General features: G+C 42.7%; 3 protein-coding genes, 2 long non-coding RNA genes and 1 pseudogene across 6 annotated transcripts; 5 read left to right on the plus strand and 1 right to left on the minus strand.

The window, feature by feature from the left end:
• The first annotated feature begins 3543 nt into the window (after nt 1-3543).
• On the plus strand, nt 3544-4362 carry LOC121846847. The gene is made up of 3 exons (XR_006083834.1): nt 3544-3701; nt 3968-4078; nt 4226-4362. It is a non-coding gene; the product is annotated as an uncharacterized LOC121846847 (long non-coding RNA).
• An 11229-nt stretch (nt 4363-15591) lies between these two features.
• On the plus strand, nt 15592-62889 carry LOC112254613 (receptor tyrosine-protein kinase erbB-3). 2 transcript variants are annotated; one of them, XM_024427329.2, is made up of 28 exons: nt 15592-16163; nt 29582-29736; nt 32583-32769; nt 33132-33257; nt 33922-33984; nt 34122-34240; nt 34384-34525; nt 34737-34850; nt 34980-35097; nt 44553-44626; nt 44752-44842; nt 47508-47725; nt 47853-47985; nt 48107-48200; nt 48482-48636; nt 48708-48761; nt 48907-49048; nt 49176-49295; nt 49469-49567; nt 51269-51454; nt 53609-53764; nt 54034-54109; nt 54245-54391; nt 57964-58061; nt 58290-58451; nt 58647-58706; nt 60428-60704; nt 60990-62889. In XM_024427329.2, exons 1-28 carry the CDS (start codon nt 16085-16087, stop codon nt 61877-61879), a joined length of 4335 nt encoding a protein of 1444 aa, XP_024283097.1. In that variant the 5' UTR covers nt 15592-16084; the 3' UTR covers nt 61880-62889. The 2 variants fall into 2 exon arrangements, with proteins under 2 accessions (XP_024283097.1, XP_024283098.1); XM_024427330.2 differs by having other exon boundaries at nt 53609-53758.
• Nucleotides 62890-63286: 397 nt separating this feature from the next.
• LOC112254614 (proliferation-associated protein 2G4) lies at nt 63287-73977 on the plus strand. The gene is made up of 12 exons (XM_024427331.2): nt 63287-63978; nt 68833-68961; nt 69371-69476; nt 70544-70613; nt 70701-70857; nt 71025-71103; nt 71498-71576; nt 71700-71833; nt 72013-72107; nt 72191-72318; nt 72549-72602; nt 72685-73977. Exons 1-12 carry the CDS (start codon nt 63894-63896, stop codon nt 72748-72750), a joined length of 1182 nt encoding a protein of 393 aa, XP_024283099.1. The 5' UTR covers nt 63287-63893; the 3' UTR covers nt 72751-73977.
• A 1019-nt stretch (nt 73978-74996) lies between these two features.
• On the plus strand, nt 74997-76620 carry LOC112254615. Its single transcript, XR_002954173.2, has 4 exons — nt 74997-75083; nt 75186-75212; nt 75941-75963; nt 76282-76620. It is a non-coding gene; the product is annotated as an uncharacterized LOC112254615 (long non-coding RNA).
• A 987-nt stretch (nt 76621-77607) lies between these two features.
• LOC112255279 lies at nt 77608-94155 on the plus strand (annotated as a pseudogene).
• Nucleotides 94156-120709: 26554 nt separating this feature from the next.
• Nucleotides 120710-123061, minus strand: LOC112255491 (vasopressin V2 receptor-like). The gene is made up of 2 exons (XM_024428472.2): nt 122148-123061; nt 120710-121991 (listed from the first exon to the last, which is right to left on the minus strand). The coding sequence occupies exons 1-2, from the start codon at nt 123010-123012 to the stop codon at nt 121783-121785; spliced, it is 1074 nt and encodes a 357-aa protein (XP_024284240.1). The 5' UTR covers nt 123013-123061; the 3' UTR covers nt 120710-121782.
• Between the last annotated feature and the right edge of the window lie 21118 nt (nt 123062-144179).

Genomic DNA, 144179 nt, shown 5'->3' on the forward strand with positions numbered 1-144179 from the left:
TGTGAAATGTATTGTCAATCAGTGTTGCTTCCTAAGTGGACAGTTTAATTTCACAGAAGTGTGATTGACTTGGAGTTACATTGTGTTGTTTAAGTGTTCCCTTTATTTTTTTGAGCAGTGTATTATTACCGATATAGACATCTGTAGTGCGGACAAAACATTTTTGTCCAGCATCTCCACTTTGACAAAAAATGTAGTTGTATAATTGAGAACAGCATCTTGCAGAATTCAATAGTTGGGGCAGCAGGTAGCCTAGTGGTTAGAGTGTCGGGCCGATAACCGAAAGGTTACTGTATTGAATACCTGAGCTGACAAGGTAAAAATCTGTCGTTCTTACCCTGAACAAGGCAGTTAACCCTTGTTTCCTGGTAGGCTGTCATTGTAAATAAGAATTTGTTCTTAACTGACTTGCCAAGTTAAATAAATGTAAAAAATATATATATTTGTTTCTCTGTGATTGTCATTTTAATGGAATCCTGAAAGAACACAACCCTGTCCTCAAACATTTACATTTAAAGGTGCAAAGTTATAAGAAAAGACACAAACATCCACCTCAAATAATATGTTTCTCTTGAACAAATAGCATGAAAAACAACCATTTTGTGCAGTATTAATTAACCATCCTTACTATCCATTTAATGTAAATTTACCAGTAACTGCAGACTTAACATCACCTTGGAGAAAAACGATGCACAATACATTAATTGGGTACATTGAGACATCAGATGTTTTGTGATGTGATGATGTGTCTCAGTAGGTCATGCATGGTGCTTGAATGCTAGGGTTGTGGGTTTGATGCCCTCGGGACCAGTAAGAAAAAGTATGAATATGTATGCACTCACTACTGTAAACTGCTCTGGATGAGAGCAGCTACTAAAATGGAAAAGGAATGGATAGACCATTTCAGTTTTCACATAGAAATCAGTTGCATTTGCAAAGATTTTCAAGAAACTGGAAAACATATATCAAGCAAGTATTTTTATATTCCACAAGTGTTATCAGATTAGCTTTATTGTACTGATAATTATCAGACTTAAGTTACAAATGCTGGTAAACACTCAAATACATTGTTTACATTTTTGACAAAAGACCAATATAGACTTCCTGCCGCTATGTGTGTGCCTATGTCTGATGTACAATTCATCACGCCAAAATCATTTGCTTTGCATTATCAGTTTGTATGCTTCAATAAGGATTTGATATATTTTGCCATTACCAGCACACCTAAAAGGCATGATATGCCCATGCTTAAAGCTTTACAACCTAGTGTTTAGGTGATTGACTGTTGCGAATTTCTCTCATTATGCTACCATTGCTGTTTTTCCCACTGGCAAATATGGTCGGATCTTTTTCCGACTGTATTGCTTATTCTTGAATGCAGCGTGTGTCAAAGTTGGAGGTAAGTGAAGATGCGAGCACGCAATATTACCAAAAATACCGACAAATATCAAACAACAGGGCATAGTGAGACATAATTCTATTTGTGTATGTATATTATTTTGTTTCATAGATGTACTGGCTTGTAGCTGGCTCTAACATCACATGCATTTATGTACAATTGAATGGGGGTGTATTGCCATGACGATGGCACGATGCTCTCGCTGTCTGCTTGCTTCTCGTGATGAAACATACACTCCACCTTTGGGAAATAATTTTCATACTTTGACACATTCATTTGAAAACTAAAAGCGAGATGAGCTTATTGGTCAGCATTTCTCATCTCTTGAAAAGTAGGCTAACATGCTCCTTGCTATTTTTGCCAACAGCCAAGAAGCCACCTAGGTGTAAATGGTGTCCATCCTGAATAGGCTTGGCTATAAGCTTTATCACTTGTAGACTTGAATCATATAGGCAAAATCAGGAGGATGGATAATGTTGCTATATGAAGATAGACTACTAGGCTAATGGTGTGAAAAAGTACCCAAATGTCATACTTGAGTCAAAGTAAAGATACTTTAATAGAAAATGACTCAAGTAAAAGTGAAAGTCACCCAGTACAATACTACTTGAGTAAACGTCTAAAAGTATTTGGTTTTAAATATACTTAAGTATCAAAAGTAAATGTAATTGCTAAAATATACTTAAGTATCAAAATTCCTTATTAAACAAAACAGAGGGCAAGTTTTTCTTGTATTTTATTTATTTACGGATATCCAGGGGCACACTCCAACACTCAGACAGTTTACAATCAAAGCATTTGTGTTTAGTGAATCCGCCAGATCAGAGGCACCAGGGACAGGGCCATAGAGATCCTATTCTAATTCCACATTTTATGGACAAGACAACGTGCGACACAACAGGGCAATGACAGCCAATGCTCACTTCTCCCTCTGGATTAAAAAAACTAAATACACAGCAATTATAATATAAATTCACCAATTATGCTATTCTTGATGACATCAGATGTAGGGAGGGTATTAATCTAAAGACAAAGACAGTCCAAAATAAACATGCAGCCTCAAGGAAAGTTGCTGGGTCACACCACGAGTAAGTGCCTTTTTGCGTCCCTTTGATATTTTAAGTAGAAATTGTTTACAAATATGACATTTGAGAAGCCTGGTATATTAAATGAAGTTGTCTTTTGCATAGAACACATTCAATAAATTAGATTTTATATTAATAAAGACTTGCTAAAGTGCCAAAATTCAGCATCCTCTGTGACTTTTAGGAAGATTTTAACCCACTTAATCACAATATTTATCCATGTTTTCACTATCATTGTTAAGGCCTATTTATTTTGTCATTTCTGAAGATTTATTTATTTCATGTGATTAGTGATTCATTTTACGGTAAAAAAAAACACCAAAAAATGTAAAGGTCAAACCTGTTAATGCAAAATTAACTCTTGTTTTATTCCTTCTATTCCTTTAAAATCGTTTTTTCAAAAAGAAACATTGAACATCTAATAGTCAAATCATAATGTTAAAGCAGGTGAGCTGGTTCTACTCCTTTGGCTGTTTTGTGGTGAAAAACTGAGTGTGTAGAGTTCATAACACGTCAACTGTTACCCATAGATGTGAAGCTTACATTCAATTGCCTCTCCCTGTTGCACACACCAAGCTTCCTTCCCCCTGTCACAAGGGGATTCATGGATGATTGAAGATGAAATAGTCAACTCTTTTGTTACCTTATTTGGCACTTACTATGGTCCTTTGTTATTTAACTTTTTTTTAAATATGAATATATGATCTTTTTGACAGAATATAAAACTGAGGTGAAATAAATAAAAAGAGAGAGAGAGACTGTCTCTAGCTGTCTGTCTCTGTGTCTTTGTGAGATAAAGCCAATTAAATATCTTCAATGACTTGCAAAGTGGGAGTGTGTGTGTTTGTGATTTCAAATCTGCCTGGTTGGGAAATGTGTGTTGGATTCTGATGTACTGTGTATGATTCTGCTTTATCTTTGTCTCTATTGATCCATCAAAAAAGTTGAGTTTATTTTATCTTTCCTCCTCTGCATACACAGTACATCAACCTGATCTACATTGGTTACCCTGGTGAAAAGTTGAACATTTAATAAATGTATTTGCTTCTCTCAGCCCTCCCTACTGAACGCCAGTCAGCCATTCGCTGGGAGCTGCCATCAAATCCTAACCCAATCCAAGAGCACTCTCAGAACCATGGGAGGAGAGGAAAGCCAAGCTGTCACCATCATGAGGAATATTTTTGGGAATCTGCTAAGGAGTCTTATAGGGAATATTGGTATGTACTCACAGACACACAGTACAGACTCACAAACTCTCACACACTCCCCCTTTCTCTTGCACACAGGCATACATGATAAGAGGACACCTAAATCTATTTCAATGAACGGTTTACACTAAAGTCCAAGTCCTCCACTTACTGTACCTCATCTTTGAATCGGGTTCTCTGTCAGGTGTATGGAATATGGAATGGCCCATACTGTGCTGAATGTTAGTTTACAATAAGGCTGTAGTGTTACTACTGTAGTGTGCTCCTCCCCACAGGGTTTAATGTGGAGACAGTGGATTACAAGAGCATCCGCTTCATTTTATGAGACGTGGACGGCCAGGACAAGATCCGCCCACTCTGGAGACGCTACTTCCAGAACACACAGGGTGAGCTACATTCAAACATCCATTCACTGAAGTATTGTGATGAGCCTTAGGTTCAACTTTGGCAATGACATTCCCCCTATGAACCCTTCATCTCTCTCTCTCTCTTTCTCTTGCTTTGTCTTTCTCGCTCTCAATCCTCTCTCTCAGGTCTGATCTTGGTGGTGGACAGTAATGACAGGGAGCGAGTCAATCAATCAAATGTATTTATAAAACCCTTCTTACATCAGCTGATGTCACAAAGTGCTGTACCGAAACCCAGCCTAAAACCCCAAACAGAACATGGCCAAGATGTTCAAATGTTCATAGATGACCAGCAGGGTCAAATAATTATAATCACAGTGGTTGTCAAGGGTACAACAGGTCAGCACCTCCGGAGTAAATGTCAGTTGGTATTTCATAGCCGATCATTCAGAGTATCTCTACCGCTCCTGCTGTCTCTAGAGAGTTGAAAACAGCAGGTCTGGGACAGGTAGAACGTCCGGTGAACAGGTCAGAGTTCCATAGCTGCAGACAGTATAGTTGAAACTGGAGCAGCAGCACGGCCAGGTGGACTGGGGACAGCAAGGAGTCATCAGGCCAGGTAGTCCTGAGGCATGGTCCTAGGGCTCAGGTCCTCTGAGAGATAGAGAGAAAGAGAATTAGAGAGAGCATACTTAAATTCACACAGGACACTGGGTAAGACAGGAGAAATACTCCAGATATAACAGACTGACACTAGCCCCCCGACACATAAACTACTGCAGCATAAATACTGGAGGCTGAGACAGGACGGTTGGGAGACACGAGGACAGATGCAGAGCCTTGGTCTGACGCCATTAAAAAGTAATTTACCACCTTCGTAAGTGCAGTCTCAGTGCTATGATGGGGTCTAAAACCAGACTGAAGCTTTTCGTATACATTGTTTGTCTTCAGGAAGCCAGTGAGTTGCTGTGCAACAGCTTTTTCAAAACATTTTGAGATGAATGGGAGATTCGATATTGGCCGATAGTTTTTTATATTTTCTGGGTCAAGGTTTTGCTTTTTCAAGAGAGGCTTTATTACTGCCACTTTTAGTGAGTTTGGTACACATCCGGTGGATAGAGAGACGTTTATTATGTTCAACATAGGAGGGCCAAGCACAGGAAGCAGCTCTTTCAGTAGTTTAGTTGGAATAGGGTCCAGTATGCAGCTTGAAGGTTTAGAGGCCATGATTATTTTCATCAATGTGTCAAGAGATATAGTACTGATAAACTTGAGTGTCTCCCTTGATCCTAGGTCCTGGCAGAGTTGTGCAGTCTCAGGACAGCTGAGCTTCAGAGGAATACGCAGATTTAAAGAGGAATCTGTAATTTTTTCCTCCAAAGAGGTTCATGAATTTATCACTGCTGAAGTGAAAGCCATCCTCTCTTGGGGAATGCTGCTTTTTAGTTAGCTTTGCGACAGTATCAAAAATGTATTTGGGATTGTTCTTATTTTCCTCAATTAAGTTGGAAAAATAGGATGATTGAGCAGCAGTGAGGGCTCTTCGATACTGCACGGTACTGTCTTTCCAAGCTAGTCGTAAGATTTCCAGTTTGGTGTAGCTCCGTTTCAATTTTCTGGAAGCTTGCTTCAGAGCTCGGGTATTTTCTGTATACCAGGGAGCTAGTTTCTTATGACAAATGTTTTTACTTTTTAGGGGTGCGACTGCATCTACGGTATTGCGCAAGGTTAAATTGAGTTCCTCAGTTAGGTGGTTAACTGATTTTTGAACGCTGACATCCTTGGGTAGGCGGAGGGAGTCTGGAAGGGCATCTAGGAATCTTTGGGTTGTCCGAGAATTTATAGCAAGACTTTTGAAGATACTTGGTTGGGGTCTGAGCAGATTATTTGTTGCGATTGCAAACGTAATAAAATGGTGGTCCGATAGTCCAGGATTAGTCTGTGGACTTTTCCATGTGAATATTAAAGTCACCCAAAAAATATATATTATCTGCCATGACCACAAGGTCCGATAGGAATTCAGGGAACTCAGTGAGGAACACTGTATATGGACCATGAGGCCTGTAAACAGTAGCTATAAAAAGTGATTGAGTAGGCTGCATAGATTTCATGGCTAGAAGCTCAAAATATGAAAATGTAGTTTCTTTTGTTGTAAATTTAAATTTGCTATAGTAAATGTTAGCAACACCTCTACCTTTGTGGGATGCGGGGGGGATATGGTCACTAGTGTAACCAGGAGGTGAGGCCTCATTTAATAACCTGTTGAATCTAGGGGGCACTATTTTCATTTTTGGAAAAATAACGTTCCCAAAGTAAACGGGCTGTTTTGTCAGGACAAGATGCTAGAATATAATTGACAGCTTAGGATAGAAAACACTAAAGTTTCCAAAACTGTAAAAATATTGTCTGTGAGTATAACAGAACTGATATTGCAGGCGAAAGCCTGAGAAAAATCCAATCAGGAAGGGACTCTTATTTAGAAAGCTCTGCGTTCCTATGCGTCCCTATTGAGCAGTGAATGAGATATCAACCAGATTCCTTTTTCTATGGCGTCCCTAATGTGTCTAGTGTGACAATACATAGTTTCAGGCTTTTATTTTGAAAAATGAGCCTGAACGTCAACATTGCATCAGTGGTCAGCTGGAGGCTCTCAGAGTGTTTTGTGCGTAAAAGACAAATGCGGCCATTGTTTTCTCTCTTTCCTCTCTTTCCTACTAAGAAGCCACCTGTCCCGGTTGATATATTATCGAATAGATATTTGAGGATTGATTATAACCAACGCTTGCCATGTTTCTGTCGATATTATGGAGCTAATTTGGAATATTTTTCGGCGTTGTCGTGACCGCAATTTCCGCAATTCAGCCAAACGTGAAGAACTAACGGAGTTATTTCGGCTACAAAAATAATATTTTTGGAAAAAAGGAACATTTGCTATCTAACTGGGACTCTTGTGAGTGAAAACATCCGAAGCTCATCAAAGGTAAACGATTTAATTTGATTGCTTTTCTGATTTTTGTGACCAGGTTGCTAGGCATAATGCTATGCTAGGCTATCGATAAACTTACACAAATGCTTGTCTTGCTTTGGCTGTAAAGCATAATTTCCAAATCTGAGATGACAGGGTGATTAACAAAAGGCTAAGCTGTGTTTCAATATATTTCACTTGTGATTTCATGAATATGAATATTTTCTAGTAATATTTATGTCCGTTGCGTTATGCTAATTAGTGTCAGTTGATGACAATTCTCCCAGATCCGGGATGGGTAGATCCAAGATTAACACAGTAAATTCATCAGGCTTAAGCCATGTTTCAGTCAGGCCAATCACATCAAGATTATGATCAGTGATTAGTTCATTGACTATAACTGCCTTGGAAGTGAGGGATCTAACATTAAGTAGCCCTATTTTGAGATGTGAGGTATCACAATATCTTTCAATAATGGCAGGAATGGAGGAGGTCTTTATTCCAGTGAGATTGCTAAGGCGAACACCGCCATGTTTAGTTTTGCCCAACCTAGGTTGAGGCACAGACACGGTCTCAATAGGGAAAGCTGAGCTGACTACACTGAATGTGCAAGTGGCAGACTCCACTAAGCTGGCAGGCTGACAAACAGCCTGCTGCCTGGCTTGCACCCTATCTCCTTTACCCTAATCTTGGCACACAGAAACGAATCAGCTACTCGATTTTGGAACATTTTAATGAAAGATTACCTTAATCCAAACTAGAAAATTGAACTCAACCCATCAATCACCCCCTTGTCCCCATAACTGTCATGACTGTGGGGTCAACATGTCTGCTTTTGCTAACATTTTACCTTTGACCCCTGACAGAACCTTCCCAATGCCATGAACGCGGCTGAGATCACAGACAAGATGGGCCTGCACTCCCTGCGCCACCGTAATTGGTACATCCAGGCCACATGCACCACCAGTGGGTACAGCCTCTACAAGGGACTGAACTGGCTGGCCAACCAACTGAAGAACAAGAAGTGAGAAGCAGGAGAGGTACTAGGTGAACCAGGCAGGTAGTGCTGAGCAATTAACCGAAATGTCAGTTATTTTTAGTTTTTTTTACAACAACTAATTGACCGGCCTTCCATTCCATTTCATTCAGGTATTTCCTGTGAGCTCAATGCGCACACAGCACTGCAGTTTCTCTAGAGATAAATCAGATCAAGCCTGAACTGTACAATATAGTAGGGAGTTGTATTTTCCAACAGGCCAATGTTCTACATAGTTTAACGCAGAAAAAGTGATAATTAACTACAAAGACCATAATCCAATACAGGCCTACGTGTTTCTGTTATGCCTGCTATGTAAGAGACAGAAGAATGCGCAGTTGCTTCGTGAGGTATCTCTACCTGAAAATACATGACCTAAGTGATTGATAGTTGGTATTCAGCAGTCATAAAGTATGCCTTATTTACTTTTAAGAACTACTAAAATAGTGATTTTGTCAGACAGCTTTAAGCAGCAGCTCTTTTGAGATGAGATGATGACTTGGGATTAAATAATAAAGTCATCAAATAAAACAAATGTAATAACAACTGAAATATTTTATTAACGTGACGTAATGTTATTAAATGATGGTTAATAAGTAATAAGCACTAATGGGCAGTCACTACCATCATGGTACTTGTATTAATAGTTTTATTCTTTGTTGTTATAGTATTCAACCAACATAATGCATAGTGCATTTCATGAAAAAAATACGAGTGATTCTTTTTTAATAATCGAACCGAAACCGAACTGACCTCAAAAAGCACTAATCTCTCAGCACTACAGGCAGGACAACACCACTGGGACTGGGGGTTGGTGAGTTGGTGGTATGATAGTGGGTGTGGGGAGTTTGTCAGGTTTTAAGGGAGGGGGGGGTTTGGCTTCGTTGCTTTTTGTTAAGGTTCGGCCATTGTTTATTTTTTTTCAATGTGCTGTGAAAGCAACAAGGAAGTGACTGCCTCCTCAGCCTTGTAGTTTTTCAACTTTTGTAGTTTTTTTAATGGTATCCAATGTGTAAATGGTAGCAATGGTCTTCAAGCGCGGAAACGATAAGGAAGCAATGCGGAAGTGGCCGTCACTTTCACAGGGTATTGAGTGGTTGGTGGTTTGTTGGATGATGAGGATTTGAGTGATTACTGACTCTCTTATTGTCATGCCCTGATTTGTTGTTTTCTGTCTGTCTGTGCCAGTGTGTCTTGTTTGTCAAGTCAACCAGCGTTTTTGTTCTCAGCTCCTGCTTTTCCCAGTCTCCCTTTTTCTCGCCCTCCTGGTTTTGACCCTTGCCGGTCCCGAACCTGAGCCTGCTTACCTGACCATGAGCCTGCCTACCTTTGCCCCACCACTCTGGATTATTGACCCCAGCCTGCCTTGACCTTTCGTTTGCTTGCCCCTGTTGCCGTAATAAACATTGTTACTTCAACACAGTCTGCTTTTGGGTCTTACCTGAAATGTCATACTTATGCCATATGCTCACTACTCATAGGCTACATGCATACAAACAAACACAAATGTACACAACCAAACACACGTCTGCTGTTCCTGTGTCGAGCTCCTGACAATGGGTGAGATGAATATTAGTATAGATACAGTATTGAAACAAAATGTGACTCAAACATGCATTCCTTGAATGTGTTTTTGAATGTTTCTGTGTCGCTTTGACTTTCCATCTGTCAGTTCTTTTTGATCCAGTTGACGTGGTTTGTCTTTCTCTTCGTGTCCTCCTCTCTCCCTTCCTGTGGAGTAACAGGATTTTCTCCACTTAAACAGGGTTTTTATTCACTCCACTCATACCTTGTATCGATTGTTATAAGCTTTTTGTTCCTTTTTCTTTTGTGAGCAACAGTGTTGCACTTTTGTGTGTGTGTGTGTGTGTGTGTGTGTGTAAGTATGTATCTTTGAGAGTGTATATGTGTTGTATGAGAATGTGTGTGTGTGCTGGCATGTGTTTGATTTGCCAGGTAAGAAGGCGGTGTATGTGGATTTATGCAACAAATATAACAAAACTTCTCTAATCATGACATCACATGCTTGTAATTGGCTGTCTGAAACTTCTTGTCACTGCCTCATTGGCTCACACACTCTATTCTGTTCCCTTAAGTAGTGACCTGTGTTGTGCTGTATTTGTTTGACATATAGTGATAGATTGCCATGGGCTCCTAGTAACCAGAACCATAAGATAATGCCTTCTTTCCTGCCTTCGCTCCCTTGTAATATGAGAAATCAGTCTGAGATAGGTCTTGTAGTTGTCCTCCCATGTTTCCACTGTGATCAGGTGAATATACAGTTCCTTATGGGCATGTGGACTTTATCATTGGTCTCCTCTAATCTGCCAAATGGTGCTAGCACTGCATGGCCTAACTGCACTGATTTCTGTGTAATAGATGGTCACAATAGATAGCTGGATGCTTATATTGCCAAAAGTTCAAATGCAGCTGCTCTCACACTCAACAGTGTGTTCCATAACTGGATAAAGAGATGCATCACTGCTGAGTCTCTTTTAGCCAAGTGGTGAGATGTGTGATGTCAGTATTGAAAATTATGTGCAACTGTGATGTCCTGCAGTTTGACTCAGACACTTATACACAAAGATGTGCACACCTCTCCTCACTAACACAAGCTGCTACTGCCTGCCTGCCCTAGTTAGGAGTCACAAACTGCATCATATTGCTCGTACTTGAGTTCCTTTTGTCTGTGTTGAGTTGGATCAGAGAAAGACATAATTGTCCAAGTTGATAGGTGACTGAATATGAATATGATGTTTGTATTCATGACTGTGTCAATTTATTTGACATGCTCATTTTAATATATTTAATTATTTACACAGTTTGTTACTTACAAATAAGCAGGGTGAAACCATTTCTTTGTATTTTTTAGGAGTTGTATTCTATTTGACCTGTCAGATACAGTATGTTGTTAACACCTAAAGTAAATTACAGTATAAATGGAATGCACTGAGAATATTCATCGCATTACTAGAACAATACCTGACCTCAAACCTCGCTCTGATTGTATTCTGTCAAGACTCAACACATCAAACACTCTGATTTAGTTGCTTGTCCAGATGTATGGACAACCAACACTGATACCAGCAGAACTGAGGTTACTGTCTTTTTGGTGAGTGTTGTAATATGTAACACTATTAAATCATATACAAACCAAACAGTCCAGTATTCACATACATACAGCATCTGTTACTTGTTTGTGTTGAATAATTTGAGTTTTGTTGCCTTATATATAACCATTCCACAGTTTTTATATACCTTCTATGAAATTTTTTGTTTTTTGCTCCATAATGCAACATTGGTCAACAAGGGGGTTCTGTCCTCTGTCTTCCTTTGGGTTCCTGTGTTTGAGGAGTGTGCTTGGTTCATTTCTAGTAGTTGGCTTTTGGGGTACTGTAAAGTTTGTCATCAGAAGGAGACCAAGGTGCAGCGTTGTAGGCGTACATTCTTTTATTTAAATCTTCCAAGAAAAAAAGAAAAAATACAAAGAACAAAAAGCTTCGTCGTGCAAACTCTTTGCACTCAAACAAAGACAAGATCCCACACTGAAGGAGGGAAAAAGGGCTGCCTAAGTATGATCCCTAATCAGAGACAATGAAAGACAGCTGCCTCTGATTGAGAACCACACTCAACCAAACACAAAGAAATAGAGTACATAGAATGCCCACCCCAAATCACACCCTGACCTAACCAAATAGTAATCACCCCCCACTCCCTACGCTGATCCCTCCGCTTCTGTGGATATGGACCGTGAATCGTTGCCGGAGGAACCGGACCGTGGATTGTCGCCGGAGGCTCCGAACTGGGAACCACCGCCGGTCCTGGGACCGTCGCCGGAGGCTTCGTACGTGGAGCCGGAACAGGTCTCACCGGACTGAGGAGACGTACTGGCAGCCTAGTGAGTGGAGCTGCCACAACACATCCTGGCTGGATACTCACTTTAGCTCGGTGAGTGTGGAGAGCTGGCACAGGACACACTGGGCTATGACGGCGCACTGGAGGCATAGTGCGTAGAGCCGGCGCAGGATATGCTAGGCCGTGGAGGCACACTGGAGGTCTGGAGTGCAGAGCTGGCACAACGCGTCCACAACGCGTCCTGGCTGAATACCCCCTGTAGCACGGCAAGTGCGGGGAGCTGGAACAGGCCGCACTGGGCTGTGCTGGCGAACTGGGGATACCGTGCATAGAGCTGGCGCAGGATATCCTGGGCCGGAGGCCATGAGCGTTGAGCCGGCACAAACCGTCCTGGCTGAATGCCCACTCTAGCACGGCAACTGTGGGGAGCTTGCACAGAGTGCACCAGGCTGTGGCTGCTCACTGGGGACACCGTGCGCATCACCGCATAACACAGACATGCTCCCCATGGTAAGCACGGGGAGTTGGCTCAAATGTTTTTTGGGGGCTGCCTCTCGTTCTTGCCTTGTTGCTCCAACTCCTCGTAACGTCGCCGTTCTGCTTTCGCTGCCTCCATCTCCTCCTTCGGACGGCGATACTCCCCGGCCCTTGTCCAGGGTCCTGCTCCCTCCAGGATTTCCTCCCAGGTCCAGTCCTCCTGACCACGCTGCTTGGTCCATTGGTGGTGGGATCTTCTGTAACGTGCGTCATCGGAAGGAGACCAAGGTGCAGAGTGGTAGGCGTACATTATTTTATTTAAATGTTCCACCTAGAAATAAACAATAAAATGAATGAAAAGCTTTGTCATGCAAACTACATGCACTCAAACAAAGACAAGGTCCCACACTGAAGGAGGGAAAAAGGGCTGCCTAAGTATGATCCCTAATCAGAGACCATGAAAGACAGCTGCCTCTGGTTGGGAACCACACTCGGCCAAACACAAAGAAACAGAGAGTATAGAATGCCCACCCCAAATCAAATAAAACGGCTCTCTCAGGGCGTGGCAGGTACAAAAATTTGATGTTGTCTGTGAACATAAATTATGATAATCAATGGGAAATAGATGAATTACCTAGTGACTTATTGATGAATTATCAAGTATCTGGGGTGTCATGGACACCCTACCTTGTAAAGCTGTAAAGTGATATAATAAAACAAAGGAAAATATACTAATTTTCTCTATGACCTGTCTCATAGGCTCTGTGTGAATGTTACTGAAATGTATCTGACAGATGTGGTGACAGATTCAACTAAAGTAGATGACATAATCAACAATCAGAGTATTATTGGCTATAGCCCTCTATCTGCACTAGATCCCAACTTCGGTTCTCCAGTACCCCCAACAGTTCACATTGTTATGGTAGCCCTGGACAAGCACAACCGATTCAACTAATCATCAGGCCCTCAATGAGTTGAATCAGGTATGTTCGTCCGGGGCAAAAATGTGTGCCATTGGGGGTACTCAAGGACCAGAGTTGGGATCCACTGGTATAGAGTGCTCCATCACATCTTACCTAGAGCCAGGACATAATCACATTAAGTAATTTCTGTAATAAACCTGTGCATCTTTTCATGTTGGCCAACATTTCAAAAATGTTATTGCCATATGCCTATGAAATGTTTCATTGCCTGGCCTAACATGAAGGCAACTTTAGTCTAGCTGAATGAAGATATTGTGAAACAACCTCTACATGCTTGTGTTTAACTGTCTATCTTTGTTTATTGTATTTGATCCCATACCTCACTGTTAACCAAGATGAAACAAGAGGTCCTTTTTCGAAATTATAAGATCTTTGAGAAGATCTTCCTGGTCGAACCTCTGGCTATAAAGAGATATTTACTATTCGTTTTTTAACATTGCATAATAACAGTAGGTTTATGGCAATGGCACAAATAAGAACATTTTGGGGTGTTTTGGGGAGGGGGGGTTCTACTAAGCTAACATATGGAATTGTTTCAAGATGAGCATACCATGGATCATTTAACTATATGATTTGGAATTTTAGGAACCTTTTATGTATAAAAAAAAAAAGATTTAAAAAAAAGATTTGATACAATATTGAATAAAATATTATAGCCCATAGAAACATATTGATTAACACATTCATAAATGGCAAAAAACAGTAAAAAAAAATCATAAGGGAGTGTCTGTCCTATTATCTAGGAGATAATAATAAAGCTCAGGAATTTTTTTTTTTTGGACACATATTAAATCCCTTATTTTTGTTGGCACAAAACTACCTCCATACTTCTATTAATTTGTATGGGTTATGTTCAGATAACTCCTGAGACACTTGTGGGGGTAGTAGAGCAAAATGGAGAACACTATCATGTTCGTGAGTCCCTTCTTTCCATAGAGTGGTCATTAGTTTGTAGCCCAAAATGTTGGGACACTACAGACGTTTCTGTGAGAAGACCAATTTTTGAGATGTATCCTGGTCTGACAAACAGCTGTACCTCTGCCACTTTCCAGGCAGATGCATAAGGGTGACATTGGCGGATGTGAGACGCAGACCAATTTCTCTAGCTTAAACTAATGGATTTTGAGAGGGATTTCTAAAATTATGTTCATTAGATTGACTCATGGGTGCGTCAATACACTCTTAAAGATTTCAATTAGTGCCTGTCTGTTCAGTCACTGACAAACAAACTCACACAGACTGGAGTTACAGGCAGAGCCAGTTTCAAGAGAGCAGTTGTTAAACTGGCTCATCCACTCAGTCTCTCTCCCTCAGTGTGCGTGTGCGTGTGCGTGTGTGTTTGTGAACTATTCTGAGTCATTGTTCAATCGACAACCATCCTGATGACATATAGACAGTATATTCATATGCAGGTCCTCTACTAGGATAATCATCAGTTCATCACTGTCTGTCACAGAATACCAACATTTATATAGTTGAATTCATTTGATGTACTGAGAAAAACAGTTTTTCAGTGACGCACACGAGAGAATGCAAGAATGTTTGCACGGGCTTATAGGGGTTGAGAAGTACATTTGACCCGTGGGCAATGCTGTCATTCTGATAGCGCTGGTACAGCCCCCTTCAAAGAAAGAGTGACCAGTCCACGCTACCTAGGTACAATTCCGCCATTCATGGAGAACAGCGTGGTTTGTCAGCAATGTAACTCTCAACAAGCAGACATTTATCAATGGTGGACTTACATTAGCCCCGCGATAAGCCAGGAATACCAAACGATGTTGAGTCAATTGTGTGTAGTGTTGTTAATCATCATTAATTGGTAGGGCTACAAGAGTGTCTACAATTTATTTTTTCAAATACTTTATGTATATAATTATGGAAGGATATCCAAAAGACATTACAGAAATCAGAAAGATGATACGAAAATTATTTGTATTTTGCATATTGACATGACCAATACGACTAATATAGGCGAATTAAAAAAACCATGATGAATAGGAAGTTTATTTACTCACAAAGATGGTTCAATAATGATCAATTCGGGACACTTAGATACAAGGTGATTTTCGTAGCAGGTTAGGAGACCAATTTCCCAACCTTAACCCCAGTCTCCTAACCTGTTATGTTAATTATCCTTGCCTGCTGCGTAAATTCTCCTAACCTGCTACGAAACAGTCACTTCAGTATAGAAGTGGGGTGAAGAGCGTTTCCTTAAACAATTAGTTGCAAGTATTACGTTGTAGACTTGACGCAGACAGTTTTGGAGTAGCCTACAGACGGCGCATTTGTCTCTGGTTGGTTCAACGACAGTCTCTTGTCCAATCAGTGACTACTGATGATTTTACACATCAGAGAGGTTGAAAGATTGTAAACTCTGAGCCAAACCGATATACACTCGCTCTATCCTAGCCTATATTTTTGTCAATAGGCATACGAGTAGGCTTTTTACGTTTAGTTTTTCTGTAAATTAAATGAATGTTTTAATCCATTCGAATCTGCTGAGTAGCCTTCTGCTGCAAAGAGAACGTTCAAGATTGGGGACTCTTAAATCCGAATGTATTTATTTAGCCTGTTCTCTTTGAGATACGGTACATAGCAGGGGATACATGTTTACATTTAATTGATTTATTTGACTAACAATTCATGAGCAGGAGGAAACCGTCGAGGGTAGTCGATATTGTACATCTCTCCCAGCTCGTAATGTTTGATCAATTGTGTCAACTGTCGGAATGAGGGGACTCCGGAAGGTGCTCGCGCTATGCTTCGCGCTACCATGGCTCCAGCTCACCTGCGCTCAAACTCAAGAAGGTACGTTTCGTGCCTCTATTGGGTTTGCCGTCAAATTGATTAGACTTTCTCTCAAGTCATTTCCTCTTCCCCCGACAGTGCCCAAATTTCCGTTTAAAAAACTATTATGAAAATGAGGAGTCATTTGGGAATTAGCCCAAAGTGTCTCATTTTGTGGCATACATCATTTACGCCCCAAGAAAGTTGCCTATTATTTTGTCAATAATCCCAATGTGGTTCGTGTTTTTTTAGGAGGGACCAATCCCACAGTTGTGTACATAAAATAGTCAATATGGCATCACTTGTCCTCACCTAAATCGGTGCTGTGAATCTGACCCTAGAGACAAAACCAGTTTCATATGTGCTGAACCTGTTTGCTGTGCGTTAGTCGACTTAAGTTAGCCGACATTCGAAACAGTGTGCTTGTATGTGTTTGGGTCAATTGTGTCTGTGTTATCGCTTGCCATGCAAGTTGTTAAGGAAAAGCAGCTCCTCCCTATAAATGTCTAAGAAAACAATGTTTACTTTCTGTTTTTCTGTGTCTTTCTCACTTTGCACCTCAAAAGTGTTCCTGGAAAATACTTTCAAATCTGTGCTGTGTATTCACCTGGTATTCATAGTGTGTCAGGTGTGAGTGTGTATAGCCTCCATGTCAGAGTGAGGTGTTGTGATTCGAATCACAAACAACCACGAACACTGGTTGAACTTTGCCTCTGTACTTATGTCATCCGGCTGTAGGTAAATAAGGTGGTGCATTGCAGGAGGAAAACCATGTAAACAACAGGTCAGGGCGCAGGTGATCCCCATCAGGTGACAGTCAATGGAAGATAATAGGCTGAAATAAATAGACTCATACTGTACATGTCACACAACAGTACAAATATATTTCATGTAGATTTTGAAAAGCATCAAATCAATACTTTATTTCCTCTGCATAGCACACTATCCTTATTTCAATGTATTCTCTAGAGATCTATAACTCCTCATCAATATCTGGTAAACAATTCATTCATTGCTGGTAAATGTTGCATGGATCCATTTTTTTAACATGTTAATAAATGGTTTATTACACAATGGACCAGAGTTGAATCTGCATGTTAGAATACTCACACTTTATTTACTGAGGGACAGCTGGTCCTATATGTAACAGGTTGGCTCCAGTCAAATTGAATGAAATATAATTTGATTGATGGACTGGTTGATTAATTGTCCTATATGTGACCATGAGCACTGGTCAGGTAGTGCTTTGTTGTCTTAGCCATCGGGGATGTGGCACAGAGCTCAAGATTACAAGGCCCTGTGTGCCATAACCTCATATCAGGGTTCAGAGATAACGATAACTGCCATGTCATAAAAATATACCTATCACAACACTTTCTCAGGCATCTCTGAAGCTTGGATTTTCCTCAATCTCTTCAAGCTTGTTTTCTATCACCTGGAACTGTGTATGTATGTGTGTGTGTGTGTCTGTGTGCACGTATGTTTGTCTGTGTGTGTGTGCGTGTGAGGGTTGACATTCCTGGCATGACTATTCTAATGCTCAGATGTTTGTGACTGTAGCATATTTATCTGAATCATTTAATTCTTGTTACGTGACACAAATGTATTTTTAATGATTGATAATTTAGTGATTTCTGGTAAAGATTAATTGAATTATGATGCACACCCTTGTAGAAAATGCATTCTTTTTGGTAAAAAAAAAAAAACAATTTACCTGTTCAGGTTTTATAATACAGTTATACATCAGGATATTATTTTTGACGATATATCGCAATATTATTATTATTATTATTTAAATGGTTCCAATATGTATTTATAGCTTTGATTTCATTTCCTTCTTTGTAATTGCACAATAACTGCCCGCACAAAACAATTTGTGCCTTACAGGTAATCCTCTCAGTGTTTACTGCTTCACTAGAGGGACACCTGTTCTTATTTACTGATACGTCACAAAAAAATGTTGTCGCACCGGTTAGTGAGGCATGTACTCTAGCATGTTATTGTGTAACCCCTGAACTTTTCAATGTGAACCTCTCAGTCAACACTAGTGTTCCCTTTGCAACACAGGTAGTTGTACCCCTTACAGTGAATATTTACCATTTTCATCTATCACAAATAATACCCTGCATCACTGATGCAATTTTCACCAGTATGTGGTAAATTTTAACAACTCTTAGTACAAACCTCAAAACATATAATCAAAAAGGTAGTTCTTTCAAAACTCTTAAGTACAACACACAAAATCCTACACACACTTTTTCACCAAACTTAATAATCTAGAAATACATGTTTCACATTGTTCATATTAAGTCATTGTCTTTTACAATGCAATGTTCATATTACTTTTGAGAACTACATCATTAAAATATATGTCTGTAAAGAATAAGCTTCTCACAGGAATCTGGTTCAGGTTATTAACCAACCTACCAGGGTGTTTACAAATACTACAGAAACAAGATCATCCACATGTATTGATCACATTTTTGCTAATACTGTAGGACTTTGTTCTAAAGCTATATCCGTACCCATTAGTTGCAGTGATCACAATATAGTGGCTATATCCAGGAAAGACAAAGTTCCGAAAGCTGGGCCTAAAATAGTATTTAAGAGATTATACAAAAGATTTTGCTGTGAGTTATGAGGATGATGTTAAAAATCTTTGTTGGTCTGATGTGATTAATAAGGAGCATCTAGACGCTGCACTTGATGAATTTATAAAATGTATTCTTCCAATTATTAATAAACATGCACATGTTAAGAAACTGACTGTTAGAACTGTTAAGGCTCCGTGGATTGATGAGGAATTTAAAAACTGTATGGTTGAAAAAGATGGGGCAAAAGTAGTGGCTAATAAGTCTGGCTGCACATCTGACTGGCTGAATTACTGCAAATTGAGAAATGATGTGACTAAACTCAACTAAAATAATAATAAACTGTATTATGAAGCCAAGATCGATGATATAAAGAATGATGGAACCATTTGATGTTGCCAATTATTTTAATGATTACTTCATTGGCACAGTGGGCAAACTTAGGCAGGACTCATGTATTAAAAAACAAATAATGAAAAAAAGCATTGCAAGTTGGAATTTTGTAAAGTTAGTGTGGGAGAAGTGGAAAAATTATTGTTATCGATCAATAATGACAAACCTTTTGGCATTGACAACTTAGACGGAAAGCTACTGAAAATGGTAACTGACTCTATAGCCACTCCTTTCTGTCATATTTTTTATCTGAGCCTAGAGGAAAGTGTTTGTCCTCAGGCCTGGAGGGAAGACCAATTCATTCCGCTACCCAAGAGTGGTAAAGCAGCCTTTACTGGCTCTAACTGCAGACCTATCAGCTTGCTGCCAGCTCTGAGCAAACTGTTGGAAAAAATTGTGTTTGACCAAATACAATGCTATTTCTCTGTTAACAAATTAACAACAGACTTTCAGAATGCTTATAGAGAAGGGCACTCAACATGCACTGCACTGACACAAATGTCTGATGATTGGTTGAAAGAAATTGATAATAACAAGATTGTGGGAGCTGTCCTGTTTGATTTCAGTGCAGCATTTGACATTATTGACCATAACCTGTTGTTGAGAAAACGTATGTGTTATGGCTTTTCAACATCTGCCATATCTTGGGTTCAGAGCTATCTATCTAATAGAACAGAGAATTTTCTTTAATGGAAGCTTCTCTAATGTCAAACATGTAACGTGTGGTGTACCGCAGGGCAGCTCTCTAGGCCCTCTACTCTTTTATATTTTTCCAATGATCTGCCACTGGCAGTAAACAAAGCATGTGTGTCTGTGTATGCTGATGAGTCAACCATATACGCATCAGCAACCACAGCTAATGAAATCACTGAAACCCTTAACAAAAGGTTGCAGTCTGTTTTGGAAGGGGTGGCCAGTAGTAAACTGGTCCTGAACGTCTCTAAAACTAAGATCATTGTATTTGGTACAAATCATTCCCTAAGTTCTGTACCTCAGCTGAATCTGGTAATGAATGGTGTGGCTGTTGAACAAGTTGAGAATACTAAATTACTTGGTTTTACCGTAGATTGTACCAGTACGGGGAAAAGTACAAAAATGTATCCACTCACTACTGTAAGTCTTTCTGGAGAAGAGCATCTGCTAATGACTAAAATGTAATTGTGAACTGTCATGGTTAAAACATAGATTCAATGGTTGTAAAGATAGGGAGAGGTCTGTCTGTAATAAAGAGATGCTCTGGTTTTATGACACCACACTCCAAAAAGCAAGTCCTGCAGGCTCTAGTTTTGTTTTATCTTGATTATGGTCCAGCCGTGTGGTCCAGTGCTGCAAGAAAAGACGTAGTTAAGCTGCAGCTGCCCCAGAACAGAGCGGCATGTCTTGCTCGTCACTGTAATCAGAGGGCTAATATAAATACTATGCATGCCAGTCTCTCTTGGCTAAGAGTTGAGTAGAGACTGACTGCATCACTTCTTCTTTTTATAAGAAATATTAATATGTTGAAAATTCCAAATTGTTTGCATAGTCAACTTACACACAGCTCTGACACACACATTTACCCCACCAGATATGCCACCAGAGGTCATTTCACAGTCCGCAAATCCAGAACAAATTTGAGAAAGTGTACAGTTTTTATTGAGCTATTATTGCATGGAACTCCCTACCATCTTTTATATCTCAAATGAACAGCAAACCTGGTTTAAAAAACAGATAAGCAATACCTCACGGCACAACGCCTTTCCCCTATTTGACCTAGATAGTTTATTTGTATGTATTGATATGTAGGCTATGTGTGCCATTTGTAAATTGATGTAGTTCTGTCCTTGAGCTGTTCTTGTTTATTAATGTTCTGTATTATGTCATGTTTCATGTTTTCTGTGGACCAACATTCCAAAATACCAAATACCAAACATAAAAAGTATGATATGTACTCAAATGTACTACTATGATGATGACTATTATGTAACAAATCAAAGTTTTTTTGGTCGAGTACAAAGATTAGCAGATGTTACAGCAGGTGTAGCGAAATGCTTGTTTTTCCAGCTCCTACAGTGCTGTAATACAATATCAATACAATACTCATTATATTTCATAGTAAACGTTTTTGGATCAGTGGTTGTGTGGTGAAAGATGTTTACAAACAATGAAAGGTTTTTAATTTAAGACTGACTGCATTACAAGTTTTTAAAATTCAGCATATACCTGTGAAAATAGTACCAAAGTAATAAAAACATACATCTCAGTGAGGCATGTGTGTGTGAATAGACCTCTAAGGTATGCGGTAATCTCTTGGTGTCCTGAGCCAAGTTTCTGTTTACCTCATCCATCGTTTATATCACTTTATAAAACGTGTTTATCTCCTCCTCCCTCTTTTCTTTCTTTTCTTCCCTTTTCTTTCCACTCCAATTTTTGAGTGTTAAAACATTGGAAACATGAATGAAAATTACAACTAAACCTAATCCAGGACTGAGTAATGTTTCTAGAGTGTTAGGCTACTGGCTATAGCAGTAATGTTTTCAAACGTGTTAGGTTACTATCTATGGCAGTAATGTTTTCAAACGTGTTAGCTTACTATCTATGGCAGTAATGTTTTCAAATGTGTTAGGTTACTATCTATGACCGTAATGTTTTCAAACGTGTTAGGTTACTGTCTATGGCAGTAATGTTTCTAGATCGTTAGGTTACTGTCTATGACAGGAATGTTTTCTAACATGTTAGGTTACTGTCTATGACAGTAATGTTTTCTAACATGTTAGGTTACTGTCTATGGCAGTAATGTTTTCTAGTGTGTTAGGTTACTATCTATGGCAGTAATGTTGTCTAGCGTGTTAGTTTACTATCTATGGCAGTAATGTTTTCTAGCGTGTTAGTTTACTATCTATGGCAGTAATGTTTTCTAACGTGTTAGTTTCCTGTCTATGGCAGTTTTCAAACGTGTTAGGTTACTGTCTATGGCTGTAATGTTTTCTAACATGTTAGGTTACTGTCTAAGGAAGTAATGTTTTCTAGTGTGTTAGGTTACTATCTATGGCAGTTTTCAAACGTGTTAGGTTACTGTCTATGACTGTAATGTTTTCTAGCTGTTAGGTTACTGTCTATGGCAGTTTTCAAACGTGTTAGGTTACTGTCTATGGCTGTAATGTTGTCTAGCGTGTTAGTTTACTATCTATGGCAGTAATGTTTTCTAGCGTGTTAGTTTACTATCTATGGCAGTAATGTTTTCAAATGTGTTAGGTTACTATCTATGACCGTAATGTTTTCAAATGTGTTAGATTACTATCTATGGCAGTAATGTTTCTAGAGTGTTAGGTTACTGTCTATATGGCTGTAATGTTTTCTAACATGTTAGGTTGCTGTCTATGGAAGTAATGTTTCTAGTGTGTTAGGTTACTGTCTATGGCAGTTTTCAAACGTGTTAGGTTACTGTCTATGACTGTAATGTTTTCTAGCTGTTAGGTTACTGTCTATGGCAGTTTTCAAACGTGTTAGGTTACTGTCTATGGCTGTAATGTTTTCTAACATGTTAGGTTACTGTCTATGGAAGTAATGTTTTCTAGTGTGTTAGGTTACTATCTATGGCAGTTTTCAAACGTGTTAGGTTACTGTCTATGGCTGTAATGTTTTCAAACATGTTAGGTTACTGTCTATGGAAGTAATGTTTTCTAGTGTGTTAGGTTACTATCTATGGCAGTTTTCAAACGTGTTAGGTTACTGTTTATGACTGTAATGTTTTCTAGCTGTTAGGTTACTGTCTATGGCAGTTTTCAAACGTGTTAGGTTACTGTCTATGGCAGTAATGTTTTCTAGCGTGTTAGGTTACTGTCTATGGCAGTAATGTTTTCTAGCGTGTTAGGTTACTGTCTATGGCAGTAATGTTTTCTAGCGTGTTAGGTTACTGTCTATGGCAGTTTTCAAACGTGTTAGGTTACTGTCTATGGCTGTAATGTTTTCAAACGTGTTAGGTTACTATCTATGGCAGTAATGTTTTCAAACGTGTTAGGTTACTATCTATGGCAGTAATGTTTTCAAACGTGTTAGGTTACTATCTATGGCAGTAATGTTTTCAAATGTGTTAGGTTACTATCTATGACCGTAATGTTTTCAAACGTGTTAGCTTACTGTCTATGGCAGTAATGTTTCTAGAGTGTTAGGTTACTGTCTATGGCTGTAATGTTTTCTAACATGTTAGGTTGCTGTCTATGGAAGTAATGTTTTCTAGTGTGTTAGGTTACTGTCTATGGCAGTTTTCAAACGTGTTAGGTTACTGTCTATGGCAGTAATGTTTTCTAGCGTGTTAGGTTACTGTCTATGGCAGTAATGTTTTCTAGCGTGTTAGGTTACTGTCTATGGCAGTAATGTTTTCTAGCGTGTTAGGTTACTGTCTATCGAAGTAATGTTTTCTAGCGTGTTAGGTTACTGTCTATGGCAGTAATGTTTTCTAGCATGTTAGGTTACTGTCTATGGCAGTAATGTTTTCTAGCGTGTTAGGTTACTGTCTATCGAAGTAATGTTTTCTAGCGTGTTAGGTTACTGTCTATGGCAGTAATGTTTTCTAGCGTGTTAGGTTACTGTCTATGGCAGTAATGTTTTCTAGCGTGTTAGGTTACTGTCTATGGCAGTAATGTTTTCTAGCGTGTTAGGTTACTGTCTATGGCAGTAATGTTTTCTAGCGTGTTAGGTTACTGTCTATGGCAGTAATGTTTTCTAGCGTGTTAGGTTACTGTCTATGGCAGTAATGTTTTCTAGCGTGTTAGGTTACTGTCTATGGCAGTAATGTTTTCTAGCGTGTTAGGTTACTGTCTATGGCTGTAATGTTTTCAAACATGTTAGGTTACTATCTATGGCAGTAATGTTTTCAAACGTGTTAGGTTACTATCTATGGCAGTAATGTTTTCAAATGTGTTAGGTTACTATCTATGGCAGTAATGTTTTCTAGCGTGTTAGGTTACTGTCTATGGCAGTAATGTTTTTAGCGTGTTAGGTTACTGTCTATGGCAGTAATGTTTCCAAGCATGTTAGGTTACTGTGTGTGAGATTTCTGTGAACTCTTCCACCCCTCTCCATCTCTCTCTGTCTGCCATCTGCAAATACTGAAGTGTCTTCACTTCTCCAGCAATATTTGAACATGCATGTTGCTCTGCCTGTCTGTGTATTTGTGTGTGTGTTAATGTAAATGACTGTGATGGAACAGTTTGTATGTGTGTTCTTTTTCATCTGATGACCTGGTATACATGGATTCTTCATTTCTTTGTGTTCAATTATTGTGCCTGCATACACATTAGTGTTTGTGTGGTGATTGTATACTTTCGTGATTGTGTGTGCCTGGGTGTACATGTGCAGGTGCACAAGACTATTTCTCAACAGGCAATTGAACTGGTTGAGTGTCAACAGCTTTAAGCCATCTACTGATAGCAGTGACCCAGCTCAGTCTTCTCCCAGCGCTTAACCTAGGTGGGGTAGTGATAACATGGTTCTCATTGGGAAATGTACACATAAGAACATAATTACAATCTAATGGGTTTCCAATGACCAAATGTGTACACATTGCACAAAGTCCATGGTCCAATTTGAACTGAACAGAACTCCTACAGAACACTGTGCTTGACTGTAACTTGTACACCTTGGATCTAGTTGGTGGTTCATTATATAATCATTTCTGATCCTTGTTTTTTACATATTTATTACTCTCATGCAACCTCACAATGCGGGTTGCACATGTATGTAAATGCTGGGCTATAGCAAAAATGTGCAACCCTGTGGGTGTCCAGGACCAGGATAGAAGAGCACTGGTCTAATGTAGCACGCTGCTAAATTAGTGTTCAGGAATGTCCCTTGACCCTCTAACAAGGTAGAGTCAGTGTGCTCTGTGTGTGTTCACATTCCTCCATACTAGAGTCAGTACCTGTGACCCCCCCCCCTCCCACATACACCCTCTCTCTTTCTCTAACATCCATTCACAGGGAAATATTGTGATGAGCCTTAAGAAACTATCATTTCACTCTGGACCTAACACTATTTGAACCCCCGTCCTTCGTCTCTCTCTCTCTCTCTCTCTCTCTCTCTCTCTCTCTCTCTCTCTCTTGCTCTCTTTCCTTCACAAACACAATAAAGTGTCTACTATCTCTGCTTTACTGCTTTATGATGTCTGGGCCTGCTCATTGGACTGTTCACACACTATGCTACTCTCTCCAGAATCACCTGCTAGCTTTTACTGATTGTTATTTCCTGTGTGAAGCGAATTAACTAGTACATGTTAACACACTCCTAGCACATGTCTGTGTGACTCCTCACAGTCTTCAGATAATTGTGAGAGCACAGGAACACAGCACATAGACGACATGTAAAAAGTGCAAATGAACTTGACAACATGGTCTATTTACAGTACCTCATGTTAGTTAAAGTTCATTGTCCCATCAAACCCAACACAGTATATCTTGTTCTTAGAGACATATCTGTCTGTGAATCTGTGAATAAATAACTTATTGATAAAAATGGAAAAATGTTAATGGTACAGCAACAGCAACTACAATTAAAAAACACATGTTATTATCCAGTTAGCCTCTCTTCCTTCCTCTCTCCCTCTTTCACTTTTTTTCTCTCTCTCTCTTTGGACATCTGGCTAAGATGTGATTAGCAAAACAGTCTCAGTTGCAATGAGATTGAAAGGGAAAAGGACTGGACTCCTACAGTCCACAATTAACAAGGCCTTGTAGGTCTGCCCCAGAGACAGTCAGTCACTGTATTATATGTAGCACTAGCCTAAAGGGAATGAGAAGGAAACGTGAACAAGTTATTTATTATTCCTAGCACTAACATGTATTAGTCATAGTCAGATTTGACTGTAAGTTGTGACCTGATGTGTTACATCAAAACTACACTAAACTTACTTCCGGCGCCGACAGAGATGGCCGCCTCGCTTTGCGTTCCTAGGAAACTATGCAGTTTTTTGTTTTTTTATGTGTTATTTCTTACACTAGTACCCCAGGTCATCTTAGGTTTCATTACATACAGTTGAGAAGAACTACTGAATATAAGATCAGCGTCAACTCACCATCAGTACGACCAAGAATATGTTTTTCGCGATGCAGATCCTGTGTTCTGCCTTACAAACAGGACAACGGAGTGGATTACATGCAGCGACCCAAAAAAACGACTCAGAAAAAGAGGGAAACGAAGCGGTCTTCTGGTCAGACTCCGGAGACGGGCACACCGTGCACCACTCCCTAGCATTCTTCTTGCCAATGTCCAGTCTCTTGACAACAAGGTTGATGAAATCCGAGCAAGGGTAGCATTCCAGAGGGACATCAGAGACTGTAACGTTCTCTGCTTCACGGAAACATGGCTCACTGGAGAGATGCTATCCGAAGCGGTGCAGCCAGCGGGTTTCTCCACGCATCGCGCCGACAGAAACAAACATCTTTCTGGTAAGAAGAGGTGCGGGGGCGTATGCCTTATGGCCAACGTGACATGGTGTGATGAAAGAAACATACAGGAACTCAAATCCTTCTGTTCACCTGATTTAGAATTCCTCACAATCAAATGTAGACCGCATTATCTACCAAGAGAATTCTCTTCGATTATAATCACAGCCGTATATATTCCCCCCCAAGCAGACACATCGATGGCTCTGAACGAACTTTATTTAACTCTCTGCAAACTGGAAACGATTTATCCGGAGGCTGCATTCATTGTAGCTGGGGATTTTAACAAGGCTAATCTGAAAACAAGACTCCCTAAATTTTATCAGCATATCGATTGCGCAACCAGGGGTGGAAAGACCCTGGATCATTGTTACTCTAACTTCCGCGACGCATATAAGGCCCTGCCCCGCCCCCTTTCGGAAAAGCTGACCACGACTCCATTTTGTTGATCCCTGCCTACAGACAGAAACTAAAACAAGAGGCTCCCACGCTGAGGTCTGTCCAACGCTGGTCCGACCAAGCTGACTCCACACTCCAAGACTGCTTCCATCACGTGGACTGGGAGATGTTTCGTATTGCGTCAGACAACAACATTGACGAATACGCTGATTCGGTGTGCGAGTTCATTAGAACGTGCGTTGAAGATGTCGTTCCCATAGCAACGATTAAAACATTCCCTAACCAGAAACCGTGGATTGATGGCAGCATTCGTGTGAAACTGAAAGCGTGAACCACTGCTTTTAATCAGGGCAAGGTGTCTGGTAACATGACTGAATACAAACAGTGCAGCTATTCCCTCCGCAAGGCTATCAAACAAGCTAAGCGCCAGTACAGAGACAAAGTAGAATCTCAATTCAACGGCTCAGACACAAGAGGCATGTGGCAGGGTCTACAGTCAATCACTGACTACAGGAAGAAACCCAGCCCAGTCACGGACCAGGATGTCTTGCTCCCAGGCAGACTAAATAACTTTTTTGCCTGCTTTGAGGTCAATACAGTGCCACTGATACGGCCTGCAACGAAAACATGCGGTCTCTCCTTCACTGCAGCCGAGGTGAGTAAGACATTTAAACGTGTTAACCCTCGCAAGGCTGCAGGCCCAGACGGCATCCCCAGCCGCGCCCTCAGAGCATGCGCAGACCAGCTGGCCGATGTGTTTACGGACATATTCAATCAATCCCTATACCAGTCTGCTGTTCCCACATGCTTCAAGAGGGCCACCATTGTTCCTGTTCCCAAGAAAGCTAAGGTAACTGAGCTAAACGACTACCGCCCCGTAGCACTCACATCCGTCATCATGAAGTGCTTTGAGAGACTAGTCAAGGACCATATCACCTCCACCCTACCTGACACCCTAGACCCACTCCAATTTGCTTACCGCCCAAATAGGTCCACAGATGATGCAATCTCAACCACACTGCACACTGCCCTAACCCATCTGGACAAGAGGAATACCTATGTGAGAATGCTGTTCATCGACTACAGCTCGGCATTCAACACCATAGTACCCTCCAAGCTCGTCATCAAGCTCGAGACCCTGGGTCTCGACCCCGCCCTGTGCAACTGGGTACTGGACTTCCTGACGGGCCGCCCCCAGGTGGTGAGGGTAGGCAACAACATCTCCTCCCCGCTGATCCTCAACACTGGGGCCCCACAAGGGTGCGTTCTGAGCCCTCTCCTGTACCCCCTGTTCACCCACGACTGCGTGGCCATGCACGCCTCCAACTCAATCATCAAGTTTGCGGACGACACAACAGTGGTAGGCTTGATTACCAACAACGACGAGACGGCCTACAGGGAGGAGGTGAGGGCCCTCGGAGTGTGGTGTCAGGAAAATAACCTCACACTCAACGTCAACAAAACTAAGGAGATGATTGTGGACTTCAGGAAACAGCAGAGGGAACACCCCCATCCACATCGATGGAACAGTAGTGGAGAGGGTAGCAAGTTTTAAGTTCCTCGGCATACACATCACAGACATACTGAATTGGACCACTCACACAGACAGCATCGTGAGGAAGGCGCAGCAGAGCCTCTTCAACCTCAGGAGGCTGAAGAAATTCGGCTTGTCACCAAAAGCACTCACAAACTTCTACAGATGCACAATCGAGAGCATCCTGGCGGGCTGTATCGCCGCCTGGTATGGCAACTGCACCGCCCTCAACCGTAAGGCTCTCCAGAGGGTAGTGAGGTCTGCACAACGCATCACCGGGGGCAAACTACCTGCCCTCCAGGACACCTACACCACCCGATGCTACAGGAAGGCCATAAAGATCATCAAGGACATCAACCACCCGAGCCACTGCCTGTTCACCCCGCTGTCATCCAGAAGGCGAGGTCAGTACAGGTGCATCAAAGCTGGGACCGAGAGACTGAAAAACAGCTTCTATCTCAAGGCCATCAGACTGTTAAACAGCCACCACTAACATTGAGTGGCTGCTGCCAACACACTGTCAATGACACTGACTCAACTCCAGCCACTTTAATAATGGGAATTGATGGGAAATGATGTAAATATATCACTAGCCACTTTAAACAATGCTACCTTATATAATGTTACTTACCCTACATTATTCATCTCATATGCATACGTAGATACTGTACTCTATATCATCGACTGCATCCTTATGTAATACATGTATCACTAGCCACTTTAACTATGCCACTTGGTTTACATACTCATCTCATATGTATATACTGTACTCGATATCATCTACTGTATCTTGCCTATGCTGCTCTGTACCATCACTCATTCATATATCCTTATGTACATATTCTTTATCCCCTTACACTGTGTATAAGACAGTAGTTTTTTGGAATTGTTAGTTAGATTACTTGTTCGTTATTACTGCATTGTCGGAACTAGAAGCACAAGCATTTCGCTACACTCGCATTAACATCTGCTAACCATGTGTATGTGACAAATAAAATTTGATTTGATTTGAAAATGTGTCAGTACAACAACAACATAGGCTAGAATTAAAAATTGAAATCCTTAAAACTGAAGAAATGTCTTTACCCATCTTTCCCCCAGTGATATGCTCCGGCACCCAAAATGCACTAAGCGTGACAGGAAGTTCACAGACACAGTACACGCTAATGAAGGAGATGTACAGTGGCTGTGAGATCGTCATGGGTAACCTGGAGATCACCATGATGGAACACTGGAGGGACTTCACCTTTCTTCAGGTGAGGGGATGAACAGGTGGATGAATGGCAACAGGTGTGTATGTGTGTGTCTTGCACCAGGAGAATGTATCATCTACTCCAGTCAATAGAAGTCTATATATATATAGTGCCAACACTAAACACACAATCAGACATGTCAGGCCACACTTCCCTCTGGGGCACAGAGAACAACACAGAGATTTTATCATTGTGTGTCTCTTGTGGATGATGTCACTGTCTCCTGTACACAATGAGTCCTCTTACATTCCCCTGTGAAACCTTTATCACTGTGGCGCGGCCATGGTAACTGATCACACAGCCATGGTAACTTAACACAAAGCCATGAAAACCAGTTAGTTATCCGTAAACAGAGCCATATACTGTATATGCCTCTGCCTGTAACTAGTTTATCTGTCATGGCACAGGTATAGGATCTTAATTTGAGCCAGTTTGGTACAGCAGGAAAATTATCCTGCAGCAACAGGAAGTGTAAAATATTATGTGGATTATAATTAATGGAATTTTTTTTGTAGGAGTTGATACATTCAAAAGCCTTTTTAAACCTCAAATACACTACAAGTTCTCCTGCAACAGGGTGATCAAATTAAGATCCCACATCTGTACTGTAGTTACCTAATGTTATGGCTGTCATGGTAACAATTGATGAGTGAGAGAGTAAGAGGGCTGTTGTGATGTTATAGTCAAAGTTGTTGAATTTTAGAATTAAGATGTCAGGCTACCATACAGTACATGATCCGCTACATCAGGTATTCCCAAACTGGGGCACGCGTACGCAATGCCGTCGGAGATACAACAAATAAAAATGTGATTCATATTTTTAAAAATATGTATATAAAAATATAATTATAATTCTTCACATTTTCAAACAGTACATTTATATTTTCCAATGGGGCTATACATTTGGGTGAGGTTTTTTTCTCGCCTGAGTAGCCTCGTTTTACTACCAAAAATACAATTAAACCATCTAGTGTTCAGTGAAATAACAACACAATGTCAAATACAGGAAGCCAGTCAAATAATTAACATCCAATCACATTAACCGTTACTCTCTCGCGGGAAACCTTCACTCTTGCGCAGACATTTAGAAACGAAACATGACAATTTAAAAAATAAGCCACATTCGTTTTTTGAGCGAGAATAAAGACTTTTGAGTAGTAAGACATGTATAAAAGCACCAGATACCATTAATAAGAAGGGGCTAGAAGCGTCTTATATGGTGAGCTACCAAGTCCCTAGGACAGGCAAGCCCCATACTATTGTGGAGGACTTCATTTTTCTTGTTGCCGCAGATATGGCTGGGACAATGCTGGGGGAAAAGGCCAAAAAACTATACAGACAATGCCATCAAACAACACTGTTTCAAGACGCATCAGTGACATGGCAGGAGATGTTTTGAAACAATTACTGCTTCGCATACAAGCCAGTAAATTATATGCTTTACAGCTGGATGATTCAACAGATGTGGTGGTCCTGGCACAGCTCCTGGTATTAGTCCGTTACGTTTATGGGGGGTCAATTAATGATGAAGACAGCTTCTCTGTCGAAACGTTGATTATTAGGTTATTAAATTATTGCATCTGAGCTCCTAGAGTGTGCGGCTCTTCTTTAATTTTTAAGTGCCACCACCTCACCTAAATAGGTGTACGTTTCTTTCTCATCTGGGTCAATTAAGGAAGACATCTTCTTCTGCAAACCACTGAAAACCAGGACAACATGAGAGGATATTTTTTTAAGTACTGGACAGCTTTGTGACATCAAATGGACTTTGGTGGTCAAGATGTGTTGGTATCTATACTGATGGCGCAAAAGCCATGACAGGGAGACATAGTGGAGTGGTAACTCGCGTGCAAGCAGTTGCTCCCGGCGCCACTTGGGTACACTGCAGCATCCACCGAGAGGCTCTTGCTGCCAAAGGAATGCCTGACAGCTTGAAAGATGTTTTGGACACTACAGTGAAAATGGTCAACTTTGTTAAAGCAAGGCCCCTGAACTCTTTCTCAACCATGTAACGCTTTTACATATGACAGAAGTGCCTGGTTATCAAGGGGCAAAGTATGGACACATTTTTTTTAAATCAAGAGATGAGCTAAAACTTTTCTCACTGACCATAATTTTCACTTGTCTGACCGCTTGCATGATGAGAGTTTCTCACACGACTAGCCTATCTGGGTGATGTTTTTTCTCACCTGAATGATCTGAATCTAGGATTACAGGGACTCTCCTCAATTTAATTCAATATGCGGGACAAAATTGAGGCTTGGATTAAGAGGTTGGAGTTCTTTTCTGTGTGCATTAACAAGGACAACACACAGGTCTTTCCATCATTGTATGATTTTTTGTGCGCAAATTAACTCAAGCTTACGCACAATGTCAAATGTGATATAGCGAAGCACCTGAGTGAGCTGGGTGCACAATTACGCAGGTACTTCCCTGAAACGGACGATACAAACAACTGGATTCGTTATCCCTTTCATGCCCTGCCTCCAGTCCACTTACCGATATCTGAACACGAGAGCCTCATCGAAATTGCAACAAGCAGTTACGGGACTATAAAAAGTTTGGGAACCACTGCGCTACATAAATGTTCTTTACTCCGCATACTAGAGGGATACTTGCATGCAGGCTTTTTTCCCAGCCCAGTTCTAACACACCTGATTGAGCAAATCAAGGTCTTGATGTGTAGTTGATTCAATTGAATCAGGTGACAAATGCCTGCTCACACTGCAGCTCTCCAAGATCAACAATGAGGAACATATCTGTATCCTGTTTCCGTCTACAGTAACACCTTTTTCTTTCCGCTTTCTCTTTTCCTCTTTCCTTCTTCCCTGACCTCTTCTCCCCCGTAGTCTATTAGAGAAGTGACGGGCTACATCCTCATTGCCATTAACCAGTTCAGCCGGCTGCCGCTGGACCAGCTCCGTGTCATAAGAGGCACCACTCTGTACGAGGATCGCTTTGCTCTGGCTGTCCTCGTCAACTACCAAAAGGACGGCCAACACGGACTGAAGGAGCTGGGCCTCACACACCTCACAGGTACGCACGCACACACACACACACACACAATTTTTTTTTTTTGTGATGAAGATAAGTCTTTAAGTGATACACATCATCATCATGAACTGCAACATGGTTATCATGGTCCACATGCCAACTACCATACGAACTTCAGTAGCAGTATTGGGGTCAATTCCAGTCAATCCAGGAAGTACAATGAAATTCAAATTTCAATTCCCAACTGTAGCATGAGAGATGAGAGGAGGCACTGCGGAGAGAGAAATACAAATTTGTGCCCGTTTTGATTTGGTTACTCACCAACGTGTTCTGGCCTGTTAAACTAATTGTTCGTCTTCCTTTGTGTGTGTGTATGTGTATGTGTGTGTGTGTATGTTCCAAAGAGATACTGGAGGGAGGGGTGCAGATCATTCAGAATAAGTTCCTGAGCTATACCCCTCAGGTGAACTGGTTGGACATAGTGAAGGATGGAGACTCTGAAGTCATCATCAACGAGAACGGGCCTGAACGTGAGTATAGCAGGAGGTAGATGTACTCACAATAATTACATGTATTCAGATTAGTGCTAGGACTAACACAATGGCACATTGTGTTAGCTAATCCAAGTTTATCATTTTAAAAGACTAATTGATCGTTAGAAAACCCTTTTTCAATTATGTTAGCATGGCTGAAAACTGTTGTTCTGATTAAAGAAGCAATAAAACTGGCCTTCTTTAGACTAGTTGAGTATCTGTAGCATCAGCATTTGTGGGTTCGATTACAGGCTCAAAATGGCCAGAAACAATTAACTTTCTTCTAAAACTCGTCAGTCTATTCTTGTTCTGAGAAATGAAGGCTATTCCATGCAAGAAATTGCCAAGAAACTGAAGATCTGGTACAACGCTGTGTACTACTCACTTCACAGAACAGCGCAAACTGACTCTAACCAGAATAGAAAGAGGAGTGGGAGACCCCGGTGCACAACTGAGCAAGAGGACTAGTACATCAGAGTGTCTAGGTTTAGAAACAGACACCTCACAAGTCCTCAACTGGCAGCTTCATTAAATAGTACCCGTAAAACACCAGTCTCAATGTCAACAGTGAAGAGGCGACTCCAGGATGCTGGCCATCTTCTTCTATGTGTTTGTGTGATGTAGGTTCTACATTTTCTAACATTTCTGACATGTTTTTCAGAGCCATGTGATGAGGCATGCGGCGGTCCATGTTGGGGGCCCAGGAATGACACCTGCCAGAGCTGTGAGTCACTTTTGACCCCTGGCTCTCATTTTCTGACAACACTAGATAGTTTCGCTCTGATGTAATGTCCTACAACCCGGCTCAGTCAGTTTGCTTGGCTCAAAGTTCTCTCTATCTCTCTCTCTCTGCCCCCCCAGTGACGAAGACAGTGTGTGCCCCTCAGTGTAATGGCCGCTGCTTTGGGAGGAGTCCTAGTGAATGCTGTCATATGGAGTGTGCAGGAGGTTGCACTGGACCCCTGGACACCGACTGCTTTGTGAGTTTGCTATACACACAAACACACCGCAAAGAAGTCTTAAAAGGAGCTCTGATAGTCATTGCAAAAACAATTATGGGTTAAAACTATACTACTAAGCAATGCATACAGTATCATATAACTGTGTTTTTTTCTCTATCCAGGCCTGCCGTAACTTCAACAACTCAGGCTCATGTGTGCCCCAGTGTCCCCAGACCCTCATCTACAACAAGCACACCTTCAAACTGGAGCCCAACCCCAGCGCCAAGTACCAGTACAGTTCCATCTGTGTGGCCCAGTGCCCCAGTGAGTCCACACACAGCATGCTCTCCCCACTTCCCCTCACCAGTCAACTCCTGGCCATAACCATGACCATCATGTCTCACTCATTGTCCTCATTCAATCTATCAATTTTCTAGCATGGTCCAATCTTCCTGTGGATTGTAATGATTTGGTTTTCTCCCTTTACCTGTCCCTCTGCCCCACTCTTTCTCTCTCACATTACTTTCCTCCTCAGCTAATTTTGTGGTGGACGGGAGCTCGTGTGTGAGCAGCTGCCCTTCTTATAAGACGGAGATGGAGAAGAAAGGAGTGAAGAGGTGTGAGCCCTGTGGAGGCCTCTGTCCCAAAGGTACCCGGCTGTCCAGTGCCCACACATACACCCTTCAACTATCATTGCTTTATAGAGAGTCTTCTACTCCAGCAACCTGCCCCTTTCTCTTCTCATTTCTTCTCCCCTCTCCTCTCCTCAAATATCTAGCTTGTCAAGGAACAGGCACAGCCTCCAGGCAGACAGTGGACTCTCAGAACATTGACAGTTTCATCAACTGCACCAAGATCCAGGGTAGCCTTCACTTCCTGGTCACCGGGATTAAAGGGTGAGTGACAGCAGCAATATTCTATCAAAATGGCATGGCATGGGGTAGTCTAGCTGCCTTTGGAGCACATGTGTGATGTATTGCTACCAGCTTAGGTTCCAATCTGGCCCAATGTTTTTACAGCACTCTCTCTCCTACCTTTCAGCTCTAGCTCTTTCTATCCAATAAACATACAAAATAATTAAATATAAATCTACTCATTCAAGGGTTTTTATTTATTTTTACTATTTTCTACAATGTAGAATAGTAGTGAAGACATCAAAACTATGAAATAACACACATGGAATCATGTAGTAACCAAAAAAGTGTTAAATCAAAATATGTTATTTAAGATTCTTCAAAGTTGCCACCCTTTGCCTTGATGACAGCTTTGCACACTCTTGGCATTCTCTCAACCAACTTCATGAGGTAGTCACCTGGAATGCATTTCAATTAACAGGTGTGCCTTGTTAAAAGTTAATTTGTGGAATTTCTTTCCTTCTTCATGCGTTTGAGGCAATCAAATCAAAATCAAATCCAATTGTATGTGTCACATGCACCAAATACAACAGGTGTGGACCGCACAGTGAAATGCTTACTTACAAGCCCTTAACCAGCAATGCAGTTTTTAAAAAATTCCCGAAGAATAACAAATAATTAAAGAGCAGCAGTAAATAACAATAGTGGGGCTATATACAGGGGGTACAGGTACAGAGTTAATGTGCAGGGACACCGGTGTCGAGGTAACTAAGGTAATCTGTACATGTAGGTAAAGTGACTATGTATAGATAATAACCGAAAGTAGCAGCAGCATAGAGGGTGGGGGCAATGCAAATAGCCTGGGTAGCAATTTGATTAATGTTCAGGAGTCTTATGGCTTGGGGGGTAGAAGCTGTTTAGAAGCTTCTTGGACCTAGACTTGGTGCTCCGGTACTGCTTGCCGTGCGCTAGCAAAGAGAAAAGTCTATGACTAGGGTGGCTGGAGTCTTTGACAATTTTTAGGGCCTTCCTCTGACACCGCCTGGTATAGAGATCCTGGATGGCAGGAAGCTTGGCCCCTGTGATGTACTGGGCCATACGCACTACCCTCTGTAGGGCCTTGTGGTTGGAGTCCGAGCAGTTGCCATACCAGGCAATGATGCATTCCATCAGAATGCTATCGATGGTGCAGCTGTAAAACCTTTTGAGGATCTGAGGACCCATGCCAAATCTTTTCAGTCTCCTGAGGGGGAATAGGTTTTGTCGTTCCCTCTTCACGACTGTCTTGGTGTGCTTGGACCATGTTCGTTTGTTGGTGATGTGGACGCCAAGGAACTTGAAGCTCTCAACCTGCTTCACTACAGCCCCGTCGATGATAATGGGGATGTGTTTGGTCCTCCTTTTCCTGTAGTACACAATCATCTCTTTTGTCTTGATCATATTTAGGGAGAGGTTGTTGTCCTTGCACCACACGGTCAGGTCTCTGACCTCCTCCCTATAGGCTGTCTCATCATTGTCGGTGATCCGGCCTACCACTGTTGTGTCATCTTTATACTTAATGATGGTGTTGGAGTCAAGTCCACGATCCAGTTGCAGAGGGAGATGTTTAGTCCCAGGGTCCTTAGCTTAGTGATGAGCTTTGACGGCACTATGGTGTTGACTGCTAAGTTGTAGTCAATGAATAGCGTTATCACATAGGTGTTCCTTTTGTCCAGGTGGGAAAGGGCAGTGTAGTGTGCAATAGAGATGGCATCATCTGTGGATCTGTTGGGGCGGTATGCAAATTAGGGTCGGTCTAGGGTTTCTGGGATAATGGTGTTGATGTGAGCTATGAGCAGCCTTTAAAAGCATTTCATGGCTACAGACGTGAGTACTATGGGTCGGTAGTCATTTAAGCAGGTTACCTTTGTTTTCTTGGGCACAGGGACTATGGTGGTCTATCAAATCAAATCAAATCAAATTGTATTTGTCACATACACATGGTTAGCAGATGTTAATGCGAGTGTAGCGAAATGCTTGTGCTTCTAGTTCCGACAATGCAGTAATAACGAGCAAGTAATCTAACTAACAATTCCAAAAAAAAACTACTGTCTTATACACAGTGTAAGGGGATAAAGAATATGTACATAAGGATATATGAATGAGTGATGGTACAGAGCAGCATAGGCAAGATACAGTAGATGATATCGAGTACAGTATATACATATGAGATAAGTATGTAAACCAAGTGGCATAGTTAAAGTGGCTAGTGATACATGTATTACATAAGGATGCAGTCGATGATATAGAGTACAGTTCAACGTATGCATATGAGATGAACAATGTAGGGTAAGTAACCAGGTAGCATTGTTTAAAGTGGCTAGTGATATATTTACATAATTTCCCATCAATTCCCATGATTAAAGTGGCTGGAGTAGAGTCAGTGTCATTGACAGTGTGTTGGCAGTAGCCACTCAATGTTAGTGGTGGCTGTTTAACAGTCTGATGGCCTTGAGATAGAAGCTGTTTTTCAGTCTCTCGGTCCCAGCTTTGATGCACCTGTACTGACCTCGCCTTCTGGATGACAGCGGGGTGAACAGGCAGTGGCTCGGGTGGTTGATGTCCTTGATGATCTTTATGGCCTTCCTGTAGCATCGGGTGGTGTAGGTGTCCTGGAGGGCAGGTAGTTTGCCCCCGGTGATGCGTTGTGCAGACCTCACTACCCTCTGGAGAGCCTTACGGTTGAGGGCGGTGCAGTTGCCATACCAGGCGGTGATACAGCCCGCCAGGATGCTCTCGATTGTGCATCTGTAGAAGTTTGTGAGTGCTTTTGGTGACAAGCCGAATTTCTTCAGCCTCCTGAGGTTGAAGAGGCGCTGCTGCGCCTTCCTCACGATGCTGTCTGTGTGAGTGGACCAATTCAGTTTGTCTGTGATGTGTATGCCGAGGAACTTAAAACTTGCTACCCTCTCCACTACTGTTCCATCGATGTGGATGGGGGTGTTCCCTCTGCTGTTTCCTGAAGTCCACAATCATCTCCTTAGTTTTGTTGACGTTGAGTGTGAGGTTATTTTCCTGACACCACACTCGAGGGCCCTCACCTCCTCCCTGTAGGCCGTCTCGTGTTGTTGGTAATCAAGCCTACCACTGTTGTGTCGTCCGCAAACTTGATGATTGAGTTGGAGGCGTGCATGGCCACGCAGTCGTGGGTGAACAGGGAGTACAGGAGGGGGCTCAGAACGCACCCTTGTGGGGCCCCAGTGTTGAGGATCAGCGGGGAGGAGATGTTGTTGCCTACCCTCACCACCTGGGGCGGCCCGTCAGGAAGTCCAGTACCCAGTTTCGAGACCCAGGGTCTCGAGCTTGATGACGAGCTTGGAGGGTACTATGGTGTTGAATGCCGAGCTGTAGTCGATGAACAGCATTCTCACATAGGTATTCCTCTTGTCCAGATGGGTTAGGGCAGTGTGCAGTGTGGTTGAGATTGCATCGTCTGTGGACCTATTTGGGCGGTAAGCAAATTGGAGTGGGTCAAGGGTGTCAGGTAGGGTGGAGGTGATATGGTCCTTGACTAGTCTCTCAAAGCACTTCATGATGACGGATGTGAGTGCTACGGGGCGGTAGTCGTTTAGCTCAGTTACCTTAGCTTTCTTGGGAACAGGAACAATGGTGGCCCTCTTGAAGCATGTGGGAACAGCAGACTGGTATAGGGATTGGTTGAATATGTCCGTAAACACACCGGCCAGCTGGTCTGCGCATGCTCTGAGGGCGCGGCTGGGGATGCCGTCTGGGCCTGCAGCCTTGCGAGGGTTAACACGTTTAAATGTCTTACTCACTTCGGCTGCAGTGAAGGAGAGACCGCATGATTCCGTTGCAGGCCGTGTCAGTGGCACTGTATTGTCCTCAAAGCGGGCAAAAAGTTATTTAGTCTGCCTGGGAGCAAGACATCCTGGTCCGTGACTGGGCTGGGTTTCTTCCTGTAGTCCGTGATTGACTGTAGACCCTGCCACATACCTCTTGTGTCTGAGCCGTTGAATTGAGATTCTACTTTGTCTCTGTACTGGCGCTTAGCTTGTTTGATAGCCTTGCGGAGGGAATAGCTGCACTGTTTGTATTCAGTCATGTTACCAGACACCTTGCCCTGATTAAAAGCAGTGGTTCGTGCCTTCAGTTTCACACGAATGCTGCCATCAATCCACGGTTTCTGGTTAGGGAATGTTTTAATCGTTGCTATGGGAACGACATCTTCAACGCACGTTCTAATGAACTCGCACACCGTATCAGCGTATTCGTCAATGTTGTTGTCTGACGCAATGAAACATCTCCCAGTCCACGTGATGGAAGCAGTCTTGGAGTGTGGAGTCAGCTTGGTCGGACCAGCGTTGGACTTTTCTACTTGAAACATGTTGGTATTACAGACTCAGACAGGGAGGTGTTGAAAATGTCAGTGAAGACACTTGCCAGTTGGTCAGCGCATGCTCGGGGTACGTGTCCTGGTATTCCGTCTAGCCCTGCGCTCTTGTGAATGTTGACCTGTTTAAAGGTCTTACTCACATCGGCTGAGGAGAGCGGATTCACACAGTCGTCTGGAAAAACTGATGCTCTCATTCATGTTATTCAGCTCGTCTGGTAGACTTGTATCACTCGGTAGCTCTCGGCTATGCTCCCCTTTATAGTTTGCAAGCCCTGCCACGTCCGAAGAGCGTCGGAGCCGGTGTAATATGATTCAATCTTAGTCCTGTATTGAAGCTTTGCCTGTTTGATGGTTCGTCGGAGGGCATAGCGGGATTTCTTATAAGCTTCCAGGTTAGAGTCCCGCTCCTTAAAAGCGGCAGCTCTACCCTTTAGCTCAGTGCGAATGTTGCCTATAAGCCATGGTTTCTGATTGGGGTATGTACTTACAGTCACTGTGGGGACGACTCCATCGATACACTTATTGATGAAGCCAGTGACTGATGTGGTGTACTCCGCAAAACAGTCCTGTAGTTTAGCATCTGCTTCATTTGACCACTTTTTTAAAGACAGAGTCACTGGTGCTGCCTGCTTTCATTTTTGCTTGAGGAGGATAGAATTATGGTCAGATTTGCCAAATGGAGGGCGAGGGAGAGCTTTGCACTCTGTGTGGAGTAAAGGAGTTGTTTTCCCTCTGGTTGCACATTTAACATGCTGATAGAAATTAGGTAAAACTGATTTAAGTTTCACTGCATTAAAGTCCCTGGCCACTAGGAGCGCCACCTTTGGATGAGCGTTTTCCTGTTTGCTTATGGCGGTATACTACAACGTTTCAGGTAAGACCCAAATTCAGACTGTGTTGAAGTAACAATGTTTATTACAGCAACAGGGGCAGGCAAACAACAGGTCAATGACGGCAGGGGTCGATAGTCCAGAGTGGTGGGGCAAAAATACAGAACGGCAGGCAGGCTCATGGTCAGGTCAGGCAGAGGTCGGTAATCCAGAGGGGCTATAGCGGTGTGCCAGCGCATCCGGCTTAACATCCTTGGGTACCGGTGGGTGTTGCGGAAGCAAAGTGGCCCGGGCCTTACTGAATCCTCCCGGAGGTCCTGATACACCACGGGAATGGCGGAGATGTCCGGGGCAGTACGGGCTCCAGCCCACAATGGCACAAGTAGACCAGTCAATCGAGGGATTGTGTCACTGGAGCCAAGAGAATCCCAATAACAAAGGAACCTGCTGAGAATCAATTAGCAGGAATTGGATCGTCTCGCTGTGGTTCCCGACACTCGTAGGTTGATGGAGGTGGTATGGTGGGTGACCCGGCCTATAGAACGCCCGTCTAGCGCTCTAACAGTCATGGGAAAGGAGAGGGGTTGAGTGGGGATGCCCAGCTCGGACGCCAGGGAAATGTCCGTAAGACTCATATCGCCCCCCCGAATCGATGAGTATCTGGAGAGACTTGGACTAGTCCCCCCACAGCAGGGTGGCACGGAGAGGGGGGAGATTAGGGGGAGAAGCTAAATTGTCCTTAGGACCCACCAGAGTACTCATCCCTACCAATTAGCTAGGTCTTTTGAAGGGACAGGTAGACACATAATGATAGGCAGTACCGCAATACAGACAATACAGACTCTGGGTGTTAAGTCTGCATACGCGTTCGGCTGGAGACAGCCTAGCCCTGCCGAGCTGCTTTGGCTTGGGAAAAGGTAAACTGGCAGTCTGGGACGTAGACGCTGGGGAGTCCATCAGATGCAAGGTGGGATCCTTGAGTGAGAGATTGGGACAGCAATCAGACCTCTTCTCCCTCCTACGTTCCCATAGCCGTCCATCGAGCCGGATGCTCAAAACGATGAATGAATCGAGATCCATCAGTAGTTCCCGGGCTGCAAGCTCGTCCTTTACTTCCTCCGATATTCCGTGCAGGAAAGTGTCGAACAGCGCTTCCGGGTTCCAGGCACCCTCCGCTGCTAGCGTGTGGAAATCCACCGCATAGTCAGCCACACTGAGGGAGTCCTGCCAAAGCTGGAGTAACCTCTGGGCAGCTTCTCCCCGGGACAACGGTGCCTCAAACTTTTGTCACCTCCGACCACGAATACCTTCAGACTGAGGCAGATGGCGGATTGTTGCTCCCACACCAACGTGGCCCAGTCGAGTGCCCTTTCAGACACCAGCGTAATGATGTACGCTCTCCTCGAGCGGTCCAAGGGGAACGAAGAAGGCTGCAGCTTGAAAACAAGGGAGCACTGGGACAAAGGCCCAGCAGGTTCTGGAATCTCCATCGTAGGGCTCCGGGGGTGGTAAGTGGGGTTCCTGGGAAACCGGGGTGACGGCGCTGCTACCAGCCGGGGTACCAGGGCTGGGAGGTTACCGTTGTGGTAGGCTGCCTAGTAGGAAACCCACGGAATTGCTCCTGCAATGCGTCCAAAGCTAGGTCGTGACATTCAGCCACGGCCTGAAACCCTTCCATCAGACCGCGAAGCAACTCCTTATGCCTACCAATGGTGGCTTCTTGGGAGAAGATGGCATTGCGGAGCTGGTCCAAGTCTGCTGGGTAAGTCATGGCCAGTTCATACTATAACATTTCAGGTAAGACCCGAATGCAGACTGTGTTGAAGTAACAATGTTTATTACAGTAACAGGGGCAGGTAAACAACAGTGCAAGGCAGGCAGGGTTTGATAATCCAGAGTGGTGGGGCAAAGGTACAGGATGGCAGGCAGGCTCAGGGTCAGGAAGAGGTCGGTAATCCAGAGTAGGGGCAAAGGTACAGGACGGCAAGAAGGGTCAGGGACAGGCAGAATAGTCAAGCAGGCGGACAGGCAAGGGTCAGAACCAGGAGGGCGAGAAAAAGAGAGACTGGGGAAAAGCAGGAGCTGAGAAAAACGCTGGTTGACTTGACAAACAAGACGAACTGGCAACAGACAAACAGAGAACACAGGTATAAATGCACAGGGGATAATGGGGAAGATGTGCGACACCTGGAGGGGCGTGGAGACAATCACAAGGACCGATGAAACAGATCAGGGCGTGACATATACAGCTCATTGAGTGAGGTTTTAGTGTCCGCATCAGTCTGTGGTGGTATGTAGACAGGTACGAAAAATACAGATGAAAACTCTCTAGGTAGATGGTGTGGTGTACAGCTTATCATGAGATACTGTACCTCAGGCGGGCAAAACCTTGAGACTTCCTTTGATATCGTGCACCAGCTGTTGTTTACAAATATGCATAGGTTCCCACTCTGTGTCTTACCAGAGGCTGCTGTGTTATTCTGCCGATAGTGTATAACCTGCAAGCTGTATGTTATTAATGTCGTCGTTCAGCCACGACTCTGAAACGTAAGATATTACAGTTTTTAATGTCCCGTTGGTAGGATATACGTGCTTTCAGTTCATCCCAATGATTTTCCAGCGATTGAACGTTGGCTAGCAGTACGGATGGCAAAGGCAGATTAGCATGATCCTCACAAGGCACCCCGATCTCTTTCCACAAAATCTCAGTTTCTATCTCCAGCGAATGACAGGGATGAGGGCGTTTGGAGTATATCCTTCCCGTCCGACTCATTAAATTCTTCGTCCAATTCGAGGTGAGTAATCGCTGTTCTGATGTCCAGAAACTATTTTCGGTCATAAAGAGAAAGTAAGGTGGCAGCAACATTATGTATGTACAAAATAATTCACAAACAACATGGGAACAAAAATAATAATTGCACGGTTGGTTAAGAGCCAATAAAAGGGCAGCCATCCCCTCCGGCGCAATCAGTGGCGTTGTGACAAGGTAGGGGTGGTATACAGAAGATAGCCCTATTTGGTAAAAGACCAAGTCCATGTTATGGCAAGAACAACTCAAATAAGCAAAGAAAAATGTCAGTGCATCATTACTTTAAGACATGAAGGTCAGTCAATCCAGAAAATGTCAAGAACTTTTAAAGTTTCTTTAAGTGCAGTTGCAAAAACCATCAAGCGCTATGATGAAACTGGCTCTCATGAGAACCCCCACAGGAAAGGAATACCCAGAGTTACTTATGCTGCAGAGGATAAGTTCATTAGAGTTACCAGCCTCAGAAATTGCAGCCCAAATAAATGCTTCACTGAGTTCAAGTAACAGACACATCTCAGCATCAACTGTTCAAAGGAGACTGTGAGAATCAGGCCTTCATGGTCAAATTGCTGCAAAGAAACCACTACTAAAGGACACCAATAATAAGAAGAGACTTGCTTGGTCAAAGAAACACGAGCAATGGACATTAGGTGAGTGAAAATCTGAGAGACTGAGTTCAAATTTGAGATTTTTGGTTCCAACCGCCGGGTCTTTGTGAGATGCAGAGTAGCTGAATGGATGATATCCGCATGTATGGTTCTCACCGTGAAGCATGGATGACGCTGTGTAGGTGCTTTGCTTTGCGGGTGACACTGTCAGTGAATTCAAGGCACCCTTAACCAGCATGGCTACCACAGCATTCTGCAGCGATATGCCATCCCGTTTGCGCTTAGTGGGACGATCATTTGTTTTTCATCAGGACAATGACCCAACACACCTCCAGGCTGTGTAAGGGCTATTTGACCAAGAAGGAGAGTGATGGAGTGCTGCATCAGATGACCTGGCCTCCACAATCACCTGACCTCAACCCAATTGAGATGGTTTGGGATGAGTTTGACCGCAGAGTGAAGTGTTAAGCAGCCAACAAGTGCTCAGCATATGTGGGAACTCATTCAAGACAGTTGGAAAATCATTCCAGGTGAAGCTGGTTGAGAGAATTTCAAGAGTGTGCAAAGCTGTCATTAAGGCAAAGGGTGGCAACTTTGAAAAATCTCAAATATTAAATATATTTTCATTTGTTTTAACACTTTTTTGGTTTCTACATGATTCCATATGTGTTATCACATAGTTTTGATTCTAAAATGTAGAAAATAGTAAAAATAAAGAAAAACCTTGGAATGAGTAGGTGTGTCCAAACTTTTGACTGCTGCTGTATACATATTCAAAATGGCACAGTAATGTCAACTTGATGTGTTCACCTTTCAATGGACCTCACTATTTATGTTGGATGATCTTCTATACACAGTGATCCCTACAACAACATCACAGCTTTGGACCCAGAGAAACTGAAGATCTTTAGAACTGTGAGAGAGATCACAGGTGTGTGCTCGTGTGTGTGTTGAAGTTTCAAATGCATGTGTCTGTTTAGTGGCAGCAGTGTGAGTGATATGATGTATTCGTGTTTGGAAGGTGTTCTGTATTTTAACACCTTCTGCGGTTGCCAGACGTTCTGAGTATCCAGTCGTGGCCTGAAAATCTGACTGACCTGTCGGTGTTCTCCAACTTGGGAACCATACAAGGAAGAACCCTCTACAGGTGACCATCTATCTCTGTCTTTCTCACTCTCTGACATTAGACTTGTGTCTTTGCCTCTCTGCACTTAAGAAATATCACTTTCTACAGTATGTGTCCACTGAACCCATTTCCATCTCCATCTGTGCTTAACTGCATTGTAGACATGCATGCATAGACTGCCCTGTTGTGTCTTGTCTTGTGTGTCTTGTCACCACTTTATCTCTCATCCCCTTTCACCCCATTTCTCATCCCCTGCTCTGCTCCCCTTTCTCTCGGTCTCTTCTCTCTTTCTCTCTCGCTCTCTCTATTCCTCTCTCGCTCTCTCTATTCCTCTCTCGCTCTAATTTGTTCCATCAGCGGCAGGCACTCTAAAAAGTCCAGTAGTGTGTGTGACAGTTGTTTTACTAATCTATCTGACTACTAATCTTCCTGATACTGTGTGAACTGAAAAAACAGCATCATACTCAGACAATGCTAAACAAAACAAAAATCCTCTGAAGTGGTTACGAGTGGTCTTGAACTGTATGAGAAGTGTCTCAGCTGGTGATGGGTGGGGGATTTTAGTGTAGTTGAGGTATAATCCTCATGATTGTATTTTGAACTTGACCTTATGACCACCAGTGGAGGTCAGTGCCGTTTAAAATGAAGGAGGACGATTTTCTTTTCATGAGCATGGCCTTATTTCTTTTACAGCATATTGGATGACTCTCATTCATATTCTGTTCACCCAGTTGAATGTAACAGGTTATAGGTGTAGGCTACTACATGATCCTCTAATTTTCCATATACCCATCATGAGGTTGCTACAGCCTAGCCTATGAATGAAAGTTTACAACGTAGGCGCACACAGGTCGAGAGACAAATTTGAAGTGACAGACAGTGATATTAAATACCGCCTTGCACGCTTTTGCCTGCATCTAGCTGATATAGGCTGTGATCATTAGTCCAACAGTTGCAAACGAGAGTTTCTATTGGACAAATTCAGGTGTGTTTATCCCCGTTTTGTTGTGTTCGCTTACATTTAAGGAACGTTTTCAACAGAATCGACAGAATGATTACACCCCTGATCACGCGTAACAGAGTTCACTCTCATAACAGCCACGTTGTATTCCTGCTCTTCCATTCGCTTGTGGACTTCAATGCACAACAAATCAGCTGTATGCGACCAGGCGAAAAAACCTTTCCAAGCCAAACCTCTACAAACAGCCTACATCTTTGTCACCATAAGCTAAAGTAACGTCATAGTCAGCATAGCTAAAATAACTAACGTGTTAGTAAACCCGCTAAAATCATACAGTAAAGTTAGTGTGCAGTCAGTAAGCAGTTACACCGGCAGGCCCTGGTGGTAATAAATTACTAATAACAAAAGCTTAACTTGTGTAACGATCGTCGTATGAAGGAGTGGACCAAAGCGCAGCGTGGTAAGTTCATGATAAATGTAATACTCAAAACACTCTAACAAAATAACAAAGAGGGGAAAACCGAAACAGTCCTGTCAGGTGCAGACACTAAACAGAAAACAACTACCCACGAAACCCAAATGAAAAAGGACAACTTTTATATGATCCCCAATCAGAGACAACGATGGACAGCTGCCTCTGCTTGGGAACCACACCAACATAGAAATAAAGAAACTAGATTGCCCACCCTAGTCACAGTGACAACTTGACTTGGAAGAGTTCCAGTGTTGTGTTGGAAAGTCATAGCCAGCTAGCTAACATAGCATCCCTCTGTTTGAGCAGGGTGTTTCAGTAGGCTAAACTAGCTAGCTAAGTAAGGGAAACTGAAAGTGAAAAAAATGACTCTCTATTTCGCTCTTGCTTCTCCTTCATTTTGGAAGAAAGTAATTTGTTCAAAACTGTTCAACTATTGTCTTTCTGTTTCTACTCACCACATTTTATACACTGCAGTGCTAGCTAGCTGTAGTTTATGCTTTCAGTACTAGATTAATTCTCTGATCCTTTGATTGGGTGGGCAACAGCTCATCAGTTCATGCTGCAAGAGCTCTGATAGGTTTGAGGACGTCCTTCCGGAAGTTGTCCTAATTACTGTAAGTCTATGGAAGGGGGAGAGAACCATGAGCCTCCTAGGTTTTGTTTTGAAGTCAATGTACCCAGAGGAGGACGGAAGCTAGCTGTCCTCCGGCAACACCATGGTGCTACCCTACAGAGTGCTGTTGAGGCTACTGTTGGCCTTCTTTTCAAAATAGTGTGTTTTAATCAGTTATTTGGTGACATGTCATTGTATTTACTATAGTTTTATCTAAATAACTTTTTAAATGTTTTACATTTAAAATGTTTATGAAATTCACTGAGGAGGCTGGTCCTCCCCTTCCTCCCGTGAGCAGTCTCCACTGATGACCACATTGGCTATTAGGAGTCTCTACCACAATAGCATATGAATTCTATACATAATAACACACACATTTTCTGTCTACATGTAGACAATTAATTCATGTTTGGGAGCAGCAATGCCTTATCTGAGATTCATTTACTTCTCTTTCCTGACTTGATTGATGTTCCCAGCACCAATATACATTTGTACATATTTTTTTCTGAAATATCCTCCATTCCCTCCACCTTAATGGTTCTCTCTCTCTTGGCTCTCTCTCTTCCTGTCATCACCCTATCCCTCTACCTTGCTTCTCTTCCTCCTCCTGCGTTCTTCCCTCCTCCCTCTTCTCTAGGGGCTACGCCCTGCTGGTGATGCGTATCCCGTCACTGACCTACCTGGGGCTGCGCTCACTGCAGAGTATCAATGACGGCGGTGTCTACATCACAGGAAACAGGAAGCTATGCTACCACCACACCGTCAACTGGACACGCCTCTTCAGTAGTAGCTCCCGCCCACAGCGCCACCAGAAGAACATCGACGTCAAGGACAACCGACCCCAGAGCCAATGTGGTGAGACGAGGGATAGAGGAGAGAGATTGGGTGACATCTTCAAAATCATTAAGTACATTTTTTTTGCGGGTACACTAGTGAATTACTAATAGTTTTTTGCATATTTTTTGTCTGTGTGTGTGTGTAGTTGCGGAGGTGCACATGTGTGACCCTCTGTGTTCGTCGGAGGGGTGTTGGGGTCCTGGGCCAGACCAGTGTCTATCCTGTAAGAACTACAGCCGGGGAGGAACCTGTGTCAATCAGTGCAGATTTCTCACCGGGTCAGTACTCATTCAAAAAAATGCGTCTTTATTATAATGTAGATTTGTCAGTATGTCTCAATGTGTGTACGTGACTATGTGTTTAACCTATTTTTCAATCTCAATCTCTGCTTTTCTCCAGGAAGGGGCGTGAGTTTACAAGTCCGAAGGGAGAGTGTATGCCCTGTCACTCGGAGTGTGAGGTCCAGGAGGGACAGCCCACCTGCATAGGACTGGTATGCTCACCTCTAACATCTGCCCATAGACCTCTCTCAAAGCATCTTAAAAAGACAGTTCTATGAGCTCAGAGTGATTAGTTGAAAGGTGTCTCTCAAAGTTTTCAGGACTATCTGAAATGTAGTGCTTCACTGCCACCTGGTGGATAATATTTTGAACCACAATTACATGGATATTGTCAACTGTCTCCATCTCTCTACCGCCCTCTCCGCCTCTCTTGCTCCTTCGCTCGCTCACTTTCTTTCTTTCTCCCTCTCACTCTCTCACTTTCTCTCTGCAGGGAGCTAATGAGTGTGTGGTGTGTGCCAGTCTGAGGGACGGTCCTCACTGTGTTTCCTCATGCCCTGAAGGAGTGATGGGGGAGAAGGGTCTCATCTTTAAATACCCCAACCAGCAGAGACGCTGTGAGCCCTGCCACCTCAACTGCACCCAGGGGTGAGAGACGAGTTAGAGAATGGGGGAGTGTGTGCGTGTGTGTTAAATATCTCTCTGCTCTGTGTTTTCAGTTGCTCAGGCCCAGGAATTGGGGACTGTTTGGACTCCACCAGATTAACTGATGGGTGAGTGTAGTTTCTATATTTTTTTTCTACCTGTGACTTGACAACCTGATTTCTCCTCACTGTAAGTTTTGTTTAGTCTAGAACGTAGCATTATTCATTATTGTATATCAGGTGCTGATTGGCTGATACATGTGTCTCTTTCCAGCCAATCCATAACAGGAATTGTTTTGGGAGTTTTGGCAGCAGTGATAGTGGGCTTCTCCATCTTTGTGATAAGTGTTCTGTACCGCCGAGGTCTTGCCATCCGGCGCAAGAGAGCCATGAGGCGATACCTGGAGAGTGGAGAGGTGGGAAGGGATGGTGTGTGTGTGTGTAAGAGAGAGAGAATTAGGATCTCTTAATAAGAGTATGTGTAGTCTATTGTCTTGATATGTGTCGATATTAATTGTGTGCATGACGTGCATGTGTCTGTAGAGTTTTGAGCCTTTGGACCCTGGTGAGAAAGTGGTCAAAGTTCATGCCAGGATCCTGAAGGTCACTGAACTCCGTAAGATCAAGCTACTGGGCACCGGTGTGTTCGGCTCCGTCCACAAGGTGTTTACATCATCAACCGTCGCCCTCTTAAAGCCCCTTATTATCATCATCATCACCCTGCACCTCTCCGATTTTCCCGTAGGCCCTACATGTATTGTGCTACTTACCTTACTTGTCTTCATTTCATTGTGAGGTAACCCCTCTCCCCCTCTCTTTTCCTCCATATTTCTCAGGGCATTTGGATTCCTGAGGGAGACTCAGTGAAGATCCCCGTGGCCATAAAGACTATTCATGATCGAATGGGGCAAAATACCTTCCATGAGATCACAGAGGTAAGAAAACACTCTCACACACCCACTCTCAAGAACCCCTGCCCATTAAAGCATACTGACCTGATACCCACTTATCTTGACTCTTGCTGCACCCCACCGACATACATCACTGTTGCAGTTGTTAATATGAATGTTATTACCAAATCAAATTTATTTATATAGCCCTTCGTACATCAGCTGATATTTCAAAGTGCTGTACAGAAACCCAGCCTAAAACCCCAAACAGCAAGCAATGCAGGTGTAGAAGCACGGTGGCTAGGAAAAACTCCCTAGAAAGGCCAAAACCTAGGAAGAAACCTAGAGAGGAACCAGGCTATGTGGGGTGGCCAGTCCTCTTCTGGCTGTGCCGGGTGGAGATTATAACAGAACATGGCCAAGATGTTCAAATGTTCATAAATGACCAGCATGGTCGAATAATAATAAGGCAGAACAGTTGAAACTGGAGCACCAGCACGGCCAGGTGGACTGGGGACAGCAAGGAGTCATCATGTCAGGTAGTCCTGGTGCATGGTCCTAGGGCTCAGGTCCTCCGAGAGAGAGAGAGAGAAAGAGAGAATTAGAGAACGCACACTTAGATTCACACAGGACACCGAATAGGACAGGAGAGGTACTCCAGATATAACAAACTGACCCTAGCCCCCCGACACATTAACTACTGCAGCATAAATACTGGAGGCTGAGACAGGAGGGGTCAGGAGACACTGTGGCCCCATCCGAGGACACCCCAGACAGGGCCAAACAGGAAGGATATAACCCCACCCACTTTGCCAAAGCACAGCCCCCACACCACTAGAGGGATATCTTCAACCACCAACTTACCATCCTGAGACAAGGCTGAGTATAGCCCACAAAGATCTCCGCCATGGCACAACCCAAGGGGGGGCGCCAACCCAGACAGGATGACCACATCAGTGAATCAACCCACTCAGGTGACGCACCCCTTCCAGGGACGGCAAGAGAGAGCCCCAGTAAGCCAGTGACTCAGCCCCTGTAATAGGGTTAGAGGCAGAGAATCCCAATGGGAAGAGGGGAACCGGCCAGGCAGAGACAGCAAGGGCGGTTCGTTGCTCCAGAGCCTTACCACCCCATAGTCTTTCCTCTGCTTCCATCCCAATGGACATTTATTTATTCATCACAGCTACAGTTGTTATGTTGTACAGTACCAGTCAAAATATTGGACACACCTACTCATTCCACAAATTAACATTTCACTAGGCACACTTGTTAATTGAAATGCATTCCAGGTGACTACCTCATTAAGCTGGTTGAGAGAATTCCAAGAGTATGCAAAGCTGTCATCAAGGGTGGCTACTTTGAAGAATATAAAATATATTTAGATTTTTTTAACACATTTTTGGGTACTACATGATTCCATGTGTTATTTCCTAGTTTTGATGTCTTCACTATTATTCTACAATGTATAAAATAATAAAAATAAAGAAAAACCCTTGAATGAGTAGGTGTGTCCAAACTTTTGACTTGTACTGTATATAGTGCTATTTATATTGATATTGTTTTTTATTACCATTTCATTATTTTATTTCACTTAGTTCTGCATGTTGGAGCTCAAGGCCTAGGATTTTCACTTTACCCTGCAATCACACCTGCAACCATGTACATGTAACTATTAAACACTGAATCTCTGGGGGGGAAAAAGAAACTGTTATTAATGCTGTTAGATTTTTTTCTGAACCCCTGCAGCACATGATGGTGATGGGTAGCTTGGACCACCAGTACATCGTCAGGCTCTTAGGTGTCTGTCCAGGTGCTAGTCTCCAGCTGGTCACCCAGCTAAGCAATCAGGGGTCCTTACTGGAGCACATCAGGCACCACAGGGACAGCCTGGACCCACAGAGGCTGCTCAACTGGTGTGTGCAGATTGCCAAGGTGAGATACCGTGTGTGTGGTTGGTTGGTTGGGTGAGCGGGTGAGTGATTATGTACAGCGCCATCAGAAAGTATTCACACCACTTTAACTTTTTCCATATTTTGTTGTGTTACAGCCTGAATTTTTTTACAAATGAATTAATAGTGAAAAGCTGATATGTCTTGGGTAAATAAGTATTCAACCTCTTTGTTATGGCAAGCATAAAAACATACAGGAGTAAAAATGTGCTTAAGAAGTCACATAATAGGTTGCATGGACTCACACTGTGTGCAATAATAGTGGTTAACATGATTTTTTAATGACTACCTCATCTCTGTACGCCACACATACAATTATCTCTAAGTTCCCTCAGTCGAAGTACATTTCAAGCACAGATTCAACCACAAAGAACATGGAGGTTTTCCAATGCCTCGCAAAGGAGGGCAACAATTTAAAAATAATAATAATAACGCTTTAGATGGTGTACACCCAGTCACTACAAAAACCCAGTCACTACAAAAAATTCAGGCGTCCTTCATACCTCAGTTGCAGGAGAGGAAGGAAACGGCTCTGGGATTTCACTATGAGGCCAATGGTGATTTTAAAACAGTTAGAGTTAAATGGCTGTGATAATATTTTTACATTTTTTAAAATTGAACCTTTATTTATTAACTAGGCAAGTCAGTTAAGAACAAATTCTTATTTACAATGACGGCCTATACCGGACGACGCTGGGCCAATTGTGCGCCGCCCTTTGGGACTACCAGTCACGCCAGTAGCTAAGGAAGGATCAATAACATTGTAGTTACTCCACAATACTAACCTAAATGACAGAGTGAAAAGAAGGAAGCTTGTATAGAATAACAAATATTCCAAAACATGCATCCTGTAACGGTTTTCATATAGTGGTGATGAAGGAGAGTCGGACCAAACTGCAGCGTGTCGATTGCGATCCATGTTTAATATAACAAAGAAACACGAACTTACAAAAAACAATAAACGAAACCGAAACAGCCTATCTGGTGCAAACTAACAAAGAGTACACATAGGACACTAAGGACAATCACCCATGACAAACTCAAAGAATATGGCTGCCTAAATATGGTTCCCAATCAGAGACAACGATAAGCACCTGCCTCTGATTGAGAACCACTCCAGACAGCCATAGACCTTGCTAGACAACCCACTAAGCTACAATCCCAATACCACCACCAAAACCCCAAGACAAACACACCACAATTACAAAAACCCCATGCCACACCCTGGCCTGACCAAATACATAAAGATAAACACAAAATACTTTGACCAGGGCGTGACACATCCTGTTTGCAATAAGGCAGTAAAGTAATCCTGCAAAAAATGGGGCACAGAAATTAACTTTTTGTCCTGAATACAAAGCGTTATGTTTCGGGAAAATCCAACACGTAATCACTGAGTACCACTCTTCATATTTTCAAGCATGGTGGTGGCTGCATCATGTTATGGGTATTTTTCAGAGGAATAATGTTTGTTAGTATTACGTGATTGCTGTATTTATTTTTTTGATAAACTAGGGACTAGGACTAGGGAGGACTAAGGAGTTATTTAGGATAAAATGAAACAGAATAGAGCTAAGTACAGGAAAAATACTAGAGTAAATCCTGGTTCAGTCTGCTTTACAGCAGACATTGGGTGACAAATTCACATTTCAGCAGGACAATAACCTGAAACACAAGGTCAAATATATACTGCTTACCAAGACAACATTGAATGTTCCTGAGTGGCCTAGTTACAGTTATTTAAATCGGATTGAAAACCTATGGCAAGACTTGAAAATGTCTGTCTAGCAATGATCAACTACCAACTTGACAGAGCTTGAAGAATTTACTTATTGCAAATATTGTACAATCCAGGTATTGAAAGCTCTTGGTCTTATCCAGAAACACTCACAGCTGTAACCGCTGCCATAGGTAATTCTAATCATTGAATTTTTCTTCCACTTTGACATTACAGAGGATTGTGTGTCGAACGTTGTCAAAAGAAAGGACAATTAAATACATTTTAATCCCACTTTGTAACTTAACAACATTTGTAAAATGTCAAGTGTGTGAATACTTTCTGAAGGCATTGTAATATGACAGAAGTGTATGTGATAAAGGTCTATGTGACCGAGGTGTGTGTGCTCTCCCCTGTCAGGGTATGTACTATCTGCAGGAACACATGATGGTCCACAGAAACCTGGCAGCCCGTAACGTGCTCCTGAAGAGTGACTACATGGTCCAGATCTCTGACTACGGCATCACAGACCTGCTCTACCCCGATGACAAAAAGTACTTCTACAATGAGGTGAAAGTGTGTTGATGTCCTTGTTAGGTCACATGGAAAAACTAGACATGGATAATGTCTCAGCCTATTATTTATCTTTTGCTCAAAATTGTCTCGAAGCATCTGCTGTCATGTCTTAAGTGAGATGTTGACTAGATAAATGCCCTGTTTCTATATGTGTTTTGTATTGCTGCCATGAACACTAACTAATATATGTTTTTTTCCAATGGCCACAGGCTTTGAACTCGATGTAATTCATGGTGACATAGTTCCCTGTCTTGTCTCTCTCCCCACAGACGGCCATTAAATGGATGGCTCTGGAGAGCATCTTGTTCTGCAGATACACACATCAAAGTGATGTCTGGAGCTATGGTGAGTCACTGTTTGTGTGTGGGTTTCATGTGCTTTTATAGACTTTTATATCAACGGTAAGTAAGTTCAAAGTACTTGTGTGTATGTTGAATTACCATAATTTTACAGTGTCTATTATATTTCTCTGTCTTGCAGGAGTGACAGTGTGGGAGATGATGTCATATGGGGCGGAGCCCTACTCGGCGATGCGTCCACAAGAAGTGCCAGACCTTCTGGAGAAGGGCGAGCGTCTTTCCCAGCCACCCATCTGCACCATAGATGTCTACATGGTTATGGTCAAGTGTGAGTGACCACCCTCTCTCCTTCACCCTCAATACCAATATACCTAGTTATCCCTCTAGCCACTCTGCTGAAGAAACAGTGGTAACTCCCAGGTGCTGTTATCTACTGTGAGCAAGCTCCTCCAACCTGTGAACAATTTTTCTACCTCAGCCTCCCCAGAAAGGTGCAATCAATACCTGTGCTTCTTCCAAAGCTAAATTTAAAACATGAATAACACCATCCTGCCCTCTCCAGCCCCAGTAGTTGAGCTACTGAGTCAAGATTCTCCACCTTCACCACAGTCACTACAGCTGATGTAGTCAAGCTGGTTAGGACAATGAAGCCTACCACTTGCTCACTTGACCCTATTACCACCTCCCTTGTGACGACCTGCTTACCTGCTCTGGAGCCTTTCTTCACTCAAATTATCAACAAGTTTATTATCACTGGATGTGTCCCTCAGCTCAAACTGGCCACAGTCACAACAGTACTTAAAAAGCTTGGATCTGACCCTGACAACCTACAGAACTACAGACCTATTTCCAACCTGCCCTCACTGAGTAAGCTGTTTCTGGCCCACTCCAAAACCATCTGGCCACTCACAACCTACTTGAGCCCTTCCAGTTGGGTTTCAGAGCTAGACACAACACTGAGACTGCCATGATAATGGTCACTAATGACCTCCTCATGAATGCTGACTCTGGGGCTGCCAGCATCCTCATACTGCTGGACCTCGGTGCAGCACTCAGCACGGTCAGCCACACCATCCTGCTAAACTGCATGGGGAAGCCCCATGGCCTGTCAGACACTGTCCTGAACTTGTTCAGGTCCTATCTCACTGATCGCTACAAGTTTGTAGCCATTGGTCCTAGTAGGTCACACACAATTGTAGTCCGATAGGGGGGTGCCTCAAGTGCTAGTGCTGGTTAAGTTTATTTCATTTTTTATGTAATTTTTGTTTTTGGGGGTTGAGGTGAGGAGGACGATTATTTAAGATACTGTTTAAAGAGGTAGGGTTTCAGATGTTTTTGGAAGATGGGCAGGGACTCTTGTCCTAGCTTCAGGGGGAAGCTGGTTCCACCATTGGGGTGCCAGGACAGAGAGGAGCTTGGAGCCGGAGCTTCCCAAGAGACCTGAGGTGGCATAATGGAGTGCTCAGGTTGGGGTGTAGGGTTTGAGCATAGCCTAAAGATAGGAAGGGGCAGTTCCTCTTGCTATTCCGTAGGCAAGAGCCATGGTCTTGTAGTGGATGTGAGCTTCAACTGCAAGCCAGTGGAGTGTGTGTAGGAGTGGGGTGATATGAGAGAACTTGGGAAGGTTGAAAACCAGGCAGGCTGCAGTGTTCAGCAGGGGTTTGATGGCACAAGCAGGGAGCCCAGACAACAGTGAGTTTCAGTAGTCTAGACAGGAGAGGACAAGTGCCTGGATTAGGACCTGCGGCGCTTCCTGTGTGAGGTAGGGTCGTACTCTATGGATGTTGTAGAGCATGAACCTGCAGGAGCAGGTCAATGCATGGATGTTTGCAGAGAATGACAGGGGGTTGTCCAGGGTCACGCCAAGGTTCTTTGCACTGTGATGGCGACACTGTGGAGTTGTCAACCTTGATGGAGAGGTCTTTGAGCGGGGAGACCTTCCTCGGGAGGATGAGCAGTTCCATCTTGTTGAGATTGAGCCTGTGTGGGCCGACATCCAAGTTGAGATATCTGCCAGGCACGCAAAGATGCGTGTCACCAACTGGGTGTCAGAAGGGGGGAAGGAGAAAGTAAGTTAAGTGTCATCTTCATAGCAAGGATAGGAGACACCATGTGAGGATATGACGGAGCCGAGTGACTTGGTGTATAGAGAGAAGAGGAGAGGGCCTATAACCGAGCTCTGGGGGACACCTTTAGGGAGACTACGTGGTGCAGACACAGATCCTCTCCACATCACCTTGTAGGGTAGTTCTGTGTGAGTGAGATCAGTGGACTCAATAGGCTGAGTGAATGATTAGTTGATGTCGTCAACCTTTTTCTCAAAGTGGTTGACAAAGTCGTCTGCAGAGAGTTAGTGGGGGGGGGGGGTAGTGGATTAAGCAGGAAGAAGAAGGTTGATAAGACTTTCCTAGGGTTAGACGCAGAATCTTGAAATGTAGAGTGGCAGAAAGTGGCTTTAGCAGCAAATACAGAGGAAGAGAAGGTAGAGAGGAGGGATTGAAAGGATTAGTTTAGTTTCCTCCATTTTCGCTCAGCTGCCCACAGCCCTGTCCTGTAAGCTCGCAATGAGTCACTCAGCCACGGAAGAGGAGGTGAAGGCAGAGCCAGCCGGGAGGAAATGGGACAGCGTGAGTCATAGGATGCGGAAAGGGAGGAGAGTAGGGATGAAGAGGCACAATCAGGAGACAGGAGGGAGAAGGATTTAGCAGAATGGAGAGATTATAGGATAGCAGAGGAGAGTGTAGTTAGAGAGAGAGTGAATATTGCGATGGCGCATGACCATCTGGGTAGGGGCTGTGGTTAAGGTTGGAGGAAAGAGAGATGAAAACAGAGTTGGAAAGAAATTAATCAAAGGCAGACGTTGGGAGGTTGAAGTCGCCAAGTACGAAGAGCGGCGAGCCATCGTCCGGAAATGAGCTTATCAACGTGTCAAGCTCATTGAGGAACTTTCCAAGGGCACCTGGTGGGCAATGGATTACAATAATGTTAAGCTTGAGTGAACAAGTGACAGTGACATTATGGAATTCAAATGAGGAGATGGAAAATCTCCACTTAGGAGAAATTAGTAGACCCGTGACACCACCGTGATGACCAGATGCTCTCGGACTATGAGAGAAAAATAAAGAGCAGCTGGAGTAGCAGTGTTCCCTGGGGTGATCAAGGTCTCCGTCAGGGCCAAAAAGTCAAGGGACTGAAGGGCAGCATAGGCTGAGATTAACTCGGTGTTCATGACCGCAGATCGGCAGTTCGAAACACTGCCAGAGACCTGGAATTCCACATGGGTTATGCACGCAGGGTACACTAAAATATATGTTTTTTTGATTAATATATTTTTTAAATTCAGCAACCCTACTTCCAATGCCCCCTGCACTCCTGGTCAGCTGGTCACCTGCAGTTAAACTGCAAAAAGACAGAGGTCGTCCTGATCGGCACTCGCACTATCATCAACAACATCAGCAGCTACAGCCTCAATATTGATGGTGTCAAGGTCCTCCCCTCCAGTCAGGTTGACAACCTGGGTGTGATATTTGACAGTCAGCTCTCGTTTGATGCCCACATCAAGAGTATGACCAAAGTTTAATATGTCCATTTACGGAACATTGCCAGGTTAAGACTTATGCGATCACAACCTGCAGCTGAGCAACTCCTACCCGCCTTTATTTCATCCCGTCTGGACTATTCTAACACCCTTTTTGTTGGCGCATCTGCCAAGAACCTAAACAGGCTACAATATGTCCAGAACTGTGCTGCACATGTCCTCACCCACATGTCCCAAGAGTACACTGGATGTATTACATTGAAATAATTAGTTTTGATCTGAAAGTATAGTTGATAAAGAATGCACAAACAACTGGCACTTTATTTTCAATGGGACTCACGTGGCATTATTATAATTTACAGGCTGGATGATTGACGAGAATGTCCGTCCCACCTTCAAGGAACTGGCCAATGAGTTTACCAGAATGGCCAGGGACCCGCCAAGGTACCTTGTGATCAAGGTAAGACAGAATGCCATATTTGGGAGAAATCAGTTACTAGTAGCCCTACAAATCTATATGCTAAGAATGTGCTTTTCAACTCCCAAATGCCAGTCATTACATTCCAAAGACTGTGCCGTTTACTTGACAGTCAAACTCTTGTTCATCCAAACCAAATGTCAGCTCATGAGTATAATAATGATGTTGTTGGAGAAGTTGATTATGATGACTGAAGTTGCATTACACCAGGGAAGCCCGTCAGACTCTCCATCAGATGTATCTCACCAACGAAGCACAAAGCTGGATGACATGGAGGCGGGGCAGGAGGACCAGGATGAGGACGGCACGCCCCCTCTCTACCGGTCACAGGCCAGGAGTCTCTCGAGACTTTCAGGAATGGACAGTCACAGGGTGAGGGCTCATATGAGGCATCTCTCCATATTCATACACTATACATGGAGCCACAAGTTTTTCCGGATCATGTGACCTATCTAGGAAAACCCCTGGCCCGTATCTATGTAACATGGGTAGATCGAACCACCTTTTGGGTACCCTGTTTTCCTCTAATCCCCATCCTGTGCTGTCCCATTTCTGTATTCCCCTTAGGGTGTTCACAGCAGTCAGGCTGGATACCTGCCTATGACCCCAGGACTGGATAACCCTCAGGTCAGTCACTGGAGATGAACCATGACCATTTTGCGTACAAAGATACACTACCGTTCATAAGTTTGGGATCACTTAGAAATGTCCTTGTTTTTGGACATTAAAATAACATCAAATTGATCAGAAATACAGTGTAGACATTGTTAATGTTGTAAATGACTATTGTAGCTGGAAACGGCAGATTTTTTTATGGATATCTACATAGGTGTACAGAGGCCCATTATCAGCAACCATCACTCCTGTGTTCCAATGGCACGTTGTGTTAGCTAATCCAAGTTTATAATTTTAAAAGGCTAATTGTTCATTAGAAAACTCTTTGCAATTATGTTAGCACAGCTGAAAACTGTTGTTCTGATTAAAGAAACAATAAAAATGTCCGTCTTTAGGCTAGTTGATTTTCTGGAGCATTATCATTTGTGGGTTCGATTGTAGGCTCAAAATGGCCAGAAACAAAGAACTTTCTTCTGAAACTCATCAGTCTATTCTTGTTCTGAAATGACGGCTATTCCATGTGAGAAATTGCCAAGAAACTGAAGATCCCGTACAACGCTGTGTACTGCTTCCTTCACAGAACAGCGCAACTGGCTCTAACCAGAACAGAAAGAGGAGTGGGAGGCCCTGGTGCACAACTGAGCAAGAGTACATTAGAGTGTCTAGTTTGAGAAACAGACACCTCACAAGTCCTTAACTGGCAGCTTCATTAAATAGTACCCGCAAAACACCAGTCTCAATGTCAACAGTGAAGAGGCGACTCCGGGATGCTGGCCTTCTAGGCAGAGTTCCTCTGTCCAGTGTTTGTGTTCTTTCGCCCATCTTAATCTTTTTTTTTATTGGCCAGTCTGAGACATGGCTTTTTCTTTGCAACTCTGCCTACTCTGGTGTTATTATTTATTTACTAGTTAACCTTTCTAGGGCAGGGGTTCTGCCAACGGAGTCACAAAAAGCCGAAATATAGATAAAATGAATCACTTTCCTTTGATGATCTTCATCAGATGACACTCATAGGACATCATGTTACAAAATACATGTATGTTTTGTTCGATAATGTGCATATTTATATCCAAAAATCTCAGTTTACATTGGTGCCTTACGTGCAGTAATGCTTTGATTCCAAAACATCTGGTGATTTTTCAGAAATACTCATAATAAACATTGATAAAAGATACTAGTGTTATTCACAGAATTAAAGATAGACATCTCCTTAATGCAACCACTGTGTCAGATTTCAAAAAAACTTTACGGAAAAAGCATAATCAGAGAACGGCGCTCAGAACCCATAACAGCCAGAGGAATATCCGCCATTTTGGAATCAACAAAGTTAGAAACAACACCATAAGTATTCACTTACCTTTGATGATCTTCATCAGAAGGCACTCCCAGGAATCCCAGTTCGACAATAAATGACTGATTTCTTCCATCATTTATGTCCAAATAGCCACTTGTTGTTAGCGGGTTCAGACCAGTAATCCATCTTCATGAGGCGCAGGCACTTCATCCAGACAAAAACTCGAAAAGTTCCGAAAATGCTGCCCTCTATCCCAAAAAGGTTCATGGACAAAAAAAATGGCTTTTCTTTCCAAAAACAAGAACATTTCTAATTGACCCCAAACTTTTGAACAGGAGTGTACATGAAAACGTGAACATGCTAACACGTCTTCCACCCTATATCAATCCTATTGGATTGATCACTCATTATGCATTATATCCCCTTTTCCCCTGTATAGATGGTGTGGCCGTCAGCGTCCCGCTCTCGCCTCAATTCCGCCCGCACCATGTCAGAGAGTTCTGAAGGGCGGGGCACTGTGGTGGAGCTGGAGATGAGTGAATACTTTTTATTGGCTGGCAGCATGAGGAGAAAGCGGCATCGGGAGGACAGTGCCTATATGTCCCAGAGGGACAGCATGTCAGGGGGGCCGTCTGAGACCCCCTCCCCTGACACAGAGTGGGAGAAGGACCAGAGCGGATACATGCTCCCCGGACTGGGTGACAGCCCAGAGAGAGGTGATATACCAGAGATAGATGACGCAAACCAACATACCACACAATATGCATATAGAAACATCTATCTTTGAGTTTCTGTCTGTTGAACATATTGCATTTATGAATGTTCATTAAGCCATATAAAAAGTGTATATGGTTTTGCATGACATGTTTGGGGATGGTTGCATGGCATTGTTATAACTCTGAGTATATGAATGTCAGTATTAATTGCAAGAGTACTCAGATCATTTCAGATCTCTGGATCACCTTACTCACTCCTTTTTCTCTTGTCACCCTTCTCCACAGAGACCGTACTGTTTAGCTCCCAGATCAACCTTCCTCACTGGAAGACGTCCAAGGTCTCCTCATACCCATCAGGAACCTCGGAGGACCATGACAGTGCCTGTGAGGAATATGAGTACATGAACAAACAGGCGTCCATTATGTATCTCTCCCCCAGGCAGCAACCTGGACATTCCAAAGATGGCCCACATCGGCTGAAGATGAACAAGAGGCAATGCTCTTCTGTGCCGGACACAGAGTACTCAAAGTGCATGGGGTACAGGACATCAGCTGGGGAGAACAGGGGAGGCCAAACCAAGAATGAAGAACACCAGGACTATGAATTCCCAGCTCTCAACTCTGATTCAGACAACACAGAGCAACAGGGCTCCGGTGATATGGAATACAAGTACATGGACATTCGAAGTGTTGGACCAGAAGCCAGTGAAAGACCAAACGATCCCCCAACACGAGATGTGCCTCACCCTGGAGCTACGCCTAAACAGCGGATGAAAGGCGAGAGAGAGGTGAAGGAAGAGGAGGACAACAAATACGTAGTAGAATACGTAGCAGAGGACGACTATCAATACACTAACAGGCAGCCCAAGCTGCGGCAGGATCTCCGAGGCAGGGAGGGTCTGAGGATGCAAGGAGGAGGAGAGGGAGAGGTGGATGAGTACGAGGACATGGATTCCCTGGCCGCCCCTGGAGCTGGGGACCCAGTGGAGTACGAGAATGTGCAGAGAGAAGGTGAAGGCGCAGTGGGAGGCATGGGGGGTCAGCACACAGGGATGGGGGCATTTGTAAAAGTGCGTGCAGGGGTAGGGGAGCCTAGTGGCGGAGATTGCTCCTTTGACAATCCAGACTACTGGCAGAGCAGGTTGTTCCTGAAGCTTAACGCTGTGAACACGTAGGGAAGTGGACCTCCCTCACTGGCGCTGAAGAGGATAGACGCCTCTGTAGCTCTTCCATGCCAATTGAAATCAATGAAGGATCAGGGGAGGGAAGAAAGCCATCTAATATTAAAAATATGTGTGGCATGTTTATAACTATATTTTATTTTATGTTTTTTTTACCACGTATTCTCCCCAATTTCATGGTATCCAATTGGTAGTTACAGTCTTGTCTCATCGCTGCAACTCCCGTACGGACTCGGGAGAGGCGAAGGTCGAGAGCCGTGCGTCCACCGAAACACAATCCAACCAAGTCGCACTGCTTCTTGACACAATGCCCACTTAACCAGGAAGCCAGCCTCACCAATGTGTCGGAGGAAACACTGTGCACCTTTCGACCGTGTCAACATGCACTGCACTGCACCTGGCCCTCCACCGGAGTTGCTAGTGCGTGATGGGACAAGGACATCCCTGCCGACCAAACCCTCCCCTAACCCGGATGACGCTGGGCCAATTTGTGTGCCGCCCCATGGGTCTCCCGGTAAAGGCCAGCTGCGACAGAGTCTGGACTCGAACCCAGAATCTCTATGTTTGTATCTTTAATGTGTCTGTTACAGGTTTACATTGATCATGTTTTTATCCATAATAACATAAGCTTTGGGATGTTTTCTTTCTGTATTACAAGTGGAATGCACTGTGAGTGAGGGAGGCACTAAATGAAATGGCCAGATTACAAGCTTTGTGTTTACTTATAAGAACAAAAAATGTATTTGTACAATCTCCTTTTTCACTTGTATTTTCATGTTTGTAATATGTTAATGTTACCTTTTAGTGATATTTTTTTAGCTTTTTTAAAACAATATTCTTTTTTGAAGAATGTACATGATTGTTATTTATCAGGGGGACATAATTCTCATTCAGTTTGTTGATACTAGATCTTTAATTCATTTCTATTGTGCTGGTCTTGCTGTTTCTTCTGACAGTCCCATTTATTGGGGTAAGTGAGAAATAAAGGGGCACGTTCCATGTCAGTTGGTTTGAGCAGATTACTAGAGCTCAACACCAGAAACAACATCCATGCTTAAAAGCGCAGCATGCACTCTGGTACTGAAATCCATGCCTCAGGCTGACCGTTTCCTCAGCTGGGAAGTGTGCGTGCACCTACTGTAATTTTGTCCTAGCTCTCCAGTTCAGTGCTTCTTCATTCATTTATCTTTTCAGAAACCAAATCAGTTTTTACCATATTCGAATATCGAATAAATCAGAATGTTTTCAAATGTTTAGCTTACTTGTAAGACACTCATAAATGTTCCTCTCCCCTTGGACATCAAAAGAAATGGCACAGTGCTGAAATTCCCATTTCCATGATTAACACAAACTTAATTCAAAGCAGATGATCATGTGGTATTTGTATTTTATCACATTATAAAGTAACAACTTGTCTTGACAAAGGCAGTAAGGCCCCCTGTTGGGATGGGGTTTCTCTCCGTATATCGTGCTCAGTGAGTCTGAGTGATCACTGTTGTCTGGATTGATGATAACCACTGAATCATTTTCCGTCTGTAGACTGCTGCAGAGTCACCGGAGAATGTGATGATTAGGATGATGATGTGTCACCCACATTTTGCACAATATTTACTACTTGAGTCAGTAGTGATTAGAACCTTTCTTGGCATGTTATACTTGCAGCAAATGTGGTGCTCTGTCACAGTGCCAATACAAAAAAAGATGACCTGTGACGCAACCCATGTTGTGGATTTAGATGAATGTGTGAAATGTAGTTTATTCTGTGGTGCTACGTGTATAGGTATAGTAACTTGAAGGGGATTGAAAAACTACAATCTAAACCATGAAGCTTCACTTCTCATTTTGGCGGCATGGTTGTTGGGACGTTTTTTGTTCTTACGTAGGAAGGAGGTGGGAGGAGAATCTGGAATGAGGGTGCTGGGCTTTAGCAGCGGAGTGGAGCTTTGGATGTGTGTTGGTCTTGGAGCTTGACATATCGGGAAAAGTGTTGTAAAGAGACGTTGTCAAGATGTCTGACAACGAAGAACAAGAACAGACCATCGCGGAGGACTTGGTTGTCACCAAGTACAAAATGGGAGGTGACATCGCCAACCGTAAGTGTCCGATCGGAATGACTTGAAATGAGGTGACCTACTCTGCATGCCATTCGTTTCGTACACACAGCCCGTAGTGACAGTGTAGTCACCATAACAGGTAGGCACATACCAATGGCCTTGTTCGAGAGCGTCAAAACAGTGAATGTATCATGGGTGAATTGTGACTGACGGATCTACAAATAATAATGAATCGTTATTTATGATTCAAGGTGATGTTGGAGATCAGCCAGTTGGCAGTCGCATGTACTGTTGAACAAGCCCAATCAATGACTAAGAAGGCACAGTCCAACAGCCATGTGCTTTGACATGCTAGTCGCAGATTTAGAAACGTGTGGAATGGAAATGGGGCCCAGTCCTAGTTGTCTAGTAACTTGGTGCTAGCAAGCTGACTTCACGTGAACAATGTTAACGCGGTGTTTTTGTCAACAACGTAGGCTGTAGATGATTTAACAGTCACATCAGACAGACAGCTAGCTGTCGAGTTTAGCAAGCAAGCTAGCTAACCAACCACCTTATTTGTTAGTTATCTAGATGTAGCTAGTTGACTAGCTACTCTAGAAGTCATAGCTAGCTAGCTAGTCCAGTTTGGGGATAACAGCATTTATGTTTCCATGTCAACCACCCAAATTGTAGCTATATGATGGTGCCTGACTAACAGATTAATTGGAACAACAGAGTTTGATAGCTACCTACCCACACAGCTGGCTAACTATTTAACGTTAGCTACTTGTTTCGAGTGAAGTGAAATTTAGGTCTAACGGATATACTGTTGGCTACAGTGCCTTCAGAAAGTATTCACACCCGTTGATTTTTTTTTCCCCCACATTTTGGTGTTCCAGCCTGAATTTCAAAACTATTAAATTGACATGTCCCACTGATCTACACACAATACCCCACAATGTCAGTGGAATTTTGTTTTTAGAGACTTTTACAAACGTAATAAAAACAAATGTTTTGAGTCAATAATTATTCTACCCCTTTGTTATGGTAAGCCTAAGTATTGAATATTTCAGGAGTAAATATTTGCTAAACAAGTCATATGTTGCATGGACTGACTGTGTTAAAGAAAAATTTGAGTAGTGAATATCAAGCACACATTCAATCACAAAAAAAACAGGGACACTGCATTGAGCATGGTGAAGTTATTAATTACGCATCGGATGGTGTATCAATACACCCAGTCACTGTAAAGATACAGGGAGTCCTTCCTAACTCCATTGCCGGAGAGGAAGGAAACCACTCAGGGATTTCACCATGAGGCCATTGGTGATTTTTAAAACCGTTACAGTGTGATCGGAGAAAACAACTGAGGATGGATCAACAACATTGTAGTTATTCCACAATACTAACCTATGACGGTGTAGGCCGTCATTGTAAATAAGAATTTGTTCTTAACGGACTTGCCTAGTTAAAGGTTACATATAAACATTTAATTAAAATATATATATACAGTGCCTTGCGAAAGTATTCGGCCCCCTTGAACTTTGCGACCTTTTGCCACATTTCAGGCTTCAAACATAAAGATATAAAACTGTATTTTTTTGTGAAGAATCAACAACAAGTGGGACACAATCATGAAGTGGAACGACATTTATTGGATATTTCAAACTTTTTTAACAAATCAAAACCTGGAAAATTGGGCGTGCAAAATTATTCAGCCCCTTTACTTTCAGTGCAGCAAACTCTCTCCAGAAGTTCAGTGAGGATCTCTGAATGATCCAATGTTGACCTAAATGACTAATGATGATAAATACAATCCACCTGTGTGTAATCAAGTCTCCGTATAAATGCACCTGCACTGTGATAGTCTCAGAGGTCTGTTAAAAGCGCAGAGAGCATCATGAAGAACAAGGAAACACACCAGGCAAGTCCGAGATACTGTTGTGAAGAAGTTTAAAGCTGGATTTGGATACAAAAAGATTTCCCAAGCTTTAAACATCCCAAGGAGCACTGTGCAAGCGATAATATTGAAATGGAAGGAGTATCAGACCACTGCAAATCTACCAAGACCTGGCCGTTCCGCTAAACTTTCAGCTCATACAAGGAGAAGACTGATCAGAGATGCAGCCAAGAGGCCCATGATCACTCTGGATGAACTGCAGAGATCTACAGCTGAGGTGGGAGACTCTGTCCATAGGACAACAATCAGTTGTATATTGCACAAATCTGGCCTTTATGGAAGAGTGGCAAGAAGAAAGCCATTTCTTAAAGATATCCATAAAAAGTGTCATTTAAAGTTTGCCACAAGCCACCTGGGAGACACACCAAACATGTGGAAGAAGGTGCTCTGGTCAGATGAAACCAAAATTGAACTTTTTGGCAACAATGCAAAACGTTATGTTTGGCGTAAAAGCAACACAGCTCATCACCCTGAACACATCATCCCCACTGTCAAACATGGTGGTGGCAGCATCATGGTTTGGGCCTGCTTTTCTTCAGCAGGGACAGGGAAGATGGTTAAAATTGATGGGAAGATGGATGGAGCCAAATACAGGACCATTCTGGAAGAAAACCTGATGGAGTCTGCAAAAGACCTGAGACTGGGATGGAGATTTGTATTCCAACAAGACAATGATCCAAAACATAAATCTACAATGGAATGGTTCAAAAATAAACATATCCAGGTGTTAGAATGGCCAAGTCAAAGTCCAGACCTGAATCCAATGGAGAATCTGTGGAAAGAACTGAAAACTGCTGTTCACAAATGCTCTCCATCCAACCTCACTGAGCTTGAGCTGTTTTGCAAGGAGGAATGGGAAAAAATTTCAGTCTCTCGATGTGCAAAACTGATAGAGACATACCCCAAGCGACTTACAGCTGTAATCGCAGCAAAAGGTGGCGCTACAAAGTATTAACTTAAGGGGGCTGAATAATTTTGCACAGCCAATTTTTCAGTTTTTGATTTGTTAAAAAAGTTTGAAATATCCAATAAATGTCGTTCCACTTCATGATTGTGTCCCACTTGTTGTTGATTCTTCACAAAAAAATACAGTTTTATATCTTTATGTTTGAAGCCTGAAATGTGGCAAAAGGTCGCAAAGTTCAAGGGGGCCGAATACTTTCGCAAGGCACTGTATTAATAGGTGCTGTATGTGTGAAGTACAGAGATGAGGTAGTTATTCAAAAATCATGTTTAAGACTACACACAATGCGTGTGCACCTTATGTGACTTGTTAAACACGTTCTTCTTCTGAACTTATTTAGGCTTCCCATAACAAAGGGGTTGAGTAATTATTGACTGAAGACATTTTAGGTTTTCATTTGTAATTCATTTGTACAAATTTCTAAAAACATAATTCCACTTTGACTTTATGGTGTGTGTGTGTGTGTGTGTGTGTGTGTGTGTGTGTGTCGCTGGCCTACAATCTCAATTTTTCATATATTTTTTAAGTCAGGCTCTAACAATAAAATGTGGAAAAGGTCAAGGGGTAAGAATACTTTCTGAATGTTTGGCACTGGATGTTTGGCTGGTTTCCAGCTATGGACTTCAGAGACTGGCCTCCCTAGGTTATGACTCATAACTGCTCTTAAACGCTAGTAAATCTAAATGCATGCTTTTCAACCATTCGCTGCCTGCACCCGCATGCCCGACTAGCATCACCACCCTGGATGGTTCCGACCTAGAATTTGTGGACATCTATAAGTACCTAGGTGTCTGGCTAGACTGTAAACTCTCCTTCCAGACTCATGTCAAACATCTTCAATCCAAAATTAAATCTAGAATCGGCTTTCTATTTCGCAACAAAGCCTCCTTCACTCACGCCGCCAAACTTACCCTAGTAAAACTGACTATCCTACCGATCCTCGACTTCGGCGATGTCATCTACAAAATGGCTTCCAATACTCTACTCAGCAAACTGGATGCAGTTTATAACAGTGCCATCCGCTTTGTTACTAAAGCACCTTATACCACCCACCACTGCGACCTGTATGCTTTAGTCGGCTGGCCCTCTCTACATACTCGTCGCCAGACCCACTGGCTCCAGGTCATCTACAAGTCCATGCTAGGTAAAGCTCCGCCTTATCTCAGTTCACTGGTCACGATGGCAACACCCACCCGTAGCACGCGCTCCAGCAGTTGTATCTCACTGATCATCCCTAAAGCCAACACCTCATTTGGCTGCATTTCCTTCCAGTTCTCTGCTGCCTGTGGCTGGAACAAATTTCAAAAATTGTTGAAGTTGGAGACTTTTATCTCCCTCACCAACTTTAAACATCTGCTATCTGAGCAGCTAACCGATCGCTGCAGCTGTACATAGTCCATCGGTAAATAGCCCATCCAATTTACCTACCTCATCCCCATACTGTTTTTATTTATTTACTTTTCTGCTCTTTTGCGCACCAGTTTCTACCTGCACATGACCATCTGATCATTTATCACTCGTGTTAATCTGCTAAATTGTAATTATTCGCCTACCTCCTCATGCCTTTTGCACACAATGTATATAGACTTTTTTTTGTTTTCTCTACTGTGTTATTGACTTGTTTATTGTTTACTCCATGTGTAACTCTGTTGTTGTCTGTTCACACTGCTATGCTTTATCTTGGCCAGGTCGCAGTTGTAAATGAGAACTTGTTCTCAACTAGCCTACCTGGTTAAATAAAGGTGAAGTAAAAAAAAAAATAATAATAATAAAAGTAACCTGACAATGAAACTTGTTAAATGGCTGCTGATTCATCATGACACAATACAACCATAATGGGTAGTCTTATTCATAGAGAACACATATGGTGTGATTGAATGTAATAATGACATCTTTGGTCTCACTTCTACACTAATCTTTTTGACCTCATCTGTCTGATACCGCTCCACCTCCTATTCCCCTGACCGCCCTCTCTTCTGTTATCCAGAGGCCCTGCGTGTGGTGATTGAGGCGGCCAAGTCAGGGGTGTCTGTCGTCAACCTGTGTGAGAAGGGAGATGCTCACATCATGGTCGAGACTGGCAAGGTCTTCAGGAAGGAGAAGGATTTAAAGAAAGGTGAGGGGCTGGGATAGAGGGGAGATAAGGATGGGTGAGAAGTGCAAGAGGAATGGGGCTATTTACTGTACTGATAAAACTGTCTCCCATAGCTGTTTATGTAGGGCAGGTGGTTCAAAGCAGTGGTTGTTCTCATGATGTGGTTAATGTGTTTTCATACTGTCTCCAAATTAGAAACATCACCTGATCAGTTCAGCCTGTGGCAGGAGTCTGCATGTGTCCATGCCACACATTCACAATGAGCCTGAACGTGGGATGGGTCATTGAATATGCCAGTGAGATGACAGAACTATGAAGAGTGATATGGGGCAAGAATAGGGATGTAATTTGACATCAGTCAGGTCTCTCTCACAAACACTACAGATTATTTTAAATTAAAGATTTGGTGGTTCTCTCTTCCCTTTTCCAGGCATTGCCTTCCCTACCAGCGTCTCAGTCAATAACTGTGTTTGCCACTTCTCTCCCCTGAAGAGTGACCCTGACTACACACTTAAAGATGGGGACCTGGTCAAAATGTAGGAACCTCCATCTGCAGTAACGTGGCCCCCATCACTCTGTGTGTCTCCAGTACCCCTCTCGTCTGTCATCTTGTGTGCTGTGTTCTCATGCATCTGATGCTTGGCTGTTGGCTTGTATTTTCTGTTAGGTCTCGTCTCTCTGTATGTCTATGTGTGCCGTATGTCTATCTGTCATGTGGCAAATTCTAAGTAATGTTTGGATTACATGTCTTGTTCATCTGGCATTGGTGTTCAATTGTCACTTTGGCCATTGCGTAGTTAAACAAGCCTCTTCATCTTAGTTGTTGAATTGCCCACTTTTGTCTTCATCTCGGACCCTACCTTTCCTGTTTTGTGTCAATATATAATAATGTCACTGTTAGGAATATTGTGAGTGTAATGTGTTTAAGACCCAACTAATGGTTAAATGCCAGCTTATGCTGTGGTACTGTATGGCTGTGCCATTCTTAGAATCTGAAAAGTAAACTTTTTCATTACTAAAACAAAATCTTGGGTGTGTCCTTCCACCATGACAATGAAATTGCTAGTGTTGCTGTCTTTGAGATACATTGAGCCACCTGCAGTATTGTTGTAGGTGAACATGAACAAACCAGTAACAAAACTTACCCTCAGCATATGGAGCATACTCACCGTAATATAATCACACACATTCGATTCTTTCGTATTTGACCTTGTATTTTTTATTGACTTCTTTCCCATATGATCTTTGGGAACACAACATTGAAATAATAATCTCATCTAGTCCTTTTACACAATTACATACAGTGCCTTCAAAATGTATTCATACTCCTTGACTTATTCCACAGTTTGTTACAGCCTGAATTCAAAATTGATTAAATTGATTTTTTTCTCACCTATCTACACAGAATACCCCATAATAACATGTTTATAGAAATGTTTCCAAATGTATTGAAAATTAAATAAAGAAATATCTCATTTACATAAGTATTCACACCCCTGGCAGAAATAATTCTGAATGTCTGATGCACTTCTATTTTCCTCATGACTTAACACATTTTCATCTCCCCTTTTCCTTTCCATCTCTGCCCCCTTTATTTCTGCAGTGATCTTGGTGTCCATGTTGACGGCTTCATCTCTAATGTAGCTCATAGTTTTGTTGTGGGAGCTACTAAGGTATGTACCTTGTATGGCCTTATGACTTGGTTTTTGATCCCTCATCGCAACAGGCTTAAAGTTCCCACCTCTGCCCTGTGTATGTAGGAGGCTCCAGTGACAGGGAAGAAAGCTGATGTGATCAATGCAGCTCACATGTGCGCGGAGGCAGCCCTACGCCTTGTCAAGCCTGGCAACCAGAACTCAAAGGTGACGGAGGCATGGAACAAGATTGCTCAGTCATTCAAATGCACGGCCATTGAGGGTGAGTGCCTTCACTAGTTAAGTTGACTCTGGTTCATGGGTCTAAGATAGTGAATCAACAGTTTTATCTGACCTTTAACGTATGAAGTTTACTGTTGTGTGACAACAGTCAAATGTAGGGAGAAAAACGTTGCAATGTTGTTGTTTTTTGGTGCCTTTCTGTTTAAGGTATGTTATCTCATCAGCTGAAGCAGCACATCATCGATGGAGAGAAAACCATCATTCAGAACCCCACAGACCAGCAAAGGTACATTAATGTCTGAGCACTTGAACACTTTTAATTTACCTTTATTTAACTAGGCAAGTCAGTTAAGAACAAATTCTTATTTGCAATGACGGCCTACCGGGGAACAGTGGGTTAAATGCTTTGTTCAGGGGCAGAACGACAGATTTTTACTTTGTCAGCTCTGGGATTTGATCTTGCAACCTTTCAGTTACTTTTTACTAGTCCAACGCTCTAACCACTAGGCTACCTGCCACGCAGTCACACTTTGTAATAATTCCTGTCACCCCAGAGAATAGTGCTTTGACAAAGTGCAATACCACAAAGACAGACAGGAGGACACTAAGACTGAATGATAACTGAAAGCTTTGAGTTGCGTGAGTTTCTCTGATTGGCTACTGTTGATGCCCGTCTGCAGGAAGGACCATGAGAAGGCAGAGTTTGAGGTGCACGAGGTCTACGCTGTGGATGTCCTGATCAGCACTGGTGAAGGGAAGGTAAAAGAGAGGGAGATGTTAATTATTTTTGTTCACTGCCCCAATGAACTGTCCTAAGAAGCGCCTAATCTTTTTCCTTTACATTTCTTACCTGTCTAAATGTTTCTATGCTCTTATACCCAGGCCAGGGATGGAGGCCAGAGGACCACCATTTACAAGAGGGACCCCAGTAAGCAGTACGGGCTGAAGATGAAGACCTCCCGCATGTTCTTCAGTGAGGTGGAGCGACGCTTCGACGCCATGCCCTTCACTCTCAGGTAGGATACCAAATGGAAGCACATTAGGAGTGTCAGAGATGTTATAACCAACCCCATATCAAGACCGTACTCTTATTTAAAAAAATTTCATCAACCATCTCTGATGCTGAGTCAGGTGCTTTGAATGTCTGTTGGAAACCTCCTCAGCTAACGGATCTGTCCTGTTGCTCTCCTCTCAGGGCGTTTGAGGATGAGGCTAAAGCCCGCCTGGGTGTGGTCGAGTGTGCCAAACACGAACTGCTTCAGCCTTTCAGTGTGCTCAACGAGAAGGAGGGTGAGTCTCTGCATCTGTCTTTTCCTATCCTCTGTGCTCTTCTGTTTTGATTTACCTGTCTCATCTCTCACTCTGTCTCTCAGGAGAGTTTGTGGCCCAGTTTAAGTTCACAGTGCTGCTGATGGCCAACGGCCCCCATAGAATCACCAGCGGACCCTTTGAGCCAGAGCTCTACAAGTCAGAGCACGAAGTGCAGGACGCAGAGCTTAGGGTAAGTAAGGCTCCCAGCCCAGAGCCCAAGGCAACCTGAAAGGCTCTTCACTGCTCATATTACATGAATAACTATCCATGAACAGGGATTTGCATCTCAGAGCCTGAACTAGATAACTGTGAGTTGGCGTCTGAGGTTTTGACCGTTATATTTCCACACTTGCCAGCTCTGTTGTGGCTTCCATTGAAGAAGTCTCATGATTGACAACAAAATCCATCTCTCTCCCCCAGACTCTACTGCAGAGCTCAGCTAGTCGCAAAACACAGAAGAAGAAGAAAAAGAAGGTATTTGATATGAAAAATTAATTAAGTCGAAACACTCTTCGCTCTCTCCATTCTTATCTGTGCCCTCCTTCCTCTCTCCTAGGCCTCCAAGACTGTGGAAACCACTACTGGACAGCCAACTGAGGAGAGCAAAAAGGCAGCAGAGTAGATGGCTACCTGTCTTCCAACACCCTGACACATGCATACACACACACACTCACCCCCCAAAAGAATGGAAACTTAAAAAGTTCATCTAAATCTTCCCCAACTGTTAGCTCTTTTTGACCCACATGCCCTTTTCTAGCATATGGCCCATTGAATAAATCTGATAGATCTCAAATCTGTTGAAAATACAATTTTGTGTCCCACATCATTCATTTGATTCTGAATGAGGGTCACACCTGTGTAACACATTGTTGTAAACAATATATTTGCCATTGATACTTAACTGGAATATTAGATTGGGGAAACACATTTTTGGAATATGATGGATAAATAATCTTTTGTAGCAGTGTTTTTACACCTTATCGTTAGGTGATGCAACTTCCTGACTTCAGGATGGTTGCCATCTATAGGTGAAGTTTTATAAACTTTCTAAATTTAAAAAAAAGTAAATAAAGCAAGTTTTAATTTAAACTGGATGATATTTGTTGTAAAATAATGTTGGGGTGCCAGTCACACTTTGTAATAATTCCAAACCCTGATAAACTGACTTGGTATTTTCATTGTACATGAAGGAGACCGTCTTAGCCCCTCAAATGTTTTGCCCTAGAATCCTATTTGGTTCAAGTGTTAGTTATTCAAACATGACAGAATTGAACTGTTAGAGCACAGAATTTAGAGAACAGAATTCTCACACCAACACCTGAATAGGTTATGGGGAACGAACCCTGCTACGTTTACTGCCAGCCCCTTCTTTCCTGGTAGGGGATTTTTTTTTAGGAAGTAGTGCGCTGTTTTCAGTCAATCAATTTTAGAAATAGGTTTTTATTTTCAACGATACATCATTTTTATCAACCATCTTACATGAAACTTTTTAGTGGACAGTGTCTTCAATCAGAACTGCATGAAATCATATTTTATGCAAACCCATTATTCTGCTAAGATATAAGATATATCATCATCTGGCAAAGCTACATTGACAACAGTTGTAGTAGAATGATTTTAGTGACAGACAGATAGTTAGTTTACTTTTCTGTGGAAACTATGCACACATTTTTTATGTAATTGCATACAAGTATTTTTTTAAGCCAGCCATCAGAATAACCTCCCCATGTAGCCTAATTTGGTCAGCTCAGACATGCACACAGTTCATGTAAGTCAACATACAGATCCCTTGTGTTTTTGTTTTATTTTTGAAAAATTAAGAAAACATTCAATAAACTTTATAATACCAGTGCCTTGTTTTTTTATTTAAAAAAAGTAGTTTCCACTATTATTTTATTGATGCTTTTGATCCATGAAACACAATTTTACCATCAGAGCACAACTCATGGACTGTATAGGGCACAGATGAAAATCCTACACTATCTACGGGTCCCTGGACCTTCAGTTTCACTATGATCAGAGTTCTTCTGATTATATATATCTGTAAGGAGGACCGCAGATATTTAGTGTGGTGAAAAATAACTTGCTCACAGAGTTTTTAAACCTTTGTTTGATTTGCTTGATGAGATTTTAAAGGAAAGTTACATGGATGGAAAGTTTCACATTTTTAAAGTTGTGCACAAGTACAGTAAAATGTAATTTTTTGCTTGCTTTTTCCCAACAATGCAGTAATCAATATCAGTATTACTATGAAAAGTACATTAAAATGTCAAGTAGAAAAAAAACATGAGAAATCAAAGTAAGTACACAAAGTAAGTAAGATATAGGTAGGTCAGTGACAATACCATGATTACAATAGAGCCCCATAGTGGAGGTGTCACAATACCCATAAAATCTAGCGTCAAATGGAAGTTGTTCCAATCGTTTTTCCACCTTAACATTATCTCAGAGGATTTTAGAAACCATTAAAATAAGGGCTGTTTCATGTTGGCTTACCCTGGCATGATGTTTTGATAGCCATGTAAATATTTTGGACAAGGTGACTTTTATCAATAAATAAACTAAAATAAATGTATCAACATATTTGGCTCTATTTACATAAAGTAAAGTGTGCATAGAGTCAGTGCAAAACTACAAAATAAAATAGAAGGGTCCATGCAGATAGTCTATGTGGCCATTTTGTTCGTCTTATGGCTTAAGTCTGCCCCATCTTGCTATTACAAACTGAATCCATAGACTTACACGGTTGTAGACCAACTAAACCTACCTGTGCACAGGTGCATAATTCCAACCTAAAATATTAGTTTACGTTCAACCCTTTCTGCCTACATCTCCCAGTGAGCACTAAGCTGAGCAAGGGGCAATTTAATATGACGTTTGTTTTGCGTTGGCACTATAAATCCCCTCCCCTTTCTTCGTCACATCCTCTTTCAAGTTGGTGTCCTCGCTTTAGTGGTAAGTCTTATAGTACGCTATCCCGAAACGAATCCAAACTAATCTGGAATAAATGGTTGGCATCCATTGCATCTAACAACTTTGTTATATATTTTATTGCAGACACATCTCCACAAGATGAGAGCAAAGGTAAATTGATGAATATCAACTTATTGGCGGGTTTTTGTTTGGCTCATTGTCACTACTCGTCAGTGGCTGGCTAACGCCAGACGAACCTTTTTCTAGCTTCCTTTATTTTTTAACTTAACTGGTGTACTAGTAGGTCTTTATCGCAGGGTTAGCCTCGTCCATGGCTATATATCTATATCTATCGTTACTAACAAAAATGTTAACGCAACAATTTCAACAAATCTTAAGGAGTTGGTCGCTCAATCGAAAATTAATTGGGCCCAAATCTATGGCATTCACATGACTGGACAGGGGCACTTGCCCGCCCACATGTTTAATAGGCTTGATTATGCCACAGCTGCCAGGGATTATTTTGGCGAAGGGGAAATGCTAATAACGAATGTCAACATTTGTCCACAAAATAAGAGGAATTAGCTTTTTGTTTGAGATTTCTAGGCTCATTTCAGCTCATGAAACGTGGGGACCAACACATTACATGTTGCGTTTATTTTTCTTTTGTGTAGTTAAATTAAGTTAAAACGGCCCAGTGGCACATGAAAGGTACTAGCAATGTTGCTTTTGATGTCTTTTGTAGCCTGCAGTAATGCAACATGTTAGTGATTTCTAGTGCCATGTTTAACTTCGCTGCATGTTTTGAATAATCTCAAATCATGCTCAGCATGTTAACAAAATACTTGGCTTGTTTTGAATGTGGATTTTCACTTGACAAGTGTTACTTTTTATTACAGTGGAGGAAGAAGCGTATGCGCAGGTAAGAATCATTCTTTGCCTTAATTCATATGTTGGATAGGAATTGTACTAGTTGTCATTAGCCAAGCATGGTGCTCCGTGTATACAGAGCAGTTGATACACTGCAAGATTGGCTGGACGTTTTACTATGAGAATCATGCTTAGCACAATTTCAGGCTCATTTAGTTCAATTCTGGGTGTATACTTTTTGTCATTGAGTACTGGTGGAGACTTAATCATTGTTAAAGTCCCTACAGTTACTTTGCAATCTCAACTGATATGGCTGTGTAGTTTTGCATGTAATGTAGTGCTGTTCACTCATTGTCACTCTTGTCTGTAGGCTGAAGCGTAAAAGGCGAAAGATGAGGCAGAGGTCTAAGTAGACTGGCCCATCCATACCCTACAGCTGTCCTCTCCAAGCCCCCTCTGGTGACTGAAGACTGCAGTCCATGATGTGAAGAGCTGAACATGGTCTGAAGCAAATGTTGCAATGGCGTAAAGGACAGATCCCAGCTACCCAGTCTTCTACTCTACAAATGGCTGCTGGCTGACTACTAGAGAATGGCGAGGAAGACCTGAGAATTAAATCTTTGGTCGTTTTTAATTCTGGCCTTATACCATCTGCCCTGCACAGCTGATTTGTTGTAAAGACCATAATAAATCTTTGGTTTACTAACTACATTGCTCCCTGTTTGATTTATTGGTTGTGTCTTTCAAGCCACATGTGTTAGCCCTACAGTATCCTTATGAGAACGAGGCAACTCTTGAAACCATGTTGCAGCACACTTAGTTTGTGAAATGCCTTTGGGTATTGATATGGGTTCACGTTCTTGAGTCTACTTAAGGGTAGCCTTTGGGGGGGGGTATAATACGATCGTGCTTAGTGTGAAACGTGGGTTCCTGTTTTCAAACATTTAATAGTACTATGACAAATACAATAGTTTAGGATTTAGATCAAATGAATGGAATGGCAGTTTTGGCGCTCTTATCTAGTGGGCTTCAAATCAAATTTTATGTAAACAAAGTGGCTAGTGATACATGTATTGCAAAGACGCAGTAGATATAGAGTACAGTATATACATGAGATTAATAATGTAGGGTATGTAAACATATTAGGTAGCATTGTTTAAAGTGGCTAGTGATATATTTTACATAATTTCCCATCAATTCCCATTATTAAAGTGGCTGGAGTTGAGTCAGTGTGTTGGCAGCAGCCACTCAATGTTAGTGATGGCTGTTTGTTATGGTGAGTGGCTGTTTTTCAGTCTCTCGGTCCCAGCTTTGATGCACCTGTACTGACCTCGCCTTCTGGATGATAGCGGGGTGAACAGGCAGTGCCTCGGGTGGTTGTTCTTGATCTTTATGGCCCTCCTGTGACATCGGGTGGTGTAGGTGTCCTGGAGGGCAGGTAGTTTGCCCCCCGGTGATGCGTTGTGCAGACCTCACTACCCTCTGGAGAGCCTTACGGTTGTGGGCGGAGCAGTTGCCATACCAGGCGGTGATACAGCCCGACAGGATGCTCTCGATTGTGCATCTGTAGAAGTTTGTGAGTGCTTTTGGTGACAAGCTGAATTTTTTCAGCCTCCTGAGGTTGAAGAGGCGCTGCTGCGCCGCCTTCACGATTCTGTGTGGGTGGACCAATTCAGTTTGTGATGTGTACGCCGAGGACCTTAAAACGTACTACCCTCTCCACTACTGTTCCATCAATGTGGATAGGGGGGTGTTCCCTCTGCTGTTTCAGATCCAACTAATGGGAACATGTCCACCACTAAACTAATTCCAAGCCCCAAAATGCATAATTCTGAGAAGATTAACTCAGTCCACTTGGGCTCGACAGTGAGTCGTTTTGGATGCTTACCCTGCTATAGAAAACCACAGGATATGGCCGACGACCGGGGTGGAGGCGACAATATCGACATGGGCAATCAGCTACAACTCTTACCCGGTACAAAGGTCTTTAATTGCATTGGTAGACTAGTGTACTGAAGCATACGTTGGTTATTGTAATGGGACCTTAAACGCATCTGTTTTCTATTCAAAGAAACGAGGCCATACTTCATGTGACAGCATAATGAACTCATTCAATCACTGTCGTAGTGAAGCTAATTTTCACGGATTGAATGCTTTCATTAAAATTTATCTTGCTAGTTACATAACTGAGAAATGTCTCGTTAGCTAGCTACCTTGCATGCTAATGTCATTTAATTCCCAGCTGCTAGTCATGCCAGTCTACTAGTAATAGCTTGCCAAACCTAGGTTTTCTGTGATTATCTTCCAAATGCATCTTCATGTCCAACAGGTTATTGTTAACGCAATGACTCGGGAAATTGTTTTGCAATGGGGCAAGTGAAAGTGAAAGTACATATTTGCTTTCTTATGGTCACTTTGACTATAATTCTTACATAAAATTAAGAGGATGAGATGGGGACAGTGAGGATGAAGAAAAACCAAGCATAAACTTTGACCCGAGTCTTCCAACTTCACATGCTGTGGGTTTCATATTTACATCTACAAAGTATTGTTGTACAGCTGTATCATTGAGTATAGAGTTCTTGGTTTTCTACACTGCACTAGTGCTTCGGCCCCCCTCCTCCCAGTACGATGACGACAGCTGTCAGACCATCCCAGTGCTTCCATTCACCGCCATCATGCTTATCCCTGGACAGACCCTGCCGCTGCAGCTCTTCAGACTGCAGGAGGTCAGCATGATGCGCAACATCATCCAGAGAGACCGCACATTTGCTGTGCTCGCACACAGGTATAGAGTGAAGGGAGGGAGAGAAGCAGAGGGTGGGAAGAATGGACTCTGTTTAGGGTGATCACATATCCCAGATTGTGCCGGACAGCCCCGCATTTTGGCCCTTTGTCCCGCAACCAAACAATCATGTCCCGCATTTTATCAACACATTTGAGCACTTTGCTGATGTCAATGCTGTGAATTGAGTACCCCATGATGGGGGTGGTGCTATGGTAAGGGCAGGCATAAGCTACGGACAACGAACACAATTGCATTTTATCGATGTCAATTTGAATTCCATTCATCCAACGCCATCACCTCATGTTTCAGCCTGATAATGCACAGCCTCATGTTTGAATCAGTGATGGAAAAAGTACTCAATTGTCATAAGTAAGTAAAGATACCTTAATAGAAAATGACAAAGGTAAAAGTAAAAATACTACTTGAGTGAAAGTATTTAGTTGTATATATACTTATCAAAAGGAAATGGAATTGCTCAAATGTACTTATCTATCAAAAGTAAAAGTATAAACCATTTAAAATTCCTTATATTAAGCAAACCAGAAGGCACAATTAATTTTTTATTGGCGGGTGGCCTGGGGCACACTATAACACAAAGTATTTGTGTTTAGTGAGTCCACCAGATCAGAGGCAGTAGGAATGACCAGGGATGTTCTCTTTATAAGTGTGTGAATTGGACCATTTTCCTGTCAAAATGTAACAAGTCATTTTGGGTGTCAGGAAAAATGTATGGAGTAAAAAGTACATTATTATATTTAGGAATGTAGAGAAGTAAAAGTTGTCAAAATTATAAATAGTAAAGTACAGATACCCCCGGAAACTACTTTAGTAGTAGTTTAAAGTATTTTTACTTAAGTACTTTACACCACTGATTTGAATGCATTGGACTGGTGTCGTGTGTGTGATCACAGTAGAGTGTTCTTAATTAGATGTGTGTGGCTGTCTGTACCTCTCACCTTACCCTCCAGTGACAGGCGAGGTGCATGCAGAGTTTGGGACGACAGCTGAAATCTATGCTTATCGGGAGGGGCAGGAGTACGGCATCGAGACTGTCAAAGTGAAGGTAGTCGGACAGCAGCGGTTCAAGGTCCATGAGATCAGAACCCAGGCAGATGGGTGAGTGAAAACAAATGTTACTGAACAGAACCACCTGAAACCTTGTAGAACCTGGGCAGAGTAATGAGTGAAACAGCTTATAGACAGAAGACAAATCTATCCAATCTGTCTGTCACTTGAGCTTCTTCTCTAAATGTAATCATCATTCTCACTTTCATAAAGGCATTATTATCTTCATGGCCTTATAAGTAGAGATGGGCCTTGTCCGAAATCCACCTTGCCAACTTCTTACTAAAACTACATACGGTGTACTAATAGTACTGCATACTAGATCTTACTGTTTAATAAAAACACATGCATTAAGCAACAAATATTAACATATTACTCATCCATACTGAGAAGATGTCATCTATTGCTCAATCACGCTTGTTCCCCGCCATTTGTACATTTTTGTAGAGTGCATCCCCTATTCTGATTATCAGCTGTTATCAAACACACGTGTGTGTAAAAAATATGATTCTCTTCCTCAATAGTGTGCAGCAAATTCTACTAGATGAAACGCAGAAATTAGTATGACATCCTGGCATTTAAAACATACTCAATTTAAAAAAAATGTCACATACTATAAAACGTTCTATTTTCACATACCCTAAAAGCCTACTATTTATAATGCAGGTATGGTTATTCTGACATGGCCTCTATGTACAGTATGAATGAGCAACAAATATTTAGCAAGTTATTCCACAAGATGGCACACTCATTATTTTTATCCTTTTAGTAGAAAAGCACATTAGACACTATGGGGAGGTGATATAATATACTAGCCTTTTAAACAATATATATACTGACAAAAGCACATACAGTGCCTTCAGAACGTTTTCATACACCTTGACTTATTCCATATGTTGTTGTTACAGCCTGAATTCAAAATGGGTAAGAAAATAAATACATTTAATCCATCTTCACACAATACCCCATAATGACGAAGTGAAAACATATTTTTGGAAAAGTTTACAGAAATATCTCATTTATGTAAGTATTCACACCTCTGAGTCAATACTTTGTAGAAGCTCCTTTGGAAGCGATTACAGCTGTAAGTCTCTATGAGCGTTCCACCCACACCTGGATTGTGCAACATTTGCCCGTTATTCTTTTCAAAATTCTTCAAGCTCTGCCAAATTGATTGTTGATCATTGCTTATACAACCATTTTCAGGTCTTGCCATAGATTTTAAAGTAGATTTAAGTCAAAACTGTAACTCAGCCACTAAGGAACATTCACTCTCTTGGTAAGCAACTCCAGTGTAGATTTGGCCTTCTGTTTTAGGTTATTGTTCTACTGAAAGGGGAATTAATCTCCAAGTGTCTGGTGGGCAGCAGACTGAACCATGTTTTCGTCTAGGATTTTGCCTGTGCTTAGTTCCATTTATTTTTTTTATCCTGAAAAACTCCATAGTCCTTAATGATTACAAGCATACCCATACCATGATGCAGCCACCGCTATGCTTTAAAATATTGAGAGTGGTACTTAGTCATGTGTTGCATTTGACCAAAACATAACACTTTGTATTCAAGACAAAAAATCCATTGTGTTGTCACATTTTTTGCAGTTACTTTAGTGCCTTTCAACATTGTATAAAATATTCTGGGCCCTCAGTTTTCCATGCCAGTGAACTTCGGTCAGACACAACTGTAGGCTATTTGCGCAAGGATAAGAAGCAGTGCTTGACTTGGGCAGGAGCTCAGAGCTGAGTACTGTCACTTAAAATGTTCTACTGCTTGAGCTCCTGTTCCTCTTATAAAATATTACCTCAAAAATATTGTGGAGCTCTTGTACCTAAAATATAAACAGTACCAGCACCCAAAATGAGTACTGGAATGTATTTCAGTCCAAGTCAAGCACTGATAAGAAGTAATCAGGTAGGCCTATTTTATGAAGTTTCCACTGGATCAGAGCATGATATTTTCCCCTTTCACACTGAGTGTGAAAGGCCTACTGAGCCTATAGGCCTACTTCTATGTATAATCAGGCCAGGTAGCCTATAGGCCTACTTCTATGCATAATCAGGTCAGGTAGCCTATAGGCCTACTTCTATGCATAATCAGGCCAGGTAGCCTATAGGCCTACTATGTACAATCAGGCCAGGTAGCCTATAGGCCTACTATGTATAATCAGGCCAGGTAGCCTATAGGCCTACTATGTACAATCAGGCCAGGTAGCCTATAGGCCTACTATGCATAATCAGGCCAGGTAGCCTATAGGCCTACTTCTATGCATAATCAGGCCAGGTAGCCTATAGGCCTACTTCTATGCATAATCAGGCCAGGTAGCCTATAGGCCTACTTCTATGCATAATCAGGCCAGGTAGCCTATAGGCCTACTTCTATGCATAATCAGGCCAGGTAGCCTATAGGCCTACTTCTATGCATAATCAGGCCAGGTAGCCTATAGGCCTACTTCTATGCATAATCAGGCCAGGTAGCCTATAGGCCTACTTCTATGCATAATCAGGCCAGGTAGCCTATAGGCCTACTTCTATGCATAATCAGGCCAGGCAGCCTATAGGCCTACTATGTATAATCAGGCCAGGTAGCCTATAGGCCTACTTCTATGCGTGCGCGTCCTTACTCAACATTGACAGAAGCGCTCCAAACAAAAGACAATGACTAAATTTACAAAACTCATAAATGGAGTGAAACGAACCAAAACCTGTTTCTCACAAATGTAGTATAGGTTGTGCACTCTGCAAACAATATGTCCACTCCGACAATGATAATGAGAAGACTGGAATAATAATATTGAATGCATTAACAGAAATGACCTTTGCCAAAGTAACAAACATTGTAGATTCGAATTATAGGAATTAATGTTAAATGTACAACTGGTGCTAAAATATTCATACCCCTTGACTTTTTCCACATTTTGTTAGGTTACAGCCGTGTTCTAAAATTGATTAAATCGTTTTTTCCCCATCTTTCTACACACAATACCCCATAATGACAGAGCAAAAACAGATTTTTAGAAATGTATTACAAATTTAAAAAACTGAAATATCACATTTACATAAGTATTCAGACCCTTTACTCAGTACTTTGTTGAAGCACCTTTGGCAGTGATTACAGCCTAGAGTCTTCTGGGGTATGATGCTACAAGCTTGGCACACCTGTATTTGGGGAGTTTCTTCCATTCATGTCTGCAGATCCTTTCAAGCTCTATCAGGTTGGATGGGGAGCGTTTCTCTACAGCTATATTCAGGTCTCTCCAGAGATGTCCGATCAGTTTCAAGTCTGGTCTCTGGCTGGGCCACTCAAGCACATTCAGAGACTTGTCCCCAAGCCACTCCTGCGTTGTCTTGGCTGTGTGCTTAGGGTCGTTGTCTTGTTGGAAGGTGAACCTTCATCTCAGCCAAAACCAGATGGATGGTGTATCGCTGGAACTGAAATTCGAGCTGGTCTGCGCATGCCTGTAGTGCCTTGCTGCTGACACCGTCTGGACCATATGATTTTTGTGGGTTGACACATTGAATGTATTTCTTGATGTCATTCACAGAGATCTGTATATCAACAGCTGGTATGCTGTCTATACTGTCCAAGGCTACTTTCTGCTTCAATGTAAAATCACACATCAAAAAGAAAGGAGGACCAAGGCACTCTTCATATAATTAATTAAAATGCCTTTATTAATACTTATTAGTATATGAAGAGTGCCTTGGTCCTCCTTTCTTTTTGATGACCAATTTACCCCTTTTACCAAAGAGCACCTTCTATCTACCAAAATGTACTATTGTATACCTTAGTAGCGCTTCCCTTCCTCCTCTTTCTACTAGTAAAATCACACATGTCAAACCGACAATAGAAACTGTTCAAATAATTTGCAAACGCAAGGTCATTTTCGACAATGTATCTTTGGTTTGGAGCCCTTGTCACGCTTTCCTACTGACCTTGTCCTTGAAAAGGTTTTCTCATTTGTCTTTGTATGCTGCCTTGCACTCCTTGATTTTGCTTTTCTTTGTTAAAGCTGCAATATGTAACTTTTGGGGGACCTGACCAAATTCACATAGAAATGTGTGTTACAGATCTGTCAATCGCATTGAAAGCAAGTCAAAAGCTGTAGATTTGTTCTATGTTCTATGAAATGGCGCAGCAAATTCTGGATAGTGCATCTTTAATAAGCTTAAACTTGTCATTCGATTTTTCTATAGGCTATTGATATTGTTTGTTCTCTCATTATTAGACCTTTGGCTACCTTATGTTTTTACCTTATGTCATTCAAATAACTTTTTGAGATAGAACTCTGTTATATTCATTGTTTGACCGGGAGAAAGCCATGCATAAAGTTATTAACCTTAGGCTATGAATATGACTGAAGGCTATCAAATGGAGAGAAGGGAAAATAGGCTACATTCTTTTAAAACAGCTAGACCGAAGACTCTATAGACACACTGTAGCCTTATGCCCATGCATTTGACAGAGAGAGAAAGTATTTTCTGACTGGGCATTTTGTGCTGCTTTGGTGAATTCTCTGCTCTCTTTGGCCTGCATTCCTCTCTTGCTATATAACATATTTATTGGAACAGGCTATAGGAATAGGCAAATTACTCGGAATGTCGCTTGTGTGCTGCCCTGCTGTGCGCTGTGACACTAAATGTTTTACTGCGTGGCGCCAGTGAAGTTCAAATATGCGAAACCATCGTCTGTCTCATCACTATGAGACCTGGTCGGTCTTTGTCATGGAGAGAGAGTTCCTAATGTTTTGTACAGTCAGTATGTACCACTGTTCACATGATATACTACACATACTCTACTACCCTCATAATCTAGCTTTAAATGAGACATCACATATCTTAAACAGGACTTCTCAAATGCTTTGGGGCCGGGGACCCCTTTTATGATAGCAAATTCACCAATGACCACCTCATAACACAACTCGAGAGAGAGAAATAGCATACAGGGTGTTTTACTATGACTTTGGCAGTGCATGGTCGGACGAACCATGGTCCGAACCCTGGGAAGAAACATTTTTTCATGGGGCAGATAGATGTTTTGTTGTTGCAGCTTTAAAGCTAATATCCTGCAATTCTAAAATAATTGCCATGATGCAGATAGAAAACTTTGCCATTTCAAAGCTTAAATTACAGTGCATTTATGTCAACAATTTTAATTTTTTTGGTGTTATGCTGAAATATGTATAATTGGTGGAGTACTGTGGATACCAATATCCCTGTGAGCTTCCCAGGTCCATGTTGCCCAGGGTTAAGAACATCCATTGTAGATTAATAATATTACATTGTATTGCATTACATACTTTTAACTTATTCCACAGATCCCTACGCCAAAAGTAGTTTAATGTGTTAGTAATATTCATAAAAAAATGTAATGTCCAAAAAAAGAGATCTAGCTGTGGACCCCCTGCAGTACCTCCGTGGACCCTGGTTTGAGAACCCCTGCCTTAAAATATTACCTTATATGTCTGTGTATGTTGTTCTGTTGATGGTGAAGTCATGCACCGTCTGTTATCACACACTCTTGAAGTTAACAAACAGAGTGTGGTGGTAGTGACAGGGTGTGGAGAATAGGAGCGGTGGGAAGGTTAATTGTTTGTTAGGGGGATGTTTAACATGCAGAGGTAGTGGTGACAGTTTTCGGTGGCGAGACACACACGGAACATGAGACGCATTTTCAACTGTAGGCCCAATCTTATGGAGTGTTCAGATACACTTGTTTTGTTTAGAACAGACATGCTTTTCTCTCATGTGGAAAAGGAATAATGTCCCCTCTATATATAGTTGCTCCCTCCTGAATGTGACCTGCAACCCAGTGTTGTTTGTGTAACACAAGGCATATGAATGAAGATGTTCTCCTGCTGAGGTGATGGTTTCTGTGTGTTTGCCTGTGTGGCCTCCCTGGGTCTACTCCCTCTATGACTCTGTGTACTCAACACTGTTCTATAGGTTAGTGTCTTAACCTCTCAGGGCTAGATATACAGTCCATTCAGAAAGTATTCAGGCCCCTTCACTGTTTCCACATTTTGTTACGTTTCAGCCTTATTTTTAAATGGATTACATACATTTTTTTCCTCTTAAAATCTACTCACAATACCCCATAATGGATAAGCAAAAAACAATTTTTTAGACATTTTTGGAAATAAATAAAAACTGAAATACCTTATTTACCTAAGTATTCAGACCCTTTGCTATGAGATTAGAAATTGAGCTCAGGTGCATCCTGTTTCCATTGATCATACTTGATATTTTTACAACTTGATTGCAATCTACCTGTGGTAAATTCAATTAATTGGACATGATTTGGAAAGGCGCACACTTGTCTATATAAGGTCCCACAGCTGACAGTGCATGTCAGAGCAAAAACCAAGACATGAGGTCGGAAGAATTGTCCTTAGAGCTCCGAGACAGAATTGTGTCGAGGCACAGATCTGGGGAAGGGTACCAAAACATTTCTGCAGCATTGAAGGTCCTCAAGAACAGAGTGGCTTCTATCATTCTTAAATGGAAGAAGTATGGAACCACCAAGACTATTCCTAGACCTGGTCACCTGGCCAAACTGAGCAATCGGGGGAGGCGGGTCTTGGTCAAAGAGGTGACCAAGACCCCGATGGTCACTCTGACAGAGCTCCAGAGTTTCTCTGTCGAGATGGGATAACCTTCCAGAAGGACAACTATCTCTGCAGCACTCCACCAATTGGACTTTATGGTAGAGTGGTCAGACGGAAGCCACTCCTCAGTAAAAGGCACATGACAGCCCGCTTGGAGTTTGCCAAAAGGCACCTAAATGACTCTCAGATCATGAGAAACAAGATTCTCTGGTCTGATGAAACCAAGATTGAACTCTTTGGCCTGAATGCCAAGTGTCACATCTGGAGGAAACCTGGCACCATCCCTATGGTGAAGCATGGTGGGGGCAGAATCAAGTTGTGGTGATGTTTTTCAGCAGCAGGGACTGGGAGACTAGTCAGGATAGAGGAAAAGATGAACGGAGCAATACAGAGAGATCCTTGATGAAAACCTGCTCCAGAGTGCTCAGGGCCTCAGCCTGGGGCGAAGGTTCACCTTCCAACAGGACAACGGTCCTAAGCACACAGCCAAGACAACGCATGAGTGGGTTCGGGACAAGTCTCTGAATGTGCTTGAGTGGCCCAGCCAGAGCCCAGACTTGAAACTGATCGGACATCTCTGGAGAGACCTGAATATCAAATCAAATCAAATCAAATCAAATCAAATTTTATTTGTCACATACACATGGTTAGCAGATGTTAATGCGAGTGTAGCGAAATGCTTGTGCTTCTAGTTCCGACAATGCAGTAATAACGAGCAAGTAATCTAACTAACAATTCCAAAAAAAACTGTCATACACAGTGTAAGGGGATAAAGAATATGTACATAAGGATATATGAATGAGTGATGGTACAGAGCAGCATAGGCAAGATACAGTAGATGATATCGAGTACAGTATATACATATGAGATAAGTATGTAAACCAAGTGGCATAGTTAAAGTGGCTAGTGATACATGTATTACATAAGGATGCAGTCGATGATATAGAGTACAGTATCAACGTATGCATATGAGATGAACAATGTAGGGTAAGTAACATTATATAAGGTAGCATTGTTTAAAGTGGCTAGTGATATATTTACATCATTTCCCATCGATTCCCATGATTAAAGTGGCTGGAGTAGAGTCAGTGTCATTGACAGTGTGTTGGCAGTAGCCACTCAATGTTAGTGGTGGCTGTTTAACAGTCTGATGGCCTTGAGATAGAAGCTGTTTTTCAGTCTCTCGGCCCCAGCTTTGATGCACCTGTACTGACCTCGCCTTCTGGATGGCAGCGGGGTGAACAGGCAGTGGCTCGGGTGGTTGATGTCCTTGATGATCTTTATGGCCTTCCTGTAGCAAGGTGTCCTGGAGGGCAGGTAGTTTGCCCCCGGTGATGCGTTGTGCAGACCTCACTACCCTCTGGAGAGCCTTACGGTTGAGGGCGGTGCAGTTGCCATACCAGGCGGTGATACAGCCCGCCAGGATGCTCTCGATTGTGCATCTGTAGAAGTTTGTGAGTGCTTTTGGTGACAAGCCGAATTTCTTCAGCCTCCTGAGGTTGAAGAGGCGCTGCTGCGCCTTCCTCACGATGCTGTCTGTGTGAGTGGACCAATTCAGTTTGTCTGTGATGTGTATGCCGAGGAACTTAAGACTTGCTACCCTCTCCACTACTGTTCCATCGATGTGGATGGGGGGGTGTTCCCTCTGCTGTTTCCTGAAGTCCACAATCATCTCCTTAGTTTTGTTGACGTTGAGTGTGAGCGACGCTCCCCATCCAACCTGACAGAGCTTGAAAGGATCTGCAGAGAAGAATCTGAGAAACTCCCCAAATACGGATGTGCCAAGCTTGTAGCTTCACACCCAAGAAGACTCAAGGCTATAATCGGTGCCAAAGGTGCTTCAACAAAGTACTGAGTAAAGGGTCTGAATACTCATGTAAATGTGATATTTCTACATTAGCAAAAATGGCTAAAAACCTGTTGTTTCTTTGTCATTATGGGGTATTGTGTGTAGATTGATGAGGGGGAAAAAATATTTCATCCATTTTATAATACGGCTGTAACGTAACAAAATGTGGAAAAGGTCGAGGTCTGAATACTATCTGAATGCACTGCAACTACTGTGTGTACACAGACAGAACATTGCCAATGGAACTTGATTTGAGCTGATTTATTCCATAATGTGTTTTAGAAAAATACTTTACCAGTTAAGTGACGACACACATCCTGTTTGTAACCTTGTTTCTTGTGTTTGTCCCCCAGGAGACTCTGATGAACAGAGTGAAGAGACAGCTCCATGAGTGGGACGAGAACCTCAAGGATGATTCCCTCCCCACAAACGCTATAGGTACAACTCCCCTAAAGGCTACTGTATATTTCTGCCACCAAAACTATCATATTTTTAGGTACTTCTTCCAACCTCTCAGATTTAAATCCTGAACTGTAACCTACCATCTCCCCATCCCTCCTTCCTATCAGATTTCTCCTACAGAGTGGCAGCCTGTTTGCCCATAGACGATGCCCTCCGGCTCCAGCTGCTGAAGATGGGCAGTGCTGTGAGCTGGACATCATGAGCACACAAAGACAGACAGACACAGAGCCATAAATACACATAAATACACTAAACCTTGCAATTTAAAGGCCAAGCACACTGCTCAACGCATGAACCAGGCGAGGACTTGTTCATCTGTCTGACACACAGAGCCTTATCCACACACTGTTTGATATGTACCCCTACACCCACCACGAATCCATCCAGCTGTACCCACTGTACCCCAACTGATCTGGTCTAATCTCTTACCCCTACTCCTCCCTGTTGTTCTGTGGCAGACACCCGTCTCTCTCTCTATGTGCTAGTGTTATATTTAGCCACCGCCTATTTTAATTTTACCTTTATTTAACTAGGCAAGTCGGTTAAGAACAAATTCTTATTTTCAATGACGGCCTAGGAACAGTGTGTTAACTGCCTGTTCAGGGGCAGAACGACAGATTTGTACCTTGTCAGCTCGGAGGTTTGAACTTGCAACCTTCCGGTTACTAGTCCAACGCTCTTAACCACTAGGCTACCCTGCCACCCCCAAAAGTGATGATAATTTCCCCTCTCTTGAGGTGGTAGGTGAGAGATGCTGCCTTCTTTTGTGAGCTCTCCCATGCATTGAGAGCTGTGCAAGTGTTAAAACACCTCTTCTCTAATCCATCCCTCCATCCTCACCCTCCTCATCGTCGCTCTGACTAGAGCTGGAACAATAAGCCGAAAATTACAGACGCTGACATTGCCTTGCTCTTATCGAAGCATTTTGCTGATGTTGGTAATTTTCTGTGATTTTGCTGCAAAATGTTCTTGTTCTTAAAATCATTATTTGGTCAACAATAATAGCCTATGCATTATGTATATTCCTGCTATGAAAGTACAGTTGAAGTCAGAAGTTTACATACAACTTAGCCAAATACATTTGAACTCAGTTTTTCACAATTCCTGACATTTAATCCTAGTAAAAATCCCTGTTTTAGGTCAGTTAGGATCACCACTTTATTTTAAGAATGTGAAATGTCAGAATAATAGTAGAGAGAATGATTTATTTCAGCTTTTAGTTCTTTCATCACCTTCCCAGAGGGTCAGAAGTTTACATACACTCAATTAGTATTTGGTAGCATTGCCTTTAAATTGTTTAACTTGGGTCAATCGTTTCAGGTAGCCTTCCACAAGCTTCCCACAGTAAGTTGGGTGAATTTTTGGCCATTCCTCCTGACAGAGCTGGTGTAACTGAGTCAGGTTTGTAGGCCTCCTTGCTCGCACATGCTTTTTCACTTCAGTTGAGGTCAGGGCTTTGTGATGGCCACTCTCTAATACCTTGACTTTGTTGTCCTTAAGCCATTTTGCCACAACTTTGGAAGTATGCTTAGGATCATTGTCCATTTGGAAGACCCATTTGCAACCAAGCTTTAGCTTCCTGAGTGACTTCTTGAGATGTTTCTTCAATATATCCACATCATTTTCCCCCCTCATGATGCCATCTATTTTGGGAAGTGCACCAGTCCTTCCTGCACCAATGCACCCCCACAACATGATCCTGTCACCCCCGTGCTTCACGGTTGGGATGGTGTTCTTCGGGTTGCAAGCCTCTCCCTTTTTCCTCCAAACATAACGATGGACATAATGGACAAACAGTTCTATTTTTGTTTTATCAGACCAGGGGACATTTCTCCAAAAAGTACCATCTTTGTCCCCATGTGCAGTTGCAAACCGTAGTCTGGCTTTTTTATAGCGGTTTTGGAGCAGTGGCTTCTTCCTTGCTGAGTGGCCTTTCAGGTTATGTCGATATAGGACTCGTTTCACTGTGCATATAGATACTTTTGTACCTGTTTCCTCCGGCATCTTCACAAGGTCCTTCGCTGTTGTTTTGGGATTGATTTGAAGTTTTCGCACCAAAGTACGTTCATCTCTAGGAGACAGAACGCGTCTCCTCCCTGAGCGGTATGACGGCTGCGTGGTCCAATGGTGTTTATACTTGCATACTATTCTTTGTACAGATGAAAGTGGTACCTTCAGGCATTTGGAAATTTCTCCCAAGGTTGAACCAGACTTATTGGCTGATTTCTTTTGATTTTCCCACGATGTCAAGCAAAGAAGCACTGAGTTTGAAGGTAGGCCTTGAATTGCATCCACAGGTACACCTCCGATTGACTCAAATGATGTCAATTAGCTTATCAAGAGCTTCAAGAGCCATGACAATTTTTTATGGACTTTTCCAAGCTGTTTAAAGGCACAGTCAACTTAGTATATGTAAACTTCTGACCCACTGCAATTGTGACACAGTGAATTATAAATTAAATAATCTGTCTGTGAACAATTGTTGGAAAAAGTACTTGTGTCATGCACAAAGTAGATGTCCTTACTGACTTGCCAAAACTATAGTGTGTTAACAAGAAATTTGTGGAGTGGTTGAAAAACAAGTTTTAATGACTCCAACCTAAGTGTTTGTAAACTTCAACTGTAGTTTGCTGTTGCTAGCTAATTTGTCCTCGGATATAAACATTTGGTTGTTATTTTACCTGAAATGTACAAGGACCTTATTTGTTGTTGCTGGATATTGGTAAAATATTGACCCATTTTAACTCATGCAAAATCGTGTGTCCCCCTACTCTGACAATTAATCCACAGATTAAAGGGGAAACTGAGTTGATTTCTAGTAATCTCTCCTTGTTCAGTCTTCTTTTCTACTTCTGTGGATTTTATATGGCAGTTGGCAACCAACATTAAGGAGCGTTACTGTAACTGACTGGACTGGCGTATGGACCTCCATCTTTCAATCACCCATGTGGGTATATGCTCCTAAAATCCAATGAGGAGATGGGAGAGGAGGGACTTGTAGCGTGTCAGGCGTCTAAAAACGCAGACACTCGTTGACCCACACAGAAGCAGTTTGGATGAAATAATTGATTAACATGTATGTGTACATTTATTTTGCAACACTCGCGCATGCAACACAGGCTATTTCACAGCAGTTTAGATGGTACAATGATTCTCTAAACTATATACTTGCTTAAGCTAACTGAGTTTTTGGGGCGGCAGGTAGCGTATTGGACAGAGCTTTGGGCCAGTAGCCGAAAGGTTGCTAGATCGAATCCCTGAGCTGCAAGGTCAAAATCTTTCGTTCTGCCCCAAGTCAGTTAACACACTGTTCCTAGGCCATCATTGTAAATAAGATTTGTTCGTAACTGACTTGCCAAGTTAAATAAAGGTTAAATAAATAAAAAAATGTAAAAGGAAATAGTATTTTAGCAACCAAGAAGTGGTGGTGGAATTTCTACATTTCTAGACCCATTAAATGTAACAATAACTTGAATCTATAAAACCTCAAATAATATGGAGTTTCTCATCAATGTCCCTGAACACTCAACACTTTATCTATGGGGTCATCAGAGTGGCGTGCGTGCGCACGCAAGGAAGGGTTAAGCAAGTTCGTGTCTCTTGTTTGACATTCATCTAGTTAAGTTTCATAACCATCTCTCTGGCTACTGTCCCATTCTGTCTGTCTACACTGTCTGATTCGACCTGGGTCATTCTAGAATATTTGTAGTTTTAATGTATTCGTATACTTTAATATCTGAATGTCATTTGTACACCCAATTCGGCAGTTTTTTGTACAGTGTGGTTCAGATAATAAACCCTGGTCTCCTCCCCTCCACACACACACACCTGCAGCTTGTCTCTGTATGGCCCCATGGCAGCCTATGTTAACTCCCACGGTCCATGAGACCCTGACTGTCTACAAAACCAGCAACCTCAACCTGGTCCGCAGGCCGTCTACGCTCCACAGCTGGTTTCCAGGGTAACCCCTCTCTATACATGCCTCACACACATACATTCCCCACACTATAGAAACTCACCCACAGCCTTACACTCACAAATTATATTCTCAAGTGACACACATGTCCAAGGCTCTTGGGCTCCCCTGGGTTCTCAGTGGTTCTGTTATGTTACGTAAGGAATCTTCAACCAAAGCCACTCGTCAGTCCTCAGCGCTCCTGTGTTTGCCTCCTGTAATAATGACAGCAATAACTTCCTCCACTTATCCTCCCCATGGGCTGGCACTGGTCAAGATGAGTCTTATTCAAGTCCTCTGTGGGGAGCTATGGAGGAGGAAGAAACCTCTCTGCCACACTGCTCTTCTGGTGAAGCGTGTTATTACAGCCTGTTGTTCTGAGAAGACATGTTGTGGAGAGAGCAACAGACACACGACATGACAGATTTAGGCTGTTTATTGGTGTCTTTCATCTGTTAATTGCAAGTGCTTCTTTGTGATAATTGTTATTCAAATGGTAGGTTGTTGCCAGGACGAGAACCCTGAGAAACGTCTTAATTGAACAGGTGTCAGATGGGAGTGGAGTGGTTTGTCTGTGTGCCTTCCCTCCTTTGCCTGGCCTGCCGCCATTCCTACGTGACCGCCAGTAAGGGCTTTAGTCTGAGGAGAAAATGGAGAGGTGATGAGAGAGGGCATTGTATTGAATTGACACAGTCTGTGTTCTTTCTCTATGTAATATCTGTGCATGAGAGCATCAGAAAGTCCCAGGCCTCTATTAGCAATGCTATCTGGTATGCCATATACTGTGTGATGAGGGGAATTGGAAGACTAGGTTATTAGTTTCTGTCAGATGCCTTATGTCAACAATAAGAAGTGAGGCATGCTGCACAAATCCGTAAGGACTGATTGAAGTTATTTCTGCCTCTCTCGCTCGCTCCTCCCCCCTCCCTCAGGTATGCCTGGACGATCGCTCAGTGTCAGATCTGTGGCTCCCACATGGGCTGGAAGTTCACGGCCACCAAGACGGACTTGTCCCCTCCTCGTTTCTGGGGCCTGACCCGCTCAGCAATGCTGCCCCGCATCCCCCAGACAGGTGGCCAGGAGGGGGACGAGGGCTCACTATCAACCTGCTCTAAACCATAGGTGTGACTTTGCATGCAGTATCCAGCTAGGTGTGTATAGGGTTATAGACTCCGATCAAGAGGACCTTTGGTGCCCAGAATCTCTAAACAAACAAATCAATAGAAAGCGACTCTGGGATGCTGGCCTTCTAGGCAGAGTTGCAAAGAAAAAGCCATATCTCAGCCCGGCCAATAAAAATAAAAGATTAAGATTGGCAAAAGAACACAGACACAGGACAGAGGAAGATTGGAAAGAAGTGTTATGGACAGACAAATCTTAAGTTTGAGGTGTTCAGATCACAAAGAAGAACATTCGTGAGACACAGAAACATTGAAAAGATGCTGGAAGAGTGCTTGACGCCATCTGTCAAGCTCGGTGGAGGCAATGTGATGGTCTGGGGGTGCTTTGGTGGTGGTAAAGTGGGAGATTTGTACAGGGTAAAAGGGATCTTGAAGAAGGAAGGCTATCACTCCATTTTGCAACACCATGCCATACCCTGTGGACGGCTCTTAATTGGAGCCAATTTCCTCCTACAACAGGACAGTGACCTAAAGCACAGCTCCAAACTATGTTTCTTCCCTAACTTTTTAGGGAAGAAGCAGTCAGCTGGTATTCTGTCTATAATGGCCAGCATATTCACCAGATCTCAATCCTATTGAGCTGTTGTGGAAGCACCTTGACCGTATGGTTTGTAAGAAGTGCCCATCAATCCAACTTGGGAGGTGCTTCAAGAAGCATGCAGTGAAATCTCTTCAGATTATCAAATTGACAACTAGAATGCCAAAGGTCTGCAGGTCTTTAATTTATGCAAATGGAGTATTCTTTGACGAAAGGACACAATTATTAATTCAATTAAAAATCATTATTTATATAACTTTGTCAACGTCTGGACTATATTTCCTATTCATTATGCAACTAATTTCATATATGTTTTCATGGAAAACAAGGACATTTCTAAGTGACCCCAAACTTTTGAACGGTAGTGTACATCAGTGTGACCCGCTGTTCCGTTGGCGGTAACATCTGTGACAATTAGCTACAAACACATCTTGACATGTCAATATGCCTCAATGCGTACTGTGTGTATGTGTGCGTGCGTGTGGTGTGGTGTGTGTATCTACATGTATTAAGGAAATTGCTGTCCTTTTGTATTTGTTTGTCCTCAGTGGCAGCCCCAGGTGACCTGATTGCTTCAGGTCAATACAGTGTAAGGGCCAATATCCATCACCATGGGGGATGAGTAATAGAACCATGTCTCACAGGGCTGGTGAACACATTATTAGTCTTCCATTTTTATTCAGCAGCCATATTACCCTGCATCCCAGTGCTGGCTTGCCTCTGAAGTTATGCTGGGTTGGGCTAGATGGGAGACCAGATGCTGCAAGAAGTGGTGTTGGAGGGCCGATAGGAGGCAAACTGTTTTTTATCCTCCTAATCAGGGACTGATTCTGACCTGGAACACCAGGTGAGTGCAATTAATTAGCAGGCAGAAACAAATAACGGAAGTGTTTCGGCTCTCCAGGACCGGAATTGAGCAGCCCTGTGTGTAGTCTGACACACTAATGCCCCTGAATGTTTTCAGTGTTCTACTGTAGCTCAAATTAAAGTAAGGAGCATACTTGTTTGTTCTTTGGCATATGTGGAGGTGCACATGTTCCTGCAGTCCATCTCAGCAGACTCAGCAGGGCTTTTTAGAAGCTAGTAGACACTCTTCTCACTTCACTGTTGTAACCAACAAAGGAACACCAGGCACTCCTCAGACCGAAACTACAGCTATAGAGAGATGCAGCATGTATGAAAAACCTTTCGACAGAATGGGGTAAAAGTGAAAAAGAGTGAAAATGGAAAGGTGGGAAGAAAAGGGATGGCAGGAATCCACTCTGTACCGAGTATCCATATGTCATTTCCAGTAATTGGTGAGCATGTGAGTGGACTTGACTTGTGTGTCTGCGCTGTGTGTTGTAGGCATACAGGTACACGTGCAACACAGTGTGCTGGCTTGGTCAGTGCTTTCCTGGTAGCCTCCTGTCGCTGGCCCAGCGAGGGGCTAACCAGAGAGAGTGGATACTGAGTGTGTGACTGACCTCTGGGAGATGTATTTAAAGTACTATTCTTCCTGCACTTTACTATTGATATTTTGGACAACTTTTTAATTCACTACATTCCTAAATAAATAATGTACTTTTTACCCCATAAATGTTCCCTGACACACAAAAGTACTCGTTACAATTTGAATGCTTAGCAGGACAGGAAAATTGTCCAATTCACACACTTTTGAAGAGAACATCCCTGCTCATTCATACTGCCTCTGATCTGGTGGACTAAACACACATGCTTTGTTTGTAAATTATGTCTGAGTGTTGGAGTGTGCCCGTGGCTATCCGTAAATTGAAATAGAAGAGTGTGTCATCTGGTTTGCTTACTATAAGGAATTTGAAACGATTTATACTTTTGATACTTTAGTATATTTTAGCAATTACATTTACTTTTGATACTTAAGTATATTTAAAACAAAATACTTTAAAACTTTTACTCAAGTAGTATTTTAAAGGGATTTTACTTGAGTGATTTTCTAATAAATTATCTTTACTTTGACTTAAATATGACAATTGGGCACTTTTTTTACCACTGTCTGCTACTGTAACAGCCCCAGTGCCTGGCTTGTGTCTCTAGTCTTCCTGGCTGTGATTCTGGTCTGAATCACTTTTATCTTGCTCGACTCTATCTTAACACTTAGCCAACTACTCTCATTTTATTCCATTGGCATGGCCATAATGAATGTCATCCAAGATACACTACATGACCAAAATTATGTGGACACCTGATCGTGGAACTTCTCATTCCAAAATCATGGGTATTAATATGGAGTTGGTCCCCCCTTTGCTTCTATAACAGCCTCCACTCTTCTGGGAAGGCTTTCCACTAGATGTTGGATTATTGCTGCAGGGACTTGCTTCCATTCGGCACACAAGAGCAATAGTGAGGTCAGGCACTGATGTGTGGTGATTAGGCCTTGCTCGCAGTCAGCGTTCCAATTCATCCCAAAGGTGTTCGATGGGGTTGAGGTCAGGTCTCTGTGCAGGCCAGTCAAGTTCTTCCACACCGATCTCGATAAACATTTCTGTATGGACCTCACTTGGTGCACAGGGGCATTGTCATTTTGAAACAGCAAAAGGGCCTTCCCCAAACTGTTGCCACAAAGTTGGAAGCACAGAATTGTCTAGAATGTCATTGTATGCTGTAGCATTAAGATTTCCCTTCTCTGGAACTAAGGGGCTTAGCCCGAACCATTATTCCTCATCTACCAAACTTTACAGTTGGCACTATTCATTCCGGCAGGTAGCATTCTCCTGGCATCCGCCAAACCCAGATTTGTCTGTCGGACTGCCAGATGGTGAAACGTGATTAATCTCTCCAGAGAACACGTTTCCACTGCTCCAGAGTCCAATGGGGGCGGGCTTTATATTACTCCAGCCGGTGCTTGGCATTGCGCATGGTGATCTTAGGCTTGTGTGCAACTGCTCAACCATGTAAACCCATTTCATGAAGCTCCCGACTAACAGTTGTTGTGCTGACGTTGCTTCCTGGGGCAGTTTGGAACTCGGTAGTGAGTGTTGCAACTGAAGACAGACAATGATTTTTACGAGCTTCAGGACTCAGCGGTCCAGTTCTGTGACCTTGTGTGGCCTACAACTTCGCAGCTGAGCCGTTGTTGCTCCTAGACGTTTCCACTTCACAATAACAGCACTTACAGTTGACCGGTGGCAGCTCTTACGGGCAGAAATCTGACAAACTGACTTGTTGGAATGGTGGCATCCTATCACGGTGCCACGTTGAATGTCACTGATCTCTTCAGTAAGACCATTCTACCGCCACTATTTGTCTATGGAGATTGCATGGCTCTGTGCTCAATTTTATAGACCTGTCAGCAACGGGTGTGGCTGAAATAGCCAAATGGACTAATTTGAAGGGGTGTCCACATACTTTGTATATGTAGTGTATATCTCTCCATTTGTTACTCATTCCTTCTCCCCCACCTCTTTTTTAACATTACTGTTATCAGGGAGTCATACTGAGACCAAGGTCTCTTTTACAGATGAGCCCTGAATTACATACTGAGACCAAGGTCTCTTTTAAAGATGAGCTCTGAATTACATACTGAGACCAAGGTCTCTTTTACAGATGAGCCCTGAATTACATACTGAGACCAAGGTCTCTTTTACAGATGAGCTCTGAATTACATAAATTACAGACATCAATATAAATACAAAATGTAAGCAGAAAGAAAAACACAGTCATAAAAAACAAACAGATGAATCAGTAATAAGATCCTCAATCAGCTTTCTGAATTGTCCTAGAGGCACCAGAACATCACATTTAACAACATTTGGAACATTTTTCCAGAAATAAGGTGTAAAATAACTAAAAGCTGATTTACCTAACTCATTAGTGACCAAAGGAGTTTCCAGAGTTAGCCATCCCTGAGACTGGGTGTGTTAAATCGTATGTTTAAAGTTTAGTAAAGATATTAGGTACAGTGGGACTTTTTCTAAAAGGGCTTTATAAATGAAAACATATCAATGTATCAACCTATGTGACATCAAAGAAGACCAACCAACTTTCTGGTAGAGAATGCAGTGATGATAGGAACATCGACTGAATAATCTGCTTTCTACTATATTTCTATAGAAGAAGACCATTTTTATTCTCAGCTTCATAACAAATTCATCAATATGCTTTTCAAAAGAACACTTCATCTGTCAAAGTAGATATGCTTAAATCATCAGAGTTTTATGCACTCTAGAGAACAACATACAGTGCATTTGGAAAGTATTCAAACCCCTGACTTTTTCCAGATTTTTGTTACGTTACAGCCTTGTTCGAAAAGTGAATAAATAGTTTTTTCCCTCATCAATCTACACACAATATCCCATAATGACAGAGCAAAAACAGTTTCTTTAGAATACAAAAGCACATTTGACAATGATTACAGCCTCAAGTGTTTTTGGGAATGGCTCTACAATCTTGGCACACCTGCACCCACTTCTTCTCTGCAGATCCTCTCAAGCTCTGTCAGGTTGGATGTGGAGCTCTGCTGCATAGCTATATTCAGGTCTTTCCAGAGATGTTTGATCGGGTTCAAGTCTGGCCTCTGGCTGGGCCACTCAAGGACATTCAGAGACCTGTCCCGAAGTCACTCCTGTGTTGTCTTGGCTGTGTGCTTAGGGTCATTGTCATGTTGGAAGGTGAACCTTCATCCCAGTCTGAGGTTCTTAGCTCTGAAGCAGGTTTTCAACAAGTATCTCTCTGTACTTTGCTCCGTTCATCTTTGCCTAGATCCTGACTAGTCTCCCAGTCCCTGCCATTGAAAAATATCCCCACAGCTTGATGCTGCCACCACAATGCTTCACCATAGGGATGGTGTCAGGTTTCCTCCAGACATGACGCTTGGCATTCAGGCCAAAGAGTTCAATCTTGGTTTCGTCAGACCAGAGAATCTTGTTTCTCATGGTCTGAGTCTTAAGGTGCCTTTTGGCAAACTCCAAGTGGGCTTTCGTGCCTTTTACTGAGGAGTGGCTTCCATCTGGCCTGATTGATGGAGTGCTGCAGAGAGAGTTGTCATTCTGGAAGGTTCTCCACAGACAAACTCTAGAGCTTTGGGTTACCAACATCAGGTTCTTGGTCACCTCCCTGACCAAGGTCCTTCTCCCTGACTGCTCAGTGTGGCTGGTCATACCCAAGAAGACTCAAGGCTGCAAGTGCTGCCAAAGTTGCTTCAACAAAATACAGAGATAAAGGGTTTCTGAATACTTATGGAAATGTGATATTTCTGAATACTTTCCGAATGCACTGTATATGTTTTGATTATTAATACTTTCTAAGGCTGCATGATGTGACACCAATTATGATTTTGAAAAAGTTGCATGAAAGGCATGAGCTCTGCTTTGTTTTTTTGTGCAGGCTGTACACACTTCATCAGTCTCTCATTCACAATTTGACAAGCACTTGATAATGCCTCAAACTTCCTGGGTGCATCCCCTCTAATACCCCCCCCCCCAAAAAAAACCTGTGCCTTTTGAAGCTGAATATAATAATTACAATTCCCTTCTATAATTCGGCTGCTTCCAGAATCATCTCACACTCACATGGCTCTCCGTCACCTGATTGGGTCTTGAAGACAGACACATCTGGGACGCAACTGCGCACATCCTTATCCAATTCCGAGGTGCACATGGACAATTTTGGAAGAACTTTCCACATTTACTTTTCAGTTAGCCAACAAGTTGAGTAGGCTTACCGAACAGCAAAGCACTAGCCTATGTCAATCTACTATTCTCCCATAGTACAAACGTTGACCTATTCTGTGCTAGAAATAAATATCCCAAACATTTGTGGGATGCAAAAGATCCCAAATTAATACAACCACTAGCTTAAAAAAAAATTAAGCAATGAGCCTGACGCAACAGATGAGAATGTTTAGCTTAAAGTGTTGATAAACTATTAGGCTATTCCATCACATTATAAGTGCAACAATGCGCACACGGCAGTAGGTTATAAGCACAAATGTTCCATTAGCAGGAAAACACTTCCCATTCTCAAAAGTGACCGCAAATGTGATTATGCATGTAGGTACTTTTATTATAAAGGTGCATTTTTATGGTGAAAATTATCTTCCCAAACTTGAAACTCACTCGCTGCATATGTATACCAGTTAGGCTCTACACTCCTTGTAAAGCAAATTAATGTGATTTATTATTTGGCCACTTTAGTTGTGATACAAACTGTATCAAAATGTATTGGCCTATGAGCTAGGCTACATGAGGCGTGCAACTATGATTTGAAAATGTAGCAAAAAAAAAAAAAGAATGCACTATTTGCCTTAAACTGGACATCATTCACAAGTGATAGGCTAATATTGTCACCCATCCCACTATTCTTGATTGAATCTTGTCTTTACGTATACTAAATGTACATTTAGAATGGACCATTATCTTGCACCTGTCGTGAAACGGGCAGCGGGGAAAAATGCATGTCATCTATGCACTTAAATAGCAAATGGAGGACACTTTTCCCATGGTTCGTTTTCATGCCTGCAAGGTAGGCTATAGTCCTGTTGTAAAGAGAAGCAATGTGCTTAATATTAGGTCATTTTAGAAATAAATATAGTAGGCCTAGCCTATAGAAAGCTGATGGGCTCCTATTTTTAATAGAGATCATCACTCATCATCATATCATCATCATATCTCATGCAATTGCATAGCCTATAGAAAGTGTCATGGGCTCTCATGAAGTGTTTGTTTAGATATTCGAAAACATTTGCATTGGTGTCAGTGATTAGAGGGACAATAGAGTGCTGAGTACCAAGCAGTTAGCAAGTTTGGTAGGCTACTAATGACCATCAGCAGCATCAGATCTTGGAAAAGCCTATTTGCTGACTAAACAAGGAATTTGACTGTCGTCATGACTCGTGACCGATCAGCATAACAGCCCTACTCATTACAGCAGATGTTCTTGCAGTGAGCCAGGTAAAGATGCTTTAGAGACATGGAAACAGGTAGTTTAAAGAAATGAAGAAACTTAAACATTTCTTACAGTTAAAAAAAAGTCTTCAAGTTAGGTTCATGAAGTCACTGACGCTATTCATCTGCTACATCTTCCTCCCCAGGGGCATGTTGGGAGTTTGTGCTAGCAGGGTTATGAACTTCTCTAAGACATTTGATCAAAATGGAGTCTCTTTGTTGAGGCATTTTCATCTCCATGGTGACCTCTTTAAAAAATCCACTCTGCTCTAGAATGATGTACCTGTGCCTCTTGATGAAATAAATAACTTATTTAAATAATGCTCTAATAGATTAATTCAATTTTTAAACAATACACTTTTATGAATAATACAAATTCACTGCTGACATCTAGGCTGGAATAATACATTATGGCCTTTCTCTTGCATTTCAAAGATGATGGTACAAAAAAAAATACAAAAAGAAACGCATGTTTTTTTCTTTGTTTTATCTTTTACCAGATCTAATGTGTTATATTCTCCTACATGAATTTAACATTAACACAAACTTCAAGGTGTTTCCTTTCAAATGGTATCAATAATATGCATATCATTGCTTCAGGTCCTGAGCTACAGGCAGTTAGATTTGGGTATGTCATTGTAGGCAAAAATTGGGGGGAAAAGGGCGGATCCTAAGGGTGTGTTGTAAATTCAATCTGGAGTTCCAGAGTGCGCTCTGGGCATGTGTAAAATCAGAGTGTTGTCAGATTGTGTTTGTAAATTCAGTGTTTCCTCTCAGATGTTCAGAGTGCACACTGTACGCTCTGGCCGGGGAGTAGGGTTGATCAGAGCACAGTCAAGCCCCCACACTAACTGGCTAACATTGGCTAGCTTGCGAGCTACTTTCAGACACAAATGAGAGAACACCTCACTCTGACCATATTACTCGCCCTAGCAGAGCTAGTTAGGCTGTTTTCATGTTATCTAGAGTGTTGGTGACGGTCACTTTGCTGCTGGCAACAATTTAATTATGTTTTTATGCTGATGTTTACTGACACTGGTCATATTCAACTGGTGTTGTGTGTTTGTAAATTCAAATTCAGTTTTTCCGCGCTCTGGCACACTCAGACGAGAGTGGTCTAAAATCAGAGTATATAGCCAGAATGAATTTACAAACTCATCCTAAATGTGTTTTTCAATTAAGCAACACATTACAAAAATGAAGATGCTCTCTTAATGTTCAGAATGTTCCTACCTCCTTCCCTAATGCTATTTTGCTTGTTTGTTTGTTCATCTGAATGCTTGTTTCCCTATCAAGGGCTGAACTATCCTCCAGAAATCCCTCAGAAATCCTCTTTCTCCCTCTGTTGGTTTTGTATTTGTTAATCTGTCCTAATTCTTCTTGTTTTCCTTGTTGGGTTTATAGTCCCCCAATCCCATTCCTCCCTTGGGTTGCCTGATGATTCAGCTGATGCGCCTTGCAAGAACCAAGTCGATCAATCTCTCAATAGCCAAACTATTTCCACAAAATAAAAATATCTTCCAATTCCTATAGAATTCCTATATTGGCTAAAATAACTAAATTGTTCACATATAATAAAATAATTTCACAAAAAATTGCAATTTAAGGAGAGGAGCTCTTCTTATTTTAGTACTCATCACACCAGAAAGTTGGTTGGTCTTCTTTGATGTCACATATGTTGATGCATTGCTATGTTTTTGCTATGCAAAGTCCCACTGTATCTAACATCTTTACTAAACTTTAAACATACGAGTTAACACACCCAGTCTCAGGGATGGTTAACTCTGGAAATTAATTTGATCTCTACTGACTTTGGTAAATCAGCTTTTGTGGAACAATGTTCAAAATGTTGTTAAATGTGATGTTCTGGTGCCTCTAGGACAATTCAGAAAGCTGATTGAGGATCTTATTACTGATTCATCTGTTTGTTTTTTATGACTTTTCTTTCTGCTTACATTTTGTATTTATATTGATGTCTGTAATTTATGTCATTCAGAGCTCATCTGTAAAGAGACCTTGGTCTCAGTATGAGTCCCTGATAAAATAATGCGTTTTGGTCCTCTTCTCCTTCACCAGACGAAAACCGTTACAGAATCACCCACCAACCAAGGACCAAGCAGCGTAGTATCGGGCAGCAGCAATCTCCGGACTCATGGACATGGGAGGAGATTTTGGACGGAAAAGAACCCTGGGCACAGGTTGGGGAATATCGCTGCCCCAAGGCAGAGCTGGAGGCAGCGAAAGCTGAGAGGCGGCGATATGAGGAGGCAGCACGGCAGCGCGACAGGCACGAGAGGCAGACCCAAACATTTTTTGGGCGGGGGCACACGGGGAGTGTGGCAGAGTCAAGTTGGAGACCTGAGCCCACTCATCGTGCTTACCGGAAGAAGTGTAGGCACCGTGTTATGCGGTCAAGCTGACAGGACGCGCTAATAGCCTGGTGGGCTATAGGCCAACCCCACGCAAGTGCCAAGCGAGAGTGGGCATCCAGCCAGGGCGTGTTGTGCCAGCCCAGCGTGTTTGGTCTCCGGTACGCCGTTTCGGCTCATGGTATCCTGCGCCGGCGCTGCGTGCTGTGTCTCCGAGGCGCTGGGAGGGTGCAGTGCGTTCTATGCCTGCGCTCCGCCCATGCCGGGCGAATGTGGGTATTGAACCTAAGGGAGAGGTGCGAATGGTATGCACAAGATCTCCAGTGCTCACCCACAGCCCGGTTCAACCTGTGCCTGCACTCTGGATGGTCCGGGCTAAAATGGTGAGCCAGCCGGGAGGAGTGGTGCCAAGGCTGCGCACCAGGGCTCCAGTAAGTCTCCCCAGCCTGGTGGGTCCTGTGGCAGCCCCACGCACCAGGCTGTCTCACCGTCTCCTCCCTCTAGGTCCGCCCGTCTGTCCTGAGCTGCCGGAGCCGCCCGTCAGCCAGGAGCTGCCAGAGCCGCCCGTCAGCCAGGAGCTGCAGGAGCCGCCCGTCAGCCAGGAGCTGCCGGAGCCACCCGTCAGCCAGGAGCTGCCGGAGTCGCCCTTCACGCCGGCGCTGCCGGAGTCGCCCTTCACGCCGGCGCTGCCGGAGTCGCCCTTCACGCCGGCGCTGCCGGAGTCGCCCTTCACGCCGGCGCTGCCGGAGTCGCCCTTCACGCCGGCGCTGCCGGAGTCTCCCGCCTGCCCGGTGCTGCCGGATTCTCCCGCCTGCCCGGTGCTGCCGGATTCTCCCGCCTGCCCGGTGCTGCCGGATTCTCCCGCCTGCCCGGTGCTGCCGGATTCTCCCGCCTGCCCGGTGCTACCGGAATCTCCCATCTACTCGGGACCCGCTGCAAGGGACCCACTGTCACGTTCTGACCTTAGTTTATTTTTATGTCTTTGTGTTAGGTTGGTCAGGCTGTGAGTTGGGGTGGGTTGTCTATGTTCTTTTTTCTAGGTTATATTTTCTACGTTTTTGGCCTAGTATGGTTCTCAATCAGAGGCAGGTGTCGTTCATTGTCTCTGATTGAGAATCATACTTAGGTAGCCTTTCCCACCTGTGTTTTGTGGGTGATTATTTTTCCGTGTCAGTGTTTGTTCCATACGGGACTGTGTCGGTTTTCATTTATTTCTCTTGTTCCTTTTGTTTTTCTGTGTCTAGTGATATTTCATTAAAATATATTATGGACACTTACCATGCTGCGTTTTGGTCCTCTTCTCCTTCACCAGACGAAAACCGTTACAATCACATAAAATGGCTAAAATTAGAATCAGGATTAGAAACTGGTTTGGTCTTAACCATACGGGTGTGTGGTAACACATCGTGCCAAGGTCAAAAGACCTTCCCAGAGGCCCTTAGAAGAAAGATAATTGATGCCCATGAGTCTGGGAGGGGTTACAAATCCATTTCCAAGCAATTTGAAGAACATCATTATACTGTCTGACGGCTCATCTACAAATGGAGAAAATTCCAGACCACTGGCAATCTACCTAGGACAGATCGTCCCACCAAATTCAGCCCAAGAGCTGACTGAAAGATACTCATAGAAGTCTCTAAGAACCCCGGGGTAACATCAAGGGACCTACTGGCCTCTCTTGCCACAATCAATGTCAAAGTGCATGAGTCAACTGTCAGAAAGAGACTGCACAAACTTGGCCTACATGGGAGGTCAGGAAGGAAGAAAAGAATATCAAGACATGACTGACGTTTGCCAGACAACACCTGGGTAAAGACCAAAACTACTGGAACAATGTGCTCTGGACAGATGAGTCAAAGGTGGAGCAGAAGAACCATCTACCAACCGTAAAGCATGGAAGCGATGGCATTATGGTTTGGGGCTGCTTTGCTGCCTCAGGGCCTGACCAACTTGCAAAAATTGAGTCAACCATGAGTTCTATATTGTACCAGAGAATTCTTGAGGAGAATGTGAGGTCATCTGACAAAAAGCTGAAGCTGAACCGAACATGGATCTTGCAACAGGACAATGATCCAAAGCACAAAATCAAAGCTACAACAGAATATCTCAAAAAGAAGAAAGAGGGTTATGGAATGGCTGAGTCAAAGCCCAGATCTCAATCCTGTCAAAATGCTGTGGGGGTCTTGAAGAGAGCTGTGCATGCAAGGAAGCCCTCAAACATGACACAGTTGAAGCAGTACTGTAAAGAAGGGGGAGGGGTGGGGGGATTCCTCCCAGTCGATGTAAGAGACTGATAGACAGTTACAAGAAATGGCTACATTAAGTTATTTAATCTAAAGGGGGCAACACAAGCCATTGAAGCTAGAGATGTACTTATTCTTTCCGCACTATGAAATTGCATTTCCGTTGATTGTTGATGAATAAATGATTGCAACGTATAATCTTTCAGTGTTATTTGTTCAATTATATTACCTTTATCTGTCAATAGTGTAGAAGTGAAGATTACATATCCATCTGTCCAAATATGTACAAAAAAGGCAACTTTCCAGTGGGTGTCCTTGCTTTTTCACGACTCTACATGCCATGTAGCAGACGCTTTTATCCAAAGCAACTTAGTCATGAGTGTGTATATTTTTATGTGTGAGTGGTCTCAGGAATCAAACCCACTATCCTGCTGATGCAAATGCCATGCTCTACCAACAGAGCTAAAGAGGACTTTTTGACTGGTGATTACTTATGCAGACTCAGCACTCAGTGTGTTCCACTCAGTTAAATCCAAATCCATGTACCCTGAGGAACACAGTGACTGGGTGGCTTTTATATATTTGGTGGAAAAGCATAAGTGCAAAAAATGGTGAGTGAGAGAGTAACAGGGAGGGAGGGATGAATCTGAGAGGGACAACAAATAAGCTATTATGAGTCACCCACTCTCTGATACACTCCACTTCCATGACATGTGCACTCAGAAACCACACGTGCTCATAGAACAAGATTATCAAAGTGAGTGATGAATTGAAGAAAGTTGCAGCAGTTTCTAACCTTACTGTAATAGATTTTTATTTAAATGAGAGCAAAAATATATTTTTAGCAAAAAACTTTCTCAAGCAATAATTTAGCTAGGACTGTCTGGGAGTAGTCTGAGTGGGCAGGGGAAAACTAGCTGTTATTGGCAGAGGTTTGGAACTCTCTATTAACCAATTTACTACATGGTGATGTCTCCATTGAAAGCCCAAAACTCCCGCCCCTGCAAACATGCTGATTAGAAGGTCCTGTGTACATTTTATTTTCAATAAGCAGCAATTAACACAGATTTTTTTTAAATCACACTTTTACAGTGTTAGTTTCAGCTGTTGTACAGTACATATGGTTGGATTTCGTAACCGAAAACATTGAATAATAAGCACCAAGCTCTGTTGACATAGCTGTGCAGGTTTCTCATAACTTTTAAGGATTTTACATTTTGTGGTCATCACTTTCACATTTTTGAATGAAATGTAAAATGCTTTGAAACTGAAAGCTTGTTATATGCTGAGTGCTCTGTTGACATTTCACAGAGATACGCTTGTTTTTGTGAGAAAATTTCAAATGAATATGAAAAGTGTATACTAAAATATGAAAATATTACGTCATGTCTCAAAATTGATATCAATCTTACCTCTATATTGTTGTATGTCTTGAGGATTCGAGAAGAAAGATGAGTTAAATGGGAAAGTGAGCCAGTCGGGTAGCCAGTAGCCTTAATTCTTTTACAGAATTTAGCCTACACTAGCTGACGTGATGCAATTTTCCAGATTTTTTTTGTACCACTTTTTCCTCTTGCCTCCATTGGTCACCCTAATTCTGGCCATCCTACAATGTTAAAAGCTCCAATAACTTTTATAGAGACATATACTTAGAGGAGTATCTGAAATTAACATTATTTTACCCATTGGTCAAAATTTGCCTTGTTTGATAAGACACCATACAATGCGATAGAAAACAATGGATTTTGACTGCACTGGGATTTATGCTGGAATAGGCCAGCTATAACAGCTGATGGTTGTCATGGTGTTGTTGCTCTTTGATGCTGGGCCATTAGTCCCATCATTCAGTAAACATACAGCATATAAATATATATATATATATATATATATCTCACACGCATGCACACACACACACACAGAGTCCTCCTGCACCACTGTTCATACAGTAGCTTCCACCAGCTGGTATATTCAAGAGCCTTTTCTTCTCTGCCTGAGAGGACCTTTTAGGATTTCAAAAGTTGTTGTCTTTCTATGTAGACTAATAATACACTTTTTTCTTCTCTTCAGAAATTGTAATTATAAACTGCATTCAAAGAAAAATGTGATCTCTTGCCATTTGAATGCAATTCACAAAAGAACAGAATTAACCTCCAGCATCTTCAAAAACATTGACTAGGTTGATGACACCCCTCAATAGTTGTGTGACTGAACAAACTGGATATCACCAGTTTGCTTTAGTTTCAAAGTGACTGTATATTTGATTTGGCAGGAGCCGGTAATGGCCTCCTGCTCATTGGGTTCCGGTAGCTTGATCACCACCACCACCCTAACTACACCATGTCTGTAAATCTGGTCCAGTAGATGGTTTGCTATCCAGGCCAGACTACTCTAAGGGGAAAGTATGGGGAAGAATCCAGGGGCCGTGTTAATTCCTCCAAGTAATGTGACAGAGGGGATGCGGTGGCGGACCTGTGACACTCTGCGCATGGTTCTGATTCTCCAAAGGGAAATGAGACTGATTTCTCTAACTGCACCAAAACCCTGTTCCCAGCATGTGTTAATCCGATAACAGCGCTGGGAATGAGACAACTGTGGATCCGCTGTGTTGTGTTTGATCAAGGATTTAGTATGATGAGCTCCCTATGAGACGTCATGCACATCTGACTCAGCCTCCATCCCATTGTGTCCATTGGACCGTTGTCCCAGACACAGATTAAGCCTAGTCTTGGACTGAAAAACTATTTCAATGGGAATTCTCCATTGAGCATGTTTTTTGTCCAGGACTAGGCTTAATATGTGTCTGAAAACTGCCTCATTAAGTGGTTACAATAGCCTACTGTTGATCCACAGCTGGCCACTTTCTTAGAAACAAATGGGAAGCATCAACCAAGTTTTATGACATTATGGGCCATTGCGTGGCCCTCACAACAGCATTTTTGGTTTTATCACTCAGCATATGTTTTGTTATGATGAGACATTGGGAGTTACAACTGAATCAAGTTGTGCAGCACCACACCTCAAACTCCTTCAAAACAACCCAAGAGAAAAGATGGATGGCCTCTCTCTTGTTATCTTGTTGTTTCCTCTTTGCCTACACTCAAGAAGTGTGGGTGTGTGGTAATCAATTATCTTTGTTTTCTCTCAATAGTTCCGGCATCTCTCTCCATCTTGCTGTCCTCTCTCAGCTATATGTCCTCTTTAGTTAGCCAGTGTGTAGGAGAGCAGGTAGGCACAGAGCTAGCTACACTGTATGTTATAATAGCTCATTATGACTGTGTTGTGGAGTCTCACAATGGGTCTAAGTCACAGGTCTCATTCATCCACCCACTCTTTGCCCTGTGACGTCAACTAAGTCAGCCACTCCAGCTGGAGCTAACCACTCTGTCAGGAGTAACAGAGCACTCCAGGGCTCTCGTCTCACACCTGGTGGCTTTGTGACTGCCTGAATGGTGCTCTTTATTGGAGCTAGTCATGATTTGGTTGGAGTGGGCGCTACAGTACATGATCAATACACGTGTATCCTGCTCATAAGGAAGAGTCATCACTCACATCATCAGAGCTGAGACCATAGGCCCTTGTTGTCTGGAAAGTTTCAGTAACTCACCCTGTGTTACTCAGTTGGTAGAGCATGTTGCTTGCATATCCAGGATAGTGGATTTGATTCTCGTGACCACCTATATGTAAAATGTATGCACGCATGACAAGTCCCTTTGGGTAGAAGTGTCTACTAAATGGTATTATAAAATATTGTACTTCTCTTTCACAAACTCTGAGGAAGTGGTGACTCTTCCTCTTCCTTTAATCACGGCACTTCTCTGCACCATCAAACAGGCAAAGCGTGAGTACAGGGCTAAGATTGAATCATACTACACCGGCTTCGATGCTCGTCTTATGTGGCAGGGCTTGCAAACTATTACAGACTACAAAGGGAAGCACAGCCGTGAGCTGCCCAGTGACATGCGCCTACCAGATAAGCTAAATCACTTCTATGCTCTCTTCGAGGCAAGCAACACTGCATGAGAGCCTCAGCTGTTCCGGACGACTGTGTGATCACTCTCTCCGTATCTGACGTGAGTAAGACCTTTAAACAGGTCAACATACACAAGGCTGCGGGGCCAGACGGATTACCAGGACGAGTGCTCCGGGCACGTGCTGACCAACTGGCAGGTGTCTTCACCGACATTTTCAACATGACCCTGATTGAGTCTGTAACACCAACATGTTTCAAGCAGACCACCATAGTCCATGTAACCAAGAACACAAAAGCAACCTGCCTAAATGACTACAGACCCGTAGCACTCACATTCGTAGCCATGAAGTGCTTTGAAAGGTTGGTAATGGCTCACATCAGTACCCTTATCCCAGAAACCCTAGACCCACTCCAATTTGCATACCGCCCAAACAGATCCACAGATAATGCAATCTCTATTGCACTCCACACTGCCCTTTCCCAAACTGGACAAAAAGAAAACGTATGTGAGAATGCTATTCATTGACTACAGCTCAGTGTTCAACACCATAGTACCCTCAAAGCTCATCACTAAGCTAAGGATCCTGGGACTAAACACCTCCCTCTGCAACTAGATCCTGGACTTCCTGACGGGCCGCCCCCAGGCGCTGATCCTCAACACTGGAGCTCCCCAGGGTTGCGTGCTCAGTCCCCACCTGTACTCGCTGTTCACCCACGACTGCATGGCCAGGCACGACTCCAACACCATTGTTAAGTTTGCGGATGACACAACAGTGGTAGGCCTGATCACTGACAACGACGAGACAGCCTATAGGGAGGAGGTCACAGACCTGGCCGGGTGGTGCCAGAATAACAACCTATCCCTCAACGTAACCAAGACTAAGGAGATTATTGTGGACTACAGGAAAAGGAGTCCCGAGCACGTCCCCATTCTCATCGACGAGGCTGTAGTGGAGCAGGTTGAGAGCTTTAAGTTCCTTGGTGTCCGCATCAACAACAAACTAGAATGGTCCAAACACACCAAGACAGTCGTGGAGAGGGCACGACAAATCCTATTCCCCCTCAGGAAACTAAAAAGATTTGGCATGGGTCCTGAGATCCTCAAAAGATTCTACAGCTGCAAAATAAAGAGCATGACTGGTTGCATCACTGCCTGGTATGGCAATTGCTCAGCCTCTGACCGCAAGACACTACAGAGGGTAGAGCGTACGGCCCAGTACATCACTGGGGCTAAACTGCCTGCCATCCCGGACCTCTTCACCAGGCAGTGTCAGAGGAAGGCCCTAAAAATTGTCAAAGACCCCAGCCACCCCAGTCATAGACTGTTCTCTCTACTACTGCATGGCAAGCGGTACCAGAGTGCCAAGTCTAGGACAAAAAGGCCAACAGTTTTTACCCAAAAGGCGTAAGACTCCTGAACAGGTAATCAAATGGCTACCCGGACTATTTGCATTGTGTGCCCACCAACCCCTCTTTTACGCTGTTGCTACTCTCTGTTTATCATATACATTCATGTACATACTACCCCAATTGGGCCGACTAACCAGTGCTCCTGCACATTGGCTAACCAGGCTATCTGCATTGTGTCCCGCCACCCACCACCCGCCAACTCCCATTTACGCTACTGCTACTCTCTGTTCATCATATATGCATAGTCACTTTAACCATATCTACATGTACTTACTACCTCAATCAGCCTGACTAACCGATGTCTATATGTAGCCTCGCTACTTTTATAGCCGTGCTACTGTATATAGCCTGTCTTTTTACTGTTGTTTTATTTCTTTACTTAACTTTTTCACCTAATACCCTTTTTGCACTATTGGTTAGAGCCTGCAAGTAAGCATTTCACTGTAAGGTCTACACCTGTTGTATTTGGTTCACGTGACAAATAAACTTTGATTTGATTTGATCATCTGAAGCAAAATTGCAGCTAATCAGCCAAGAGGCACATTCCTCCACTCAGAGAGAAGTGCACACCCTGCTACTCTCAATCTATTATTCTTTTTTGGAGATTTCACTGCTTTATAAGAGTGTCTGAGTAAGAGGATGTACACCCCCCCGACTTCAGTTTACCAGAGAGCTCTTTTGATGAAATAACAGTGTGTCAGTTATGGAATAACTGTAAAACCCTTACGTGTAGCTCAACTTTGATAGAGCAAAACACACATGAAGATTTGTGTGCAAGCATTTCACGGTAAAGTCCTCTTACCAGTTGTATTTGCCGCATGTGAGAAATAAAATGTGATGTGATTGGAGTTGGCAAGAAAATTGGGAGGCCTATACAAGCTTATGTGGAATATGTGAAGCGGTTCTGGTCCCTTGCCTAGATAATCATCCATACCCAGTGCCACTGCACTGAAAAATGCATGCCCACAGATCCCAGACTATTTATATACTTCAGAGGTAGTTACAGTTCATGATAAGATTCTGTCCAATCACAGGAGCCCTCTAAGTCAAGGCATGGTGGTTGCCATAGTGAACCAGATAAAAACCACCTGTCCGTTGTTTCTATAGTGATATTGGCCTGCCGATGCCAATAATGCCAGAGTATCAGAGAGTTTGTCACCCCATTTTCTGTTTCACCTGTTATCTGTTCATCCACCCCCCTCCAGGTGTTGCCCATTTCCCCCATTATCCCCTGTGCATTTAGACTTGTGTTTTCTGTTTGTCTGTTGCCAGTTCTTCTTGTCTCGTCAAACCTACCAGCATATCTTGAAATGTCTGCATCTGTGTCTTTCCTGAGGTCTGATAGAGTTAATGAGTCTGTCTCTAATGTGGCAGAGATGTTTTGTGTCCAGAGCGTTCTCTCATTGTCAGCTACTGGTAACTGCCAAAATAAAGGAAACACTTGAGTAAATAAGGAATATGAAGTATATTGAAAGCAGGTGCTTCCACACAGGTGTGGTTCCAGAGTTAATTAAGAAATTAAAACATTCCATCATGCTTAGGGTCATGTTTATAAAGTGTCCTTGTTATTTGGAATCCTTGGGAAGTCCCTACCCCATTGAAGTTTACATTTTAAATGGTTAAGGTTAGGTACAGTTTATGGTTAAGGTTAGGGTAGGGGATAAGATTAGGGTTTAGGGTGGAGATGTCCCAAGGATCCCACACTGCATAAACCATATTCAAATGCCCAGTTGTCCATTATTTTGGCTACCATGGCTAGAAGAGATCTCAGTGACTTTGAAAGAGGGGTCTCAAAGGAGCATAGGGGTTTAAAGGGTGTGTGTGTTGGTTCTTCAAAAGTCCCCACAAGGATAGTAAAACAAGGAAAATTCTTCCTCGTGGGGACATGTCCCACATCCTCATGAGGACAAAGGCTATTTTAAATTTAGGGGTTAGAATTAGGGTAAGGGGTGAGTGGTTAGGTTTAGAAGTTAGGTTTTGGGTTACGGGTTATGGTAGCGGTTTTGAATGGAAATACATTTTAGGTCCCCAAATCAGTAGAACAAAATGTGTGTGTGTCTCAGTCATCAGATCTCAACCTAATTGAACACTTATGGAAGATTATGGAGCGGCGCCTGAGACAGAGTTTTCCACCACCGTCAACAAAACACCCAATTATGTAATTTCTCATAGAAGAATGGTGTTGCATCCCTCCAGTAGAGTTTCAGACAATTGTAGAATCTATGCCAAGGTGCATTTAAACTGTTCTGGCGGCTCGTGGTGGCCCAACACCCTATTAAGACACTTTATGTTGGTGTTTCCTTTATTTTGGCAGTTACCTGTAGGTCTGTCATGATAACTGCCTGTCCCCCTTCCCCTGCCCCCCTGGTAGCCTACAGGCTGGCTGGGTACAAAGCAAAGCCAAGTCATTTGTTTTGGAACATAGTATTGGTTCCATTACGAGTTCAGGGCAGTGGAGTGGCTTGAGGTGTGTTTGGTTTAAATATGGATATTAAATGGTATACAGATAGATTCTCCCTAGTCTAGTGATCATCCCTCACACATACATTGCTGGAGTATACATGAATTATCCATTTCTCGCTTTCTTCCCTTTCACCCTTTTCTCATTTTAGAAACCAGCCTTTGATGAAGGGGAAAAATACGAGATTTAAAATAGTGCTTCCGGAGTTCCATCAGGCCTCTTATGTTTACCTTTTATAACCTGCCTGACTGTTATGCCTGGGATTAAGAGTGATTGTTTGTATCAAGTTTCAAAATGTGTGTGTTCTGTATGCTTAAATGCACATAAATGAGCCTTTGAGTGTTTCAATTCCGCAGAACTTCGAGGAACAATACATCTTTGGCACTAAAGCCATGATTATAGGACGTAGCCTGATGTATGTGTCAATGTGACAGCTTAATATCACAGGGACAAGGGGGACCTATGGAACATTAAACTGTGTAATTATCACACCAACAAACTCAGTCTGTATTTGTGCAAGTTTCAATATTTCTTAGCCTAGATTTCCTAGAAGATTAAATAATGAAATCTTGAATGTTGGCAAATGTAAAGCCGGCGTACACAGGATTTCAGTTCAACCCCTGTGAAAGAGCCTCTGTGTAGAATCCTATCAATTCTGTGTCTAATTGTGAAGGCAGAATATTGAGACCTTGGCTGGCCTAAGGCACAGACAGCATTTCCCAGATTGTTGTGAACTGAAAACAACATTAATCTGTGTCTCAGGACAGCGTCAAAGAACTTGGACATCCCCTGAGTATATTCTTAGTCGGAGGTATAGAACTGTTAGATGTGTGTTTGTGTCTCTGTGTCCATATCAGTGTGTATCTGAAGTACAGAACTATTCGATTTGTGTGTGTTTGTTTATGTGTCTTTCTGCGTTTGTGTATGAAGTATGCTTCAAAGTAGTACATGATACAACTGAGTCGTAATGTTGCTTAGATCAGACTGAAATGAGACTGACACACACACACACACAAACACGCACACACCGTGGCGCTCTTACCATTAGGCAACTTAGGCAATTGCCTGGGGCCTCACATCATCCGGGACCTCATGAAATTGGCATTAATTTTGTTTAATTATACATAATTTGAGTTGTTTTGCCTTCCACCCCCGCTTGTGGCACTCCTATGCTTGTGAGTAGGTTTCTAGGGGGTAACGAGACCCCCTTAAGAACAATGTCTAATTGCTGACACACAAAAAATCAACGTGTCTGTGGATGAAGGTCATGTTTAGGCAAATAAACAAAGGGAAATAAATGGCTACAGTTGACACTTCTTTAGTTAGAAATGACATTTTTTTTTAAGTACCAGGTTCACCCCGGTAGAAGATTATGGCATAGGGTTTCACACAAGTGTGTTAAAATCCATTTATCTGTTTTATTTAGAAATTATTTGGAAAGCAATACTTAAAAGCTAAGTCTAGTTGTCTTATTTTAATAAAATACGGGGGGAGGGAATGGTGTTGCACATGTCACCATTAATATCCGCACTGTGAGGAGATCTGATGTAAAATCCCTCTTTTTAACTCACCTGCACATTCATTTTCTATGTTCTTTCTTTGTTCCTTTTCCATGCAATCCATTATGTACAATTGCACTAAATATTATTTTAATAATGCAAGATTTTGAATCCCAGCAGCCTTTAAAATGACATTCAGGAGCAAAAGGTTTTCGATAGTTGTTTAATTAATTTAAAAAAATATTAATTGGAATATACTGTAACTAATAACATTAAATAACACGAATATAACATTTTGTACCAACAACTTAACTCAGTGTAACGTTGATGTGGCTCTTATGATCTGCTATTGCACAATTCTAATTTGAACATAGGTCACAAATAAAGCTACCCCCTGTAAAATTGTAGCCAACCTCCTGCACTGCTCACACTTAATCCAGTCCCCACCTGTGACTGAAAACAGTGGGAGAGATGCGAATTGAAAAGCTCTCCTTAAAAACGTAGCTAGCTATCTAGTTATATGACATAAAATGCTGTGTGAAATAGCTAAAATGCAATAAAGTAACACTCACTGTAAATCTATCAATCACTAGTGGAAACATTTACAACTGCAATTACAACTCAAAGGTGCTTCTACACCTGCATTGCTTGCTGTTTGGGGTTTTAGATTGGGTTTCTGTACAGCACCTTGAGATATCAGCAATGTACGAAGGGCTATATAAATACATTTGATTTGAATTAAGTCATCTTTTGAATGCATTTTTACCTCAGACAACCTGGTAATAAGGTTGCTAGCTAGCAATCCTAGCAGTTTATGCTAACTAGCTAGTTGGCTAGAATATGTTAACTCTGTCAGAGTGACCATCAAGTTCTTGGTCAAATCAAATTTTATTTGTCACATACACATGGTTAGCAGATGTTAAGATGTGTAGAGAAATTATTGTGCTTCTAGTTCCTACCATGCAGTAATATCTAAGTAATCTAACAATTTCACAACAACTACCTTATACACACAAGTGTAAAGGGATTAATAAGAATATGTACATAAAAATATATGGATGAGTGATGGCCGAACGGCATAGGCAACATTCAGTTGATGGTATAGAGTACAGTATATACATATGTGATGAGTAATGTAGGGTATGTACACATTATATAAAGTGGCTAGTGATACATTTATTACATCCACTTTTTAATATTAAAGTGGCTAGAGATTTGAGTCAGTATGTTGGCAGCAGCCACTCAATGTTAGTGATGGCTGTTTAACAGTCTGATGGCCTTGAGATAGAAGCTGTTTTTCAGTCTCTCGGTCCCAGCTTTGATGCACCTGTACTGACCTTGCCTTCTGGATGATAGCAGGGTGAACAGGCAGTGGTTCGGGTGGTTGTTGTCCTTGATGATCTTTATGGCCTTCCTGTGACATCGGGTAGTGTAGGTGTCCTGGAGGGCAGGTAGTTTGCCCCCGGGAATGCTTTGTGCAGACCTCACTACCCTCTGGAGAACCTTACGGTTGTGTTTGGAGCAGCTGCTGCACCTTCTTCACCACGCTGTCTGTGTGGGTGGACCATTTCAGATTGTCCATGATGTGTACGCCGAGGAACTTCACTTTCCACCTTCTCCACTACTGTCCCGTCGATGTGGACAGGGGGCTACTCCTTCCTGAAGTCCACGATCAACTCCTTTGTTTTGTTGACATTGAGTGTGAAGATATTTTCCTGACACCACACTCCGAGGGCCTCCTCCCTGCAGGCCATCTCGTCGTTGTTTGTAATCAAGCCTACCACTGTAGTGTCGTCTACAAACTTGATGATTGAGTTGGAGGCATGCATGGCCACGCAGTCGTGGGTGAACAGGGAGTACAGGAGAGGGCTGAGAATGCACGCTTGTGGGGTCCCAGTGTTGAGGATCAGCGGGGTGAAGATGTTGTTTCCTACCCTCACCACCTGGGGGCGGCCGGTCAGGAAGTCCAGGACCCAGTTGCACAGGGCAGGGTCGAGACCCAGAATTCTCTGGTCCCTCCCTGACCAAGGCCCTTCTCCCCGATTGCTCAGTTTGGCTGGGCGGCCAGGTCTAGGAAGAGTCTTGGTGGTTCCGAACTTCTTCTATTTAAGAATGATGGAGGTCACTGTGTTCTTGGGGACCTTCAATGCTGCAGACATTTTTTGGTACCCTTCCCCAGATCTGTGCCTCGACACAATCCTGTCTCGGGCCTCTACCGACAATTCTTTCGACCTCATGGCTTGGTTTTGTAACGATTGTCTGTGGTGGAAGAAGGTGAGGACCAAAGCGCAGCATGGTTAGTGTTAATCTTATTCAATGAAAAAAACTGAACAACAAACAACAAAGAATCAACCGAAACAGTTCTGTCTGGTGCAGACACACAAAGACTGAAAATAACCACCCACAAAACACAATCGAAAACAGGCTACCTAAACATGGTTCTCAATCAGGGACAATGATTGACAGCTGCCTCTGATTGAGAACCATACCAGGCCAAACACAGAAATAGAAAATCATAGAAAAACTAACATAGACAACCCACTGAACTCACGCCCTGACCATACTAAAACAAAGACATAACAAAAGAACTAAGGTCAGAACGTGACAGGTTTTAGCTCTGACATGCACTGTCAACTGTGGCACATTATATTGACAGGTGTGTGCCTTTCCAAGTCATGTCCAATCAATTGAATTTACCCCAAGTGGACTCCAATCAAGGTGTAGAAACATCTCAAGGATGATCAATGGAAACAGGATGCACCGGAGCTCAACTTCGAGTCTCATTGCAAAGTGTCTGAATACTTATGTAAATGTGATATTTCAGTTTTTTAAAATATAAATTAGCAAACATTTCTAAAAACCTGTTTTTGCTTTGTCATTATGGGGTATTGTGTGTAGATTGATGAGGGGGAAAAAAACAATTTAAATCAATTTTAGAATATGGCTGTAACGTAACAAAATGTGGAAAAATTCAAGAGGTTTGAATACTTTCCAAATGCACTGTAAGTATTGGCCCAGAATTTCCACATCTGTGCATCCCTAACTTGAACACATACCTTTACTAGTGAAGGACTTTTCAAATCTTTCTTTTTCAAATCTTTCAGTTAGCCTTTTCATTCTGCTTCTAACAGCCCTTTGTTCAGTAGACATGATTGTGTTAAATAGACATGGGCGGGGCCTCAGACTGGCCTGCAAATCGCTTACAAACACATACACATTACCTGTGATTGATTGACAGGCTGACAGTACAGCCGAGTTTCCCAGTGCTGCACAGTGACTGATCCTGGAAAAGAACAGCTAATAACGGCTTTCTGATTACATGTATTGATCTTTGGAACACTGCATCTGACAAACCATTCTTCCAATGCAACATTCTAAATGGAGCAGAAAATATGCTAATATCCATTCCCTTGGAAAGCCACATTATTCTGTTGTATCACCTGTTCATACTGTAGAGCAGGATTTCCCAAACCCATGACCGAGTTTGGGAAACCCTGCTGTAGAGTAAAAGTGTTTCACATATACTCCTCTTTAAAATAACCAATCTCAGTCCTCTTAAAGTGAACTCAGTTATTTTTGTATTCACATTGCCATTGCCTTTGAATGAGGACTCTTTTGCCAGTTCACTTCACCCATTTTGTGGTCCGAGTCTTCTTTGCATTCACATTGCAATGTTAAGAAAGGAACCAAGATTTTTTCCTAACATTCACTCAATGCACTCTGGGTTTTTACAGAGGACAGGTCAAGCCATTTCATCAGAACATGTTATCGTACAGCTAGAGATACAGTACAGGTAGTTTACTTAAAATAATTACAAAAAAAAAACATTTTGGAAGCTAATCTATTGCATTTAATTAAAAGATGACATAATAATTGCAATCAGAAGATACTATTAACATGTGAATATTATTGGTAACAGCATAAACAGCAGAAGAATAACTGCAGATTAAATAATGCTGTAATTGATCATTGTACACCCAATGTAGGCTACAGCCCCTTTAAGAGCTAGAATTTATGTTGTACCCTATGTTGTGATTCTCATCAAATACATTATGTATTCAAACTCCACAATCGAATAAACATCTTATGAAGCTCTCTTATAGAGCACATATTGCAAACAAATAATCTGAACTGAAAACTCCACACATATTTTGGAATTACTGTGCATCAGTGACAATCACTAATCAATATACAAAAACAGCACACATTATTTTCTGCAAACCTGCACATCATCAACTTCTCTCTATTGTGGCACCAATGAAAAGATGTTGCAGTAGACTAGTGTGTGGTTCGGGAATAATGACAAGCAAACCGGGGGAGCTTTGTGTTACTAACGGGGTGGCAGGTAGCCTAGTGGTTGGACTTGTAAAGGTTGCAAGATCGAATCCCCGAGCTGACAAGTTAAAAATCTGCTGTTCTACCCTTGAACAAGGCAGTTAACCCTTGTTCCCTGGTAGGCTGTCATTGTAAATAAGAATTTGTTCTTAACTGACTTGCCTAGTTAAATCATGGTAAAATAAATAAAACATTTCCCTGAAAAAGGGAACCGCAGTGAACCGAACTCAGACCACTTCTTGAAACCGGCACAGTTCGTTTCGCTCCCGGGACTCTTTTGAGCGGTCTGAGTTTCTTTGGCGTGTTCACACTGCACAAGAAAATAAGCGAAGCAAAAAAAATATCTGAAAAGGACCAAGAGTGAAACAACCTAAGGCTATAGTCAGGGAGAAAATATGGCAAGCAGCTCTTATAAAGATACATACCGGTCTGCCAGGCTCCTAAACCTAGCTTGGTCCCAGGTATGTTCTTATTCATGCCAGCTCCATTGCTGTCAGTAATCAGGTTTCCATCCAACCTTTTTATGCTACTAAAGTACATGTTGGATAAAGAATGTCGTGACAGATGATGAAAACAAAAATGTGTCGGTAAACTTTTCAAAATACTCTAGACAAAATGGGATCGTTTTGTACAATTTATTATGCGAGAAATTGCGGTGGAAACGCCTTTATGCGCAAATATTGATATAGGGCAATAACCATCATATCTAAGTACACTTGTGTGTTCCTTCCACTACGACTCCGGGAAGCATGCAGTTTATTAAGCTGCAGATGAAATAAATGATGATGAACTTCACAGAATGGTGAAAGTGCACTGTGATGAGCTTATTGCTCTTTTCCAATACATATTGAGGGTCTTATTCTGGTGACATATGATCGATGTTTGGCTGCCATTTGACAAAAAATTGTAATCTCGCTCTTTTATCTATAATAATCTCATCATGTAGGCTATACGTGCGCTCTAGTCAACAGCGCTCAGATATAGTACTGTACAGAATCTACTATATGGCTAGAGCGCACGCGCCAATACCAGAGTGGGTACACTTGCTAAACAAAGCGCTTTTTTTGTGAGTAAACCATCTGTAGAGTTGAAAATGCGATGGAAACCCATTTAACTTGTATTTTTTTATTCGGTACATGGCAATTTATCAGTACAATGTATTTTTTTATCGTGCAACAAATCAATTTGATGGAAACACATGTTTAGTGCGAAAATGCGCATATTGTTATTATGCGGATTTTTAAATTATTTAATATTCATTCACATGAAAATCTGTTGGATGAAAACAACCTATCTATTGACCCACAAAAATGTGGTAGTTTATTTTATAATCGCTTGCACTACAAAATCCTTGTTGTCTTTCTCAGTTTACAACATAGAAGATGAACATTAGAGAAGACTTTCATAAATCGTTTTTTATATGTACAAAGTTAAGTTTTACCAAAAATCTGTCTGGTCACTCTAAAGTTGGCCTGTCGGCTTGTCTTGTTAAGCTACATCAAACTTGAACTGTCTCTGTGAACACACAGCTTCTATTTTGTAAATGATTATTTCACCATGTCTCTGCCTGGCCTGACTTGCCTAGTTAAATAAAGGTTAAATAAATCAAATAAAAATTAATAAAAGCACTAAACAGCTTCTCCAATGTTGATGATGAAAGTTTGATCGTTTACAATATATTTATGAAATATAACAATAATAACAGGCAGTAAATGAATTCTATATGCCTGCTATACAATATTTTGTCAAACAATTTGCAGGTGTTAACATGGATTTTGTTAGATTAGATTTGGAAAATGATTCACATTAGGTACCAAACTAATCTATTTTCTGGACTCCACCGACATGTTGACCACACCTTGTCACAATGTCTCTCATTATTATGTTGTCTGACAGAGGTTTTACAACCGTGATTTAGCTCCCTGTGACGCCCAGCACCAGCCTACAGCACCAACCGCCTGCCTTTATCCATTAGTGGGGGTTTACCCCCCAGGATTTGGCGCGTATTTGCGCAAATACCCCACGGTCCGCTCACAATTATCCTACCTATTTCTGGCTCCATTATAGTGAGTGCTTTAATGTCCCCGAAAGATCACTTGATACATCTTGACCATGATATCGAGGGAGTAAATGGCCCGTCATTAGAACTGCCCTTGACTCGCCGTTGGTTACCTGATTGACTGTGCGTGCCTCTAGTCACTTGCTTCCCAACACACCGTGGGGATTTGAAAACCGTGCGTTCTATTTGGAGTCGGAAATGCTTTTGAAGCTCACGTAGAGTGAGCTGACCACCGCGGCCTCATCATTAATGGAGTCTTTCACTTCGGACGGACTCCGGCACAGCACCGTTTCCAGCTTCTTGGGCAGTTGGCCGCTGAAGAGCAGGTAGATGCAGGGGTTTGTGCAGCTGTTCAGACTCGCCAACAGCATCAGGATGGTGAACGTTGTCGCTACAATGACAATAACACAAGATGAAATTACGCACAGGTAGACTAGCTTACCCAAAATCAGAGGGCGTGTAAACAATAAAGCTCTAGGCTACATCAACAGTCATAATTGTTGACTTTATTATTTAGTTATAATAAGATTGATATCCGTGTTCTTACTTTCCGTCGGCGCGTCCATGTCCCAAACAGACCAAAGCTGGACCATGAAGAACGGAGTCCAGCAGATGATATAGACGAACACAATAACCACCGTCATCTTCACGGTCTTGATTCGTGCTTTGGATACCCCGACCACGCTGCTGGTTCTGGAGGGCAGTCGAAAGGCCACCCCGCTGCCCACCTCCTGATGCGTCTTTAGATAAAGGTTGACCTGGATGGCTCGACATATTTGCACCTGGCACACCACCACAGTCAAAATGGGTAAGACAAAGATGACCAGCGTGGTCCAAGTGATGTAGGTCTTCAGGCCCCAGGGCTGGATGAAGTCCGCCCAGCAGTCGAACACCCCGGGCGCCACCTGGACCCTCGAGAAGATGAACATCTGAGGCAGGCCGCCCACGAGGGAGATCGTCCAGGCGACGCACACTGGGATGTTCCAGCGCGCGTGCCTCCTCTGAAACTTGACCATGGGGTTGCATATAGCCTGGTAGCGGTCAATGGTCATCACCACAATCATGTAGGTGGACGCAAACATGCCCACTACCTGCAGATACTTCACCAAGCGGCACACCAGGTCTGGTCCAATGAACCTGTCAGTAATTTCCCACATGAGCTGCGGACAAACCTGGAAAAACGCAACCACAAGGTCTGCGATGCACAGATGGAACACGAAGACACGCATCCTGGAGACCTGTTTGCGCCGCTTCCACAGAACCAGTAATAGCCCGGTGTTCAGGATAGAGGCGCTTACGAAGATAACACTGAGCAGCGCGATCTCTACTTTGGCAAGTTTCTCATCCCGGGGCGTGTCCTCAACCTCCATCATCATACTAAAGTTACCGAGACTGCAGTTAAACGGGTGCATGGTTTACTGATGGAGAGCGAAGAGGAGGCCCGCAACTTAACGTACGAGTGTTCTTCTGTAGAGAAACAAATACAAAGATGCATACACTGACTAAATGAGAAACGTTGATATGCTATTATAGTATTGTTATGATTTACCTACCATGTCTGATCTTAACTTCTCAAATAACAATAAAAAGCAAGTCTGAGTGAGCAAGTTAAGTTGCGTTTAGGCTAATTAAACTTCGAAATTACAATGAATAAATGCTTATCAAATACTGACATCACATCTATGTCAAAACAAAATGGCCTAAATGTCCAAATAACTCAATGATTTCAATCCATAAAAAAAATAGGACCATAGGCTAAAGAAACGTAGGCCTATAACTTAAACAGACACAACTTACTGATAATTTATTTGATTGAAGTGCGCAGGATAAGTCTACTGATGAGGTGTTGCAGTGGTTTCCCTGGGTTTTATATTATTCGCATGGGAGAGGGTGGGGTGGAGCTTCCGCACCACAGTCCGCGCGTACAGCGCGGCTGCCGCTGTTCTTGACTAGAGAGCCCTTTACACTCTAGCGAGAAGTCTCAAATATGATCACTTGTATAATTTAAAAATATATATATATTGTTTTCTTTTTTAGCATAACGCGTTCGTTTTTTATTTAGTTCGGTCAGCTAAAATCGAATTAAATCTAAGTCAACCGTATTTGTCACATAGCTACAGTTTACAGCAGGTATAAAAGGTGCAGCAAAATGATTATGTGCTATAGCTCCCTCAACAACGCAGTAGGCCTACATTAATAAATAATAAACAATAACAACGAAAATAGTTTACAAAAATAAAAGTAGTAGAAGTAATAGAAGAGGTAGTATGCATAGTAATAATGGACTGTATTTACAAATATAAAGTGGGTAGTGGAATCATTAATAGAACATCATAGTTGACTGTGTGTATGTTCTGAGTGCCTGTGTGTGTGTGTGTGTGTGTGTGTGTGTGTGTGTGTGTGTGTGTGTGTGTGTGTGTGTGTGTGTGTGTGTGTGTGTGTGTGTGTGTGTGTAAAGGTTGGATGTGTCGTTAGAATTCAAATCATTTCTAGAGTGTCAGGCTGCTACAGTAGGTTGTCTGTACTGTATTAGGCTAACAGATGTTTACATTGGACTGCACTAGGTATAGGCCTACTTGTTATATACAGTAAGCACCCAGTCTTTGGAAGTTGTCTCAGCCTGGAATTCAGTTTCCCTTTCCATAAAGAGCTCCATGCTTCTACATAATAATTCAGGTCTTTAGCCTATGTATTAGCTTCCTGGGAGGATGAGATCATCCCAATTTACACAGATCTGAGCGTTCCTGCAACCCTAACCCCAAACTCCAAAATGTAATGTTCCTCAAATAAGTAGGTTTCTGTAATACAAATTGACACAAATTTAACTTAAGGGGGCTGAATAATTTTGCACGCCCAATTTTCCAGTTTTTGATTTGTTAAAAAAGTTTGAAATATCCAATAAATGTCGTTCCACTTCATGATTGTGTCCCACTTGTTGTTGATTCTTCACAAAAAAATACAGTTTTATATCTTTATGTTTGAAGCCTGAAATGTGGTAAAAGGTCGCAAAGTTCAAGGGGGCCGAATACTTTCGCAAGGCACTGTATATTCAACTGCCCAGAGGTGGAAAAAGTACTCAATTGTCATACACTGTGCCACTTGGGACGCCCCTACTTAAGTACTTTACACCACTGCTCGTGCTTGGCCTTAACTGAGTTCAAATGATTTATTTCCCAATAAATAAGTAACCATTAATAACTATGTAGACATCTTCTGTATAAATATTGTGTCAAAAATGTACCTTACATGTAAAATACGTAATTGGTCAAGGTCTAGTGACGGACAGTTTAACGGACCACTTAGTAGAGACGTTCACTCCCCAGCCCTTAACATAAAATAATTAGCTAAAATGGGAAGAACTGCAATGACAAAAAAGCAAAGCAAACCTTCGTCGCCTGAATTACAAGCCAAGTAAAATTACTTGTAAATCTACTTTGTCTCTTGAGCGTCATACAAAGGGAAAGACAGCCGCGAGCTACTCAGTGACGCAAGCCTACCAGACCAGCTAAATGCCTTATAAGCTTGCTTCGAGGCAAGCAACACTGAAGCATGCATGAGAGCACCAGCTGTTCTGTACGACTGTGTGATAACGCTCTCGGTAGCCGATGTGAGGCAAATCTTTGAACAGGTCAACATTCACAAAGCCATGGGGCCAGAAGGATTACCAGGACGTGTACTCAGAGCATGCGCGGACCAACTGGCAAGTGTCTTCACTGATATTTTCAACCTCTCCCTGTAATACCTACATGTTTCAAGCAGACCCCATAGTCCCTGTGCCCAAGGAAGTGAAGGTAACCAGCCTAAATTATTACCACCCCGTAGCACTCACGTTGGTAACCATGAAGAGCTTTGAAAGGCTGGTCATGGTTCACATCAACAGCATCCTCCCAGATACCCTAGAACCACTCCAATTCGCATACCGCCTCAACAGACCCACAGATGACGCAATCCCAATTGCACTCCACACTGGCCTTTCCCACCTGGACAAAAATAACACTTATGTGAGAATGCTATTCATTGACTACAGCTCAGCGTTCAACATCATAGTGTCCACAAGCTCATCACTAAGCTAAGGACCCTGGGACTTAACACCTCCCTCTGCAACTGGATCCTTGACTTCCTGACAGGCCGCCGCCAGGTGGTAAGGGTAGGCAACAACATGTCTGCTACGCGGATCCTCAGCACGGCGGCCCCTCAGAGGTGTATGCTTAGTCCCCTCCTGTACTCCCTATTCACCCATGAATGGGTGGCCAAACACGACTCCAACACCATCATTAAGTTTGCGGACAACACAACAGTGATTTGGCCTGATCACCGACAACGATTAGACAGCCTATGGGGAGGAGTTCAGAGACCTGGCAGTGTGGTTCCAGGACACCAACCTCTCCCTCAATGTGAGCAAGACAAATGAGCTGATCGTGGACTACAGGAAAAGGCGGGCCGAACAGGCCCGCATTAACATCGACGGGGCTATAGTGGAGCTGGTCGAGAGTTTCAAGTTCCTTGGTGTCCATGTCACTAACGAACTATCATGGTCCAAACACACCAAGACAGTTGTGAAGAGGGCACGACAACACCTTTTCCCCCTCAGGAGAATGAAAAGATTTGGCATGGGTCTCCAGTTCCTCAAAAAGTTCTACAGCTGCACCATCGAGAGCATCCTGACCAGTTGCATTACCGCCTGGTATGGTAACTACTCGGCATCTGACCGTAAGGCGCAACAGAGGGTAGTGCGTACGGCCCAGTATATCACTGGGGGCAAGCTTCCTGCCATCCAGGACCTATATACTAGGCAGTGTCAGAGGATAGCCCAAAAAATTGTCAAAGACTCCAGTCACCAAAGTCATAGACTGTTTTCTCTGCTACCGCACGGCAAGCGGTACCGGAGCACCAAGTCTAGGACCAAAACGCTCCATAACAGCTTCTACCCCCAAGCCATAAGACTGCTGAACAATTAATCAAATGGCCACTGGATTATTTACATTGACAACCCCCCTCCTCCATTTGTTTTGTACACTGCTGCTACTCGCTGTTTATTATCTATGCATAGTCACTTCACCCCTACCTACATGTACAAATTACCTCGATTCACCTGTACCTCTGCACATTGACTCGGTACCAGTACCCCTTGTATATAGCCCCGTTATTGTTACTTTTTATTATTTTTTACTTTACTTTAACTCTTTCTTGAACTGCACTGTTGGTAAAGGGCTTGTAAGTGAGCATTTCATGGTAAGGTCTACACATGTTGTATTCGGCGCATGTAACAAATAAAGTTCTGATTTGATTTTATCCTTAGGATGTTGGATCCCATGGCTCTGCTGGCTCTCTTGAGAATCATGAGATGGAGTCAGTTGGCAGTAATGATTCCTCTGAAATTGAGCCCAACCAGGATGAAGGCCTACCTGTGGTGGCAGATGTGGTGGTAGAGATTTCAATTGTTTGCCCTGAGAGTCCTATGAGAGATGATTTTGGACCTGTATGAGTGAGGTTGCTTTGGCCGACCCATACAGTATGTTGTTTCATGCTGGTTAAAGGATGAACTGGGAACTGTTACAATCGTCAAAGTTTTGTGAACTGGAATTGTTTGTATTAATTTGGGGACAGGTCGAAACTCATGAAACAATCATGGCCATTTAGCTAGCTAGCTTGCTGTTGCTACTTTGTCCTGGGATATAGACATTGGTTTGTTGTTTTACCTGAAATGCTCAAAGTCCTTTTTTCTGGATCTTTGTAGAATTTGGACCCATTTTGAGTCACACAAAATAGTGTGTTCTCTACTCTGACAATTAATCCACAAATAAAAGGGGAAACCTAGATAGTTTCCAGTAATCTCTCTTCCTTCTTCTTCAGTCTTCTTCCTCTTCAGTCTTCTTCTCGTGGAGCCTGGTGTCTTCATGAGGAGCATGAGGACCTTCCCAGCGTGCTGAACGACCTGAGCCACATCACCCAGTGTGTGGAACAGTGCCTCCTAGAGGACAGGCAGCAACCCAAGGAGGCATAAGGACAGGGGCCAAATGTATCAAGTGTCTCAGAGTAGGAGTGCTGATCTAGGATCTTGTCCCCCGTCCTTTTAATCTTATTCATTATGATCTCAGTCAAAACTACATGAATACTGTATCCTTCACTATCTTAGCAGCTCTGTCACTGCTCATCCATATATTTTATACTTCTATATTCTCATCCCATTCCTTTATTAGATTGTGTGTATTAGATTTTGTAGTGGAATTATTAGATATTACCTGTTCGATACTGCTGCACCGTCAGATCTAGAAGCATAAGCATTTCGCTACACTCACAATAAAAAAATCTGCTAATCATGTGTATGTGACCAACAAAATTGTCAGGACCCGGTTACGAACCCTGGTCTCCAGTGTGAGAAACAGTCCCTTAGCAAATTGAGCCACTAATAGTCGGCAGAACCCAGAAGATGAGGCAGACACAGCAGCACTGGAGACGGTGTTTTAATAAAGTAAAAGGAAAGTTCTTCAGGCAAAAATATAAATCCACAACGTCAAAAGTAATTCCAAGAGAACAAAGGTAATCCTCCAAGTCAAAAAGGTAAATCCACAAGGTGGTAGGTACAGCAGAAAAAAGCCTCAAAAGATAATCAAAAATAAATGAACAAGAACAAAAAACAGAGTACCACAAGAGAGTCCAACTGGTGCAACAAATGTTCACAGCATCACTGGGTGCTAACATTCAAACACAGAGCAAAGAACTGAGGAAAACTAAGGGTTTAAATACAATCAAGGGAAACGAGGCACAGGTGCAAATAATAACTGGGAACAAGGGAAAACAAAAGGGTCAAAAAGCACAATGGGGGCATCTAGTGGCCAAAACCGGAACAACCCTGGCCAAATCCTGACAAAAATTTGATTCAATTTTGATTTGATCCTAGATCAGCACTACTACTCTAGGACACTTCATGAATATGACATGGATAGTAATGTAATTATTCAGCTCAGAGTCATATATATATATATATATACTAGATATCTTTATATGGCTTTGATTCAGCTGTATTTGATGAATTCTGAATCTATACAAATAATGAGATAACAGCATGTAAAATGGTATGACTGGACACAGGTAGGTTAGGGTGAATTCAGTGCTGTAGCAACTAGTGAGGTCTTCTCCTTTTATTTAGCAATTGATTAATATGGACTTTGTAGCCTACATGTCTGTGCATTCATTGAGTCAATAATGTGTTAATAATAACAATAATAATACCAATTCAGTGGCCTGACTTTAGAGCAGGTTTTGCTCATCAGCTTGTTAGTCACATTTACTGGGTTTGGAAGAGATTAAAGATGAAGTCGGGACAACAAATTCTTAACATATGTATTATTCTGTCAATGGTTATCTTCGTGAGACTACCAATGTTGCATAAGGTGAAAAGTTCCTCAAGCATAAGTGATTATATGCTTTGGTTATACTAACGACAGAGTTTAATTCTATTAATAAGGAAAGAGACCAATGTCATTTTTATATTCAGTTCCATTCATGTGTTAGGTACTGTACTATTCTATAGTTTCTATAGGTGTGTGTGTGCAGTCTATGCAACTTCACCTCTGAAGATATGAATGTGTGCTACAAGGCAGTGGCTAAAATTATTTCCCCCAGCACCCGTCAAGCCAGAGGAGGGTGATTGTTGGTGACCTGTTGCTAGGCTACGAAGAAACACAATCTGTCCCTGTCTTTGTAGTTGTTGCAGAAACATGCAGACTGGGGAGAAGAGGAAGAAAACCTGGGACCCCAGTCCCTTCAGGCAACAGCAGTGAGTCCAATAATCTTTCATCTTTCTTTCACTGTGGAACCATTTAACTCTTATCCCTATTCCACAGCTCATTTGTCTGACATACAGTGCAGGTACAGTACAGTACATGTACCATACACCACAGGGTTATATGCAGAGTAGACACAGCTAGATTATTTACTTTTGTAGGTTAAGCAAGGCTGTATTGGTTATACTTGAATACTGATTCACATACCAAAATAGTATGCAGTAGGCTGTAATGTGTATGCATGCAAGCAATTGTATGTAGGAAGCGACTTTGTATCTCATATGGGTGAAAATGTGGAGATAATTTATGCCACCATATTTTTTTGAATGCGTGAACACAATGACACACACGGCATCACAGATACAGATTGAGTGCTCTCTTTGTGGTGGATATTTATCTGCCTCTTATCTTGATTCTGGCAGACATTTGCAGATTACAACATGTTCCTCTGCCAAAGACGTCAATCAGATATAGAATAGAAGATGAACGGTTTCCTGCCAGCTTTCAGTTATGTGAATTTATCCCAATAGTAAAGATACGACTGTTAACACACTGATGAAGTTCTGGTTTACTTCAACAGCATGACATTTTGGCCCCAGGGTCACCCTGTGGTGTTTCCACACGTCCACACAGACCACTGGACCAAAATGAAGACTGCGGTATGGACGTCACCAGTACTTTATATGTAGCCTGATTGATGTGCTCAAAGCAGTATCACTGGTTATGCACAGGGCCAGGAGTCTTAACTGGTAAGGTCTTGTGGTCAGGAAAATCCCCTGGCCCTACATGAATAATTGAGTAAAACTATCATATACTGTAGCTACACCCTTGAACTTTTTCATATTTTGTTACATTACAAAGTGGGATTAAAATAGATTTAATTGTAATTTCTGGTCATTGATCCACACAAAATACTCCATAAAGTCAAAGTGAAAAGAAAATTATACACAGTTTTTACTAATTAATAAAAAGTTAACTTAATATAGTCGTGGCATATGTATTCACCCCCTTTATTTAGGTAAGCCTAAATTAGTTCAGAAGTCAAATTTGGCTTAACAAATCTCATAATAAATTGACATAATTATTTAATGCCTACCCCTTCCTCTGTCCCCCATACATTCAACATCTGTAAGATCCCTCACCCAAGTATTGAATTTCAAGCAAAGATTCAACTACATAGACCAGGGAGCTTTTCAAAAGACTCGTAAAACAGGGCAGTGATTGGTAGATATATCTTTAAGCATGGTCAATATAATAATTATGCTGTGGATGATGTATTAAACCACCCAGATACATCAAAGATGCAGTCGTCTGAACTGAGCTGCAGCAAGGAAACTGCTCAGAGATGTCACATTGCAGCCATTGGTGATTTTAAAACAGCTACAGAGTTCAATGGTTTGATGGGAGAAAACTGAAGATGACAAGACCTTGACAGAATTTTGAAAAGAATACAGGGCCAATATTGCACGATGCAGGTGTGGAAAGCTCTTATGAGACTTACCCAAGAAGACTCACAGCTCTAATCTCTGCCAAAGGTGTTTCGAACATGTGTTGACTCAGGGGAGTGAACACTTATCTAATAAGGTATACAGTGCCATCGAGAGTAATTCTTGCCCTTTGACCTTTTCCACATTACTTTACAGCCTTATTCTAAAATGGATTCAATTCATTGTTTTCCTCATCAATCTACACACAATATCCCATAATGACAAAGCGAAAAAAAGGTTTTTAGAAATTTTTGCTAATTTATAACATATAAAAACCAGAAATACCAAATTTACACAAGTAGTCAGACGCTTTGCTATGAGACTCAAAATTGAGCTCAGGTGCATCCTGTTTCCATTGATCATCCTTGAGATGTTTCTACAACTTGATTGGAGTCCACCTGTGATAAATTGAATTAATTGGACATGATTTGGAAAGGCACACGCTTGTCTATATAAGGTCCCACAGTTGACAGTGCATGTTAGAGCAAAAAACAATCCATGAGGTCGAAGGAATTGTCCTTGGAGCTCTGAGACAGGTTTGTGTCGAGGCACAGATTTGGGGAATGCTACCAAAAAATGTCTACAGCATTGAAGGTCCCCAAGAACACAGTGGCCTCCATCATTCTTAAAATGAGGGAGATTAGAACCATCAAGACTCTTCCTAGAGCTGGCCGCCCGGCTAAACTGAGCAATCGGGGGAGAGGGAGGTGACAAAGAACCTCATGGTCACTCTGACAGAGCTCCAGAGTTCCTCTTTGGAAATGGGAGAACCATCCAGAAGGACAACCATCTCTGCAGCACTCCACCAAACAGGCCTTTATGGTTTAGCTAGACGGAAGCCACTCCTCAGTAAAAGGCACATGACAGCCCACTTGAAGTTTGCCAAAAGGCACCTAAAGACTCTCAGACCATGAGAAACAAGATCCTCTGGTCTGATGAAACCAAGATTGAACTCTTTGGCCTGAGTGCCAAGAGTCACATCTGGGGAAAATCTTGCACCATCCTTACGGTGAAGCATGGTGGTGACAGCATCATGCTGTGGGGATGCTTTTCAATGGCAGGGATTGGGAGACTAGTCAGGATCGAGGGAAAGATGAACAGAGCAAAGTACAGAGAGATCCTTGATGAAAACCTTCTCCAAAGTACTCAGGATCTCAGACTGGGGCAAAGGTTCACCTTCTAACAGGACAACGACCCTAAGCACACAGCCAATACAAAGCAGGAGTGGCTTCGGGACAAGTCTCTGAATGTCCTTGAGCGGCACAGCCAGAGCCTGGACTTAAACCCAATCTAACATCTTTGGAGAGACCTAAAAATGCCTGTGCAGCGACGCTCCCAATCCAACCTGACAGAGCTTGAGAGGATCTTCAGAGAAGAATGGGATCAACTCCCCAAATACAGGTGTGCCAAGCTTGTAGCGTCATACTCATGAAGAGTGTAATAACTGCCAAAAGTGCTTCAACAAAGTACTGAGTTAAGGGTGAGTGCAGACATTATAACCAAACATCATGGAACTTCCCCTTGCACAGAGTTAATAAATGACTCATGACACAATGTATATTAGACCAGAAAGCATGGAGCTGTTGCTACATGTTGAAATGGTTGGCAATTTAAATAGTCAAGAGAACGCAGGGACGAGGTCCCAACGTTGGAATGGCTTCCACTCTATAGACCAAGCAGACTGAGCCGGATGTTGCAAAATTGTTCAAACTAAATCTCTACCATAGGACCAGAGAACGTGGAGATCATCCCCACGCTGAAATGGTTAAGAAATCTACAAACTAAAGACCAACTATTCAGTCTGCAGCTGTTTAAATACTTTAGTAGTACGCATCGGATCTAAGAACAATGGTACTCTGAAAGATCTATTCTCAAGAACAATTCCGAATGGTACTCTGACATCCATTATAACAAGCTACAACTACGAAAGACTTTGATCTGTCAACAGACTATCCAGCAGACGGACCGGCGATCGCAGAGAAGAACAACAAAGGCATACACTCGTAAATATGTAAATAGCATTTTCTTTTCGAATGAGCGGTTGTTCATGTTCAAAGTATTCGCATTTCCATGAGTGTAGTTATTGACTGTATGGACGTGGGTCCACTCTGAGTTTCCCGCTCTTGAGCTGCCCCCCCTTCCTTTGTCTACCAAGCCGTCATATCAGCTTAGCCCACTTGGGACTTTTCAGTGTATCATGTCAGTTACCAATGTATAACTGTTGTGTGTTTTTTTTAATGTAATTCTGCGATTGATTAGTTAGGTAGTAAATAAATAATTCAGCCAATTTGTATATCGCTGATTCATGATTTATGATGATAGGGTTTGTGCAGATATCTAAGGGTTTGTGACATTCAGGAATGAGACTGATGAGCTAATACATTAATAGAAGATTTAATTAGGGAAATAGAGACTCTTTACACATTTTCCCGTGGTGCCCCGACTTCCTAGTTAATAAAAATGTACATGATTAGTTTAATCATGTAAGGAATAATTACACATAGACAATTGATTTGATAATATAACAGTCTTCACATTTAATCATAGTCACGTTACGACAGGCTATAAGCATAACAGCATTTGGAAAAAGTCAAGGGATCTGAATATTTTCAGAATGCACTGTATTAGTGTTTTTTAAAATTTTATTACAAATATTATAATTTTTCTTCCACTTTGACATTTGAGTATTTTGTTGAGATCGTTGACAAAAAAATGACTATTAAGTCCAATTTAATCCCACTTTGTAAGACAATAAAATGTGAAGAAATCTAAGGGGGGTGTATACTTTCTATATGCACTGTATATCCTTTAGAATGATTTGTAAATCACATTTGGGTTCTATTCACCCAGGTACCCACGTATCTGGTCTCAATGCCAGCTGCCATGGTGAAGGAAAAAGGTACTGTAATGTTACACCTGAGCATGAGCAAACTAATTAGACATATGATAAGGTTTCTCATAACTGATCATGCAACCAATCATCAGACATAATGAAAATGTGAAAGAACATTCAATAAACAAGTCTTTCTTCTAAATGAAGTTAAGTAATGCTGATGGAATTGATTGAAGTCCAAGTCTACTATTCCTCCACTCCTGATAGTGTACCTCTCATTAACACAGACAGTCCATATTGAATTAGATTTTAATTACATTAGCATCCTACTCTATTCACACACAAGCACTGGAGTCATTGTCCAGTCTCCAAAAAGTAATAGATGGGATTTTGAAGAGAACATTTGACACTGACTGTGATTATTTTTCGCCTTTCTCCTACTTTGCAGTTTGATGACATAACCCGAGAGTCCAGAGAACAGGTTTTGTGAATAGTTCTGTAAAGTTCAACATATTTTGTCATGACCTCAAAGCCTTCTCACTAGGAGTGTGGCAGTGGCTCTTTTCAAACTCACTGACTGTCTCTGCGCTGACAGCTGTTGATCTGCTTGCTGTATTTATCTCTTCTGCAGCTTGTAGGTTGGTGTATCTAGTCATTTGGTGACTGGTATTTCTTACAGTAGGTCTTCTTGCTAGGCCGGTTATGAGGGTCCAGTGTGTTGGTAGCTTGGTAGGTTGAAATAAGGCTCTACTGTGCTGGGGTGAGTTCCCCAAAAACATAAAAATAATCTTTTGCATGAAGAACATTGTTGGTCCCTGCCCTTGTTCCTAGATCCTCAAGTGTATGGGATGGGTCCGGCTGGTTTGCACAACCATCTATTTCCTCCCCTGACTCAAATGTCTGAGGCTTCACCTAATCATCCTAACACTTCTAAGGCACAAGGTAAATCCTCTTCAGAGTTCCTATTGTTATTAATGATCTGTTCAACATAAATAATGACGGAGATAATGACTTGATCTAACTGAGCTCAGACTGGAATTTTTCTGGTCATATTTGCTCATGTCATGCTGTTTTGTTTGCCTCTAGGCATGTCCCATAGTACTCTGGGGGGTAACACCTCTCTCCAAAACCTGCCCCAGTACAGGAACGAATACAACGACCGTGCCAGGAGGGGTTTCCGCTACTGGCCCATCGAGAAGAAGGCCTCTAAATGTGAGTGTCTTATAAACAGGCATTTGTCTTCTCCCCTCTTATGTCTCCCTGGTTACACAGGTTTACATAACCTATATCACACGGGACAGTGTGACATTCACATACACATGTGAGAGAGGGGAATGAGATCTCTCCTTAAGTCTCTTTAATTTAAGTTCCCGCTGTGCAAGATCCCTGGCCTTCTCAACCTTTACACTTTCATCTCTGTCATATTTATAAAGCTGCCACCAGACTCTGCAGAGACAAACCCTGTTAACTCCATCTCTCCTTCCGCTCCACAGAGTTGACAGCAATCCCTCCGTCTGATCCAGAGTTGACACCCATCCCTCCCCCTGCTTCACAGAGGTGTCACCCATCCCTCCCTCTTCTCCACAGAGTTGACACCCATCCCTCCCTCTTCTCCACAGAGTTGACACCCATCCCTCCGTCTGATCCAGAGTTGACACCCATCCCTCCCCCTGCTTCACAGAGGTGTCACCCAGCCCTCCCTCTTCTCCACAGAGTTGACACCCATCCCTCCCTCTTCTCCACAGAGTTGACACCCATCCCTCCGTCTGATCCAGAGTTGACACCCATCCCTCCCCCTACTCCACAGAGTTCACACCCATCCCTCCGTCTGATCCAGAGTTGACACCCATCCCTCCGTCTGATCCAGAGTTGACACCCATCCCTCTTCCTGCTCCACAGAGTTGACACCCATCCCTCTTCCTGCTCCACAGAGTTGACACCCATCCCTCTTCCTGCTCCACAGAGTTGACACCCATCCCTCTTCCTGCTCCACAGAGTTGACACCCATCCCTCCGTCTGATCCAGAGTTGACACCCATCCCTCCCCCTGCTCCACAGAGTTGACACCCATCCCTCCCCCTGCTCCACAGAGGTGTCACCCATCCCTCCCTCTTCTCCACAGAGTTGACACCCATCCCTCCGTCTGATCAAGAGTTGACACCCATCCCTCCCCCTGCTTCACAGAGTTGACACCCATCCCTCACCCTGCTTCACAGAGTTGACACCCATCCCTCCCCCTACTCCACAGAGTTGACACCCATCCCTCCATCTGATCCAGAGTTGACACCCATCCCTCCCTCTTCTCCACAGAGTTGACACCCATCCCTCCGTCTGATCCAGAGTTGACACCCATCCCTCCCTCTTCTCCACAGAGTTGACACCCATCCCTCCGTCTGATCCAGAGTTGACACCCATCCCTCTTCCTGCTCCACAGAGTTGACACCCATCCCTCTTCCTGCTCCACAGAGTTGACACCCATCCCTCTTCCTGCTCCACAGAGTTGACACCCATCCCTCTTCCTGCTCCACAGAGTTGACACCCATCCCTCCGTCTGATCCAGAGTTGACACCCATCCCTCCCCTGCTCCACAGAGTTGACACCCATCCCTCCCCTGCTCCACAGAGGTGTCACCCATCCCTCCCTCTTCTCCACAGAGTTGACACCCATCCCTCCCCCTGCTCCCAGAGTTGACACCCATCCCTCCCCTGCTCCACAGAGTTGACACCCATCCCTCTTCCTGCTCCACAGAGTTGACACCCATCCCTCTTCCTGCTCCACAGAGTTGACACCCATCCCTCTTCCTGCTCCACAGAGTTGACACCCATCCCTCCGTCTGATCCAGAGTTGACACCCATCACTCCCTCTGCTTTAGATCCTCTTAGATCCCTTATCTAAATGTTTCTGACTCGTGTAGGTTAGTAAATGAATTCTCACATATGCCAGGGTTTAACACTACAGGAAATACAGTATTATTGGTTGTGTATACAGATTTCCAGATGTTATCGCAATCCAAAAAATGTAAAGAAAGAAATTAAGAAATATCAGAATGAGCAATGTCAGAGTCCGGAATATACATTTAAATATCAGCCAACATACAGTTTGGATGGAACTATGTCTTCTCTGACTTACCTTCTTTGCATGGGATTTGATCATCAGTACAATGTGTTGTGAAGTAGTGCATATTGGTGTCTCCATAAAAGGGTTTCAGACTGAGAGGCCCAAAGTGATGCCTATATTTTAGAGTAACAGCATGCCTGTGAGTTATGATAGAATGGATTGTCTCTTTGGAGATGATGTTGACTAGCACCCAGCCAGATGACTGATGATGATGTAATACCTGCTCTAGGTCATGGACACAGCTTTGGAGCCTACAAGACCTTACTGGGATTACCAAGAGTCTGAAGGAGGAGAAGCTTTAGCTATTTTCAATGTTTGAAGTTTGATGAAACATTCTTATCTTTCATGGATTCTAGTGTAGTAGGATGTCCCATGGGGGACTGGGCTAGTAAACAGGCTTAAACTAAAACCTTGTTGTTGTGCCTCCTTATTTTAGAAAATACTACATGGTGTCAGAAGTGGTTTTAATAATCACATAAATGTGAAGGACGTACCAAGTAAATCATACATTCAGGCCGACAGGCTGTTTGAAAGCAGGGAAGGCACAGTGTTGGAGATAAACAGCTCAGATCATTATTGTGTTAGCTAACTAGCAAGAACTAAGTTACTGCTAAGCAACATGTTGCAAGAGGGAGAAGCTGGCGGGATTTCAGGGTTTGCGACTCCAAGTTCAACAGGCTCTCGCGCAAACAAGGACAGGTCAGTGGCTAGTGCTGACGGATTTCACATTAGTCCCCTGGAGAATTTTGATTGTATGGACATTCAAAACTGGCTGAAATGGATCAGGCGCTTTGAAAGGTACAGAGTAGCATCAGGCTTAAATTAACACACTGATCTACTCTGTGGGTGATGAAGCCGAGGATATATTAAATGCTTCACTGTTGACTGAGGAAGAGAAACTTAACTACAGTGACGTTAAAGACTGTTTTGAAATGCATTTTGTAGGGAGACACAACATTATTTTTGAGAGAGCTAGGTTTAATGTGCGCAAACAGGAGCATGGTGAAACCACCAACAGTTTTATCACAGCTGTTCACAAGCTAGCAGAACATTGTCAGTTTGGTGCACTCAGGGAAGAGCTGATCCGAGATCGGATTGTAGTGGGAATAAGAGATATATCACTTTCTGAAAAGTTACAGTTGGATTCCTAGTTTACCTTGTCCAAAGCTGTAAATCAGTTTAGGCAGAGTGAGACAGTAAAAAGACAGCAGACAATGCTGCTTGGCAGCAGCTCCTTGCAGAGCGAAGAGAGTGAGTAAATAAATAAATGCGATTTAATACCGAGCTAAAAAATGGAGTGGAAAACAGAACAGAGACAGACAGGAGAAAACAATCACAGACAGCACAAGTAGCTACTTAAAGTGTTTGTTGCAAATGTGGGAAATCCCCTTTCCACAGCTAGAAAGATTGCCCAGCAAAGGATGCGGAATGCAGGAACTGTCACAGGAGAGGACACTTTCAGCTGTTTGTCGATTAAAGCAAATGCATGAGGTCTCAGAGGAGGTACAGCAGGACAGCATCTTTCTGGGAGAAGTAAGGGAAAACAATGTTGGCTGGCACTCAGACATTAAACTCAATGGGGAGGTTGTGTCATTTCAACTAGACACTGGGGCAGCAGTGACTGCAATCCCAACTAGGCTGTATAGCTATAGTAGAGATGGCCCTTTGCTCTCCATAAACAAAAAGCTGTACGGGCCCAGTAATAAAATATTACCAGTGGTAGGAGAGTAAAGAAAAAAGTGCCATCCAGCCTGTCTTAGTCATTGACTCCCTGGCCAGACTGTTTCTGGGGCTGCCAGTAATTGAAGCGTTGCAACTCATTGAGAGAGTGAGCGAACTGGAGGACCCAGGTGAAGTTTTCAAAAATAAATTCCCAAAAGTGTTTTCTGGTCTAGGAAGGATAGAAGGTGACTACAAAATCCGCCTGAAAGATGATGCTGTCCCCTATGCCCTTACCACCCTCTGCCTATCCCTTTATTGGCCAGAGTAAAGGAAGAGTTGGGGAGGATGGAAGAAATTGAGGTGGTGTCTAAAATAGAGAGTCCCACTGACTGGTGTGCAGGGATGGTGGTGGTCCCAAAAGCCAATGGGGACATGAGGATCTGTGTGGACATGACTAACTTGAATGAGGCACTCCGCAGAGAGAGATACATCTTTGCATCATTGGAGGAGTCACTGGCTCAGTTGGATGGCTCACAAGTCTTCACAAAGCTGGATGCCCGCTCAGGCTTTTGGCAGATACCGCTGTCACCAGAGAGTAGGGCGCTCACAACGTTTATAAGTTTGGCCGGTACCGGGCCACCGGGCTTCTCCATGCATCGCGCCGACAGAGATAAACACCTCTCTAGGAAGAGGAAGGGCGGGGGTGTATGCTTTATGATTAACAACTCATGTTGTGATCATAAAAACACACAGGAACTCAAGTCCTTCTGCTCACCCGACCTAGAATTCCTTACAATCAAATACCGGCCATTATATCTACCAAGAGAATTCTCGTCAGTTATAGTCACAGCTGTGTACATCTACCCCCTCAAGCGAACACCAAGACGACACTCAAGGAACTTCACTCAACTCTATGTAAACTAGAAACTATATACCCGGAGGCTGCATTTATTGTAGCTGGGGATTTTAACAATGCAAATTTGAGATCATTGTTACCTAAATGTTATCAGCATATCAATTGCATGACACGAAGGGCTAATACTCTCGACCACTGCTACTCCAACTTCCACGATGCATACAAAGCCCTCCCCCGCCCTCCCTTTGGCAAATCCGACCATGACGGATTTGGGCAGAAACTGAAACAGGATGTACCAGTGATGAGAACCATTCAACGCTGGTCTGACCAATCAGAAGCCACGCTCCAAGATTGTTTTGATTACGCGGACTGGAATATGTTCCAGTCAGCCTCAAAGAACAACATTGATCTATACACTGACTCGGTGAGTAAGTTTATAAATAAGTGCTTTGGAGATGTCGTACTCACTGTGACTTAAAACCTACCCTAACCAGAAACCGTGGATGGATGGCAGCATTCACGAAAAACTGAAAGTGCGATCCACCACATTTAACCATGGAAAGAGGTCTGGTGATATGGCTGCATATAAACAGTCTAGTTATTTCCTCTGCAAGGCAATCAAACAAGTGAACTGCCAGTACAGTGACACGGTGGAGTCGCAATTCAACGGCTCAGACACAAGACGTATGTGGCAGGGTCTACAGGAAATCATGGACTACAAAAACAGCCACGTCACAGGTAGCAACATCGCGCTTCCAGACAAACTAAACACAATTTTTTTCTCAGTGGCTGACGTGAGTGAAACATTTAAACATGTTAACCCTCGCAAGGCTGCTGGCCCAGATGGCTATCCCTAGCTGGCTGGTGTGTTTACGTACATATTTAATCATTCCCTATCCCAGTTTGTTGTCCCCACATGCTTCAAGATGGCTACCATTGTTCCTGTACCCAAGAAGGCAAAGATAACTGAACTAAATTACTACCGCCCCGTAGCACTCACTTCTCCCATCATGATGTGCATTGAGAGGATAGTCAAGGATCATATCACCGCCACCTTACCGGTCACCCTAGACCCACTTCAGTTTGCATACCGCCCCAACAGGTCCACAGATGACGCAATCGCCATCGCACTGCACACTGCCCTATCCCATCTGGACAAAAATAATACTTACAGTGGGGCAAAAAACTATTTAGTCAGCCACCAATTGTGCAAGTTCTCCCACTTAAAAAGATGAGAGAGGCCTGTAATTTTCATCATAGGTACAGAAAATCACATTGTAGGATTTTTAATGAATTTATTTGCAAATTATGTTGGAAAATAAGTATTTGGTCACCTACAAACAAGCAAGATTTCTGGCTCTCACAGACCTGTAACTTCTTCTTTAAGAGGCTCCTCTGTCCTCCACTCGTTACCTGTATTAATGGCACCTGTTTGAACTTGTCATCAGTATAAAAGACACCTGTCCACAACCTCAAACAGTCACACTCCAAACTCCACTATGGCCAAGACCAAAGAGCTGTCAAAGGACACCAGAAACAAAATTGTAGACCTGCATCAGGCTGGGAAGACTGAATCTGCAATAGGTAAGCAGCTTGGTTTGAAGAAATCAACTGTGGGAGCAATTATTAGGAAATGGAAGACATACAAGACCACTGATAATCTCCCTCGAGCTGGGGCTCCACGCAAGATCTCACCCTGTGGGGTCAAAATGACCACAAGAACGGTGAGCAAAAATCCCAGAACCACACGGGGGGACCTAGTGAATGACCTGCAGAGAGCTGGGACCAAAGTAACAAAGCCTACCATCAGTAACACACTATGCCGCCAGGGACTCAAATCCTGCAGTGCCAGACGTGTCCCCCTGCTTAAGCCAGTACATGTCCAGGCCCGTCTGAAGTTTTCTAGAGAGCATTTGGATGATCCAGAAGAAGATTGGGAGAATGTCATATGGTCAGATGAAACCAAAATGTAACTTTTTGGTAAAAACTCAACTCGTTGTGTTTGGAGGATAAAGAATGCTGAGTTGCATCCAAAGAACACCATACCTACTGTGAAGCATGGGGGTGGTAACATCAGGCTTTGGGGCTGTTTTTCTGCAAAGGGACCAGGATGACTGATCCGTGTAAAGGAAAGAATGAATGGGGCCATGTATCGTGAGATTTTGAGTGAAAACCTCCTTCCATCAGCAAGGGCATTGAAGATGAAACGTGGCTGGGTCTTTCAGCATGACAATGATCCCAAACACACCGCCCGGGCAACGAAGGAGTGGCTTTGTAAGAAGCATTTCAAAGTCCTGGAGTGGCCTAGCCAGTCTCCAGATCTCAACCCCATAGACAATCTTTGGAGGGAGTTGAAAGTCCGTGTTGCCCAGCAACAGCCCCAAAACATCACTGCTCTAGAGGAGATCTGCATGGAGGAATGGGCCAAAATACCAGCAACAGTGTGTGAAAACCTCGTGAAGACATACAGAAAACGTTTGACCTCTGTCATTGCCAGTGTAACGGATGTGAAACGACTAGCTTAGTTAGCGGTGCGCGCTAAATAGCGTTTCAATCAGTGACGTCACTTGCTCTGAGACCTTGAAATAGTAGTTCCCCTTGCTCTGCAAGGGCCGCGGCTTTTGTGGAGCGATGGGTAACGATGCTTCGTGGGTGACTGTTGTTGATGTGTGCAGAGGGTCCCTGGTTCGTGCCCGGGTATGGGCGAGAGGACGGTCTAAAGTTATACTGTTACACCAACAAAGGGTATATAACAAAGTATTGAGATAAACTTTTGTTATTGACCAAATACTTGTTTTCCACCATATTTTATAAATAAATTCATTAAAAATCCTACAATGTGATTTTCTGGATTTTCTTTCTCATTTTGTCTGTCATAGTTGAAGTGTACCTATGATGAAAATTACAGGCCTCTCTCATCTTTTTAAGTGGGAGAACTTGCACAATTGGTGGCTGACTAAATGCTTTTTTGCCCTACTGTTTATAAGAATGCTGTTCATTGACTACAGCTCAGCATTCAACACCATAGTACCCTCCAAGCTCATCATCAAGCTGGAGACCCTGGGTCTCAACCCCTCCCTGTGCAACTGGGTCCTGGACCTTCTGATGGGCCGCACCCAGGTGGTGAAGGTAGGAAACAACATCTCCACTTCGCTGACCCTCAACACTGGGGCCCCACAAGTGTGTGTGCTCAGCCCTCTCCTGTACTCCCTGTTCACCCACGAATGCATGGCCATGCACTCCTCCAACTCAATCATCAAGTTTGCAGACGACACAACACTAGTGGGCTTGATCACCAACAATGACGAGACAGCTTACAAGGTGAGGGCACTCGGAGTGTGGTGTCAGGAAAACAACCTCTCACTCAACGTCAACAAAACAAAGGAGATGATTGTGGACTTCAAGAAACAGCAGAGGGAGCACACCCCTATCCACATCGAAGGGTCAGCAGTTGAGAAGGTGGCAAGTTTTAAGTACCTGCGTGTACACATCACAAACAAACTGAAATGGTCCACCCACACAGACAGCGTGGTGAAGAAGGTGCAACAGCGCCTCTTCAACCTCAGGAGGCTGAAGAAATTTGGCTTGCCCAAAACCCTCACTAACTTTGACAGATTCACAATCAAGAGCATCCTGTCGGGCTGTATCACAGCCTGGTACGGCAACTGCACCGCCCTCAACCGCATGGCTCTCCAGAGGGTGGTGCGGTCTGCACAACGCATCACTGGGGGCAAACTACCTGCCCTGCATGACACCTACAGCACCCGATGTCACAGGAAGGCCAAAAAGATCATCAAGGACAACAACCACCCGAGCCACTGCCTGTTCACCCCGCTATCATCCAGAAGGCAAGGTCAGTACAGTGCATCAAAGCTTTGACCGAGAGATTGAGAAACAGCTTCTATTTCAAGGCCATCAGACTGCTAAACAGCAATCACTAACTCAGAGAAGCTGCTGCCCACATTGAGACCCAATCATTGGACACTTTAATAAATGGATCACTAGTCACTTTAAACAATGCCACTCTAAATAATGCCACTTTAATAATGTTTACATATCTTACATTACTCATATCACATGTATATACTGTATTGAGACCCAATCACTGGACACTTTAATAAATGGATCACTAGTTACTTTAAAATGCCACTTTAAATAATGCCACTTTAATAATGTTTATATACCTTACATTACTCATATCACATGTATATACTGTATTGAGACCCAATCACTGGACACTTTAATAAATGGATCACTAGTTACTTTAAAATGCCACTTTAAAAATGTTTACATATCTTACATTACTCATATCACATGTATATACTTTATTTTATACCATCTATTGCACCTTGCCTATGCCGCTCGACCATCGCTCATCCATATACTTATTTGTAAATAGATTTCTGTGCTTTAGGTCGTTGTTGGGAATTGTGGAAACGCATTTATGCGCAAAACTTATTATAGCCTAATAACGATCATATCGATTGGAGTTAGGCAATTGACATGTTGTATGGTCCGCCCACTACTATGAGGCGTTATACATGTCTATACCTCAATTGTAACATGTAATATTAAACTAACAACTAATAAAGCAATGCCGCAATAGAGTGATTATTGGAAGATTCTAACTGCTCATGCATCGAGAAAAGGAAGTGCCGACTGCTAGAGGAAACCTCAGGAAAGCATGTAGTTTTTAGGCTACAGTTGAAATAAATGATGATGGTGGTGGAAGTGCAAGGTGATGAGCTTGATGCTCCTTTTCAATAAATATTGAGGGTCTTATTCTGGTGACATGATGATTGATGGTTGGCTGCCTTTTGACAAATTCAAATTTTCCT

The sequence above is a fragment of the Oncorhynchus tshawytscha genome, linkage group LG07 (assembly GCF_018296145.1).
Source record: "Oncorhynchus tshawytscha isolate Ot180627B linkage group LG07, Otsh_v2.0, whole genome shotgun sequence".
Taxonomy (NCBI): domain Eukaryota; kingdom Metazoa; phylum Chordata; class Actinopteri; order Salmoniformes; family Salmonidae; genus Oncorhynchus; species Oncorhynchus tshawytscha.

Bases quoted from the DNA above. Each gene is read 5' to 3' on its own strand.
- LOC112254614 (XM_024427331.2), top strand. From the start codon at position 63,894: ATGTCTGACAACGAAGAACAAGAACAGACCATCGCGGAGGACTTGGTT. The intron at 71,104-71,497 runs GTACATTAATGT...GCCCGTCTGCAG, and splicing joins AACCCCACAGACCAGCAAAG to GAAGGACCATGAGAAGGCAG. The intron at 72,108-72,190 runs GTGAGTCTCTGC...TCTGTCTCTCAG, and splicing joins TGTGCTCAACGAGAAGGAGG to GAGAGTTTGTGGCCCAGTTT.
- LOC112254613 (XM_024427329.2), top strand. From the start codon at position 16,085: ATGAGGGGACTCCGGAAGGTGCTCGCGCTATGCTTCGCGCTACCATGG. The intron at 48,762-48,906 runs GTGAGTGTAGTT...GTCTCTTTCCAG, and splicing joins TCCACCAGATTAACTGATGG to CCAATCCATAACAGGAATTG. The intron at 54,392-57,963 runs GTGAGTGACCAC...TATAATTTACAG, and splicing joins CTACATGGTTATGGTCAAGT to GCTGGATGATTGACGAGAAT.
- LOC112255491 (XM_024428472.2), bottom strand. From the start codon at position 123,012: ATGCACCCGTTTAACTGCAGTCTCGGTAACTTTAGTATGATGATGGAG. The intron at 121,992-122,147 runs GTAAGAACACGG...TTGTCATTGTAG, and splicing joins CATGGACGCGCCGACGGAAA to CGACAACGTTCACCATCCTG.